General features: G+C 50.8%; 4 protein-coding genes across 8 annotated transcripts in view; 2 read left to right on the plus strand and 2 right to left on the minus strand.

Moving 5' to 3' along the window:
* Positions 1-11558: 11558 nt before the first annotated feature.
* On the minus strand, positions 11559-21022 carry LOC142905709 (uncharacterized). The gene is made up of 2 exons (XM_076052760.1): positions 20937-21022; positions 11559-17301 (listed from the first exon to the last, which is right to left on the minus strand). Exon 2 carries the CDS (start codon positions 17294-17296, stop codon positions 16310-16312), a length of 987 nt encoding a protein of 328 aa, XP_075908875.1. The 5' UTR covers positions 17297-17301; positions 20937-21022; the 3' UTR covers positions 11559-16309.
* A 39414-nt stretch (positions 21023-60436) lies between these two features.
* On the plus strand, positions 60437-70085 carry MYDGF (myeloid derived growth factor). Its single transcript, XM_032975701.2, has 6 exons — positions 60437-60710; positions 63417-63467; positions 65146-65207; positions 67194-67275; positions 67820-67892; positions 69177-70085. The coding sequence occupies exons 1-6, from the start codon at positions 60582-60584 to the stop codon at positions 69254-69256; spliced, it is 477 nt and encodes a 158-aa protein (XP_032831592.1). The 5' UTR covers positions 60437-60581; the 3' UTR covers positions 69257-70085.
* A 3691-nt stretch (positions 70086-73776) lies between these two features.
* LOC116955056 (furin-like) lies at positions 73777-116750 on the plus strand. 3 transcript variants are annotated; one of them, XM_032976008.2, is made up of 16 exons: positions 73777-74393; positions 81585-81821; positions 90182-90280; positions 93041-93136; positions 94115-94243; positions 95566-95642; positions 96014-96102; positions 96257-96429; positions 97642-97854; positions 98206-98306; positions 98481-98584; positions 99429-99546; positions 99954-100133; positions 100703-100827; positions 101194-101319; positions 106416-116750. In XM_032976008.2, exons 2-16 carry the CDS (start codon positions 81654-81656, stop codon positions 107303-107305), a joined length of 2688 nt encoding a protein of 895 aa, XP_032831899.2. In that variant the 5' UTR covers positions 73777-74393; positions 81585-81653; the 3' UTR covers positions 107306-116750. The 3 variants fall into 3 exon arrangements, with proteins under 3 accessions (XP_032831899.2, XP_075908876.1, XP_075908877.1); XM_076052761.1 differs by lacking the exon at positions 106416-116750 and adding an exon at positions 103398-103544 and having other exon boundaries at positions 73782-74393; XM_076052762.1 differs by having other exon boundaries at positions 73783-74393; positions 106343-106524.
* Positions 116751-131045: 14295 nt separating this feature from the next.
* Positions 131046-137226, minus strand: part of LOC116955047 (uncharacterized) — an 8948-nt gene continuing 2767 nt past the window's right edge. Inside the window, exons 3-7 of one of the 3 annotated variants that reach the window (XM_076052764.1) lie at positions 136559-136765; positions 135517-136031; positions 133323-133844; positions 132042-132252; positions 131046-131334 (exon numbers count right to left, since the gene is read on the minus strand). In XM_076052764.1, coding sequence (XP_075908879.1) covers positions 131106-131334; positions 132042-132252; positions 133323-133844; positions 135517-136031; positions 136559-136752 — 1671 coding nt within the window. In that variant the 5' untranslated portion in view covers positions 136753-136765 and the 3' untranslated portion in view covers positions 131046-131105. Of the gene's footprint in view, positions 131335-132041; positions 132253-133322; positions 133845-135516; positions 136032-136558 lie in introns of all 3 variants that reach the window. The other 2 variants (XM_032975996.2, XM_076052763.1) reach the window with 2 other exon arrangements.

Genomic DNA, 137226 nt, shown 5'->3' on the forward strand with positions numbered 1-137226 from the left:
TTTAAATGTGACCACTCGCGGCATCGAAACGAACTCGAACCCTGAACCGAGGCGGCCCTCTCCGAGGTGAGGCTTGCACCCGAACTCTCTCTCTCTCATGCCATCATCATTAACATCATCATCATGATCATCATCATTATCATCACCATCATCATTATCATCACCATCATTATCATCATCACCATCATCATTATCAACATCACCATCATCATTATCATCACCATCATTATCATCATCACCATAATCATTATCAACATCACCATCATCATCACCATCATCATTATCATCATCACCATCATTATCATCATCATTATCATCATCACCATCATCATCATCACATCACCATCATCATCACCATCATCATTATCATCATCACCATCATTATCATCATCATTATCATCATCACCATCATCATCATCACATCATCATTATCATCATCACCATCATTATCATCATCACCATCATCATTATCAACATCACCATCATCATCACCATCATTATCATCATCACCATCATTATTATCAACATCACCATCATCATCATATCATCATCACCATCATCATCAATATCATTACCATCATCATCATCATTATCATCACCATCATAATCCGCAACATCACGTGACCTAAATCTGGACTTAAAGCTTTCGTGACTGCAGGAATTCATATTGTTTGGGTATTTCGCTTAAAGTCATGTAGATAGGTACCAAAATATAAGAATAGGTTGTATCCTTTCTGGCCGTAATAAAAACAGTTGTGTTAAGATGTTAAAACACCAAACAGAAACCTATTTGCAAGGAATAATTTACTCCATGAATCACACGTACTTGTGGTGAACATGCAAACAAAAAAACATGCTCTGGTAGTCTTTAAAACTGTTTGGTCCACACCAGAGACAGCTTTTTTTAACACCTGTTTTATTGTCAGAAAAGGGTCAAACCCTATTGTCATGTCATCATCAGCATCATCACCTTTGTGGGGTTCTGTACGTGGCAAGGGGTTCTAGTGGGTCGGTGGAGATGGGTGGAGACAGGAGCCGGGGTACGGGGGAAGGTTCTAGAAGGGCAGTCAACAACGGTGGAGTCTGGTGGAAGAATCTACCTGGGGAAGGTTCTAGAAGGGCAGTCGACAATGGTGGAGTCTGCTGGAAGAATCTACCAGGGGAAGGTTCTAGAAGGGCAGTCGACAACGGTGGAGTCTGCTGGAAGAATCTACCGGCGGAAGGTTCTAGAAGGGCAGTCGACATCGGTGGAGTCTGGTGGAAGAATCTACCTGGGGAAGGTTCTAGAAGGGCAGTCGACAACGGTGGAGTCTGCTGGAAGAATCTACCGGAGGAAAGGTTCTAGAAGGGCAGTCAACAACGGTGGAGTCTGCTGGAAGAATCTACCGGGGGAAGGTTCTAGAAGGGCAGTCGACATCGGTGGAGTCTGCTGGAAGAATCTACCAGGGGAAGGTTCTAGAAGGGCAGTCGACAACGATGGAGTCTGCTGGAAGAATCTACCAGCGGAAGGTTCTAGAAGGGCAGTCGACAACGGTGGAGTCTGCTGGAAGAATCTACCGGCGGAAGGTTCTAGAAGGGCAGTTGACAACGTTGTAGTCTGCTGGAAGAATCTACCGGCGGAAGGTTCTAGAAGGGCAATCGACAACGGTGGAGTCTGCTGGAAGAATCTACCAGGGGAAGGTTCTAGAAGGGCAGTTGACAACGTTGTAGTCTGCTGGAAGAATCTACCGGCGGAAGGTTCTAGAAGGGCAGTCGACATGGGTGGAGTCTGCTGGAAGAATCTACCGGGGGAAGGTTCTAGAAGGGCAGTCAACAACGGTGGAGTCTGCTGGAAGAATCTACCTGGGGAAGGTTCTAGAAGGGCAGTCGACAACGGTGTAGTCTGCTGGAAGAATCTACCTCGGGAAGGTTCTAGAAGGGCAATCGACAACGGTGGAGTCTGCTGGAAGAATCTACCTGGGGAAGGTTCTAGAAGGGCAGTCGACAATGGTGGAGTCTGCTGGAAGAATCTACCGGGGGAAAGGTGCTGGAAGTTACCAGGACGTGGCCGAGCGGGTACACAAGAGGACAGACTGCTGGACATCGACACTGTGGAAACCATCGGGCCCAACTGTTCAACATCTACGTGGTGGAAAGCATCAAGTGGGGCTATTGGAGATGAATCTCGTGGTAAGCCACCGGGGCTGCAGATAGTCGTAGCCTTGTGAAACGTGAATACGTTCCTGTAGAACACGTCGTCTCGAAAATGGAACCTGCGAAGGGGCTTCTTTACACCTTTATCATCATTACTTTCATCATCACCATCATTATCATCATCATCACCAACATCATAATCATCATCATCGCCATCATCATTAATATCACTATCATTAATATCACCATCATGATAACTCTTCCAGGAATGATCATCGGCGTCATCCATCGCATAATCATCACGCATCCAGGAAAGCCGCTCTCAGTCCAAAGACAATTAATTTGCATTTCACGTAATCATCACGACAATTAAGCACCATCATCACTAGCATAACAATCATCATCAGTGTACTGTACCATAGCAAGTCGATCGGCTGTGGTGGGGTAAAGTGTGGGTACTCCCACCTCTTAATTCCCCGCACAAACACAACCCCAGTCCATCCTCTGCCCCAGTCTCTGTCGACGATGCAGCACCACGGTAGCGGTGGTGGGAGTGGTGGGAGGGGGGTAAAGTGGTGGTATCGTGCAGAAGGAGGCCAATTCAACTAACAGTGTAGGCAGGGTGCGTGCACGCAATTACAGGACTGCGCCTTTACCCATCTTGTTGACTCGCCTCTCACACGCATTCCACTCTCACGGTCACAGCCGTGATTGTGACAACTACAGACACAGTTTCCCCGCATAGCCTGTAACAGACTGTTGGGGCAAGTGCTGTTAGCGAGTAGCGCCTATGAAGGCCGGCACGGGACACGAGGCGGCGGGTGGCCAGCACCACTCTCTGCCTCTTTACTCTTTGGATCTATTCGGTAAAGTCACGTAGGTAAAAAATAAAACAACAAAAATCACGACGTTTCGGCCACAACACAAGTAGCCTTCTTCAGGTGAAGGAACAGAACTGGCAATTGAAGCTCTGTCGTCCCGACAGTTCTGTTCCGTCACCTGAAGAAGGCTACTTGTGTTGTGGCCGAAACGTCGTGATTTTTGTTGTTTTATTTTTTACCTACGTGACTTTACCGAATAGAACCAAAGAGTATGCGTCCTTGCAGTCACGAAAGCTTTAAATCTAGAATTCTCTGCCTCTTATTTGAGGCTGAGTCGACCTAGGGGATGCCCAGGACCGGTGTTGGCCGTGAGCGGGCATCGAACTCGGAGTCGTCGGAGTTCGTATCACGGCGTGCTAACCGCTCCACTACCACTCCCCACACGACAAAGATCCCCCGTGTAGCCTGTAGCAGACTGTTGGGGCAAGTGCTGCTAGCGAGTAGCAGAACCCTATGAAGGCCGGCACGGCACACGAGGGGGTGGGTGGCCAGCACCACACACGGGCAGCCTTTGCCTCCCCAGTGGCGATGTTTTACACACCGCACCGGCTACTAATTTGAGCCCTAAATAGAGACACACACACACACGCTTTAATTTGTAGGCAGAAGACCTGCCGACAGACACGCGATGGGCCTCTCATCACAGCCCGGCTTGTTTAGGGGCTCCTCAAGGCATCGGAGCGCTTTCTCATCAACCGCCCCCTTCGTCCCAGTAAATTGTTGCTTCCCCCGGCAAATTAAAATGTCCGGCCACATCTTAAAACATTACCCTCCGATGCCTGCGGGAATTGCCATGGTCAGGCACGTGTCTACTGTGTGTGGGTGTCTGTGTGTGTGTGAGTGTGTGTGGGGAGCGGTGGTGGAGCGGTTAGCGCTACGCTGCGCTACGAACCCGGCGACCCGAGTTTGATTCCCGCTCACGGTGACGATTATCTGAACCGGTCCTGGGCCCTTGCCCCTGGTCGATTCAGCGTCAAACGAGTCTTTGGTACGGCGTGTAAACATCGTCACTGGGGAGACAAAGGCAGCCGTGCGCGGTGGTGTTGGCCACCCACTCCCCTCGGTGTGCCGTGCCGACTTTCACAGACGCTCACTAACAGCACTTGTCCCAACAGCCTGTTAAGGGGCCGTTCATAAATGACGTCACGCGATTTTGGACAATTTTTGACCCCCCCCCCCCCTAGTCACACGGCGTCACAAAAAGTCAGACCCCCCCTCAAGTATGACGTCACAAAGCTCTGCCCCCCCCCCCCCAAAATGCTTCAAATTGCTTTAAACTATTGTCATTGTAGTGCGTATTTAATGTGGCGCTGCACTCTGATGTTGTAGGAGAAAACATTTATTAAAAAGTATATTTAATTAAGTAGAACGTGTTGTTTATATTTATTGAAGGTTGCACATTTTGATGTGACGTCACATTTCTCAAACTCCCCCCCCCCCCCCTCGTCACACATCGTCACAAATGTCTGACCCCCCCCCCTCCCACCCTAGGTGCGTGACGTCATTTATGGACGGCCCCTAATCGCTGACGATTATCTGAATCGGTCCTGGTCCTTCCCATAGGTCGACTCAGCCTCAAATGAGTACTTGGTGGTGCGGTGCATGAACATCACCACTGGGGAGACAAAGGCGCGCGCCCCGTGGTGATGCTGGTGCCCACACACCCCGTCATGTGACACAGTGACGGCCTTCATCGGTGCTGCTACTCGCGAACAGCACGTGCCCCTGAGGGCCCGTTCAAGGCTATGCGTGGAGGGAGGTCTCTTTAGCTTCGGGCTGTAAATGCAAGCGGGGCGGAGGAAGACACCGCATCGAAGGCTGGCGGCGTCTTGAGTCGTTCCTCGTCGATGGACTTTGGCAGAGCAGAGATGTGAAGTTTATAGCGTCGCGTTGATTGAGGCGTGCGAGTCGATTGCGTCGCTGGGTTACGGGCTCGCATGAGAGTTGGACTTGAACGAGACTCGCCAGTGGCGATGCTGATGCCGTGTTGGCAGTCGGTGCACAAGCTCTGACAATAATAATAACAATAACAACAAGAGTAACAACAGCAACAACAACCACAATAACAACATCAGTAACAACAATGACAATACTAAAAATAACAATAATAACAACAATTACAATAACAACAATAACAACACAATAACCATCGCAACAAAAATTGCTACAACAATGTAATGACCTAAAAATGCCCCCAATCCAATACGCAGCCTAACGGCTATTTGAAAATAAACATCTCCAAATGGAAGAAAGAGGCCTCCATGGTGATTGGTCGGGAGGCAGACTTTTAAAGCGATTGGAGGAATCAGAGTTGAACGAGACAACGGGAAAGCAGAAAGGATCTGTTAGAGGGGAAGAACAGTGATTGGCTAAAGAGGGGAAGAACAGTGATTGGCTAACGGTAAACAAGGACAAGGAAGGTCAAGAAAGGCGGCTGATGGATATAAAAGGGGTTTGAGTGGATATGTTCGGAGGAAGATACAAGCTGGAAGACAAGCATGAAGCCTAGGGTCACTTATTGTGGCAGTATCCAAATAAAAGTGTCTCTTCTTACTACTCGTTAGAAGTCGGTATAGTGGTGTCAGAAGTGGGGTGTTAAATGTCGTGCCCAAGCCACTGAAAATGTATACCCACGACATTCGATGATGAAGCCAACCTGATTCAGAACGCCCCGGGAGAAGAGGACTCTGCAAGCAGGGACCGTATTAGCGCACGCAGAACCTGTAATTATCGAAGATGGTGGATCCAAAAGAAACTGTGATAGTGGGAGTCGCTACCAATGTTCCATCAGCCGAGGAAAGGTGGATAAATACATTTTGTAATGAGAATGCCGAGCTGTCAGAAACACAAAGCGGCCGACTGGGAACTGCTCCTGAAATTGTCTGATGTATTCAGCTGAGGGCAATATGACATAGGGCGGACGAGCCTCGCTGAATATCACATCGACACAGGAGATTTTCCTCCTATTCGGCAAAATTCGTATCGTATGAGCCCCGTCGAAACATCGCACGTACAGCAAGCAGTGGATGAGATGTTAGCGGCGGACATCATTTCTCCATTCACCAGCCCTTGGGGAGTTCCCGTGGTCCTTGTGAAAAATCCAGATGGCAGTTTAAGGTTTTGTGTTGATTTCGGCCTCCTAAATAAGGTTACGTTGGCTGATGCATGTCCTCTCCCGCACATTAACGACTCATTAGACGCATTGTCAGGGCAATTTTTTTAATTCTACATTGAACTTACTCTTGGGATTTTGGCAAACTCTCCTTGGACGAGGCTTCAAGGACCAAAACAGCATTTCGTACACCTCAAGGCCTGTATGAATTGAATTGCCTTCCGATGGGGTTACAATTTGCCCTGGCCATATTCCAAAGGCTCATGGAACTGGTTTTAGCGGGGCTACAGTGGGAGTTGTGTCTCATATATTTGGATGATGTTATCGTGTTCGGTCGCTTGTTTCATGAACAGCTGCAGCGATAGCACGTAGTGTTGTCTAGGATACACTCAGCTAACTTAAAATTAAAACCATCCAAATGCCATTTGATGCAAATGTCGGTGCAATATTTGGTTCACGTGGTGAGCGAGTTGGGTGTTGCTACTGATCCTGAGAAAACTAAATCAGTGGGTGATGGAAGCAGTTTTGTCGGGTTCACATCATACTCAGTTTAAGATGTAGGCTTTCGCGACCAATATCATCCAAAATAGAGGTTTTTTGGGTTAGATCGCGTTAATATATAAATGTGTCGTTAAAACCCGCCACCACCCGACACAGCCAACTAGTAAGGGTTGTCACATAAACAGAAAGTGGCCAATTCGTCACCAGTACGGCACACCGGTGTGTTGGAGAGCCAAGCCGCAACATTTATAATCTGAGTGTTCGACGTTTCGCCAGTAATTTCAACCAGCTTCATCACAAATTTGTCTGTCGCCTGATATTATCGGCGATTTCTTCCAAATTTCGCCACAATCGTTAAGCCCCTGCACGTGTTGACAGCTAAAAACCAAAAATATAATTGGAGGTATGTGACGTTGCGCGATCGGCTCACGGATACTCCGTCCTCAGCATACCCAGACTTCTCCCTGCCCTTCATCTTAGACATTGATGCCAGTGATCTAGGCATAGGAGCTGTTCCGTCTCAGCTGAAGGACGGGATTGAAGCCGTACTCGCTTATTATTCTCTGCGAGTGACTCGCAGAGAATAATGATACAGACCCTATGGCAGGAAATTTACAGTTCGCACCGATCACGCCGCCCTACAGTACTCCCTGCGCATAGGCCAGCCATCGGGTGAGCTGGCGTGCTGGCTCAAAAAATTGCAGGAGTACTCGTACACAATTATATACCAGAAGGGCTTGAAACAGGGAAATGCCGACGCATTGTCGAGGCTACCTCAAAAAGGAACCGTGTGAGTGCACATCGGGTGCGGGCAGATGTAAACTAACCACTCCGGATAGGCGGTGATGATAACAGCGGTTCAGCCTGCGGAACCACCATCAAATGAACCACACAGCGACTACGCCCTGGGTCTAGCTTATACGGAATGGTGTCAGCTGCAAGCCGATGACGCTAGCCTGCTATCCTTACGCCACCGAGAGAAGGCTCCGCATCAAACTCCCAAAAATGGTCGCACTTGGTGTTGCATGGTGGACTGTTGATGTGGGGGGATGCGATCGCTGAACGATGGCGCCTGGTGGTACCCACATCAGCGCGTGGCAAGTTGACGCGGGAGATCCACGCAAATAAGTCACTGCACTTGGGGTGTCGCAAAACACTGCTGACCCTCAAGCGGGATTATTATTGGCCGCACATGTCTGCAGGTGTTGACGACTTAGTAGCAGGGTGCACAGAGTGCGCAAGCCGGGAACAACTGGCGCACAGCTCACAGCCTCCCTTGGAATCCATCGTTGTCTCCAGAGTCAACGAGTTGGTCGCGCTCGATATTCTAGGGCCTTTTCCATGCTCATCCAGAGGAAATACATTTGTCCTGGTAGCGGTAGAATACCTAACAAGGTGGCCGATGGCATGGCCGCTGCCCGACCAGGCAGCGGCTTCAATTACTGATGCCTTCCTTCACGGGTACGTGATGCATAAAGGACCTCCTGAGCAGCCCCTTACTGATCAGGTAAGACATTTTTCTTCTAAACTCCTTAAAGAAGTATGCGAGGCACTAGACACAAAGAAAGTGCGTACTTCCCCATACTACCCCCTAACAGATGGTATGGTTGAACGGTTGAACAAGACTCTAACATCGATGCTCTGCCAGGTTGTTAATGAGGCAGAAACCAACTGGGATTTTCATATTCCAGGGGTCTTGGCAGGTCACTGACTAGCGCCACATGCCTCCACGGGGTTTTCCCCCTGCTACCTCATGTACGGCAGGGAGCATGAACCTCCCGTAGAAACACAGCTGGGTAATGCTCCAAAAAAGCGCGTCAGGTCAGCCGGTGTTCTTACAGATCTCGCTGGGACCGACCGCATGAAGCACGGGCAGCGGCAATGAAAAACACCTCGAATGCCCAGGCCGCAAATGAGTGACACACAATGCCAGGAAATCGCACACTTCCATGGTCAGTAGGTGAGAAGGCGTGGCCGCATTGGCCACAGGTCCCACTACATACCTCCCCTAATTCGCGTCGACCATGGCAGGGTACTGTAGAAATAAGTGAAGTAAAGCGGCCGCAATGCGTGCATGTGAAATCTGGACGCCGGCCTTGGTACATTCGCCCTTCGCGCCTAAAACCGTGTTCCCATCATCACCCGAGCATCTCATCCCCATGCCCTGTTTCGCCGGAGTCTGGGGTGTCCGATGAGCGGCCGCAGCCGCCAGCAGCACCAGGATCACAAGTGCATGACTCGGTATCACCCACAGGGCCGAGTGTGACCCAGGACGCGTCGGGAGTGGGACCCTGCAGCGGATGCCGGGCCGGCGACAAGATCCCGTGCAAAATGCACAATATGGCGCTGACGATGGACTGGTCGGCGCGCCGGACCATTGCAACCCTCATTCCCACAATCCTGTTCTGGTTATTGTTCCTAACTGTGGGAGGTGCAATGTCTGCGCTGATAGGAAAAAATAAAAAGTTGCAATTACACTTGTTGATTGCCACACTGTCAAGACAGATGTTGTATATAAATACCACCGCGTTCGGTCGTGAAATCCCCATGGGCTCCTCGTGCTCTGTAGGTCGGTCATTCCTCCCTTAAAGTTAGCTGGGACAGCTTGTTTTTTCGCAAGATGGGGGGGGGGGGGGTAGTGGTGATGTAATGACCGAAAAATGACTGAAAATTTACCCCAAGCCATATGCAGCCTAACGGCTATTTAAGAATAAACAATGGTCTCCGATTGGAGGAAAGAGTCCTCCATGTGATTGGTCGGGAGGAAGACCTTTAAAGGGATTGGAGAATAAGGGAGTTGAACGGGAAAACAAAAAGGATCCGAATTTTGAATTAAAGCTTTCGTGACTGCACTAATTCATATTCTTAGCTCTTTCGGTAAAGTCACGTTGAAGGGAAACAATAAAATAATAAAATATATATAAAACAATAAAAATTCTCACGACGTTTCGACCATAACACAAACGGTCGTCATCAGGTGTGTCGGTTTGCATATGACGACCGTTTGTGTTATGGTCGAAACGTCGTGAGAATTTTTGTTTCATATATATTTTATTATTTTATTGTTTCCCTTCAACGTGACTTTACCGAAAGAGCTAAGAAAAAGGATCCGTTAAAGGGAAAGGACAGGGATTGGCTAGAGGTAAAATCAAGGAGAAGAAGGTTTGGGAAAGGGGGCTGAGGGATATATAAGGGGAGAGCACGAGGAGTGGGGATGCTCAGGGGCAGATTGAAACAGGAAGACAAGGACGAAGCCTCGGGTCCCTCATTGCTGAAGTCGTGTCTTTGTCGTCAGAGTCATTACATAAGTATGTTTGACCTTCTTTCGCATCCTACGTCGCCGACCGTGCTTGTGTTTATGGTGAACTTTTTTCACACCGTATGTAGCCTACCGTCGTCATCGGAGGTGCGGGGGAAAGACAATAAACTAAACACAACCATAAGCAAAATTTTTATTTAAAGCTTTCGTGACTGCAGGGATTCATATTATTGGTTATTTCGATAAAGTCACGTAGAAGGGAAACAATAAAATAATACAAAAATAACAATATAAACAATAAAATAATAAAAAAATAAAAATATCAAACAATAAAATTCTCATGACGTTTCGATTACAACACAAGCAATCATCATCAGGTGTGAAAACCACAGCAAGAAAATACAAAATAAAATTTTTGCTGTGGTTTTCACACCTGATGATGATTGCTTGTGTTGCAGCCGAAACGTCGTGAGAATTTTATTGTTTTATATTTTTATTTTTATTATTTTATTGTTTCCCTTCTACGTGACTTTACCGAAAGAACCAAGAATACAACCATAAGCAGTTGTAAAGAAATTAGTTTGTCAATATGGACCATTTAAAAGTGCATAGCTCCACAGTGGCTTCCTAATATGAGAAGGAAGAGCGTTCCAGACGGCCGCCGAAGCGCATCTGCAAGCGCCGCACGATGCGGTGTGACCGCCATCTTTGTTCGATGGGAGGACGACCGCTGGACTTCACGTGACGGCGGTTCGCGTGACGGAGGTTCGTGTGACGGAGGTTCGTGTGACGGAGGTTCGTGTGACGGAGGTTCGCGTGATGGAGGTTCGCCTGACGGAGGTTCGCGTGATGGAGGTTCGTGAGATGGAGGTTCGTGTGATGGAGGTTCGTGTGACGGAGGTTCGCGTGATGGAGGTTCGTGTGATGGAGGTTCACGTGACAGTGCTTCGCGTGACGGAGGTTCGTGAGATGGAGGTTCGTGTGATGGAGGTTCGTGTGACGGAGGTTCGCGTGATGGAGGTTCACGTGACGGAGGTTCGCGTGACGGAGGTTCGCGTGATGGAGGTTCACGTGACGGAGGTTCGTGAGATGGAGGTTCGTGTGATGGAGGTTCGTGTGATGGAGGTTCGTGTGATGGAGGTTCGCGTGACGGAGGTTCGTGAGATGGAGGTTCGTGTGATGGAGGTTCGTGTGATGGAGGTTCGCGTGATGGAGGTTCGCGTGACGGAGGTTCGTGACGGTGGTTCGCGTGACGGAGGTTCGCGTGATGGAGGTTCGCATGACGGAGGTCCGTGTGATGGAGGTTCGTGTGATGGAGGTTCGCGTGACAGAGGTTCGCGTGACGGAGGTTCGTGTGATGGAGGTTCGTGTGATGGAGGTTCGTGTGATGGAGGTTCGTGTGATGGAGGTTCGTGTGATGGAGGTTCGTGTGATGGAGGTTCGCGTGACGGAGGTTCGCGTGATGGAGGTTCGTGTGATGGAGGTTCGTGTGATGGAGGTTCGTGTGATGGAGGTTCGTGTGACGGAGGTTCGTGTGATGGTGGTTCGTGATGGTTGTTTGTGCTCCTTTGGCGAGACCGGCGAGGCATCGTGGCTCATATGTGGTGGGCGTTGTAATGGGTGCGACCTTATGGCGATGACAACAATTCACACGTGGGTAAAAACAGTGGGTTTTTTTATTGTTAGTTTAACGCATAGTCGTAGGCTTCCGCGACCAACATCATCCAAAATACAGGTTGTTTTCTCGGGGTTAGATCGCGTACATATAAATGTGTCGTGAAACCCACCACCACCCGTCACAGCCAATTAGTAAGGTTTGTCACGTAAACAGAACGTGCCAATTCGTTACAAGTACAACAAATCCACAACATTTACAATCTGAGTACCACCTTTCGCCAGTAATTGCAGGCGGACGGACAGATTTGTGGAGAAATTCCCCCGTTTAGTTTCTTAGAGGGATAGATGTGATGACGTCACTTGTGAGCCCTTCACGTGCGACGGTGGGGGGGGGGGGGGGTAATAAATTAATGTATATCAATTACAACGGGTACCCATTATTACTGTTAACTGTAATAACGTGCGTGCAACGTTCGTGACATCGACAGGCGTTCAAAACGGCGCGCGACGAAGGGCGGATCGCTTCTCCTGCGGTTGAAAGTTATTGTCAAAGTTATGAACCTCCCCCGAAAAAATATAATTTACAAACTCCACGTTTCCCCCCTCCCCCCCCACCCCCACCGCAGTCGCACAGAAACTGTTAAATAAATACGAAAGTAACGTCAACATTGTTTTATTTTTAACTCGATGACTTTGGGGCATGTCCTTCGCATCAAACATTGAATGTTTGGCAAACAAAAAGAAATGTAAAACGAGCGGTGTGGTCCTCACGTTGCGAGCCCCAAATCTTGCAGATTTGGGGCTCAGTAAATCTTGCAGATTTGGGGCTCACAACCTACTTGCTGCACCTCCTCGTCGGGTTCGCGATCGGGGCGGCGGCGGGGGGGGGGTAGTGCGAACGTAATTGTTTTTCCCCGCCCGATCAGCGGCCGCTCGAGTGAAATGACAAAACCATCAAAGTGCATTATACTCCCTGTAAACGTCCACGCCTGCCAACCAGGCCCCCTCCTGCACTGCAAAATATCTTCCGGATTGCCCGAGTCGTGTCCGCGCTTGCGGTGAAATCGCAGCAGATACACAACACGGAACGTGCGCAGCGTCACAACGCGACACCACTCGCAGCGTCACAATGCGTCACAATGCGTCACAACGTGACACGCACAGCGTCACAACGCGACACCACTCTCAGCGTCACAATGCGTCACAATGCGTCACAACGTGACACGAGCAGCGTCACAATGCGTCACAATGCGTCACAACGCGACACGAGCAGCGTCACAACGCGACACGCACAGCGTCACAACGCGACACGCCCAGCGTCACAATGCGACACCACTCGCAGCGTCACAATGACACTCGCAGCGTCACAACGCGTCACAACGCGACACCACGCGCAGCGTCATAACGCGATACCACGCGCAGCGTCACAACGTGTCACAACGCGTCACAACGCGACACAACGCGTCACAACGCGACACGCGCAGCGTCACAACGCGGCACGCTCAGCGTCACAACGAGGACTACTTTTTTTGAGCGGCACGGGCTCAGCGGCGCGTATTTGGCACGCGGAATGACACAGTGACGAGACAGTAACGCGGTGGTGTTACCACCCCCACTCCCCGTTATCGTCTCAGTTCTGTGTCCCGCAGCTATGCCATGGCTGCTTTTTACAGTGCAAATGCGATTCAGCAAACCCACTCCCCCCCCCCCCCCAGATTACTGCACCGTACTTTCGCACCGACCCTAGCCAACAGCCGCGCTCTTTGCCGCTGCCTTGCGTGATTCGGTTCGGGTCACCCGCTTTCCGGTCGTAAAGTCGGAAGTAGTAAAGCAGTGAACCTTGACCGTCACCAAACAAAACTCGAACATCAAATTCGCGCACCGCCCCGGCGGCTCTCCGACAACCGCGGAGGCAGCGGAGGCAGTCGGCCGCAGTCGTTGGCTCACCTTGCACGATGCCCCCCCCCCACCCCCCCCAAACAACAACAATGAGCGCGAGTAAAACGAGAAATAGGGAACAGAATGTGATTCATTTTTTTCTCGTCGGTCATCAACGGGTGACGACGACGGTGATGACCGGCAGCCGAATTTTTTTGTTCACAGTCATTCGGCTGGAATGGTTTCTCACTTCCGTAAGGTGGGGGGGGCTGTCGCGCCTGCGACAATTCACGAGCCGGGTACCGTAATCGTAGGGCATCATCTTAACTCAAAGCTTTCGTGACTGCAGGAATTCATATTCTTTGGGTCTTTCGGTAAAGTCACGTAGATAGGTTCAAATGAATAAGAAATAATAAATATAAAAATAAAATAAACTACCACGTTTCGATCACAACACAAGCGATCGTAATCAGGGCATCATGTCACTTTTCTTTTTTTTTAAACGATAACCCTCCACCAACCCAACACGGCCAACCAAAAATGGAGTGCAGCCTAAATGGTGCCGCTCCGTTCGGTTTAAAAACGGCCGACCGCTGGCGGATTGTTTGAAGAGCCAAAACGGCGCTAGCGGCGCCGAGCCCAAGATGGCCGTCGTGAGGTGCTGGCACAAAGGCGCCGCTGGGTGCGCGCCTGCGGGAAAGAGCTTCCCGCTGCGCCAGCAATGCTGTCGAACCGATTTAAGGACGAGATTTAATTGCCGGTCGATCGGTCGGGATTGGCAGCTGAGATTTTAGTATACATCCGGCAAATCTATTGTTTTTTTGGCGTATAATTATATAAATATATAGAATGTTTTGTTGATATTAATTATCCTCATGGCGGTACTCCGGGGTACCAAATAACGCAGAATGGCCGAGGCAATTAAAATATTTTATTTCTGGGCCACTATTTTTATTTTTCGCCAGGGGTGTACTTCACTCCGCGACTGGGGTAGCAATCAATCCGACATCGGTGCCACACCCCGCGATGTCGACACGCAGCGAGGACGATGGCGCCGAAACCCCGAACGCTCGCGGCACGCCCCGTGGTGGTGGTGGTGGTGCATCGTGAGGACAGCTCGTCCAGATGAGTCGACTGCCACGTCGCCGACCATCAACAGGCTAAGAATGACCGCGTCACGGACATTGCGCGAGAGCCGGAGTACTACGGTACCCCGGGGTACAGCCATGAAGTTAAAATATCTAGATAAATAATGTTTTTTTATATAAATATACGCCAAAACAAATATATAAATATATAGCTCATATAAATAAATATTTATACATTTATATAAATATATATCTGTACAAATATATATTTACATAAATATAATTACGTTCATATATTATGTACACGTTATTTTTTTTTTCCCTTGGCTCAGCTTCTTCAAATAAATCTCCGTGGACATTTTCTCTCGGATTTTTTGGGTCCGGTTTGCGGCGTGAGAGACAACAGCCACAGCAACAACAACAACAACAACCACAACAACAACAACGACGACCAAGAAAACCACTTCCCACTAAGAGGCCGCTGAGGGGGGGGGGGGGGAGCGCCCCCGCCTCCTCCGTCCATGGAGATCGACACCACGGCAGTGGCAGTACGTAGGGAGGGGGCCCAGGTAACCTCACGCCCCCCCCACCCCAACCGAAATCAAGAAAAACATCGCAACGTTCAAATGTCTCCCACCTCCGTCTCGTCCCTGCAGCTGTCTCCTATACCGCGTCTACGTCTCTCCGCACCTCCCCTCGCCTACGCATTCTCTCGCCTCGCTGCAACTCGGCCCCTTCTTGTCTACGTCTCTGCAAAATCTCCAGAAGGCGCGGTTGGCTACGTATGGGGGGGGGGGGGTGGGTGGTGGGGGCATGCAAGTTCAACGCACGCACCGTACGTACCAACGTACGCTAGTACGCACGCACATGTACGGTACGTGCCGTACACGTGCCGTATCATACGTAACATACGTACCGTACCAGTGAACGTACCGTACGTGCGCGCATCTCTCTCCTCTCACCTCTCACCTAGAACCCCCAAACCGCAATGGCCATCCCGACCGCGCCTTCTCTCTCGCCTCATTCCAGCACACCTCCGACGTCCACCTCGTCGCGAGAGTCTCACGGCGTGCCTCACTGGGAAGTTTATAATTTAAAAGGGGTGGGGATTGGGGGGCGGGGGGGGGGGGGTGGGGCTAGGGCGAGCACCACCACAGCCACACCGCCAGAGGTCTCCTCTTGGCCCTTCGTGTCGAGTCTCGGCTTCGACAAGACCACCACCAACGGGACTCACATTCGTGCCGCGTGCCGAGGCATCTTAAATATCCCCCCCCCCCCACATTTCGCAGAGCGTTCGGGCCTTAGAGCTGGGCCAGGCTGATATATTTTAGTGCAAATATTACCGTCCGCCCACGCGGTGCCATTTTTCGTCTTTTTTTTCTTCTCTTTCCGCAAAGAACATCACGCTGGCGAGGCTCCGCAAGCCCACAGTCGAAATCACACTCGGCGGGGGCGGGGGGTGGCAGAGTCTCGGATTCTAACGCAGGAGTTCAGCCATGTCCACCGTGAACCTGCCTTGCAAGAAAGCCCTCGGGGGGGGGGGGGGGGTGGCGACGGAATAAAAGTGAGGCACTCAGTGATGCAGGGCTCAGGGTGTCCGGCACGGCCGTCGGCGAGTCCGGCACGGCCGTCGGCGAGTCCGTCCGCAGGGGATTGCGACACAGCCAAGGCGAGAGTTTGATCCGGAACCCCCAGCGGACACGGCCATTATTGAACCTCCTTCGGAAGGAGACCCACGGGCGAGGCTTCGAATCCGAGTCCTCGTCGGGCTCGGCCGCCACCGGTCACGAACCCCCTCCCGTGACCGGGGGGCGAATCCGCGTGTCGACGCGGAGGCCGGTCACCGTAAATCGATGAACATTTCTCCGCACTCCGTGAAGCGAATGTCTACCGCCTTGGGCGAGCCGGCCCCCTCCTCCTCCTCCTCCTCCTCCCCTCGCGGGCAAACGCAGCGCCCGAAGGCGCGCCGCCAGAATGACGAGGGCCCACCGTTGGCATCTGTCGCCGGGCCTTCCCGCGCGGCGTCGCGATCGCCGTCTTCGTCGTCGTGGTCGTCGTAGCAGCCACGGCCCCCCCCCAGGTTCATGGCTGCCATGTAGCGGCCGACGCTCGTCTGTTTGCGGTCAATCATCGCGGACATCGTCTCGGCGGGCGGCGGTCGCGACCCCGGCGCCGTCGTCGCCGCCGTCGGCGCCGTCGTCTGAGAAAGCAGATCCGGCAGCCGCCGCGCCGGCGCCGGCGCCGTCGCCGCTGGAACCGGCGCCGCCACCCGCCAATCGGGCATTTGGCGGTAGCTCCACTCGTGAGAGGCGTTGATCGTGCCGGCCTGGCCTGGCGGCCGGCTTCGGTGCTTCGTGCACACGCGTTGCAGCATCGAGAAGATTTGCTCGGACCGCTTCTGCTGGTCCCGATGCTGCCGCTGCAGGTACCGCCGCTGGTCCTGATACTGGCGCTGGTGCTGTTGTATGTTGTGAGCGTCCATCACAGACATCGATTTAAAGTGCTGGTCTTGAGAATCGACCACCGCCAGCGACGGCGGCGGCGGCGGCGGCGGCGGCAGCGGCGGTTGCGGAGGAGACACCGGTGGCTGCGGCTGATTCGCACAGTCCAGAGGCCAGTTGTCGTAGCAGCTGCAGCACCTGCAAGTTTCGCAGGGTTCGGATTGGACTCCAGCCGCTGCCGCTGCTGATGGCAGCGGTACGCTCGGAGCTTCGGCGGGCGAGGGGCCGATGCCGTAGCCCCTGGAGTGAGCGTCGTCCAATGGCACGGGGGGGAAGGGCAGGAGGCCGCATCTCCTGGGTGGCGACACGAGGTTCGGAGCGTTCATGGTTTCTGCGAGACAGAGAGGGAGAGAGAGAGCGAGAGGAGGGAGACGTTCAAAATTTGAGCCAAGTGTGGGAGGGCGAGAAGCCCCCGGTGGATTAAACATCGATACAGAAGGTCGATCTCGAATTGCGATCGGACGTGTGGAGACACCACCACCACCACCACGAGTCGTAATCTTTTGATGCCACCGTCCGCCAAGAAATTATTCCGGAAACGAATCGAGGCAACCGTCCGACCAAGTCTTCGCCCACGAGTACAAATTTTGCTGCCTTCTGTAACACGGAGCGAGCCAATCGCCATCAGGGCCGGGTCGCCGCTCTACGGCGACGGACTGCGTGAAGCTTCGTCGTGGTTCAGCCGCCCGTGTAAACGTTCCATCTTCCGACCCGCTTCGGCTTCACGTGAAACTCATTTGTGTTGACCCGCCGCCGCCAACACACCATGCAAGATTTTCTGAGCGGGGTTTGTGAATCGCGGGAAAGTAAAATAATGATTGCGAAAATGTTGCCGTTTTTACATGTGACCTGCGCACCGCCGGTGTACCGCCACAAACGTCCATCATTCTATCTATTTATTTATTTATTTCAAGTTTACTTATTTATTTTGGTATAGCCCTGTGAGCCATTCAGCTCTTGAATCGGGTGCAACCACAACAAACAAAAAAAACAAAAACACAGTCAGTCCCCTATTCATGATTGCAAACTGTGAATCCTTCTACATTCCATGCGTCCTCTTCATAACTACACACACTACCCCATCGCACCACACCCCGTCACACCTCACCCCATCACGACTCACCCCGTCACACCTTAGCCCATCACTCTTCGTTATTCCTCCGTGCCACTCAACACCCGATTCCTCCTCTCCCTCATCACAACCGTCGTCCAGTCATTACTTGTTTGTCTCCATCGCCATCACTCATCCTAATGCCCCTCTTCCTCGCCGCCCCCTCTCCCCTCGCCTCCCGCCATCGGCCCTCCGTGTCACTTCCTCCCCTTCCTCTTCCTAACTCCCCTTCCTCCTCCTTCATTTGGCAGGTCACCGGCATTGGGCTCAAGCGAGCCTCCCTGCTGACGAGACACCTGATGTCAAAACGGCTCCAGACTTTTGCTTGCTTTGTTGAGAAAATTCTGCTGAAACGACGATGGGCTTGCGTAAGAAATACCCTTGAATTGTTTTAACCCGGAGGGACAGATTTGCCAAGGAGGCGAATTGTCTGCTAATGTTATGCCTAAAACTAAATTGAAGAAAAAAAATGTGTTACCAGGTAAGTCCCACTGAGCAACGCAGCTCTTTGTCAGAAGCCACCTGGCGATCACAAAGGAGAGCTCAACGAGATGGATGATGATGATCATCATCACGTGCACATGCACAGCAGCAGCCAACTACTTTGAATGTGTCTGTGGTATATATGGCGGATGGCTGAGTGCTGTCCCCTCGTGTGTGTGTGTGTTGAGTGTTTTCCTCTGGGGTGCTGAAGTGGTTAGCGCTACGCTGCGCTACGAACCCGGCGACCCGAGTTCGATTCCCGCTCACGGCTACCAATACCGGTGACGATTATGTGAACCGGTCATGGGCCTCCCCTAGGTCGGCTCAGCCTCAAATGGGTACCTGGTATGGTTTGTAAACATCGCCACTGGGGAAACAAAGGCGGCCGGGCGTGGTGCTGGCCACCCACCCCCTCGTGTGCCGTGCCGGCCTTCGTAGGCGCTCGCTAACAGCACTTGCCCCGGCTCTACGGGGGGGGATCTTTGTTGCCTCCGCTCTGCATCCCGAGTCTCGGTGGGACTTGCCATACAGACACGCAAGTATGTGTAGAGTGCGATAGAAGTTCAACGTGCATGCACATAACGGCAAATACAAAAATCCCCCGTGTAGCCTTAACAGGCTGTAGGGGGCAAGAGCTGTTGGCGAGTCGCACGGCACCCATGAGGCTACCGGCACCGTGGCACACGAAGGGGGTTGGTGGCCAACACCACGCCCGGCCGCCTTTGTCTCCCCCTGTGGCGATGTTTACTACACACCGCGCCAGGTAACTGGTATTGGTAGCCGTGAGCGGGATTCGAACTCGGGTCACCGGCTCCGCAGCGCAGCGCTAACCGCTGCGCGACCGCTCCCCACGCGACACAGCCTTTTGGGGGGGAGCGCTGTTAGCGAACCCCTATTAAGGTTGGCACGGCACAGGAAGCGCATGGGGTGTGGCACACCCAGCCGCCTTTGTCTCCCCCAGCGCTGTTTTGTTTGATTTCTTTATTTTACACGCCAGGTACTCATTTAGGGCCGAGCCGACCTACGGAGAGAATCTGGGCCGGTTCCAGCACCTCTCGCCACCCCATTGAGGCCGCACAGAAGGTTCGATCCCACTAAAACACGGACGTCAGACGCGGCCCGGGAGTCGAACTCGGGTCCCCCCCCCCCCACCACCACACACCCCCCACTTTGGTTTACGGCGCAGCGAGCGAACCGACTCACCATCTCTCCCTTCGCAAATAGCGGCAGCGGCACAAAGACAAATACCCCCCCACCTCGTGGAGCCCTTCACGGACTGTTGAAGGCTTCACGAAGGCCGGTCCGCAAACACGGGAGGGGGTGGGGGGTGGGGGTGATGTGGCCGGAACTGCTCCCGGCCGCCTTTGTCTCCCTCTTGGCGAGGTTTACTCCGCACCGCACCAGGTAGAAGTTTTAGTCTGAGTCGACCCGAGGGCAGGCCAAGAAGAGGTTCAAGTAAACCGTGACCGGTGTGGGCTGTGGCCGTGAGCGGGAATAGAACTCGTTGTGGCCGGGTTACCGGGCAAGGCCACTGAGCTACGTGACTCTTTAATCAGAAGCGACCTGCCCGTCACGAACGATAGCAGCTGGACGGAGTGACCGATCGTCACGTGGATATTCAGAGCAGCAGCCAATATAACTCGAAACGCACGCGTGGCGATGTCGAATCTGCATGTGGATGGGGAAACCCCCAGAGGAGAGAGACACCGCAAACTCCCAAATAGACAGCGAGCAGGCGTCCAGGCTCGGGATCAAACCCACGACCTGCTGTATACCGGGCGAGGTAGTTGACATCTCCTAGCCACCGTGATAATGATGAGAAAGAGAGAGAGAGAGAGACACCGCAAGCTCCCAAATAGACAGCGAGCAGGCGTCCAGGCTCGGGATCAAACCCACGACCTCCTGTATACCGGGCGAGGTAGTTGACATCTCCTAGCCACCGTGATAATGATGAGAAAGAGAGAGAGAGACACCGCAAGCTCCCAAATAGACAGCGAGCAGGCGTCCAGGCTCGGGATCAAATCCACGACCTCCTGTATACCGGGCGAGGTAGTTGACATCTCCTAGCCACCGTGATAATGATGAGAAAGAGAGAGAGACACCGCAAGCTCCCAAATAGACAGCGAGCAGGCGTCCAGGCTCGGGATCAAAGCCACGACCTCCTGTATACCGGGCGAGGTAGTTGACATCTCCTAGCCACCGTGATAATGATGAGAGAGAGAGACACCGCAAACTCCCAAATAGACAGCGGGCAGGCGTCCAGGCTCGGGATCAAAGCCACGACCTCCTGTATACCGAGCGAGGTAGTTGACATCTCGCCCACCTGTAACACACGCACACGAGGAACGACGAACACACGAAACGCGCCGTACCTGTGTCGCTTGTGTGGTTGTCTCTCTGCCTTGAGAGTTGCCTCTAAAGAGTCGAGCGGCTCACGTGGGCATCGTGACTCGTGTGGCCGCTACGGGGTCCGTTTCAGTGCCCTTAAGCAACACGCATCACGTCAATCATTAACCACCACCACCACCACCCCCCCGCCGCCGCCCCTTCGCCACCGTCAATAAACAATCATCGCAGGAAGTTCACCTACTGCAGGTGTACTGTACAAGCAGGTACGGTGGCAGGTTAAACATTTTAAATTGAAACTTCAAAATCATCGAGATTTTGAAGTTTTTTTTTCTTTTTCTTGCTGCGGTTCTCCCCACCTGATGATGATGATGATTGCTTGTGTTGCAATCGAAACGTCGTGATTGTATATTTTATTTTATACCTACGTGACTTTACCCAAAGAACCAAAAAGTATAAAACGAATAAACGAAGTAGCCACGAGCTTAAACAAAACGGCACGGGTGAAAAACTCGGGAGAGACAACAACAAAATACGCGGCACAGCAGGATCGCGATGTGTTTTTATTGTAATCGCCATCATCTCGGGTTCGTCATATTTGTTTCATTCAGAGCTGTATATAACGCTGAGCAAGGGGCACTTGTAACTGTGGAGATAAGTCCTGTGTCCATTGTGCCATTGGTGTGTTGCCCACGATCGTACAGGTACTGCGGATAAAGACAAAGAGGCCCCGTGTAGCCTTAACAGACTGTCGGGGCAAGTGCTGTGAGCGAGGAGCAGCACCTACGAAGGCCGACACGGCACACGAGGGGGTGGGTGGGAGGCCAGTACCAGACACACACACAAGGTAAAGACACACAATATAAAGTAAAGACACACACACAAGGTAAAGACACACACACAAGGTAACAACAAACACAAGATAAAGACACAATATAAAGTAAAGACACACACACAAGATAAAGACACACACACAAAGTAAAGACACACACAAGGTAAACACACACACACAAAGTAAAGACACACAAGATAAAGACACACACACAAGGTGAAGACACACACACATAAGGTAAACACACACACAAAGTAAAGACACACACACAAGGTAAAGAGACACACACAAAGTAAAGACACACACACAAAGTAAAGACACACACAAGGTAAAGACACACACACAAAGTAAAGACACACACAAGGTAAAGAGACACACACAAAGTAAAGACACACACACAAAGTAAAGACACACACAAGGTAAAGACACACACACAAAGTAAAGACACACACACAAAGTAAAGACACACACACAAGGTAAAGACACACACACAAAGTAAAGACACACACACAAGGTAAAGACACACACAAGATAAAGACACACACAAGATAAAGACACACACACAAGGTAAAGACACACACACAAGGTAAAGACACACACAAGGTAAAGACACACACACAAGGTAAAGACACACACACAAAGTAAAGACACACACAATATAAAGACACACACACAAGATAAAGACACACACACAAGGTAAAGACACACACAAGGTAAACACACACACACAAAGTAAAGACACACACACAAGGTAAAGACACACACACAAAGTAAAGACACACACACAAGGTAAAGACACACACACAAGATAAAGACACACACACAAGATAAAGACACACACACAAGGTAAAGACACACACACAAGGTAAAGACACACACACAAGGTAAAGACACACACAAAGTAAAGACACACACACAAAGTAAAGACACACACACAAGGTAAAGACACACACACAAGGTAAAGACACACACAAAGTAAAGACACACACACAAGGTAAAGACACACAAAGTAAAGACACACACACAAGATAAAGACACACACACAAGGTAAAGACACACACACAAAGTAAAGACACACACAAAATAAAGACACACACACAAGGTAAAGACACACACACAAAGTAAAGACACACACACAACATAAAGACACACACACAAAGTAAAGACACACACACAATATAAAGACACACACACAAGGTAAAGACACACACAAGATAAAGACACACACACAAAGTAAAGACACACACAATATAAAGACACACACACAATATAAAGACACACACACAAGATAAAGACACACACACACGATAAAGACACACAAGATAAAGACACACACACACGATAAAGACACACACACAAGGTAAAGACACACACACAAGGTAAAGACACACACACAAGATAAAGACACACAAGATAAAGACACACACACAATATAAAGACACACACACAAGGTAAAGACACACACACAAGGTAAAGACACACACACAAGGTAAAGACACACACACAAGATAAAGACACACAAACAAGATAAAGACACACACACAAGGTAAAGACACACACACAAGGTAAAGACACACACACAAGATAAAGACACACACACACAAGATAAAGACACACACACAAGATAAAGACACACACGATAAAGACACACAAGATAAAGACACACACACACGATAAAGACACACACACAAGGTAAAGACACACACACAAGATAAAGACACACAAGATAAAGACACACACACAATATAAAGACACACACACAAGGTAAAGACACACAATATAAAGTAAAGACACACACACAAGGTAAAGACACACACACAAGGTAACAACAAACACAAGATAAAGACACAATATAAAGTAAAGACACACACACAAGATAAAGACACACACACAAAGTAAAGACACACACAAGGTAAACACACACACACAAAGTAAAGACACACAAGATAAAGACACACACACAAGGTGAAGACACACACACATAAGGTAAACACACACACAAAGTAAAGACACACACACAAGGTAAAGAGACACACACAAAGTAAAGACACACACACAAAGTAAAGACACACACAAGGTAAAGACACACACACAAAGTAAAGACACACACAAGGTAAAGAGACACACACAAAGTAAAGACACACACACAAAGTAAAGACACACACAAGGTAAAGACACACACACAAAGTAAAGACACACACACAAAGTAAAGACACACACACAAGGTAAAGACACACACACAAAGTAAAGACACACACACAAGGTAAAGACACACACAAGATAAAGACACACACAAGATAAAGACACACACACAAGGTAAAGACACACACACAAGGTAAAGACACACACAAGGTAAAGACACACACACAAGGTAAAGACACACACACAAAGTAAAGACACACACAATATAAAGACACACACACAAGATAAAGACACACACACAAGGTAAAGACACACACAAGGTAAACACACACACACAAAGTAAAGACACACACACAAGGTAAAGACACACACACAAAGTAAAGACACACACACAAGGTAAAGACACACACACAAGATAAAGACACACACACAAGATAAAGACACACACACAAGGTAAAGACACACACACAAGGTAAAGACACACACACAAGGTAAAGACACACACAAAGTAAAGACACACACACAAAGTAAAGACACACACACAAGGTAAAGACACACACACAAGGTAAAGACACACACAAAGTAAAGACACACACACAAGGTAAAGACACACAAAGTAAAGACACACACACAAGATAAAGACACACACACAAGGTAAAGACACACACACAAAGTAAAGACACACACAAAATAAAGACACACACACAAGGTAAAGACACACACACAAAGTAAAGACACACACACAACATAAAGACACACACACAAAGTAAAGACACACACACAATATAAAGACACACACACAAGGTAAAGACACACACAAGATAAAGACACACACACAAAGTAAAGACACACACAATATAAAGACACACACACAATATAAAGACACACACACAAGATAAAGACACACACACACGATAAAGACACACAAGATAAAGACACACACACGATAAAGACACACACACAAGGTAAAGACACACACACAAGATAAAGACACACAAGATAAAGACACACACACAATATAAAGACACACACACAAGGTAAAGACACACACACAAGGTAAAGACACACACACAAGGTAAAGACACACACACAAGATCAAGACATACAAACAAGATAAAGACACACACACAAGGTAAAGACACACACACAAGGTAAAGACACACACACAAGATAAAGACACACACACACAAGATAAAGACACACACACAAGATAAAGACACACACGATAAAGACACACAAGATAAAGACACACACACACGATAAAGACACACACACAAGGTAAAGACACACACACAAGATAAAGACACACAAGATAAAGACACACACACAATATAAAGACACACACACAAGGTAAAGACACACACACAAGGTAAAGACACACACACAAGATAAAGACACACGCACACAAGATAAAGACACACACACAAGATAAAGACACACAATATAAAGACACACACATCACTAACAGATCGGAAGGGACAGGCGCTGTTAGCGAGCACCTGTTAAGGTTCGCGTGGCTTAGCAGCGGTGGAGTGGCCGATAACCACCCCTCCCCCGCCTTTATCCACCCCTCACCCGCCTTTATCTTCCCCCGGTGCTGTCGGTTTCTTTCCCCAACCCCAACCAGGTACTATAATTTGAGGCCGAGTCGACCTAGAGGGGGAGTCAGTCCCCGTTCGTGTTGTCCGTGCATCTGGGAATCAGAACCAAATGTGTTTTTTTTGGCACGGGTGTGGCTACTCCACATTCCCATGGCGGCGAGGGTCGCTGATTCATCAAATGCGCACGAAGTGGTTAGCCTCATTTTAATGACCTCCGTCAGATGATGATGACGATGATGGGCTGATTTATCCTAAACCGGTTCCATGGTGTCTCACTTATGGGTGTTGTAATTGATGTGCTTATACAGCGTCGGCCGAATGATGATGATGATGGACTGGTTACTTCCAAACCAGTCCCATGGTGTGTCACTTATGGGTGTTGTAATTGTTTTGTGTATGCAGCGTCGGCCGAATGATGATGATGATGGACTGATTTGTTCCAAACCGGTCCCATCGTGTGTCACTTACGGGTGTTGTAATTGTTTTGTGTATACATCATCGGCCGAATGATGATGATGGACTGATTTGTTCCAAACCGGTCCCATCGTGTGTCACTTACGGCTGTTGTAATTGTTTTGTGTTTACATCATCGGCCGAATGATCACGATGGACTGATTTGTTCCAAAACCGGTCCCATGGTGTGTCACTTACGGCTGTTGTAATTGTTTTGTGTATACATCATCGGCCGAATGATCACGATGGACTGATTTGTTCCAAACCGGTCCCATCGTGTGTCACTTACGGGTGTTGTAATTGTTTTGTGTATACAGCGTCGGTCGAATGATCACGATGGACTGATTTGTTCCAAAACCGGTCCCATCGTGTGTAGCTGACGGCTGTTGTAATGGTTTTGTGTATACATCGTCGGCCATCCAAATTTGCGGATGAGATGCCGCAGGATGTGGCAACCGCCACGTCCCTGCCAAACAAAAAATCTGCCCCGCGCTCTGCGATCCTTTAGTAGGAGCACCTATTGACAATTGATTATGCAAAGTCATTGAAATGTGTCACGGCTAATGTGCTCACTTGAGTGTAACGTATACCATGAAAACAACGGCGTGTTCAGAGCTGGATACATAAAACATCATGTTCTATATCCTTGAAAGGGTAACTCATTTGCCATGCAGTCGCATCCACACATCACGACTATCCACCACCCCAAAATGTACGCGTGTTTGTTGAACTTCTTTCACACCGTACGTAGCTGACCTCGCGAATCGGAGGTGCGGGGGGAATGACAACAAACTAAACACAACAAACAATTCTAAATACATCAGTTTCCAAACTAGATTATGATTTAAAAGTGCATCATAGCTCACAGCGGCTTCCTAATATCGGAAGGAAGAGCGTTCCAGACGGCCGCAGAAGCGCGTCTGAAAGCGAATATTGAATAAACCTTCTCAATTAAATAAACAAATTATTCGGTGATGCTGCTGCTGCGTTGGAAGCCGTGCACAAACAACAACAACAGACGCAACAACACATCGCTTACTTTGGCCTTAAAATGAAAACTATACAACAGGCGAGTGATAAAACCTAAGAGATAAATGGCTTGACGACATCATGAGAGATTGGTGCCAGAAAGATATGCACCACCACTTGAGCGTGTCGGCACCAGACAGATGAAAGTTGAGACAACAAATTACGAAATGTGCAATGGAAACCTCTGTCCATGGATGCTGATGACGCTGATTATGATATTGTTACGTGTGTCCGTTGTGAGTACTCGGCTTGTGAATTGGTCAAGCGCTGTGTAATCTGGCAAACCGTTCTCGGAATCGGTTTTAACCGATTCAAGTCATGAACGGGCAATTTGAGACTCGGGGCTTCAACATGCTGCGCTGGGAGATGGAATGGAACCGTTGCAGGGCCATCATCTGTGATAGAAAGGTCGCGTCTGAAAACGAAGCTTACGTCTTAGTGGCCCTTTACCCTTATACAATAAAAAATATATAAAGTTTATTTTTTATTTTTTAGCGATTTGCTTACCTTTCCAATACACTCCTATCGTGTTGTTGTTCTCACGTTCTGACCACATGCCCCTTGTTGGGAATCTGCGAAAAAGAGCTTTATTGCTCATCAGATTCCTCCAGTATAATGTGTAGTGTTTTAGTTTGCTTTCTTTCCCCAGGCTAGCTACGTACGGTGCAAACGAAGTTCAACATACACACAAAAACACATATGCTGATGTTATTTTTCCGTAGTTGCAAGTCCAGTGATGCCACTGACCAGTCGACGCACGGCTCGCTCTCGCCGTGTGCAAAGGGGAATTCCCTCGCACGCTCTGCGGGAAAAGCCAGTCATCCTGGTGACTACCTACTCGCTGTACTTCCTCACACACTAAACAGAGACAAAGATCACCCGTACAGCCTGTAACAGACTGTTGGGGTAAGTGCTGTTAGCGAGCACCACCTATGAAGGCGAGCACGGTGACACACGAGGGGGTGAGTGGCCAGCACCGTGACCACCAACGGTGGTGACCCACTAATTTCAGGCTGAGTCGACCTAGGGAAGGCCCAGGACCGGTTTAGATAATCGTCACCGATGTTGGCCGTGAGCGGGAATCGAACTAGGGTCGCTAGGTTCGTAGCGCAGCGCGCTAACCGCTACACCACCGCTCCCCCCACACACCCACACATACGCAAGCACGCACACGTGAGCCCCCTTACTCATTAACCAGGGCCCTATCCTGCAGGCCAGGGGGTTCCCAGGTGGCTCTTATTGCCACATAAATGGACACGAACAACCTGGGCAGCCTCCATAAACACACACACAAAGGTGTCAATGGACAGAGGCGCAGCCCCTGCAATGGCCCCGCTGACGCCACTTCTAGCAGAAGGCGGCTCCCCGCTTAAGAGGCGCGCTCCAATGAGCCACCTCTAATTAAACAAAAAATGGTACATTGGACCAACTCTTCCACGCTGAATCAGAGGAGGACTTTGGGAGAGGTGGGAGTACCCACACTTTACCCCACCACTCGCGAGGCCTGCCGATCTTAAACTAACTGTGGTGAGAGCAATTCTAAATTGTTTTTATTTTACCGGGTTAAGGCTCACTGAGCTATGCAGCTCTGTATTTTCAGAAGCGACCTGGCCACAGATGGTCGCTCAACAAAGTGGCTCATGAAGCAGAAATGCATAGCAGCCAAATACTCTCTCAGCGCGTGATGTTGATTCTAAATGTGAAGGGAGGGGGGGGAAACGGAGGACCCGGAGAAGAATCCACGCGACCACGGGGAGAAAAAGACACGCAAACTTCAAATATACAGCAGCAGGCGTTCGCAGGGTCGGGGAATGAACCCCCGCGACCTGCCCAACCGGCAAAAAAGATAACACCACATCACCGTGGCAGAGCAGAGAGAGGTGCAGCCTCTTAATGCACAGGGTCGGGATTGAACGAACCCACGACCTCCTGCACACCTGGCGAGGGAGTTAACATCTCGCGCACTGGTGGACGGAAGCCGAAGGGATTTTAAGAGAATCGCCGAATTGTTTCAACTGCCAGCCGCTCGCTGCCGGGGAAATGGAAGCGAGCCAGAGACTTCTGGATCGGGAGACCCCTGGGTGCTGTTGGACATCGGACTGCAGCAGCAGCAGCATCCCTTCAATAAAGTTCAATAACGTAGACAATGAATCCCATTAATTTGGCTCTCAACTGGGTAAATAAATAAAGGGCATTTAATCGAAATGAAATGTGATCTCAGTGCCCCCACGCCTCCTCCTGCTTTGTTCAATAAATAGAATTGAACTAAGCAGGTTACATGAATCAGCTTGTGTGCTGAAGTTGGGTGAAGAGTGTTTGGGGTGGCTTGATAATTATCAAACCTCCTCAACCACCCATCCACCAACTTCCCCAACCATCCATTATCCAACCTACCCACCCACCCATTAACCAACCTACCCACCCACCCATTAACCAACCTACCCACCCACCCATTAACCAACCTACCCACCCATTGACCAACCTACCCACCCACTCATTAACCTACCTACCCACCCACCCATTAACCAACCTACCCACCCACCCATTAACCAACCTACCCACCCACCCATTAACCTACCCACCCACCCATTAACCAACCTACCCACCCATTAACCAACCTACCCACTCATCCATTATCCAACCTACCCACCCACCCATTAACCAACCTACCCACCCACCCATTAACCTACCCACCCACCCATTAACCAACCTACCCACCCACCCATTAACCAACCTACCCACCCATTAACCAACCTACCCACCCACTCATTAACCTACCTACCCACCCACCCATTAACCAACCTACCACCCACCCATTAACCAACCTACCCACCCATTAACCTACCCACCCACCCATTAACCAACCTACCCAACCACCCACCAATTACCCAACCTCCCCAACCACCCAACCATTATCCAACCTCTACAACCACCCACCCATCCATCACTGTTTTTCAATTTTAGTTTGTTGTCCTTCCCGCGCACCTCCAATTAGCACGGTTGGCTCCGTGTGGTGCGAAATAAGTTCAACATACACACATACACACACATACACACATACACACACACATACACACATACTCTATCCAACCTACCCACCCATACACCAACCTCCCGACCCACCCACCCATCCATCAACCAACCTACCCACACAACCGATTATTCAACCTCGTCTGCACCTCCAAGGAAGATTATTATATCGTTGAATCGTGAGAGGTGGCGGCAGTGACTTGGGGGAGGCCTTCATCCAGCAGTGGATTGACCATGGCTGATGATGAGGATGACCGAGTTGCATAAAAATTTAACGAATCTCAAAATAAGCTCTTGTCCGGTTGGGCGAAGGAGACGGAATTGAAAGTGAGCGAATCTCAGTCACGGGATTAAGCAGGCTGTTGAATTCCACAGCTGTAGCACTGCAACTGGAATGGTTCGCGGTTAACAGGTAAAGGGCCCTACATCGACAAGAGAATGAATTTCAACGAGCTCATGAGCTCTCGTGTCTGCGGCAATCTCTGCAATGAGGTGACAAGAGAATGCGTATAAAATGCCTCTCACCTGGTTAACATCTCCTAGCCACCGGGGCACCACGGTGGCTAGGAGATGTTAACCACCTCGCCTGGTGTACAGGAGGTCGTGGGTTTGATCCCGACCTTGACCGTTGCTGCTGTATATTTGGAGTTTGCGTGTCTCTCTCTCATCATCATCACGGTGGCTAGGAGATGTTAACTACCTCGCCTGGTGTACAGGAGGTCGTAGGTTCGATCCCGACCCTGACGCCTGCTGTGTATTTGGAGTTTCCGTGTTCTCCTCTCGGTCACGTGGATTTTTCTCCGGGTCCTCCGGCTTATCCCTCCACATTCAGAATCAACATCAACACGCGTTGAGAGTAATTTGGCTACTGCCGTACATTTCCACACGATGATGATGATGATAAAAGGCCACTTTGTTGGGCTACAATTTGTGAGAGCCACGTCGCTTCTGAAAAAGAGCTACGTCGCTCGTTCGGCCTTACCAGGTCAAATAAACAAACAAAAAAAGTTGACAGTTTGTGTTTATAAAGGACGCTGGGAGATAGTGAATGTTATTGGGCTCTACGCTAGGGGGGTTGCGTTTAAGGGCCGTCCAAGTACTGGTAGTTCGTGTCCTGAATCTGCGTGGGCTCTCCCACCACGGTTCAATAGAGGACATCGAAATGAATCGCTATAAACGAATCCCAAATTGGGGCCGTCGACCAGTTCAGTGGAGGACACGTAAACCGCGTTGAGTGTATGGGGCTCGCTCGTTTAGCGAGTGACACTGCGAGGGAGATAGTGACTGTGTCTCTACGGACTTTGGCCTGTTTAATCGAAGGGCACAACCATTGAATACGGATAAGAAATGGGGATTTGCATTTACTAGGCAACTTGCTTACATGCCCCCCGCCCGCAGCACCTTAAGAGATCTTTACATCTCACCTCGATGATTCGCATGCCCAGCTTCATGCATGTACGTTAAACTTCTTTCGCACCGTACGCAGCCAATCGCGCTAAATCGGAGTTGCGGGGAGAGGGCAACAAAGTAAACACGCAAAGGTAAGCTCTAAAGAAATGAGCTTGCAATCTAGGTGATGATTTAAAAGCGCGCAGCTCCCAGTGTCTTCTTAATATCGGAAGGGAGAGCGTTCCAGACGGCGCGCGATGTTTGTTCGTGGCGACCGTCAGCTGGAGTTCCTAGGGGATCCCCTGAAGGCAGCTGCCGCTGTACGGCACAATGTGTATGCAGCACCGACCCGCAAGTGGATACTAGTTGAACACATCGGCTTTCGCGACCAATGTTATCCACAATAAAGGGGTGGGGTTTGGAAGAGTTTTTTTTGGGTTAAACATGCTCTGATAATTTTCTATGCAATGTCTTTGAAACTGCTTGGCCTGCACCAGCGCTACAGCCTTATGACTAGTCAAGTCTCACTACCGGTCTTAGACCAGAGAACAACGCCAAAAGGCGAGCAGCACAAAGACAATCTCGATGCGATCTCGATTTGAAGTTTTCGTGACTGCAGGGATCCATACTCTTTGGTTCTTTCGGTAAAAGTCACGTAAGGTAGAAAAGAAAATAAATTAAATGACGACGTTCCGGGCGCACACACAAGCGTCCGTCATCAGGTGGGACAACCACAGCAAGAAACAAATTACTGAAGTGGGCATAAGGGCAGCTGCTGCTGCTGCAACAACCAAAGAGTATAGTGCAAAGACAATGCAAGTATCAAGGCGTTATTTTATTGCCATAAAGGGTGAAGCATTTTTGTATTGTGTTATAATTTTGATACTGACAAATGGTCCCATAGATTTAAAAAAATATATATAACAACAACACTAGTGGCCTGAGACAGATAAAAGTGTTTTTTTTTAATGCCACATATTTGGCAACGCTCCTTCTTTGCAAATCCATTCATTGGAGTTTGGCACTGGGCAGCCTCAAAGCTTGTGATGGAAATTCCACGTTCTCATGATCGGTGGCAGTCTAGACCACTAACGCCGACTCGTTTCTTTGACAGCCCCTCTCTCTGGGGGATAGCGGTGGTAACGGTGATAACGGGGATAGCCGTGGCTTTCTCTTTCCCAACATTTCGACACGTCCTGGAGTACCCACACTTTTTTCCCACCGCAACGCGAAGCTGCCCGATCGATCGACTTGTGGTGAACCCACTCATTAAAGTAAAACTGTAAACTATTTTTTTTATTTTAACAAGATAAGGCGCACTGAGTTATTTTGAGCTGGTTTTTTTTAGAAGCGACCCTGGCTATTACGAATGATAGCTCAACGAAGTGGCTCATCATCGTCTTCATCATCGCGTGGAAATGTACAGCAGCCAAATAGCTCTAAACGCGTGATGTTGATTCTAAACGTGTAGGGAAAAAAAATCGGAGGACCCGGGGAAAAATCCCAGCGACCACCACGAGGAGAGAGAGAGGCGCGCAGGATCCAAATATACAGCAGGCGCCAGGCTCGGGATCGAACTCACGACCTTCTGTACACCAGGCGAGGTAGTTATCATCTCCTAGCCACCGTGATAATGATGAGAGAGAGAGACACGCAAACTCCAAATATACAGAAGGCACCAGGCTCGGGATCGAACCCACGACCTCCTGTATACCAGGCGAGGTAGTTAACATCTCCTAGCCACCGTTGGCACCCTCCCACACTCTTCCCCATCACACTGCGACTGGAGGCAGCGGAGGGTCCTCGAGTGCAGCACCACGTGGCGAAGACAAAGCCGTGCTGTTGGGTCACCGCTTGCCCGCTGAGTTTACCGGCTGAGTTTACCCGCTGGGTTTACTTGCTGGGTTTACCTGCTGGGTTTACCGGCTGGATTTACTTGCTGGGTTTACCTGCTGGGTTTATCTGCTGGGCTTACTTGCTGGGTGTATCTGCTGGGTTTACCTGCTGGGTTTACCTGCTGGGTTTATCTGCTGGGTTTACCTGCTGGGTTTACCTGCTGGGTTTACCTGCTGGGTTTACTGGCTGGGTGTATCTGCTGGGTTTACCTGCTGGATTTACCTGCTGGGTTTACCTGCTGGGTTTACTAGCTGGGTTTATCTGCTGGGCTTACTTGCTGGGTGTATCTGCTGGGTTTACCTGCTGGGTTTACCTGCTGGGTTTATCTGCTGGGTTTACCTGCTGGGTTTACCTGCTGGGTTTACCTGCTGGGTTTACTGGCTGGGTGTATCTGCTGGGTTTACCTGCTGGGTTTACCTGCTGGGTTTATCTGCTGGGCTTACTTGCTGGGTTTACCTGCTGGGTTTACTGGCTGGGTTTACTGACTGGGTTTATCTGCTGGGCTTACTTGCTGGGTTTACCTGCTGGGTTTACCTGCTGGATTTACCGGCTGGGTTTACTGGCTGGGTTTACCTGCTGGGTTTATCTGCTGGGTTTACTTGCTGGGTTTACCTGCTGGGTTTATCTGCTGGGTTTACCTGCTGGGTTTACTGGCTGGGTTTACTGGCTGGGTTTACCTGCTGGGTTTACCTGCTGGGTTTACTGGCTGGGTTTACCTGCTGGGTTTACCTGCTGGATTTACCGGCTGGGTTTACTGGCTGGGTTTACCTGCTGGGTTTACTGGCTGGATTTACTTGCTGGGTTTACCTGCTGGGTTTATCTGCTGGGCTTACTTGCTGGGTGTATCTGCTGGGTTTACCTGCTGGGTTTACCTGCTGGGTTTATCTGCTGGGTTTACCTGCTGGGTTTACCTGCTGGGTTTACCTGCTGGGTTTACTGGCTGGGTGTATCTGCTGGGTTTACCTGCTGGATTTACCTGCTGGGTTTACCTGCTGGGTTTACTAGCTGGGTTTATCTGCTGGGCTTACTTGCTGGGTGTATCTGCTGGGTTTACCTGCTGGGTTTACCTGCTGGGTTTATCTGCTGGGTTTACCTGCTGGGTTTACCTGCTGGGTTTACCTGCTGGGTTTACTGGCTGGGTGTATCTGCTGGGTTTACCTGCTGGGTTTACCTGCTGGGTTTATCTGCTGGGCTTACTTGCTGGGTTTACCTGCTGGGTTTACTGGCTGGGTTTACTGACTGGGTTTATCTGCTGGGCTTACTTGCTGGGTTTACCTGCTGGGTTTACCTGCTGGATTTACCGGCTGGGTTTACTGGCTGGGTTTACCTGCTGGGTTTATCTGCTGGGTTTACTTGCTGGGTTTACCTGCTGGGTTTATCTGCTGGGTTTACCTGCTGGGTTTACTGGCTGGGTTTACTGGCTGGGTTTACCTGCTGGGTTTACCTGCTGGGTTTACTGGCTGGGTTTACCTGCTGGGTTTACTTGCTGGATTTACCGGCTGGGTTTACTGGCTGGGTTTACCTGCTGGGTTTACTGGCTGAGTTTACCTGCTGGGTTTATCTGCTGGGTTTACCTGCTGGGTTTACTTGCTGGGTTTACTGACTGGGTTTACCTGCTGGGTTTACCTGCTGGGTTTACCTGCTGGGTTTACTGGCTGGGTTTACTTGCTGGGTTTATCTGCTGGGTTTACTGACTGGGTTTACTGGCTGGGTTTACCTGCTGGGTTTATCTGCTGGGTTTACTTGCTGGGTTTACCTGCTGGGTTTATCTGCTGGGTTTACCTGCTGGGTTTACTGGCTGGGTTTACTGGCTGGGTTTACCTGCTGGGTTTACCTGCTGGGTTTACTGGCTGGGTTTACCTGCTGGGTTTACCTGCTGGATTTACCGGCTGGGTTTACTGGCTGGGTTTACCTGCTGGGTTTACTGGCTGAGTTTACCTGCTGGGTTTATCTGCTGGGTTTACCTGCTGGGTTTACTTGCTGGGTTTACTGACTGGGTTTACCTGCTGGGTTTACCTGCTGGGTTTACCTGCTGGGTTTACTGGCTGGGTTTACTTGCTGGGTTTATCTGCTGGGTTTACTGACTGGGTTTACTGGCTGGGTTTACCTGCTGGGTTTACTGGCTGGGTTTACCTGCTGGGTTTACCTGCTGGGTTTACCTGCTGGGTTTACCTGCTGGGTTTATCTGCTGGGTTTACCTGCTGGGTTTACTGGCTGGGTTTACTGGCTGGGTTTACCTGCTGGGTTTACTGGCTGGGTTTACCTGCTGGGTTTATCTGCTGGGTTTACCTGCTGGGTTTACTGGCTGGGTTTACCTGCTGGGTTTACTGGCTGGGTTTACCTGCTGGGTTTACCTGCTGGGTTTACCTGCTGGGTTTATCTGCTGGGTTTACCTGCTGGGTTTACCGGCTGGGTTTACCTGCTGGGTTTACTTGCTGGGTTTACCTGCTGGGTTTACTGGCTGGGTTTAGCTGCTGGGTTTACCTGCTGGGTTTACTGGCTGGGTTTACCTGCTGGGTTTACCTGCTGGGTTTACTTGCTGGGTTTACCTGCTGGGTTTATCTGCTGGGTTTACCTGCTGGGTTTACTGGCTGGGTTTACCTGCTGGGTTTACCTGCTGGGTTTACTGGCTGGGTTTACTGGCTGGGTTTACCTGCTGGGTTTACCTGCTGGGCTTACTGGCTGGGTTTACCTGCTGGGTTTACCTGCTGGGTTTACTTGCTGGGTTTACCTGCTGGGTTTATCTGCTGGGTTTACCTGCTGGGTTTACTGGCTGGGTTTACCTGCTGGGTTTACCTGCTGGGTTTACTGGCTGGGTTTACCTGCTGGGTTTACCTGCTGGCTTTACCTGCTGGGTTTACCTGCTGGGTTTACCTGCTGGGTTTACCTGCTGGGTTTACTGGCTGGGTTTACCTGCTGGGTTTACCTGCTGGCTTTACCTGCTGGGTTTACCTGATGGGTTTACCTGCTGGGTTTACCTGCTGGGTTTACCTGCTGGGTTTATCTGCTGGGTTTACCTGCTGGGTTTACTGGCTGGGTCTACCTGCTGGGTTTACCTGCCGGGTTTACCTGCTGGGTTTACCTGCTGAGTTTATCTGCTGGGTTTACCTGCTGGGTTTACCTGCTGGGTTTACTTGCTGGGTTTATCTGCTGGGTTTACCTGCTGGGTTTACCTGCTGGGTTTACTTGCTGGGTTTACCTGCTGGGTTTACCTGCTGGGTTTATCTGCTGGGTTTACCTGCTGGGTTTACCTGCTGGGTTTACCTGCTGGGTTTACTGGCTGGGTTTACCTGCTGGGTTTACCTGCTGGGTTTACTTGCTGGGTTTACCTGCTGGGTTTATCTGCTGGGTTTACCTGCTGGGTTTACTGGCTGGGTTTACCTGCTGGGTTTACCTGCTGGGTTTACTGGCTGGGTTTACCTGCTGGGTTTACCTGCTGGCTTTACCTGCTGGGTTTACCTGCTGGGTTTACCTGCTGGGTTTACTGGCTGGGTTTACCTGCTGGGTTTACCTGCTGGCTTTACCTGCTGGGTTTACCTGCTGGGTTTACCTGCTGGGTTTATCTGCTGGGTTTATCTGCTGGGTTTACCTGCTGGGTTTACTGGCTGGGTCTACCTGCTGGGTTTACCTGCTGGGTTTACCTGCTTGGTTTACCTGCTGGGTTTACCTGCTGGGTTTATCTGCTGGGTTTACCTGCTGGGTTTACCTGCTGGGTTTACTTGCTGGGTTTATCTGCTGGGTTTACCTGCTGGGTTTACCTGCTGGGTTTACCTGCTGGGTTTACTTGCTGGGTTTACCTGCTGGGTTTACCTGCTGGGTTTATCTGCTGGGTTTACCTGCTGGGTTTACCTGCTGGGTTTACCTGCTGGGTTTACTTGCTGGGTTTACTTGCTGGGTTTATCTGCTGGGTTTACTGACTGGGTTTACTTGCTGGGTTTATCTGCTGGGTTTATCTGCTGGGTTTACCTGCTGGGTTTACCTGCTGGGTTTACCTGCTGGGTTTACTGGCTGGGTGTATCTGCTGGGTTTACCTGCTGGGTTTACCTGCTGGGTTTATCTGCTGGGCTTACTTGCTGGGTTTACCTGCTGGGTTTACTGGCTGGGTTTACTGACTGGGTTTATCTGCTGGGCTTACTTGCTGGGTTTACCTGCTGGGTTTACCTGCTGGATTTACCGGCTGGGTTTACTGGCTGGGTTTACCTGCTGGGTTTATCTGCTGGGTTTACTTGCTGGGTTTACCTGCTGGGTTTATCTGCTGGGTTTACCTGCTGGGTTTACTGGCTGGGTTTACTGGCTGGGTTTACCTGCTGGGTTTACCTGCTGGGTTTACTGGCTGGGTTTACCTGCTGGGTTTACCTGCTGGATTTACCGGCTGGGTTTACTGGCTGGGTTTACCTGCTGGGTTTACTGGCTGGATTTACTTGCTGGGTTTACCTGCTGGGTTTATCTGCTGGGCTTACTTGCTGGGTGTATCTGCTGGGTTTACCTGCTGGGTTTACCTGCTGGGTTTATCTGCTGGGTTTACCTGCTGGGTTTACCTGCTGGGTTTACCTGCTGGGTTTACTGGCTGGGTGTATCTGCTGGGTTTACCTGCTGGATTTACCTGCTGGGTTTACCTGCTGGGTTTACTAGCTGGGTTTATCTGCTGGGCTTACTTGCTGGGTGTATCTGCTGGGTTTACCTGCTGGGTTTACCTGCTGGGTTTATCTGCTGGGTTTACCTGCTGGGTTTACCTGCTGGGTTTACCTGCTGGGTTTACTGGCTGGGTGTATCTGCTGGCTTTACCTGCTGGGTTTACCTGCTGGGTTTATCTGCTGGGCTTACTTGCTGGGTTTACCTGCTGGGTTTACTGGCTGGGTTTACTGACTGGGTTTATCTGCTGGGCTTACTTGCTGGGTTTACCTGCTGGGTTTACCTGCTGGATTTACCGGCTGGATTTACTGGCTGGGTTTACCTGCTGGGTTTATCTGCTGGGTTTACTTGCTGGGTTTATCTGCTGGGTTTACCTGCTGGGTTTACTGGCTGGGTTTACTGGCTGGGTTTACCTGCTGGGTTTACCTGCTGGGTTTACTGGCTGGGTTTACCTGCTGGGTTTACCTGCTGGATTTACCGGCTGGGTTTACTGGCTGGGTTTACCTGCTGGGTTTACTGGCTGAGTTTACCTGCTGGGTTTATCTGCTGGGTTTACCTGCTGGGTTTACTTGCTGGGTTTACTGACTGGGTTTACCTGCTGGGTTTACCTGCTGGGTTTACCTGCTGGGTTTACTGGCTGGGTTTACTTGCTGGGTTTATCTGCTGGGTTTACTGACTGGGTTTACTGGCTGGGTTTACCTGCTGGGTTTATCTGCTGGGTTTACTTGCTGGGTTTACCTGCTGGGTTTATCTGCTGGGTTTACCTGCTGGGTTTACTGGCTGGGTTTACTGGCTGGGTTTACCTGCTGGGTTTACCTGCTGGGTTTACTGGCTGGGTTTACCTGCTGGGTTTACCTGCTGGATTTACCGGCTGGGTTTACTGGCTGGGTTTACCTGCTGGGTTTACTGGCTGAGTTTACCTGCTGGGTTTATCTGCTGGGTTTACCTGCTGGGTTTACTTGCTGGGTTTACTGACTGGGTTTACCTGCTGGGTTTACCTGCTGGGTTTACCTGCTGGGTTTACTGGCTGGGTTTACTTGCTGGGTTTATCTGCTGGGTTTACTGACTGGGTTTACTGGCTGGGTTTACCTGCTGGGTTTACCTGCTGGGTTTACCTGCTGGGTTTACCTGCTGGGTTTACCTGCTGGGTTTACCTGCTGGGTTTATCTGCTGGGTTTACCTGCTGGGTTTACTGGCTGGGTTTACCTGCTGGGTTTACCTGCTGGGTTTACTGGCTGGGTTTACCTGCTGGGTTTACCTGCTGGCTTTACCTGCTGGGTTTACCTGCTGGGTTTACCTGCTGGGTTTACTGGCTGGGTTTACCTGCTGGGTTTACCTGCTGGCTTTACCTGCTGGGTTTACCTGCTGGGTTTACCTGCTGGGTTTACCTGCTGGGTTTACCTGCTGGGTTTATCTGCTGGGTTTACCTGCTGGGTTTACTGGCTGGGTCTACCTGCTGGGTTTACCTGCTGGGTTTACCTGCTGGGTTTACCTGCTGGGTTTACCTGCTGGGTTTACCTGCTGGGTTTATCTGCTGGGTTTACCTGCTGGGTTTACCTGCTGGGTTTACTTGCTGGGTTTATCTGCTGGGTTTACCTGCTGGGTTTACCTGCTGGGTTTACCTGCTGGGTTTACTTGCTGGGTTTACCTGCTGGGTTTACCTGCTGGGTTTATCTGCTGGGTTTACCTGCTGGGTTTACCTGCTGGGTTTACCTGCTGGGTTTATCTGCTGGGGTTACTTGCTGGGTTTACCTGCTGGGTTTACTGGCTGGGTTTACTGACTGGGTTTATCTGCTGGGCTTACTTGCTGGGTTTACCTGCTGGGTTTACCTGCTGGATTTACCTGCTTGGTTTACTTCCTGGGTTTACTTTCAAAGTCCAATCTTTCTCAAGGGGTCGTCCTCCTCACTTCAATCCCGCCCCTTAACTCCACGCCTGGGCACCACGAGACTGATAAATTTTAAAAAAATGACAAAGTGATTGTGTGTGTATGTAAATATGTTGAACTTGTTGCGCACCGTACGGTGCCAACCACGATAATCGGAGTTGCACGGGAAGGACAACAAACCAAAACACAACAACAAAAAGCAGTTCTGACGAAACGAGTGTTCTATCTACGTTTAAAAAGTGCATAGATCCCAGTGACAATGCTATTTTCGGAATCGGTACCGTGCGTGTGTGCGCGTGCGTGTGTGCGTGTGCTTCCGGTGGAAATTCCACATTACCAGCACCACCAGCAGCAGCAGCAGGCTGACGTGGTGAGTGACAGGTCAGTCTCACCCACACACCCCTCGTGTGTTGCTGCTCGGCCGCTTGCTTATTGAGTCAGGGTTCAAGTGCTGCACTGTAAACACTTCAAAGGGGGCTTGGAGCTGCGGAGGGACAGGCGTTGTATTTGTGTTCTCGATTCCGAATGACCAGGTTCATTCGGAATTTCGTTACGAAACCGGGTACCTGTATATATATAGACACACATACGCACGCACGCGTACGGACACAAAGACAAAGATCCCCCATGTAGCCTTCAACAGACTGTTGGGGGTAAGTGCTGTTAGCGCACGAAGGGGGTGGGTGGCCAGCACCACTCCCGGCCGCCTTTGTCTCCCTCGTGGCGATGAATTCTACACACCGCACCTGGTGCTAATTTGATGCTGAGTCGACCTAGTGGGAGACCCAGAACCGTTTCAGATAATCGTAACTGGCGTTGGCCATGAGCAGGAATCGAACTCGGGTCGCCGGGACAAAGATAAAGATCCCCCGTGTAGCCTGAACAGACTGTAGGGGCAAGTGCTGTTAGCGACACACACTCTCTCACACACACACACACCCAGAGTGTGACACATTACTTGTGCATGTCTCTCCTCAGTCCACACGGTTGTTAAGCAAATTTAAGTAAATTAATAAATAAATTCGCACAGGTAAAGGGAAAGATCCCCCCCCCTCCCCCCATCTTTCGGATGATTTACATAAGCCACATCGTTCACGTCCACATATCCACAGAGACAACAAACAACAAAAACAACAACCGCCGAAACGCCACTGAGTGGCGGTGACGTGACCACCACGGCCCTTGTGCCAGGCTAGGTGCACCTTGAGAGACCACGTGAACGCTCAAAGGCTCTACCCCGCTGGCGGGAGGAAGTCACGGGATCAGACCCCAATCGGGTTGCCATGGGGTGGACTGACTCAGATCACTGCCAAGATTCACCAGGCCCCGTGCCCTCGACTGTTGCCACCTTTGCTGCGTTTTTTTCTTTCTGTTTAATTCGCCTTTCGCTCGTTCCTGTGAGCGTCGCTCCTCCGCTCCACTCCGGAGACAAGTCAAGGGCAAAGATCCCCCGTGTAGCCATAACAGACCGGTGTGGTGCAAGTGCTGTTTGCGAGCATCTATGAAGATGTACACACGTCAATCACACGTACATACATACATACGTGCACACAAATAGATAAATATATCCCACACACATAGACAAAGATCCCCATTTGACACAGTAGACCACAGCATTTTATTAAATAGACTTCGAAGCCTGCAATTCTCTGAGCATGCAGTTAACTGGTTTAAAAGCCATCAGGTAGTATATTTTGCTAACCTGGTTTAAACCAAAATTGAAATTACAAAGGATGCACCGGAAGGATCTATTCTTGGTCCAATATTATTCTCCCTATTTGTAAATGACTTGGCCACCCAGCTTGAACAGTCTAGGATCAACATTTTTGCCGACGATACTATATTGCGGGTTGCTGGCCATTCCCCCCCCCCAAGATATTTACAGGAAGTTACAAAGCGACTTTATTTAAATTCAACAACAACTCATCACACTTAAACTGGTCCTTAATGCCAGTAAAACAAAAGTAATGTGTTTCTCTCCTAGAAAAAGACAACCTGCAGTTCTTCCCCCATTATATACGCTTAAAAACAAACGTATTGAGCAGGTAGACAAAACGCATTACCTTGGGCTCACAATATATTCAAAACTTACTTTCGATGATCCTATTGATCATACTGAAAAAAAAGTTAAAAGAAAAAAAAGTCTTTCTTTCTAGGCATAAGCATTATTTCCCAGCTAAACTTCGTCTTGAGTTGGCAAGGGCCACTATACTGACTTTATTTGATTACTGTGACATTGTTTATCAGTCTGCATCAAATTCACTGATAAATAAGCTCAACCCAATATATTATTCTGCTCTAAGATTTGCTCTGGATGCCCCTTATAAAACTCATCATTGTCACCTATATAGAGAGACTGGCCTAACATCCTTCCATGATCGCAGAAACATTCACCAGGCTTAGTTTATTCAGAATGTCCTTAGTTACAATTGGGCGGAGTAATTGTTGGATCTGTTGACACCACAGGATGCCAGACCTCACCCGAGGAGATCATCGTGGTTTTTGTTGAATGTTCCTAGGTACAAAACAGGTTTTGGTAAACGGGCATTCTCAGCGGTCGCCCCTCGTCTCTGGAATAATATCACCACAAAACTTGATTCACAGTCACCACCTTCACTCAATCATCTTAAATCACTTCTTTCAAGTGCATTCCTGACAATCTGCCACTGCTGAAGAAAGTAGATGATATACAAATAGTTTTTTTCATTATTATTCTGTATTTGACTCCTGTTCCGTTGTAATGTGTGCAATGTCATGATTACCGTACTCGTGTTATTTGAAATCTGTTGTTTGCACAGGAAAACTATTTTACCAAAGGCGTTTTTAGTCCTCGTTTTGCAATATTTGATCGAATCTTATTCCTCACCCTCGATGCACTATTTCGCAATAGGTTTCTCTAATTTTAATGTTCGCTTTAGTTAAATATTTATTTTAGAATTAATTCATATTTTGTACATTTTTTTAATTTGTTGACTTTTTAATTGCTGTATTTACTGCATTTACAATTTTGATAAGACCTGTTGCAAACGTTGCGCTTTTAATTTAACTTTTTGTTTGTTTTGTTGATGAAAACCGATTCAAGAGCTTCTTAGCTCACAGCGCAATTCTAAATAAACTGTTCAACTGTGTGGCCTTAACAGACCGGAGGGGCAAGTGCTGTTTGCGAGCACCTATGAAGAGACACACATACACACGTTAATCACACGTACATACACAGTGATTACACACACACGTAGATAGATAAAGATCTCCCACACACATAGACAAAGACCCCCCATAACAGCATTTACCAGACTGTTGATAAAAGTGCCAAAAGCCTGCATCAGCACCTATGAGACGGGCCGGAACGTCACACAGAATCAGAATATTTATTTACACTGCAGAAATCCGATGAGCTGTAAAGCTCTTTTCCACAGATATCCAGTAGGGGCACGGGGTAATAACGATCGTCGTGCGTGGTACAAGAAAGGTGAACAAATCACCCAAACACAAACAAATACAACACTCGACCATCCTCATCCTGCCAGGCGAAGCCCACTGAGGCGTGTGAACTTGCTTGTCAGAAGCGACCTGGCCATCATAGATGAGAGCTCGACAAAGCGGCCCGGTCATTCGGACATTTAGAGCACACAACGGTTCGTGATGAGATAGATACCACGCCCCGGCCACCTTTGTCTCCCCCGTGGCGACGTGCCTCCCCTAGGTGGACTCAGCCTCAAATCAGTACCTGGTATCACCAGCAGCAGCAGCAACAACACGTTCAAGCCACGGACATAATACATCTTCACCAACCTCCCGTTGAACTATTTACGCAATCACAGGGCCCGTAAACAATTTCTCGAATTCTTTAGGGGCGAACTCTTGAGGCTGCACTTTATAACAAGTTCACAACCAACTTGCCCCCCCCCCTCTCCTGTACACTGTTTGCGTTTTACAGCAGAGGAAGCTGTTAGGGTTACAATCCATTGTAATGCAACGTACGGCCCTTTATTTGAACAGTTGAGAAGAGTTATCTCTGAGCAGAGGGATGTGCGCAGGACACGCAGCGGCTTGAGTAGAGCGAAGTTTACCACGTGGGCTTCCGCGACCGGCATTATCCATAATATTTTTTCCCCGTCTATTGTAGAGGGAAGGTCTTTGACGGTCTGAGGACGGCCGTGCCACGAGCGCTCTCGCACACAATTTGAGATCAAGAGCAATTCGTCACGGAGCTGATACCCCAAGAGTTTTTTCAACCAACCCAAGTTTCGCGTCTTGGCCTTTCCCTCTCTCTCTGCAACTCTCTGCCACTCTCTGTCCTCATTTAAAACCGACTCGATTGTGAAAATCACCGGAAGTTTAAGCGTGAGCGTAGCTTGACAACAGAATTGCGATTTTATCAAAACTAAAACAAATGCCTGTAATTGTGGAATGCTTTGATGTTGTCTGCCAGCCGTGTCGCCCTTGAAAGGGGATCGTCGTGGTGCAATGGGCTTCGCTCAGTGCTAAGGACGCTCCTGATTCAGATGGTGCTGGACAGGGCGGTCCAGATGTCTTGTGACCCCCCCCCTCCCCCAAGTAGCATCAGCCACCAATCACGAGAGCTCCGGTAACCCTCGCAGCAGCAGCGGCGGCTGTTGATTGGCCATCGAACAAAGGCGGCTGTCACCGCATCATCATCACGTGGCGCTTTCAGATGCCGCTTCTGCGGCCGTCTGGAACGCTCTTTCCATCCAACATTAAGAAGCCACTGGGAGCTCTGATGCACTTTTACATCATCATAATCATCACCATCTAGATTGGCAACCTCATTTCTGTAGAACTCCTCGTTGTGTTTCGCTTCTTGTCCTTCCCCAGCACCTCCGATTAGCGCGGCTGGCCTTGCACGATGCGAAGTGAGTTCGACATCCACACACGCGGGCAAACATGAAAACATGCAAAGGATGGCAACTATTTTTTTTTAGGGGGGGGGTTAATGAATTGGGGTCACATGTTAAAGCTTTATGGCTACTTTTATTATTATTATTACGTTGTTGTTGCTGGTGGTGATGATAATGGTGATGGTTGCTATCGATGTCGCTCAGACTTAAATAGATAACATTGAGCAGCTAAGAACGTTACTGTGGTCGTAATTGTCAGCGCACTGGACTTACAATCCGAAGGTCGCTTGCTCTTCGATACTATCTCCCGTCGCGGAATCTGAACCAACGGGGCAAATTTATTTTTACATCCTCCACCCCCGCTATTTAAACTAAACTAGTGTTTAATTAACCAGATACGGCTCACTGAGCTATCTAGCTCTTTCTCGGAAGTGACCTGGCCACAAATGATAGCTGAACAAAATGGGTTATCATGTGGACATTTACAGCAGGAAAAATGCATCTGAACGCGTGATGTTGATTATAAATGTGGAGGCAAAAATCCGGAGGACCCGGAGACAAATCCACGCGACCACGAGGAGAGAGAGAGGGAGACACGCAAACTCCAAATATACAGCAGCAGCAGGCGTCAGGGTCGGGATCGAACCCACGACCACCCGTATACCAGGCGAGGTAGTTAACATCTCCTAGCCACCGTGGCAAGTAAGGCCCAGATAATCGTCACCGGTGTTGGGTAGCTAGGTTCATAAGCGCAGCGCGCTAACCACTTCGTTACCGCTCTGCAACACCCGCGGGTTGTGTGTTTGTTTGGACAGGAGCACCCGTGAGCAATTTCAACTTCAGAATCTCGATTTAGACCGGATGGAATCCGAAGAGCTATGAAGCTCAATTTTTTTTTCTTTCTCACGGGCTCATCAGTGAACGGATACGCCGCCTTGAGTAGGGCTTTTTTCTTTTTAGCGGGCGCGATGTTGGCGCAAGGCACTCACAACCCCTCCACCCCATCCCCACCACGTAGGAATTTAGTGCCTGGCTCATTATGGTCAATAATTGGTGGCATTTCTTGGCGTTCCGCCCATCCTCAGTTCGCGCCCCCCCCCCCCTCAATGCCCTCCTGCCCCCTTTATCTTTTTACTGCCGCCTTGCGAGCGGATGTCATGAAAATTCCATCTCGCTTCGCCTTTCACGGTGGGGGGGGGGGGGGAGCCCAACCCCGCTGCCAAACATTTTTTGACATTTCAAGCGAAGCGTGACCGGACACGTCCCCCGCTCGAAAGACAACAACTGTGCAACGTGGAATCGCCAAGCTTGGCGAGCCAGGGGGCAGTGAGAGAGCAGCCTCGCTGTGACACGAGGAGTGTGTATATGCGCGCGTGTGTGTGTGTGTATGTAATTCCGGTATATGTGTGTGCGATTGTAAAGATGATTCGTGACCGACCGCGTGCGTGCGGCGGTGGCACGCAGTGGTCAGCCACAATGCGCCACCGAACGCCGATGGCACGAGTTCGAGTCCCGTGCGCGGCCAACATCGGTGATGAATATCTGAACCGGTTTCTGGGCCTCCCCTAGGTCTACTCAGCCTTAAATAAGCACCCGGTGCGGTGTGTAAAACATCGCCACTGGGGAGACAAAAGCGGCCGGGCGTGGTGTTGGCCACCCCCCCCCCCCCTCGTGTGCCACGGTGCCGGCCTCTTCATAGGTGCTACTCGCTAACAACACTTGCCCCGGTAGTCTATCTAAGGCTATATACGTCGGGACCTTTGTCTTTGCTTAGTGATGGCTGCAGGGGTTTAACAAACCGCGCTCCAATTCCCATCACCCTCCGCCCACCTCGTGACCGCGGCACGCATCATTAACGGTAGCCAGAGGGCTGTTAAATATATGTACGGCCTGTGCATCCCTTAGGTCAACTCAGCCTCAAACAATAACAATGCAATGTATTTCAAGACACACCTGATCGCTGCCAGGGTTCAAATCCGGGGATTTCCGCAGTGCTCTCGCAGTGACTCCGACACGGCCGTCGTGAACCCCTCCAGAGAGAGGGAGAGGTAGCGACACACCAGACCCAGGTGCCATGGGTTGACTATGACACACACACCACCACACACACACACACACCATCACCACCTCACACACTCACAACTCCACACACGCACCGCCCCACACACCTACACACTCACCACCCCATACACTCACCACCCCACACACTCACCACCCCACACACCACCCCACACACCACCCCACACACTCACCACCCCACGCACCCACCACCCCACACACTCACCACCCCACACACTCACCACACCACACACTCACCACCCCACACACTCACCACACCACACACTCACCACCCCACACACCACCCCACACACTCACCACCCCACACACTCACCACCCCACACACTCACCACCCCACACACCCACCACCCCACACACTCACCACCCCCACACACTCACCACCCCACACACTCACCACCCCACACACCCACCACCTCACACACTCACCACCCCACACACCACCCCACACACCACCCCACACACTCACCACCACACACACCACCCTACACACCACCCCACACACTCACCACCCCACACACCCACCACCCCACACACTCACCACCCCACACACCCACCACCCCACACACCCACCACCCCACACACCCACCACGCCACACACTCACCACCCCACCCACCACCCCACACACGCGTGTGTTTGACTCTCTGCTCAGACGGAACGACTCATGCGAGAAACTCTCCACGCGATTGTGCGTGCGGCCTGCGTGACACTTTGAGAGAAAAAGACAGAATCTGCCCTCCGTGTAAATGGGAAGGAAAAAAATCACCGGCGCGATGCAGCAGAAATGCGATGACTCACACCGTCACCTTACATATCCAGGCACGTGCTCGCCTGCTCCTTGCGAATGAAAGTCCACGGCAGTTGCATCGAACAATGCGCTCCCAGGTGGGGGCACGGGGCTGTCTCGTTGAGGAGGTTCATAATGGCCAGGTGAGAGAGAGCGAGACTCTGAGCAAAATCACCACGGAGACGCTGGGTCTGTAACGAGGCCTGTCCCCGTGGGGAACGCCTGGATCTCTTGCCAGGGGTTCATAATGGCCACGTCAGAGATAACGAGCAGGGTACCACTGTCATTATAGGTTCAAACCCCCGGGGCTGCACGTCTCTCTTGTAAGAGACCCGTAATGGCCGTGTTAGAGACACTGAACCAGCACCGCTTGCATCCTCGGTTCAATCCCGAGGGTTGCGTGTGTGTGTCTCTCTCTCTCGTCAGAGGTTCAATAGTGGCCGTATCAAAGATAATGAGCCAACACCGCCGAGTTCCCTGATATCCTCGCTTCTTCAGCGTTGCTTTTCGTGTTCAGTTTATTGTCCTTCCCCGCACCTCCGATTAGCGCGGTTGGCTACGTATGGTGCGAAATAAGTTCAACATACTTACATACATACCCTATCCAACCTACCCTCCTATAAACCAACCTCCTGACCCAACCACCCATCCATGAATCGTGAGAGGTGGCGGCAGTGGCTTGGGGGAGGCCTTCATCCAGCAGTTGACCATGGCTGATGATGACGATTGGCTACGTACGGTGCGAAATAAGTTCAACATACATTATACGCACGTACCTAGGTTCAATGCCCTGCATCTGTCTTGTAAGAAATCGATCCATAATGGCCGTGTCAAAGTATTGAGGCAGTACCACTGATAACCCTTGGTGCAGTCTCGTGGGCAGGGTGCCTCTCATTCTCTCGTTCTCTCTCTCTCTCTCGTATGGAAGGTTCGTAATGGCCATGTCAGAGACACTGAATGAGCACTGCTGAGATCCTGCAGGGCTTCGTGAAGCCCTGGGGGGCCTGGTTCATAATGGCATTGTCACGGGCACTGAACTGATTGTTGTTATTGTCGTTGTTATTGTTGTTGTTATTGTTGTTGTTATTATTGTTGTTAGTGTTGTTATTATTGTTGTTATTATTTCACAAAGCTTCGGGGAAGAAACGCTCAGGGGGCATCGCCGCATAAAGTGTCAAAATTGCCTCGCGCAAAATATGTAAGCGAGCGATTATTTTTCGAACGAAATCAGCGATGAGGATGACGTGTCACCATAGTGACGCGGTAGAGTTTTGTTATTTAAACAACAAATATATCACAATCTTTATTTACACTGCAGGAATCCAATGAGATATGAAGTTGTGGTGGGTCAGAAAGCTACAGCAACAAACGATGCAACAAAAACACGATGAGAGTGTAAAGTCCAGCAAAGGAAAGCAAATCGCAAAGAAAAAGATCCCCCGGAATAGATTTGAAGTTTTCGTGACTGCAATGATCCATACTCTTTGGTTCTTTCTGGTAAAGTCACGTTGAGGAAGGTCAGCGGCCTCGATTAGCTGTGACTTCTTGCCTCGTCGTCTGTTAAAACCTCTAACAGATAAGTGGAATTCATCCCCGTAGAGGTGGTTAATACTGTGTAGGAACCTCCTGGTAACACCAGCCCACAGGGGATTATTGTGTCCGTTCGTCGTGCATTTAAAAATGGTAGGGGTGGGGCTGGGTGGGGAGGGGAGGGTGGGGAGGGGCTGGGTGGGGAGGGTGGGGAGGGGCTGGGTGGGGAGGGTCTGGGTGGGGAGGGTGGGGCTGGGTGGGGGGTGGGAAGGGTGGGGCTGGGTGGGCAGGGGCTGGTCACCCCGTGGTGCCCTTATAAAACTCAACGTTTAACCAACTCACGCCGGCCTGTGCCCGCCCTCACAGTCGGGCATATTTGTGGAATACACCACGTGGTGGTGCCGCCGTTGACCCTGGCCATTGACCGAGCAACCCAACGTTCCTACCAGCCCCCTCCGCAGGAATGTATTTCTAGATTTTAAGTTTTCGTGACTGCAATGATCCAAACTCTTTGGTTCTTTCGGTAAAGTCACGTGACTTTTACCGAAAGAACCAAAGAGTATCCCCCGTATAGTCTGAACAGACTGTTGGGGAAAGAGCTGTAGCAGCACCTATGAAGGCCGGCACGGGACACGACGGGATAGGTGGCGAACACCACGCCCGGCCGCCTTTGTCTCCCTCGTGGCGATGTTTAAACACACAGCACCAGTCAACCTAGCGGCGGCCCAGGACCGGTTCAGATAATTGTCACTGGTTGTGGCCGTGAAGCGAAACATCGAGCTGGGGTCTCCGGCTTTGTGACGCAGCACGCCAACCGCTACACTGACGCTCACCACAAGCAAGTCACACACAAACACGCGAACGTCTTTGACTTTGTGAGCGGGTGAAAACCGTGAAAACCATTAACTTGGCCATGACTGCAAGGCCAACCAAATGTCCAGAGCGCGAGCGACCACCACCACCACCACCACGATGGGACGGAGATACAGGTGTGCGGTGACATCCGACTCAATAAGTCTTCAGTACCGGGAGTTTGTTTTTTATTATTTCTTCCAGCACGAGAGACACAGGCGGCGTCTTCAAGGATTCCATTCACTCCAAGCGTCCCGAACTGTCTCTCTCGCTTCCCCCTTTATACAGGGACTCCTCTACATACGAACGAGTTAGGCTCCAGAGGTCTGTTCGTAAGTCGATTTGTTCGTAAGTCCCAACTTTACTCCCGTCGATTTCAAACACCATGCACGGCGTGTACACTAAATACGGGGAATGGCTTTAAAAGTTGTATAATCTCCTGTAGATATAGATGCCACTGGTTCTTCACGTTCTGCAGATGTAGATGCCACTGGTTCTTCATGTTATGCAGATGTAGATGCCACCGGATCTTCACGTTCTGCAGATGTCGATGTCACTGGTTCATTTTCTGCAGATGTAGACGCCACTGGTTCTTCACGTTCTGCAGATGTAGATGCCACTGGTTCTTCACGTTCTGCAGATGTAGATGCCACTGGTTCTTCATGTTCTCCAGATGTAGATGCCACTGGTTCTTCACGTTCTGCAGATGTAGATGCCACTGGTTCTTTACATTCTGCAGATGTAGATGCCACTGGTTCTTCATGTTCCGCAGATGTAGATGTCACTGGTTCTTCACATTCTGCAGATGTAGATGCCACTGGTTCTTCACGTTCTGCAGATGTAGATGCCACTGGTTCTTTACGTTCTGCAGATGTAGATGTCACTGGTTCTTCACGTTCTGCAGATGTAGATACCACTGGTTCTTCACGTTCTGCAGATGTAGATGACACTGGTTCTTCACGTTCTGCAGATGTATGTGCCACTGGTTCTTCATGTTCTGCAGATGTAGATGCCACTGGTTCTTCACGTTCTGCAGATGTAGATGACACTGGTTCTTCACGTTCTACAGATGTAGATGCCACCGGATCTTCACGTTCTGCAGATGTCGATGTCACTGGTTCATTTTCTGCAGATGTAGACGCCAATGGTTCTTCACGTTCTGCAGATGTAGATGCCACTGGTTCTTTACATTCTGCAGATGTAGATGCCACTGGTTCTTCATGTTCCGCAGATGTAGATGTCACTGGTTCTTCACGTTCTGCAGATGTAGATGCCACTGGTTCTTCACGTTCTGCAGATGTAGATGCCACTGGTTCTTTACGTTCTGCAGATGTAGATGTCACTGGTTCTTCACGTTCTGCAGATGTAGATACCACTGGTTCTTCACGTTCTGCAGATGTAGATGACACTGGTTCTTCACGTTCTGCAGATGTAGATGCCACTGGTTCTTCACGTTCTGTAGATGTAGATGTCACTGGTTCTTCAGGTGCTGTAGATGTAGATGCCACTGGTTCTTCACGTTCTGCAGATGTAGATGCCACTGGTTCTTCACGTTCTGCAGATGTAGATGCCACTGGTTCTTCACGGTCTGCAGATGTAGATGCCACTGGCTCTTTACGTTCTGCAGATGTTGATTCCACTGGTTCTTCACGCTCTGCAGATGTAGATGCCACTGGTTCTTCACGTTCTGCAGATGTAGATTCCACTGGTTCTTCACGCTCTGCAAATGTAGATGCCACTGGCTCTTTACATTCTGCAGATGTAGATTCCACTGGTTCTTCACGCTCTGCAGATGTAGATGCCACTGGTTCTTCACGTTCTGCAGATGTAGATTTCACTGGTTCTTCACGCTCTGCAGATGTAGATGCCACTGGGGTTCTTCACGTTCTACAGATGTAGATGCCACTGGTTCTTCACGTTCTTCAGATGTAGATGCCACTGGTTCTTCACGTTCTGCAGATGTAGATTCCACTGGTTCTTCACTTTCTGCAGATGTAGATGCCACTGGTTCTTCACGTTCTGCAAATGTAGATGCCACTGGGGTTCTTCACGTTCTGCAGATGTAGATGTCACTGGTTCTTCACGTTCTGCAGATGTAGATGCCACTGGTTCTTCACGTTCTGCAGATGTAGACGGCACTGGTTCTTCACGTTCTACAGGTGTAGATGTCACTGGTTCTTGATCTCCTGCAGATGTAGATGCCACTGGTTCTTCACGTTCTGCAGATGTAGACGCCACTGGTTCTTCACGTTCTACAGGTGTAGATGTCACTGGTTCTTGATCTCCTGCAGATGTAGACGCCACTGGTTCTTCACGTTCTGTAGATGTAGGTGCCACTGGTTCTTCAGGTTCTGTAGATGTAGATGCGACTGGTTCTTCACGTTCTGCAGATGTAGATGTCACTGGTTCTTCACGTTCTGCAGATGTAGATGCCACTGGTTCTTCACATTCTGTAGATGCCACTGGTTCTTCATGTTCTGTAGATGTAGATGCCACTGGTTCTTCAGGTTCTGTAGATGTAGATGCCACTGGTTCTTCACGTTCTGCAGATGTAGATGCCACTGGTTCTTCACGTTCTACAGATGTAGATGCCACTGGTTCTTCACGTTCTACAGATGTAGATGCCACTGGTTCTTCACGTTCTGCAGATGTAGATGCCACTGGTTCTTCACGTTCTGCAGATGTAGATGTCACTGGTTCTTCACATTCTGTAGATGTAGATGCCACTGGTTCTTCATGTTCTGTATATGTAGATGCCACTGGTTCTTCACATTCTGTAGATGTAGATGCCACTGGTTCTTCACGTTCTGCAGACGTAGATGCCACTGGTTCTTCACGTTCTACAGATGTAGATGCCACTGGTTCTTCACGTTCTGCAGATGTAGATGCCACTGGTTCTTCACATTCTGTAGTTGTAGATGCCACTGGTTCTTCATGTTCTGTAGATGTCACTGGTTCTTCACGTTCTACAGATGTAGATGCCACTGGTTCTTCATGTTCTGTAGATGTAGATGCCACTGGTTCTTCACGTTCTACAGATGTAGATGCCACTGGTTCTTCACGTTCTTCAGATGTAGATGCCACTGGTTCTTCACGTTCTTCAGATGTAGATGCCACTGGTTCTTCACGTTCTACAGATGTAGATGCCACTGGGTCTTCACGTTCTGTAGATGTAGATGCCACTGGTTCTTCAGGTTCTGTAGATGTAGATGCCACTGGTTCTTCACGTTCCATGGCCACGGGGAGTAATACTGTCTCTACATCACCCCGTACTGTCCTTACACATGTACGTACGCATGGTGAACTTCTTTCGCGCCGTACGTAACCGACCGTGCCAATCGGAGGTGCCACCTCGCTGAAATTTATCCGCCCTGCGCTCCGCTCGTTGTTGTGAGCGTAACTCCTCCACCCTCACCATTGTTGCCTGTTGGAGAGGGACCGCCTCCAACCGCACAGTCGCATCTCGACCAGCCCCCCACCCCAATGGACCTCGCAAATGAGCTCGAGGAATTGACGCAGGATGGGCAATAAACGAGAGCAAAAACTCTTTCCGAGTGCCTCCTTTTTAAGCACGTGCCGTGCGATTTAACTGAGAAATTAAACGCGCTGTGAAATATAAAATAAGAACTCCGGCGTCTTCCAACGCCACGTCTGTGACCCTCACACACAAGCGAAGCAGAATGCTCCAGAATACGGAGTTTGCCTCGCGCTCGATAATAAAAACGATGTTTACGTAAAATGTGAAGCGTTCATTCAGTCCCGCCGGCTGTACGATGCCAACTTTGAATGTGCGGTGACCCCGAGGGGGTTCCACGTGATGCCGTCACGTGTGAGCCAATCAGGTGCGAAGGCAAGAGCAGAGTGGAGGGGCGGGGGGGTTAATGTGTGGATATCTATTACAATGGATACACATTACCGGTTAAGTTATTTACAGGGTGATTAACACACATTACGGTAAGCATAGGGTGATCAACATACCACCGATCGACTCGCCGCCACCGTCCCCCTCATCGTGACCAAAGTCTTCTCCGGCGTTTGCGATGTGTGTCTCTCTCTCTCTCCCCGTGGGTCCTCTGCTTTTCCCCCTGCACATTTAGAAACACGCGTTTAGAGAGCTGTTTGGCTGCTATAAATGTCCACGTGATCAGCCACTTCGTTGAGCTTTCATTTGTGGCCTGGTCGCTTCTGAAAAAGAGCTTTATACCTCAGTGGGCCTTACCTGCTAAAATAAAAAAGTAGTTTTTAGTTTAACATTAAAATAAAACAAATTACCAGGTAATGAAGGCCACTGAGCTGGTATGCAGCTGTTTTTCAGAAGCGACCTGGCTATCATCAATGAATGCTCAACGAGGTGGCTTATCCTTATCATCATCATCACGTCGACATTTATAGCAGCCAAAAACTCTAAATGCGTGATGTCATATCTAAATGTGGAGGGGAAAACCCAGAGGACCCGGAGAAAAATCCACGTGACCACGGGAATAGAGAGAGGGACACGCAAACTCCAAATATACAGCAGCAGCAGGCGTCAGGGTCGGGATTGAACCCACGACCTCCTGTACACCAGGCGAGGTAGTTAACATCTCCTAGCCACCGTGATGATGATGAGAGAGAGGGACACACAAACTCCAAATATACAGCAGTAGGCGTCAGGGTCGGGATTGAACCCACGACCTCCTGTGTACCAGGCGAGGTAGTTAACATCTCCTAGCCACCGTGATGATGATGATGAGAGAGAGACACGCAAACTCCAAATATACAGCAGCAGGCGTCAGGGTCGGGATTGAACCCACGGCCTCCTGTAGACCAGGCGAGGTAGTTAACATTTCCCCACATACAAACATACAATCCCGCCATAACTATAGGCAAGGCCACGTACAGACATGTCTAGACACGCTGTCTTGTATAAACATTACTTTACCGTTGAGTGCTGGTCAACCCGTGTGCTATTTTAGGCTCATATACGGTGCACCTCTGTTTGGAAGCAATATTGGCTTGAAAAACATATTTTACTTGCCAGTAAAATGGCACGGCAAGGGCTATAAACAGTTTACCTCGCTTATCGATGAGCATAAACCATCACGCCAACTTCCTTCAGCCTGTTTAACGAGTCGGCTTTCGCGACCAATATCATCCATAATACAGGTTTTTTTTTTGGGGGGGGGGGGGGTTACTGCAAATCGCGTAAATATCCTCGCAGCAGCTGGCCATCGAACAAAGATCGTTGGCAACATCGCGGGCTTTCAGATGCGGCCGTCTGGAACGCTCTTCCTCCCGATATTAGGAGCTATGCACTTTGGAGCTGGAGCTATACACTTTTAAATCATCATCTAGATTGACAAACTCACGTCTTTAGCGCTTCCTTCGTGTTTTTAGTTTGTTGTACTCTCCCTGCACCTCCGATTAACACGGTTGGCTACGTACGGTGCGAAAGAAGTTCAACATACCTACACCATACTACAATATACAATACACACTACACTATACACTACAAACTACACTATACACTACGATACACACTAAACTATACATTACGATACACACCACACTATACACTACGCTACTATACACAACCACACTATACGACATTGATAATGCATTCTTTATAACTGCTTTTGGTGTTTAGTTTGTTGCTCACCTCCGATGAGCACGGTTCACGACACACATTGCGAAAGACATTCAACATACATATCAACACACTGCACATTCCTCGACCCATGCTTGCGAGGTTCCGGTAGTTCAGCACATTTCTTGAAAGTCTTTTTGATCCCTACGCAGGTATAATGCGTAAGACCCAAACATGAGTCACGAAGTCGACCACAAAGCAACACGGTTACCCAGGATGCAATGTGCGAACAACATCTCACGGTTTTTGCTATTAAAACAAATTAGTGTATGCAGCATTTCTACGTCTTTTTTTTTAAAGCGTGGTTGTCTGTAGCTGAATGTGAACTGTGATGGAACCATTCCAATGCCCCTTTTTGAAACTGTTAATCAAGAAATAAAAATATGCGTTCGTGTAAGTCTCATCGGTAACCTACAACTCTGATCCACCATCTCTCTGCTGGCCTATGCGCTCTGAAGAAGGGCCTGAAAGGGCACGTGATATATCATATATATTCCCTTTCAAGGCCACATTGTCATTGACGAATGTAATTGGGTTTTAATTATTGTAAGACGATGAATTTACGAGCATAAGAATACATTTTAGTGATGCATTGTTGTATTGCTGCTTTGTTTGAGCAGAAATCTTGACTAATCAGAATATTTAATTATACTTGAGGAATCCGATAGCTTGACAGCTATATTTTTTTTTAACAACACCTGGAGTGCAGATCGCGGTTAAAGCGCCACCTCCTCACTGAGACGAACACCACCGCACACGTCACAATGCACCACGTGCTTTAAAGAAAACGTAATTTCTCTCTCAATATTAATTTCATGGGGGTCCTGCCTGCGTTAGGATGGTTTATTTTGTAATGTATGTTGAGCTTCTTTCGCACCACGGTACGTAGCCAACCGTGCTAAACGGAGGCACGGAGGAAGGACAACAAACGACACACAATAAGCAGTGTAGGACATACATTTATTTAGAATGGATAAGTGTTCTTTGGTTCTTTCGGTAAAGTCACGTAGAATGAGAATAAAATAATAAATAAAACAATAAAATTCTCACGACGTTTCGGCCACAACACAAGTAGTCTTCTTCAGGTAAAGGAACAAAACTGTCGGGACGACAGAGCTTTAATTGTGTTGTGGCCAAAACGTCGTGAGAATTTTATTGTTTTATTTTATTATTTGATTCTCATTCTACGTGACTTTACCGAAAGAACCAAAGAAGATGAATCCTTGCAGTCACGAAAGCTTTATATCGAAATGGATAAGTGATTGACTTCGTGCGCGAGAAAACGAAGACCCTGTCGATGGGCTACATTCATTAATATTTTGAAAGACAAGCCACAGTTCTGCGATTGTGGCCATGTAACCCGCACTATGGACCGCACAGTAAACCCATAGAGACCCATCGGGACTCATAGACACCCACAGAGATCCACTGAGATGCATTAAAGGCACGAGCCACGGTCTTGCGGTTGTGGCCATGCAACTATGGACCGCACAGGAAACCCACTGTGGTCTTCGCTTCTTCAACGGAGGAGAAGGAACAGCAAAGGAACACGAACCATCTCTCTCTCTCTCTCTGCTGACAGCCCTCTCGTCGTGGTTGACAGCCCTCTCGACCCGGTGCGTTGTTGTTATGCTGCACGGGTGTCTGCCGCCAAAACGTCCGAATGTTTGGTTCAGAAGGATAGGCTGCTTCAGAGGTGGCGTTGTGGTTCCATCTCGTGTCTCCGCTTGGTATCTCTCCCCTCCGCCATCTCCACTCCCCTAAACAGACACAGCCTGCTGGCCCCAAAACCAACACAGCCGCCATTCGCCACCAGGTGACTGTGACGTCACCACGGCACCTGTGCCAGGCCAAGTGCACTTTGAGGCCACGTGAAGTGTCGATGGCTCGCTGAGAGGAGGTGATGGGACAGACCCAGGTGCCATGGCTTGGCTGTAAATAAATACATAATTGGCTGACTGAGATGACCGGTAGATGCACCAGCTGTACCCCTTACTGTGCCAACTTGCTGCACTTTATCCGCCCGGCGCTCCGCTTGTTGTTGTGAGCGTCGCTCCTCTGCCCTCCATTGTTGCTGGAGGGTGACTGCCTCCAACTGCCCAGTAGCAGCGTCCTTCATAGGACCTCACACACAGTCACCCACCGATCCAGTCACCACCACCGATCCAGTTTAACACGTGGTAGGGATTCGCGACCAATATCCACAAAATAGTTTTTTTTAGGTTAGATCACGTAAATATAACGTTGTCGTTAAACACGCCACCACCCGACACAGCCAATTAGTAAGGTTTGTCACGTAAAACAAAACGTGCCAATTCGTTACTAGTTGAGCTCACCGGTTGTGTGTTGAAGAGTTAAACCCCAACTACCTGATAACGGACGCTTGTGTTGTGACCGAAACGTCGTGTTCTTTTATTATGTTTTTCTATCTACGTGACTTTACCGAAAGAACCAGAGAGTATGGACTCCTGCAGTCACGAAAGCTTCAAATCAAGATCCCAACTACAGCGTTCACAATTCGAGTGCCGTGACGTTTCGCCGGTAATTACAACGCCAGCAGCAGCCAGCATCATCAGGCGACAGCCAGAGCGTTGTGGAGCGAGAGGGGGTCCACGTGATGCCGTCACTGGTGAGCCAATCAGGTGCGAGGGTCAGAGTGGGGGGGGGGGGGTTAATCTATGTTTATAAATCACAATGGTTATCCATTAGCCGTTGGGTTATTCATAGGGTAAGTAACATACATTCGGGTAATCTATGCGTAATCAACATACCACCGATCCACTCGCCACCACAGGGTCCCCTCATCTCGGGATTACAAGACGCACCTTTAACACATTCCTGCGGAGGGAGCTGGTAGGAACATTGGGTTGTTCGGTCAATGGCCAGGGTCAACGGCGGCACCACGTGGTGTATTCTGCAAATATGCCCGACTGTGAGGGCGGGCACAAGCCGGCGTGAGTAGGTTAAACGTTGAGTTTTATAAGGGCACCACGGGGTGACCAGCCCCTCCCCACTCAGCCACACCCCTCCCCACCTAGCCCATCCCCACCCTCCCCACCCAGCCCCTCCCCACCCTCCCCTCCCCACCCAGCCCCACCCCTCCCATTTTTGGATGCACGACGGACGGACGGACACAATAATCCCCTGTGGGCTGGTGGTGTAACCAGGAGGTTCCTACCAATATTATTATTGCACACTTTTATTTAACTCACTCTGTTGTATCCTCAAATCTTGTAGTAACTCAATTGTAACCCACTTCCCAATGTGGTATCGACTGCAAACTTGGTATACTTATGTCATATATATAACAAAATATATTTTTAAGCATTTTTTTTACACGTTATATGTTTCGGATTGTCCACGCTCAACTGACGTTGGCTGTAATTTCCCACGGTCCTCTTACGTTGTGGCAAGCTTCGGGGGGCCACTTCCTGGAGTCGCGGAGTTGTGCCATTACTAGTACGGTACGTTTCGTTAAAGTGTTATTGTAAATTTTTTTTTTAATATTACTTATTTCTCTCCCTAGTATTTTTGTTGTTGCAAAAATGGAAAGGTGCGAACGTAAAATATTATTGCGTGCGATTTATAAGGATTAATATAATACATTTAAAGTAATGCAATTGAGAGTAAGATTACCTTAAGAGTGTGATTAAAATGATGACAGTGTAAATTACTATGTATATGGATAAACTGCGTATTGCGCAAGCTTCAAACACCATTAGAGGCCGTCCATAAATGACGTCACGCACCTAGGGTGGGAAGGGGGGGGTCAGACATTTGTGACGATGTGTGACGGGGGGGGGGGGTTTGAGAAATGTGACGTCACATCAAAATGCGCAACTTTAAATAAATATAGACAACACGTTCTACTTAATTAAGTAGACTTTTTAATAAAATTGTTCTCCTACAACATCAGAGTGCAGCGCCACATTAAATACGCACTACAATGTCAATAGTTTAAAGCGATTTGAAGCATGTTTTTTCTTTTTTGGGGGGGGGGGGGCAGAGTTTTGTGACGTCATATTTGAGGGGGGGGTCTGACTTGTTGTGACGCCGTGTGACGAGGGGGGGGGGGTCAAAAATCGCGTGACGTCATTTATGGACGGCCCCTAAGGATAAACTGCGTATTGCGCAAGCTTCAAACACCATTATTAAGACGCTCTGGAAAGTAAGAGACACTTCGGTCTCAGTAAAGTCTGGTGTCACACAAACACGCATACAATACCGGATTATAAGACGCACCAGCACACTTGAATTTTGCCTACTTTATTAGAGACAAAGTCACACCTTATTGGTCACCTCGTGCCCCTTATAAATCTCAACGTTTATACGAGAAAGTCCTATCACAAGGAAGAAACCGTATGGGTTCACAGGTATGACTGACATACATTACAGGAGAAAGGTGCGTCTTATAATCCAGAGATACGATACATTTTGTAGCGATCTCGCCTTCCCTACGTAAGATGGCGCTCTCCCATTCCAATATGGCGCCTTCCCTATGTAGGGGCTCTTTCCCTTTCCAAAGATGGCGCCCTCCCTATGCAAGATGGTGTTTTCCCTATGCAAGATGGCGCCCTCCCTACGTAAGATGGGCGCTCTTCCTACGTAAGATGGCGCTCTCCACCCCCCACATCAACCGACAATGACGCCACAGCCACCCGCCCAAAGTGACGAGAGGCGACGCGTGCGCGCTGCCGATTGGTCAAACGTGAGCGCGTGATGCAAACAAAGCAGCCGGTTGGCGAACGCGATGAGTGATCTTCCTCTTCCGGAAGACGGCCCACACCGTTTTATGTTACCCGATAGCGGAGTTCTTCCAGTAGACGTAGCTCCAATGCCGACCGATGGCATTCCGGAAGACGAACACCACTTGGAAGATGCCCGGTCCGGGATTGGAAGATGTCTTCCGGAATAGGAAGATCACCGTCGTTGCAGTGTGGCACCTGAGGGAGGGCTCGCGGTGCCGAGGGAGCTTCGGTGAACTTAAAAGCGAATTTTAATCGATTAACGTCAATTACAATTACAACAACAACAACCCTGCAACAACAATGAGGGCGTGGGTCGCCTGTTTGGCGCTGGCCGCCTTGTTGGGGGCTGCGTCAGCCGACGAGAAGGCCCTTACCGTGGAGTTTGATGTGAGGCCCGGGGGGATCGTGCACTCGTTTAAGCAAGAGCTGGTGAGTGAAGAGGTGTGATCACGCATCTCGGTGCGATGCGTGAACGTTCTTACCTATCAGCGAATGTCGATCGCGTAAGAGGCAGTGGGTGGTACAAGGATACAAAGTGGTCCCCCCCCCCTGACGGTACTGGAAAGATACATTTGGAATATTTATACATGCTGGGAGAATCCGATGAGCTGTAAAGCTCTTTTTCACAGGCGTCCAGTTCGGGGGGCACGTGCTCAGAACGTTACAACAACAGACAATATTAAAAAAAAAACACCACAGTCGTGCACAGTATAGGAAAGGTTAACACATGACTTTAAAAAATGCAAAATAAATATAAACTTCGTATTTTAAAATGTAAAATCCCCCGAGCTGACTGTCACAAATGATAGCTCAACGAAGTGGCCGATCACTTTTTTTTGTTACCGGCAAAATAATCAAAATAAACAGGCCATGAAGAAATAATAATGTTTTACCCTTTTATATGTCAATAAAACAAGTTCTGTGTGTGGTTATAATGCGAACTTGATTCCTTGCATAAATGTGTCTATTTGGTGTTTGAACATCTTAACACCTTGATTTGAAGCTTTCGTGATTGCAGGAATCCATACTCTGGGTCTTTCGGTAAAGTCATGTAGGTAGAAAAATAATAGATCTATTATTAAAATAATATATCTTATTTATTAAAATAATAGATCTAGAAAAATAATACAATAATAGATCTAAATTGTGATTTAAATTTTGATTTAAAGCTTTCGTGACTGCAGTAATTCATATTCTTAGTTTTTTCGGTAAAGTCACGTTGAAGAGAAACAACAAAATAATAGATCTATTATAGAAAAAGTCACATAGGTAGAAAAATCATAGATCTATTATTAAAATAATATATCTATTTTATTAAAATAATAGATCTATTATTTTTCTACAATATATCTATTTTTTTCTACCTACGTGACTTTACCGAAAAATAATAGATCTATTATTTTAATAATAATAATAGATCTCTTATTTTTCTCTCTTATTTTTCTATAATAAGAGATCTATTATTATTAAAATAATAGATCTATTATTTTAATAATAATAGATCTCTTATTTTTCTACCTACGTGACTTCTATAATAGGTCTATTTTTTCTAGATCTATTATTTTTCTACCCACGTAACTTTTTCTATAATAGATCTATTGTATTATTTTTCTAGATCTATTATTTTTCTACCCACGTAACTTTTTCTATAATAGATCTATTGTATTATTTTTCTAGATCTTATTTTTTTCTACCTACGTGACTTTACCGAAAGACTCCACCACCTGTTTTATTGCCAGAATGGGTCAAACCTATTCTTATTTAGTTTCATACTTTGATACTGGCAACAAAAAAAAGGTCACATTTAATAGCAAGCTATGTGTGCCCGATGCTCTGGTCCAAATTTGCGAGAGAGAGAAACTTATTCTCGTGTTAAGAACTCAACGGGGTAAAAACCAGATGGCAACACGGCCCCCTACTTGGCAAGCTATTGCCATTTGCGTGTGCACCTTGCGACACGTAGGGACAGCAGCCGCTGGGTGTCCCCCCCGCCTATGTAAAACGCCGTTTTTAAGAAATTAGTTTTAATTGTATATATTTGTTGAACTTCTTTTGCGCCGTACGTAGCCAACCGTGCTAATCGGAGGTGCAGAGGAAGGGCGACAAACTAAAGACAAAAAGCGGTGCTCAAAAAATTTAGAGTTTGCTATTTGTGCGTTCAACTTCTTTCGCACCGTACGTAGCCAACCCCGTGCGAATCGGAGGTGCGGGGCGAAGATGACGAACTAAAGACAAAAATCAGTTCTTAAGCAATGAGTTTGTCAATTTAGATGATTCAAAAGTGCATCATAGCTCCCAGTGGGCTTCCTCATATCGGAAGGATCCAAGAGCGTTCCAGACGGCCGCAGAAGCGCACCTGAGAGTCGGGGCAATGCGGCGACCTTCTTTGAGAGGCATTTTAATGGATGAGATGTGGTGGTGTAATGTGCTTAGTAAATTCCGAGTAATTTAAGCACCCAATAAATACAGATTCTAAATTCGTTGTTTTAAAGTTTTGGTGATTTGATTATTCGCGGTTACCCAGTTTCAATATGGACTTACTGGGCTCGCCATGGGAATGGGGAATTGTCACCCCCGGCTCGGGGTCGTCATTGGACCTGCCCCATTGCTCGTCGGTGATCTTCTGTAATTACCGTTCGTAATTAATGACAAAGACTTATTTCGCACCGTACGTAGCCAACCGTGCTAATCGGAGGTGCCGTGTTGAGTCTATGGGCAGTGTTAGTCTATGGGTAGTGTTAGTCTGTGGGCAGTGTTAGTCTATGGGCAGTGTTGAGTCTATGGGTAGTGTTAGTCTGTGGGTAGTGTTAGTCTATGGGCAGTGTTGAGTCTGTGGTGCAGTGTTGAGTCTATGGGTAGTGTTGAGTCTATGGTGCAGTGTTGAGTCTATGGGCAGTGTTGAGTCTATGGGCAGTGTTGAGTCTATGGTGCAGTGTTGAGTCTATGGGTAGTGTTGAGTCTATGGTGCAGTGTTGAGTCTATGGTGCAGTGTTGAGTCTATGGGCAGTGTGAGTCTATGGGCAGTGTTGAGTCTATGGGCAGTGTTGAGTCTATGGGCAGTATGTATGAATGTTGAACTTCTATTGTGTCGTGCGTATCCAGCCGTGCTAACCGGACGCTTCTTTGTGTTGACAGGGGAAATTCGGCTGCACATTTACCTACGCAGCACAGGGAGGGACAAACGAGGCAAGAGATCCCCCCCCTACCTTCCCTGACATCAACCAGAATCAACATCAGAATATCTATTTATCAGAATATCTATTTATCAGAATATCTAATTATATTGCAGGAGGAATCCAATGAGCTTCAAAGCTCTTTTTCACAGATGGGGTCAGAACGTTACAACAACAAACAGTTACAAAAAAGCACGATCGTAGTGCATGGTACAACAACAAACAATACAAAAACAGACGGGAGTGCAAAGTATAGGAACGGTAAGCGAACCGCTAAAAGATATGCACGAAATAAGTAAACTTTTTTTATTTACCAGGTAGATCCCACTGAGCTATTAGCTTCTTTATCAGAAGCGACCTGGCTATCACAAATGATAGCTCAACGAAGTGGGCTTATCATTGTGTGGACATTTATGGCAGCGAAAGAGGTCAAGTTTAGTGTTAAGAGAGGTGCCTGAGGCACGAGTAATGTTTCTGACCACATGTATCAGAGAGTTTGACTCTTTAGAGAAGTGAACTAGGACAAAAAAGCTTACGGACGTTTTGAGTGCAGGTGTGCGGAGCACACTCAGAATGTCATGGCAGGATAAGAGAAACGGCTTGAGAGTTGTGAATATAACGTGTGCAAGGAATTCTAATGAATTTAATCAGGAAGAGGAGGTTGTGATGGGTGGGACACGGGGTGTGCAGGATTGAAGAGGGCATATGACCGAGATAGTCATTGCAGTGGCACCCAGAAGTCTGAAGACCTAAAGCCAGATGCTGGTGGTGATGAGACTACCACCATCAAAGGTGCTCGCTAACAGCACTTGCCCCAAACGTCTAATAAGGCTATACGGCAGATCGTTGTCCTTCATGAGACTATGAGAGTGGTCGTGGGGGGATCGAGTATTAAATGTTCAACAGCGGAGGGATATAGCAGAAGGCAGGAAGCGATGGCAAGGCGTAATGGCATTGGCCATGGGGAAACATCCTCAAAGCCTTCACCTCGGCATTGTACGTGTTTGCATGTAACTCCTTAAAACTGTGCTGCTCCAATTGTCCAGTGAAGAAATCTAGATTTGAAGTTTTCGTGATTGCAGAGATCCATACTCTTGGTTTCTTTCGGTAAAGTCACGTAGGTATAAAATAAAATAAATGAAATCACGACGTTTCGGGCGCAACACAAGCGTCCGTGATCAGGTGGGACAACCACAGCAAGAAACAATTGCTGAAGTGGGCAAAAGGGCTGCTTGTAACAAGAGGTTATATCGGTAAGAGAGGGGGGAGGAGCCAGGGAGGAGAGATATAGAGGGGGGTGTGGGGTAGGGTGAAGATTCGAATGGAATTGAATGGCATTGAAAGGTATTGTCACCGCAAGACAAAGGGATGGCCCCGTGCGAAACTCCGGCAGACAGGAGAGCATCACATCAGCACGTCGTATTTGGACTCGGTGAACGGAGTCCGAAACCAAATGTATCGTATCAAACTCACTGCAACGCAAGCCGGTTCAATAATTCATGACTGAAATCCAGACTTGGATGCAGAATCTCAATTGTTGACTCTGCGATTCAGACCAAGAAAGCCTTCTGATATGGACACTCAGTCCAAGCGGGCCTCAAACACAGGAACTCCCGCAATACACTGTGCGATGATTATGATGACGATGTTGATTCCGACGGTGGTGGTGATGATTGTTTAATTTCTTGCAGCAATGGCTGATGAGCTTGGGGTCGAATGAGGATCATTCTCTTTTCTCCTGCTCCGTGTGGAGGTATGGAAACTATCCGTTCCATTCACTTAATTCCTTTTTACCGCCCTTTGTCTCAATCTTTGGCTGGGTGAAGGCCTCCTTTGGGCTATGTCAGTCGTCGGAGTTGTTTGACCTTGCTTCACCGTGCTGGTCATTGCAGGTCGGTGAAGCGGGGCACCCAGGACCGGTTTAGATGTCACTCGCCACTGATGATGTTACCCGCCACTGATGATGTTACCCGCGGCTGGGAACCAGACCCGCATACCTGTCAGGGAAATTGAGTTTTCAGGCCTATACGACAAAGACGTTTCAATACGGGCAAAAAAACACGTCTTTGTGTGATGGAACTTTGTAGGATGAACGTTGAGATTTAAAAGGGGCATGGGGTGGCCAATAAGGTCTGAATTGGTCTGTAATAAGGTAGGCACTGACAAGGGGTTGACATGTATGGATATCGCTCGCCACTGATGATGTTACCCGCGTCTGGGAACCAGGCCCACCTCACTGGTTTCATGGCGACGCTGTAATGGAGCGACGAAATGGGACACCTGACGAAATCGCCGATCGGAGATTTGCCCCCATTACACGGAAGAGAGTGTTAGGCGTGGTGTTGGCCAAAGGGGGCGTTGTCTTTGCCCATAAGATGGTCTTTGTGGATCATGAATCGAGGTTGATCATCGTATCGATTGCGCTCGGTCGTCCCAGCACCCAGCTCAAAGTTGATAGGGCAGCCATCTTGAAAATGTCGATCCATTGGCAATTCGATTAATTGGCAATCCAATTAATTGGCATGCGATACTTGGATCGACCAGTTGTGTGTGACACACCCCCTTTATTTGATTGGCTAATATCAGCAAGGTCGGTGATTCCGTCGCAGTCCGCTTTTATTGTAGTGCGGTGCAGCAGCCGCTGAGCTGCCAATCGATTTGTGCAATTCCACATGGCTCTGTTATAACAACAACGACGACGACGAGGAGGTGACCTGGCCCATTGTGATTGACGTTCAGCTTTTACAGCCTCAAATTGAACACGCGCGCCCTGTCAGAGTCGACAGCACTGCCTCGCAACAATCAGTCGGCACGGCCTTCAAAATCTCACCATCACCGGCAGTAACAGCACCACGACTTGTATCTGACTTTAGGTCACCCCCCCCTTAGTCGCCAACCTGTGGGTGCCACTTGCATTACCAGTCTCGGTAACCTGCCCTCCACCACCCTGCACACGTGTCACACCCATCACATCCTCCTCTTCTGGAAGTATGTACGTTTTAACTTCTTTAGCACTGTAAGGCCAACTGCGCTAATCGGATGCACGGGGGAAGGATGACAAACTAAACACAAAAAGCAGTTCTAAAGACATTAATTTTCGATCAAGATCACATCTCCAGTGCTCTCCTGCCACATTCTGTTTCGAATCTGTCTTCTATTCTGGCTTGAAATTCCTACATTCCTGCACATCTATCTACTCAAAGGCCAGCACCTTCATTCGTATTTGTTTAGTTATAATTCCAACTCTCTATCGGCCAGTAATTCTTAACCTGGGGTGCACTCACCCCCTGGGGATGAGAGATGCCCTTTCTGGGGTGGTACAGCTACTAGGTATTAATTAACATTATTTTTTTATGATTGAGAACAAAATGGGTGCATTCTGCAGTAAATGTTAAAAACCACTGCCTCTAGCCCCTATAGTAACACACGCACACATTCCTCCTGTCTCAAACACTCACTTCTTCACACTTAGGTTGACCTCTCTACCCTTCTTAAAGTTTTACATAGGCCATTCTGGACCCACATTGGTGAATACAACTATCGTTTTCTGTTATAGTGTTGTTGGCGATGCTGACGTGCTGTTATTGGTGTGTGAAATTTTAAATATGACTTGGAAAAATCACGTGTGCTTTTAAAAATGGTACAGCCTTCAGTTCACCGGCTTGCGCAGTCAGTTAAGATGCCTGTGCGTTTTGTCACCAATGTGTCGAGACAAATTCTTTACGCCTTTTCGTTACAGGCCAAACGGGAAGTCATATCTGTTCTTCGTTCAGTTCAACACTGAGATTTCTGGAGCCAAAGTGGAGTTCGCGGAAGCCTTTGTGAGTTTTGGAGTCGGGGTTTTTTGTAGTTCATTGTTCAATGTTACTCCACAAATCTATCGCAGTGGTTTAACAACCGTTACGTCAGGAAGGAGGATACTGCCATGGGGTTGTCACAGTGGCGAGATGTTAACTACCTCGCCCTGTACGCAGGAGGGTCGTGGGTTTGATTCCGATCCTGACGCCGATGAATTTGGAGTTTATGGTCGGGTGTATTTTTCTCCGGGTACTCTGGGTTTTCCCTCCCCGTTTAGAATCAATATGTGTTTTGAGTATTGGCTGCTATATATTTCCATGTGATAAAGCTATTAGCTTTTTTTTCAGAAGTGACCTGGCCATAAATGGTAGCTCAACGAAGTGGCTTATCACGTGGAAATTTGTTGCAGCAAAATAATCTAAATAATCTAGACTGATCCTTAAAACCTGGACTCTTGGACCAGTGTCATTCTAGACCGATCCTAAAACCCTGTTTCTGTTAACATTCCATAAACGAACACTGGCACCGAAAATGTAGTGTTTTAAAATGTCACGTTTGTGTTTTCAGTCGCAAGCAGCTACAAGTAACCTGAAGGACATCGCTTTGAAGCCAAGTGAAATTGTGGTTGGGGAACACACAGGTGATATATTGTAGATTTTTGGTTTTGTTACACACTGAAGATGCTGCTGCCCCGATTGTGGAGCGAAATGTCAGACATTATTGTCAAATAACACGCGGTGCGACCCCAAAAGCACATCGTAGAGTTACAGCAAATCGTTACTTTTGTGGTGTGGGGTTGGTGCATAACAATAAGTCCTCTATAAAAAGTTCAAGTCAAGTTGATACGTGTCCTCACTCGAAATTAGTGTTGGGCAGGGATCACCTCTGTCAGTGGCCCTGAGTCGGGAGTGGAAATTCCACATTCTTATGGAAGCGGCCGGTTTATCTGTCGGACAACCACTGTCAACATCCACCTCATTGGTGTTTATTTTTCTATCAACCCCTGAGGGATGAGGATGATGGGATGAGGATGATGGGATGAGGATGATGGGATGAGGTGACCCCCAAATGACTGGATCCCGTTACTTAAAACCCTCTATCCTTTTCAGACCATATCACCAAATAACACATTGGCCAAACAAACATTTTGTTCTCTGTAATAGAGTTTTTGTTTGGTTTAGATCGCGTAAATATGTGATGTCGTCACTATGAGCCAATAAATTACAATGGATATCTGTTAGTTGGGTTATTGATAGCTGGTTAATCAACATCGACCTCAAATTTATCCCCCTCTATTCAAGGCCCAAACAGGAGGATTTTTCCACAATTCTGGCTGTCACCTAATGAGGCTAGTTGTAATTACCGGCGAAACGTCATCCTCAAATTGTAAATGTTGAGGGGTTTACTCTCCAACACAACCGGTGTGCTGAACTAGGAACTAATTGGCAAGTTTTGTTTACGTGACAATCCTCACTAATTGATTGTCAGGTGGTGGCGGGTTTAACGACACATTTTACACGATCTCACCCAAAAAAAAAACCTATAATAATATTGGTCGCGAAAGCCTACGTGCAAAATTTCGTTCTCCACTTTTATGTGTGTATGTCGAACTTCTTTCACACCATACGTAGCCAATCGTGTGACAAACATTATTCTCGTAGGATAGAGCGGGTGGGGAAAAGTGTTGCCCTCCACCGTGTGGAACAGGTCCCTTGGAAGAAGCATCTCGGAAGGAGTTCCTTGGTGTCCACTTCCGTGGGCTGTTCTCTAACATGAAGGGTTGCACTGTTCTGCGGGAGTTCTGCATGGCATGAAGCCAATAACGCAATCGTGAAACAATTGGAGACGTTACAAAAAAAAGAAAACAATCAATCTTGATAATAGATTATAACGCCAGCTGAAAATGTTCCTTCTGTGTTTGCAGTGAGCCACAACCCGGGCCAGTTTGGATCGCAGCTTTCCAAGCTCATGATCGTGTCGAGGAAACCTCACGAAGAGCTGTGATCGCCTCTCTCACTATGTCTCTCTCCGCCACACAACTCTCCCATTATTTATCCACGTTTCATTTGAGACCCTGTAACTCGTTCTCTTTACACGCCAAACCACATTCACACACACTCTCCTCTGCATCCCACACTTCTCTCCATTTCCCCCTCTCTACTCCTTCCTCCCAGGCATCTCCTCTGCACTTCACACAACTCTCACGCTGTCAATGGAGACACAACTGCTGGGATTTGGACTCGTTTTAATATGAGCCAGTCGTAGCTCTGTGGCTGAAAAGGCCATTGCAGACGCACCGAGCTAGAACCTTTTGACACTTGTGAGTTTTAATTAATCCTTGCGGGGGCTGGACGTTTTGTGTCGAAGGTTCGTCATCGCTGAGTCGCACTGCTGAGATGCGAGGTTTGATCCCTTGGGTCGGATGTCTCAAGGGGTTCATGATGGCCGTGGCAGACTCTTGAGCCAGCAGTGCGAAGTCGAAGCCCCCTGTGCTGTGGGAGTAATTGAACAAACACTGGTGACGTCATGAGCCAAGTTTTCAGGGGTGGGGTTCTCACATTCTTATTAGGAGGGTGACAATGGCTGTTTCGGACACTAAAGAAGTGCTTCGGAGATCCCGGGGTTGGTTATTCTACTGTTTCCTTACAATGGGGGTTCCTCATGGCCATGTCTGGAACATTGATCCAGCAATGCTGAGATCTTGAGTTTAAATCCGGGCACCTACCCTGTGATTAAACTGGGTTCTCAAGCATTACGAATTCGATGTCTCAGCCCGGTCACCAATCACTGCTCACAATTGAAAAAAATAAAAGGATCTTTCCATTTGAGCATGCTCAGCTCTGAGGTTATACATCTGTACGATGCTTTTTCGTTTAAAATCACAGAAAACTAGGCCAGTCGCCCATCTGCACAGCTGAACTGAATGCCGTATTTGCGGCTGCGGTAAAATCGGCCCTTTTGGAGGACATGGAGCAGTTAATCACTGTAGTTTTGCTGTAATGTGGTGGAGTTTGGAATGGATTGAACATTCCTTCGGGTATATAAAGGTTAAAATTTAAAAGAAGCAAACTGGAAAACATTTCCACTCAATAAAAAAATGGTTTTGTTACTTTAAATCCGTGAATATGCTTATTGTACACACAAACACAAGCGATGGCCAGCTCAAATGAGCATTGAGGCAAGTGGATGTATTTGCCATCTGTTTCCATCTGTACGGGGATATAGTGTTGCCCCCTCACGCAATGCGTGGGTTTACTCCGGGCGCTCCGGTTTCCTCCACCCACTTGTATCATAAACGCTCATCAATTGGCTGAAAACAATTTAACATAAAACCCAAATATATTACTCCTCAAAGAGAGCCCTACGACTCAACGAAACACGATGGCCGTCTGGCCTGTTCATCCAGCTTCAATTACATGGCGTCATTCAATTTTTAGGTTGCATTACAAGTCGACTTGCAAACAACAACAACCGCCATTCGCCACTAAGTGGCGGTGACGTCACCACGACGCTTGTGCCAGGCTATGTGCACCGTGAGGCCACGTGAAGTGTCGAACGCCCGCTGGCAGGAGGTCACTGGGCAGACCCAGGTGCCACGGGTCGACTGACTGAGATGACTGGCTGATGCACCACCTGTGCCCCCTACTGTGCCAACCTGCTGTGCTTTAGCCACCCGGCGCTCCGCTCGTTGTTGTGAGCGTCGCTCCTCTGCCCTCCGTTGTTGGAGGGCGACTGCCTCCAACTGCCCAGTAGCATCCTTCACGAGCCTCATCCACAGAGGCCGATCTTGACACCGCTGGTACCAGTCATCGGCAAGTCCACTCAGCTCCACGTCCTCCTGTACCACATCACTCCATCTCTTCTCTAGCCCGTGCCGCGCCCGCTTAGCCCCCTCAATCCGGCCAAACAAAAGCTGTTTCGGCATGCGATGGCTGGGCATGCGGGCTACATGACCCAGCCATCGCAGCCTTGCCTGCCGGAGGAGCTCACCGATGGGACCCTGCCCAGATCTTTCAAGGATTTGTGAGCTCCTCACACAATCCAGTCTGGTTAAACCCAGGATGGATCGTAGGCAGGCCAGCCTAAATGTTTCTAACCGGCGAAGATGTTCCATTAGGGGGGTCCACGTTTCGCAAGCGTAGAGAAGGGAGGGAATGACCGTGGCCGAGAAGACCTGAAGCTTAGTGCGGAGCGACAGACCAGGTAGCTTCCACACAGCGTTACGCAACCGATGAAAAGATATTGCCGCTCGACTGATTCGGAGTGAGACCTCCGCTGTTAAACTGGAGCCAGTCATAAGCACACTGCCCAGGTATGGGAAACTCTCCACTCTCTCCACAACTGCCCCATCACCGATTGGGAGTTGTGGGGGTGGAGTGTCCGACGGTACAAAATACCCAGGCAGGTGCTTAGTTTTGGTGGGGCTGATGGTAAGGCCCCACCTCTTAGTGGCACGCTCCAGTCTCAGCAGCAGCGTCTCCAACTCCTCCTCTGACTGAGCAGCTATTACCAAACACTTACACGAACACCCGCGCTTGCGAACACCCGCGCTTGCGAACACCCGCGCTTGCGAACACCCGCGCTTGCGAACACCCGCACCGACGAACACCCGCGCTTGCGAACCAACTGCCATGAAATATTGTTTTACATCAACTTAAAACGTGAACTCGCACTTTCAAACTGATCCGCAGAACTGTTTTGTGCAGCGGATCGATCCCCCGCGAGAGATGTAATGAGTCAGCTTCGCGCTGTGACGATTATCTGAATGGGTCCTGGGCCTCCCCCTAGGTCGACTCAGCCTCAAATGAGTACCTGGTGCGGTGTGCAGTAAACATCGCTAGCACTGGGGACACAGGCGGCCGGGCGCGGCGCTGGTCACCCACCCCCTCGTGTGCCGTTCCGGCCTTGATCGGCGCTGCTCTAACAGCACTTGTGCCGACAATCTGCGCGTCTTTACTGGGGATCGTTGGAGTGTGTCTTTGTGTGTGTTGTCTGTATGTGTGTCTTTGTGTGTTTTTTGTGTGTGTGTTTTTGTGTGTGTGTCTGTGTGTGTTGTCTGTGTGTCTTTGTGTGTGTCTTTTTGTGTGTTGCCTTTGTGTGTCTTTGTGTGTGTTTGTGTGTGTCTTTGTGTGTGTCTTTGTGTGTGTGTGTCTTTGTGTATCTTTGTGTGTCTTTGTGTGTCTTTGTGTGTGTATCTTTGTGTGTCTTTGTGTGTGTATCTTTGTGTATCTTTGTGTGTCTTTGTGTGTCTTTGTGTGTGTATCTTTGTGTATCTTTGTGTATCTTTGTATGTCTTTGTGTGTCTTTGTGTGTGTATCTTTGTGTGTGTATCTTTGTGTGTCTTTGTGTGTCTTTGTGTGTGTATCTTTGTGTATCTTTGTGTATCTTTGTATGTCTTTGTGTGTGTATCTTTGTGTGTGTATCTTTGTGTATCTTTGTGTGTCTTTGTGTGTGTATCTTTGTGTATCTTTGTGTATCTTTGTATGTCTTTGTGTAATTGTGGTTGCTCACTGCCCCCCTTCCGACAAGCAAGCCTGGCAGGACTCAAGTGAAAATAAAACAGATTTATTTTTTAACATTCATGTTAATTTATTTTATGTTCTATTGACTATACGGTATTTGTTTTTGACAGTGATACATGCAAATGTACAATATTTCTTATGAGTTTAACAAAGCTTCCCTGTTTAGTTGGACTGTAACACATTTCATAACACTGACCGTATGGGAATTTAAAAACGGTATATTACTGTTTAACACGTAGGCTTTCGCGACCACTATCTATAATAGAGGTTTTGACCACCCAAACAGGGCAGAACCATGCATTGTGCATGGTGTGCATGCATAATGTATGTTGATTAACCGATGAATAACCCAACGGGTAATGGATAACCATTGTAATTTATAGGCAGAGATTAACCCCCCCCCCCCACTCTGACCTTCGCGCCTGATTGGCTCACCAGTGACGGCATCACGTGGACCCCCTCTCGCTCCACAACGCTCTGGCTGTCCCCTGATGATGCTGGCTGCTGCTGGCGTTGTAATTACCGGCGAAACGTCACGGCACTCGAAATGTAAACGTTGTAGTTGGGGTTTAACTCTCCAACACACAGCTGTACTAGTAACGAATTTGCACGTTTTGTTTAGAGGCCGTCCATAAATGACGTCACGCACCTGGGGGGGGGAGGTCAGACATTTGTGACGATGTGTGACGAGGAGGAGGGGGGGTTTGGAAATGTGACGTCACATGAAAATGCGCAACTTTAAATAAATATAAACAACACGTTCTACTTAATTAAATAGACTTCTTAATGCATGTTTTCTCCTACAACATCAGAGTGCAGCGCCACATTAAATAAGCACTACAATGACAATAGTTTAACGCGATTTGAAGCATGTTTTATTTGGGGGGGGGGGGGGCAGAGCTTTGTGACGTCATATTTGAGGGGCGGGGGGGGTCTGACTTTTTGTGACACCGTGTGACGAGGGGGGGTCAAAAATAGCGTGACGTCATTTATGGACGGCCCCTTGCCTGACAACACCTTGCTAATTGGCTGTGTCGGGTGGTGGCGGGTTTAACGACACGGTTATATTTACCCCATCTAACCCCATCCTAAACCTCTATTGTGCAGTGCATTGTTCTTTACTGTATTCCCTACTTTCGAAACCGTTCGACTTACGAACGAATCGCGTTGGTAACTCGAGGAGTCGCCCCCGTGTTACGCGAATTTGTATTGCGCGATGACGTCACCAAATTTAAATCGCCGTCGCCGCGAGGGGCGTGCGCACATGACGTCGCCAGAGTTACGCCTGCGAACACAGCTGTTTAGTTTTTTTACGTCATCGCGTTGACGTGACGTACGTGAGGGGGGGGGGTGTGGTTTACGTCGCCCAGCAGCTGTCTGCCCGCCCGGCTATAAAAGGGGGAGCGCCATCAGCACTCGTGTTGGCGTCTTCCCCGGGGCGTCCGCGTCGCTTGCGTTGGTGGTGAACCCCAGGATGGCGACGCCGCTGTCTCGCTGAGCTTCCGTCTTTCTGCCCCCCTCCCTGCCGCCGCCGCCCTCGCCTCGGTCTCCCCTCGTCCCGCGCTGCTGCCGCCGCCGCCGAGGCCGCGGGGACTCCGCCGCTTCCGAGCGTTCCTCGGGTAGGCCTCCGCCAGACCACGGTGTTGCCTAGTTTCCCTGCCCAGTGAGGTAGGCGAGCGTCGGTGCCGTCCGAGAGGCCCGGGGTGCCCCCAACCTTCCTTCGCTCGCCCCCACCGGGCGATGTTTAAAGTCTTTGGCTAAATATGAGCGGTGGCGCAGTGGTTACCGCATTGCGCCGTAGAGCCCGGCTCTCCCGAGTTCGATTCCCGGCCACGGCTATCATCGGTGGTGTGTGAACTCGGTCCACCTCTCTTGACCAAATCGTGAGTGAAGTATGGACACCCGTCCATCAGCGCATTGGCAGAGCGCTACAAGCTGAATCGAAGTGGCTCTGTGTCTCCCTGTGCTGGCTCGGGGAAATTTAGAATAATTCGGGGGTTAGTTGGGCGTAGGGGAGAAGTTAAAAACGACTTAAAAGTGAAGGTCCAGCAGCCTCACGCCATCCTAGCGGTGTCCGCGCGCGTCCATCGAGTTAACAATGTAATTTCGTCCGTGTAAATTGGTAACCCCGATGACGATGGGAGGAGAGCGGATGGGGGGGAAAAAGTCCGTTAAGTTTTCACAGAGAGGCGCTCCGTGGCTTGATGGTGCGATGATGCTCATATGGGATGCGCGTCTGGTGAGACATCCCTCCCCTCCCCCCCGCTTCAACCAGCAGTGGATTGACCATGGCTAGTGATTGACGTGACCGGAGCGCCTTAATGGGTCGTGTGATCCGTGTCTTTTTAAAGTGTCGTCATCGTCCCACTCCTCTCTCTCTCTCTCATTCTGAACGCTCTCGATAGGAGTTGAAGTTTGTGAGGCGTTCATCCGTTGCCTGTGGTTGTTGTTGTTGTTTTCGTCTGCCCCGTCCTCGGGTCTAAACGGATGGGTGATGACCGCACGGACCCCAGGTAGTTGTTCAGCACTCGTGTAGATGTGTTGTTTGTGCACTGTGCCTTTTTATTTTTTAATGTTGATTACATTCTGTGTGTATATATATATTTCTAAACGGTAACTTGGCACGGGCACCAATGCTTCAAACGGCTAGCGACAAACAACACGGTGAGGAGTTGTAATAATAGAACTGCTTTTGTGTTTAGTTGTACCTCCACCGGCACCTCCGATTAGCACGGTTGGGTACGTACGGTGTGAAAGAAGTTCAACATGCAGTACAAAGAAAGACGGTCACTGGATGCGCTCCTGTGCGGCCGTCTGGAACGCTCTCCCCACCGATATTAGGAAGCCACTGGAAGATATGATTCACTTTTAAATCTTCTAGAATGACTCATTTGTTTTAGAAACTGCTTCGTGTGGTTTAGTTTGCCCCCACCCGCCTCCCCCGCATCTCCGATTAGCGCGCTTGGCTGCGTACGGTGCGAAAGAAGTTTCGATGTAACATGCGTACAAAGAGTGGCAACGCGGTTCTTGACTCGAGCGTTAACACCAACGCCTGGATATTTGTATCCCTCACGGGCAATCGCCATACGCAACTGGTTTGTGTTTGTTTATAGGCCGCTACAATGCTACACAATGGGCAAGCATCTCTGGTCGGCACCGCAAAAATCCATGGTTAAAGTGTAACCCTGTTCTCGCCTTCGACTCGCGCTGGAGAGCATGGGGGAGGCCATCGGTCCAGCAGTAGATTGACAAGTTAGTTGTGGTGTGTCTGCGCAAATGTTTTAGTGGGGAGTGTAGCGGTGAGCGTGCTCGCGGCCACCAACACCAGTTGATGAATATCTGAACCGGTCCTGAGCCTCCCCTAGGTCTACTCGGCCACAAGCGAGTACCCGGTGCGTTGTGTAAACATCGCCACCTGGGGATTCTACCACGTGTGCCGTGCCGGCCTTAATAGGTAGGCGCTACTCGCCAAAACGGCACTTTTCCCCCAACAGTCTGTTAAGGATATACGGGGATCTTTGTCTTGCAATGCTTTAGGAGCAAACACAAGGTAAGTGGGCTTTGGGACGAGTGCTGGTTGACGAGATTGACAATGGAATGACGGCCAAAGTGGGAGAATTCACCCGAGGCGGGGGGGTGTGGAGATGTCGCGATTGAAGTCGGCTCGTGTGTCGGTGCAGGGTAGGCCTTTGTACAGCAGTGGATTGAGCATGGTTGGCGATGAGTTTTTTTTTGTGCCTTAGTTACAAAGATGTGGCCTGAGCGAGCAAGTGCTGTTAGCGAGCACCTATGAAGGCTGGCACTGCTCACAAGGGGGTGAGTGGCCAACACCACGTCTGGCCCCCTTGGTCTCCCAAGTGGTGATGTTTTTCACACCGCACCAGGTATTTATTTAAGGCCGAGCCGACCTAGGGGAGGCTCAGGACCGGATAAATCGTCGCTGGTTTTGGCCGTGGGCAGGAATCTAGCTCGGGTACGGCAGGCTCGTAGTGCAGTGCGCGAACCGCTAGACTAGCGCTCCCCCACGCCACACTCTCGTCTTGGTTACACACATGTTGGGGACATACCTGCGGGGGCACTGGGAGATCAAAGGTATTTTTCAAGGGAGATCTGGGTTGTAAAACAAAGAATGTGCTTTGGTGCGCACATTTCTTCCTCGCGCAAAAATGGAGCAATGCGGTTTATAACCGCAACAAAAAATTAGGTGAGAAGTTTGTGCGGTTAGCCGTGGAAAGCGCCGTGGTCTCAAAAGCTGATGTTCACGAGATTCCATCGCTGGAAGTATATAATCTCTGATTTGGCCTTTGAGCCATTGGGACACATTTGGGTTGTTGGTACCAAGCAGGATGCCAAATTATTCGTATTTTCCTAAATCCTACTATCTCGAGATTAGAAATGTACATGATAGCAAGGTCACCGTGCTTGTGTTTAATGAGAATATATGAAGAAGGGTGCCTTTTCAATATGTTCGTTTGGCAGATAATGTTTTCGGGGGGGGGGGGGGTAATTAACGACTTTGATATGAAACGTCCGCAGAATGCGTACCTAGGAAGTTGTCTATAAGACATATGGTATGTCGACTGATATATTCCCATGGTGGGACACGGTCCTTGGTAGGCACCCCCCCCCCCCCCCCACTGCCTGTGGTGTAGACTGGCAGCGTTTGCAACCTTCGGTGGTACACAACCCCCTTGGTGCATGGGCTAATTGAGGTCGTTTTGAATATTGGAGGAAAGCGGGAATACCTGAATAAAACCCACCGACACATGAGGAGACTACGCTCGGGCTCGCGTGTGTATAGGTGTGCCGCGATTTTGGTTTTACGAAATTGCACGTAAACGCAAATTGACGAATTGTGGACACTTTTTTTTGTTATTTTTTTTTTACGAAATCGAATTTCCACGTTTACGATATTTCGCACTGCACGTGCCGTGAGATCGTCTTGACACGAAGCAACCGGGGAGGTTGCGTCATGTGTCCGCTGCTGGACATGTGTGAAAAAGAGCTTCACAGCTCATCAGGTTTCTCCTCTTGTCTAAATATTCTGATTCTGTACTCTTTGGTTCTATTCGGTAAAGTTACGTAAAAGTATAAAAACAACAACAAATCTAAATAAAAAATTCACGACGTTTCGGTCACAACACAAGTGGCCTTCATCAGGTGTTTTCGGGGGGGGGGGGATTAACGAGTTTCCTCCAACCTGATGTAGGCCACTTCTGTTGTGGCCGAAACGTCGTGAATGTTTTATTTTTTGTTGTTTTATACTTTTACGTGACTTTACCGAATAGGACCAAAGAGTATGGATCCTTGCAGTCACGAAAGCTTCAAATCTAGATTCTGATTCTGATCGGCGACAGTGTCATGGTGTCCCCTACAGTAGCAGCAGTAACGTCTCCGCAATCAACCCTCTCCCCACTCATTGCAACACGCAGCAGAACATTTGAGTTCCCTGAACAAGTTTGATTTTATTTTGTTTTAAAATTAAAGATTCTTCAGTCCTCTTGTATACTTATATTCTTCAGTATTATTATTTTTGTATTGTGAAACGCAATAATAGGGGAGTTTTTTTTAGGTTATGAGCAGAGCGTGAATGACTGCTCAACGCATCCATACATTTTTTTAATCAAATTAACGGGAAAAGCCATTCCGATTTACGAAATTTCGTTTTCCGGGTGTTTTTTTTTTGATGAATGTATCTCTTTCACAAATCGGGGGATCACCTTGTAAAGCAACAACTGCTTTTTGTGTTTCGTTTGTTGTCCTTAATCCACACCTCCGATTAGCACAGTTGACAACGTACGTTGAGAAAAAAAGTTCAACATGTATACCTGCATCACTATCACCTCCGATTCGCGTGGTCGGCTACGTATGGTGCGAAATAAGTCCCAACATACACACGTGCCTGCTGTCAACCTCAGTGCTGCACTGTCTCATGAGCCGCTACATTACAGGTGCTTTCCCACCCCTCTGTGGTTATTCAACCCAGCCACTTGAGTCACCGCCGCCGGTCTTGCTGCGATGTCATTTTTCGCCATGTGGTATAAAATTTCCACGACAAAATGACGCTACTGCAAATTCCCTTCAAGTTGTACTTGCAGCTCGCATTTTTGTATGTTCTTGTTTTTGTTCCTTGCTCTGCTTCCCGTCTGAAACGAGGATTTACCGACAGCTGCGTTTCACTCGGCATGAGCAATCCCTTGAGTCGTCTCGCTGTTGCATCTTTGCAGTCCTGTGACGCTGAGACCGTAGATCTTGTTGGTTCTGAGCCAATGGTGGAAATTCGACATTCCTGTGACGGGGACCAATCTCGCTTCCGTAAGATGACGGCTGTTGACTCCCCACGGTAGTACTCGGTTTCAATGATCCCATAGAGATGATGATCACGATCGGTCCAGTTGGTATTGGAACGCTCCAACTAGCGTTTTGCGAGTCGCATGCTTTTCCCACAGAGCCTCCATTGTCAATAATAAATAAAAGACTTATTGAAGAGCTGTGTACCAAAAAAAGTGCTCTGTACGGCAGCCATAAAAATGTAAGTGCTTTTACACGTCAACAGTTTTTTTGTAATGGTTGTGGTTTCTGAAAAGGCACATGTTGACCTGTGCTTATCAGCTGCGTAAGGTCAGGTCGGGTCGGTTCCTCCAATAGAATGTGTTTTTTTTCCAGCTATAATGATTGCTTAAGTTTCGCAAGGTCATTGCTTCACGTTATCTCTGTTGTTCCTCCTTGGCCTAGAAAAATACGGGCGGTTTAACTGGGTAAATAAATGAATTGCGTTGTGATGATGCGGTTGTCAGTGTTGAGACTACTTTGAATTTTGAGCATCTCTGAATACTCAATAGTGAAGATATGGCAATGGGTTGGTAAGACGAGTTCCTACGACACCAACAGCGGAAATTTAGTTTGGTTTGCCGACTTTGAACTTGTCTAAGATTGTGGATTTGTTGGGATTTTTTTGGCAGCTTGTGAAATTGTTCAACAATGGTCAAGTTGTTATCGACTTTGGAGGGCTTCTGGTGGGGTATTAATCCCTCACCAGTTCCCGATTGAAATCGCGAGTAATAATTAAATCGCCTCTTTGGCCTCTGCTGTGCAGAAGGGCCATTGTCCCAAAACCTCGCTTATTAAATGTTATTTATCCGTGTTTATTGACGAATGTAAAAAAAAAAATTCCCCCTTTATACAAAGGGCACTTTATCAACACCGAATTCATCCCATTTTCCCAAGTGTTTAATACAACATTGCCTCTGTGAGATATTAACGGGGACAGTATAAGGCGTCGAACCAATTGCATGCCCATTTTGTGGTTCAAAAAAAAATTCTGCTCTCGGTACATGCCGCATAATGCGCGGCACTAGAGAATGTGGCGATCCGTGCGAGGTTCCTTGCGTTGGCTCCCATCAGCCGTGCGCGATTGTCTGAACAACAAGGATTGGAAGTGTGATCCAGGAGCAACGAGGCTTTGTAAGCCTGGCTAAGCTGGTTCTAGCAGTGCACTGAGAGTGGATGGAAACTTATGCCTGTAGGTTTTCATGGTCACGCTGTGTCGCTGTCCCGCGCTTTGTTTCGTTGGTACCCCGTGTTGTTCCGCACGATCTCCGATGGTTTTGTCCCACGTGCTGAAGAAGGAAGTGGGACATCGTTGCAAGCAACCAAAGCAACGCGTGGCAACAACCTAAAAATACATCGGCGAGAATGGTTTACTTTTTATCCCACTCTATCGCCGATTATGACCAGCGATTTATGCAAGTGAATTCCAAATAATCCGCGTTGCTATTCGACCATATCATCGCAGATCCTTTAATCCATGGCGCATGTACGTATTTACACGTACGTACATACAATCCGAGGCTCGTCGCAGAGGGTCTGTAATCGGCTGGAGAAAATGTTGTGCCGACACCACGGTCTGCCGCAGATTGCGTGGAGAAATCGGCCGCGCGATTCGATTAATCCGACTCGGCATTAGAACGCTCTCCAACCTCTCATTGCGAGCCGCTCACTGTACCGGAGAGCTACCAGGCCAGATTATAGAATTAATAATGCCGCAGAGTTTACAGCCAGCTGTTCTGAACGCGTCGTGTCGTTCTAATATATTAGGCTCGGTCCGGCGATTGTCAAACACATGGTTGTGTTGTCCGTACATCACCCCATGCAAAAAAAAATGTCCCATGTTGTATTACGACGTTGCCGTAGTTTTTTCTTGTTTTTTTCGCTTTTGCTGTTTTGGTGACCCAGGGTCCCTCCTTGAAAAATTAGTCTCCATCCCCTGGGTCTCTCTTGACCACTACTCACCAGCTGGTTAAACAAAAAAATGCGGCCTGGTGGCTTGAGCGTTCAAGCTCGTGGCTGTCATTTCGATGAGCGTTTGGGACGTACGGCGAAGATGTTGTTAATTACCTCCCCTGGTATACAGGAGGTCGTGGTTACGATCCAGACCCTGACGCCTGCTGTATATTTGAAGTTTGCATGTCCTCTCCCTGTGGTCGCGTGGATTTTTCTCCCCTCTGCTGCTATAAATTTCCACGCGATAAGCCACTTCGTTGAGCTATCGTTCGTCACCAGGTCACTTCTGAAAAAGAGCTATATAGCCTTGTGGGGCCCTACCTGGTAAAATGAAGTTGGTTTTAGTTGTACAGTCCTCTTTATCTGAAAGTCAGTCTGACTTGTGCTTTGAATGACTTTTGCTAGTTCTCTATACTTGGCCCCAGTCAGGGAATTGTGGAGTGCTCGACTGGGCTCTGGGTTATCAAGAGAACCGAGCCATAGCCCAAGCAAAAAAACAAAATCTCCCGTTTTTTTTATGCGCACAGACGGCCAAGAGGAGCAAGGAGCGAAGCGCTTGAGGAGGGAGAGGAGGAAGGGAAGCGCACGAGGCCGCGATGCGGCGGACGTTGGCCCTGCTGGCGTGCGCCGTGTGGCTGGTGGCGGGCGGCGCGCGTGGCCAGCAGAGGGACGTGTACACGCACACGTGGGCCGTGCTCGTGCCGGGTGGCGCGGCCGCGGCCGACGACGTGGCGGGGAGGCACGGCTTCACCAACCTGGGGCAGGTGAGTGAGCACCACGCAAACCCCCACGCGGTTATTGTCTCGAGAGTCGCTGCGGTGGCGCGAGGATGTTACCGCCGTCGCCGGTATGCAGGAGGTCGTCGGTTCGACCCCCCGACGATTCCTGTTGTATATTTGGAGTTTGTGTTTACTCTTTCCCCGTGGTCACGTGGGTTTTTCTCGCTACCGTTTGGCTGCTGTAAAATTCCATGTGGTGACCCACTTGGTTGACCTATCAAATTGTGGCCAGGTCTCTTCTGAAAAAGAGCTACATGGCTCGGTGTGCCTTACCTGGTAAGATAAAAAATAGTTTAGTTTTAATTTGTTTTTATAGTCGGTCTGACCAGGACAGATCTGCAATGTGAAAAACTCTGTTAATGTGGGAAAGCAGTGACGTGCCCTCGGGTGGGGGGGTAGCATGTTCGTCACTTGTTGCAGAGGGCTCAGATTCCGATCCATTAGGCCACCCTGGTTATTACTGCAAAGGGGGCGGTGTTTTACCGTAATCTCCGATGCGCCATCGGCTTCACGGTTGATGTTAATGATCTCCCCCCCCCCCCCGACATAATTCGAAATGAGAGGGCCAGGCTGTTGAGTGCTAGCGTCACGCTCCAAATTTGCCAGTCGAAAAATTACACTTAAATTACTCGACTTTTTGGATTACCCACGGCAGCAGCAGCAATCATCCACTCCATACTTACTGACTGATGCCCAATTACATTAATGAGATGCCTTTTTTTTGGCAGAATAAAAAATGATAAAAATGTTAGAATAGGGTTTTTCCACCCTTGCTGGCAGTAAAACAGGAGTTAAGATGGTCAAACTCCAAATGGATATTCAGTTTAACACGTAGGCTTTCGCGACCAATATTATTCATAATAAAGGTTTTTGGGTTAGATCGCGTTATTTATAAACATTTATAAATAACGCGATCTAATCCAAATGGATATCTTTTAGCAAGGAATCAAGTTTACTGCATTAACCACACACAGTACATGTGGAATAAGTAATATAAAAATAAACTTTTTTTTAAATCACGCTTTAATGAAATTCACCGTACTGTTAATGGAAGAACTCCACAACTCCAGGATGTGACCCTGAAGCGTGCCACAACGTAAGGGGCCGTGGCCAAATACAGCCAACGTCGGTTTACCGTGGACAATTAGACCCAATCCGAAACATATAACATATAAAAAAGATTGTTTAAAAATATTTTTTTCCTTTTTTATGATAGAATATAGTATTGTCATTAGTATGACATACGTATACCGAGTTTGCAGTCGATACCACATTGGGAAGTGGGTAAAAATTGAGTTACAAGATTTGAGGATACAACGACAACATCAACAACAACAGAGCGAGTTAAATAAAAGCATGTAAAAAAACATGCAAACAAACATCTGATAATATATGCATTGTCCTTGCAACTGGCTTTCGCCAAAGAACAACGGCAAAAGGCGAACAGTGCAACCTTGATTTAAAGCTTTCGTGACTGCAGGGATTCATATTCTTGGTTCTTTCGGTAAAGTCACGTAGAAGGGAAACAATAAAATAATACAAATATAAAGCAATAAAATTGTCACGACGTTTCGACTGCAACACAAGCAATCATCATCAGGTGACTTTAACGAAAGAACCAAGAATATATATAGTGCAACCTTAATGCAAGTATCAGAACGCTCGAAGCTCGTCGGGACCTTTTTGCCAGTACCTAAAATGATGAAAAATTAGGATAGGTTTTACCCCTTTCTGGCAATAAAACGAGGTGATAAGAGTTTGATACGCCAAATAAGATATATTCTCTGCTTCTTTCGGTAAAGTCACTTAGATAGAAAAAAATCATAAAATCTACCTTGGTGACTTTACCAAACGAACCAGAGAGTATGGATTCCTGCAGTCACGAAAGCTTAAAATCAAGATCAAATAAGATATATATATTTTTTTAAAGGCATCGTCAAGTTTGCATTAACCAACATGTACTTGTGACAAAAAAAACATGCAAACGAGTGCCCAATTGCAGGCCAGGTGCAGAGTCTCCTCTTGCCACACAGGGACAGCTGCCACTGGGGGTGCCCCTTTCAAGTGTGGCAAGATGAGATGCGATGTAAAGCGCTCGCTCTCCCTCTCTAATGGGGTGTAAAGAATCTGAATTGGAATCTTTGTTTCAGACTTGATGAATCTGTTGAGCTTACGAAGCTCTTTTTCACAGGTGTGTCCATTTGGGGCGCGGGGTCGGAAAGTTGCAACAACAAACAATACAAAAACGCGATAGGAGTGCAAAGTATAGGAAAGGTAAGAAAATCACAAATGTTTTACCTAAAACTAAACTCTCTTTATTTTTCCAGGTAAAGCCCACCGAGCTATTAGCTCAATTTTTAGAATCGATCTGGCCACAAAGTGGCTAATTACGTGGAAATTTATAGCAGCCAAATAATCTAAATAATTTAAGGCGCTCCCAGACGCCCCCCCCCCGCCGCCTCTGGTGTTAAGGGCATTCTATCACCAACAAATAATTCTTCACTTTTTTTTTATTGTAGTCCTAAGTCAAAAGTCGTGGTGCAAATGGGTTGGCACCCTGAACTTGCAATCCAGAGGTTTGTAGCAGCGGTGCTCCAAACCACCTTGTCACCGCCCCCCCCCCCACCCTTCTATTCTGGCGTACGGAATCAAATATGTTCACGAGCGAGACGTCGATGTCCTTCTGCTGGCCACGACGAGAGCGCCTTTGGCAGAGGGAGAGAGAGTTGGTGTCGATTCGCAGTTCCTCCGTTGAAGGACCGCAGGCCCACAGTGGAATTACTGTGCGGTCCGCAGTTTGTGTTGCGCTGCCACAATCGTACCACTGTGTGCCTCGCGTTTCATTTTCCATTCGTGGGGGAGATGTGCGCGTCGGCCTGTTGATGTTCGGATGGCGCGGTTTGACGGCTCCCCACTGACACCACCTTTGCACATTCACTCCTTTCTCGCACGCTCACTGACGCGTGCTGTTTCATATTTGAAAGCGTCATTGAAGCCCCCCCTGTCGTGTTTTTATTCCGTGCCATCTCGCCGCCAAGCTGAAAGGCTTTCTGTGCGGATTACTCGACCGTTGATATATATTTAAAAATAATCTGAATCGTTCATCTGTTTTGCGAGGAAGGAGGGAGCAGCGCTCGTCTGCTCCTGCTGGCCCTGCCGTGATCATAAATCCCTTGCCGTGTGTTTTACGAGTGACCATGCTTCTCTGGGAAGTGGTGGTTTTTGTGTAGGTCAAGCCCGGTGGTTTGGTTATGCGGTTACTGCTGCGGTGGTTGGTTGGTTGGTTCAACTTGTGCGACCACTGCTCCTTTTCCTCCACTGGAGTGTGCAATATGTGCAGTCTTTGTTCTGTGATCTCGCGTGCCCCTCGCATTATTTAGATTATTTTGGCTGCTATAAATTTCCAAATGAAAGCCCACTTTGTTGAGCTATCATTTGCAACAAAGTCGCTTTTGATAAGTAATTTAATGCCTCGGTGGGCTCTGCCTGGCAGGATGGTTTTGTTTGTTTGATTTTTGGGTGATTTGTTACCTTTCTTGTACTTTACACTACTGTACCATCGTTTGTTTTTGTGCTATTATTTGTTGTAACATTCTTGCCCATCCCCTACTGGCAATCTGTGAAAAAGAGCTTTTTAGCTCATTGGATACCTCCAGTATAAATATTCAGATTCTGCATGGGCATAGAAAACTCCCGCATACATATAAATAAATCGGCCGTGCATTCATTCACTCATCAGCCATGATAAGTACACTGCTGGATATGAAGACCTTTGCATGCAGTTGCAAGCCATTTGGCATCTGCGCACGAGCTGAGTTTATCTCTGCACCCCGCCTGCGATGGACATTCCCCACTGCCTGCTATTCCTTCGCCTTTCTTGCCCGCTGACCATCAATCCCCCCCTTGTGACATATTCTGCCAAAGCCCCATGTCCGTTTCTTTGCCACCTAATGCACTGTACAACCCTTGTGTAAAATCCCCAAAAAACTCTATTTTAACAGGCCCACCGAACTCTATAGCTCTTTTCTCAGAAGCAACCTGGCCACAAATAATTGCTAGTTCAAAGAAAGTGGCTTATAAATGTGGAGGGTGAAAAATCCACTTGAGCACAGGGAGACGCACGCAAACTCCAAAATATACAGCAGGCGTCCGGGTAGGGATCGGACCCACGACCTCGTGTATACCAGGCGAGGGAGAAAACATCTCGCCACCACGGCGTAGACTTTGTTATTGTGGTCAGATTAATCCTTGTTGGTCTGGCGTTGGATCCGGACCAGTGCATGAGTCTCGAGCGCTCTGCGTTTGGATCGGTTTCATCGAATGAAGCTAAGGATGTTGACGTTTTAATCCGGAAGAGCGAGAATGCCGTGACGGATTTATACAAAAAAAATTCCATGGGAAGCGACTGTTCGCGTTTGTGGTCTTCGTGGCGGAAATGACTTGAATTTACCCTCCCGGGTTACAGAGCGTTTAAGCATGCGTGTTATTTAAAGCATTAAAAAAAAAAATTTCCGTGAACTGTTTACACTTTAACGATAAACAAGACGTGGACGAGCCTGTTTTTTTCCAGCAAAGTTTTTTTCCAGTACAGTCAATTATAATGCTGAAAAATAATGTCCATCTGATCCTCATCATCGTTGTCAAAGTTTTCATATCTATGATGATCACGTAAAAATCGTCATCATATTAGATCATAATCAGATTCACCATCATAATCGTCATCCCCCTGGCAGTGTTTAAATGAGTAGCGACTGTTTGTGACAGGAAAGCAGTGGTCATCCTATGGGGCAGACTTGGCCCTCGCCATGTCAATGTGGAATTTGTAACTGAGTGCCCCCCGCCCCCTAAGCTCGCTGGAGCAGGGAAATGTTAGTCTCGAGGGCAACAGCTGTTGACTTATCACAAGGTGGTACGCGTTGTATCAAGATGTTAACTCCCTCCCCTGGTATATTTGGAGTTTGCGTTCTCTCTCTCTCTCACGGATTTTTCTCTCTACCATCTGCCTGCTGTAAATATCCATGTGATGAGCCACTTAATTGACCTATCAATTGTGGCCAGGTCGTTTATGAAAAAGAGCTACATAGCTCAGTGGGCCGTACATGGTAACATAAAAAACATTTTTTTTATATATATAGTTTATCTGAATAGATCACGTAAATTTCTCCAAACAACAATGATCCTGATTTTTAAACATTCCTTGTGCGCCCCGAAGCCTCGTTAGTGTTATCCAAAAATATTAGCGTGGCGACCAATGTCTTCTCGTTTGGTTGGCCATCGGACAAAGACGGTCGCAACGCGTCGCTTTCAGATGCACTTCTGCGGTTGTCTGGAACGCTCTTCCTTCCGATTCATTGGGAAGCCACTGGAAGCTATGCACTTTTAAATCATCCAGATTGAAAACTAATTTCTTTAACTGCTTTTTTTTAATTTAGTTGTCCTTTGCCCCGCATCTCCCGATTTTTAGCATGGTTGGCTACGTGCGGTGCGAAAGAAGTTGTACGTACATGAATTGTCTTGTTTAGCTTGTATAATGTTCATCGGCAGTACGGCCTGTTTTCACAACGCTATTTTGATAGAACAAGATGAATGTATTGGAACACTTTTCATAACGCAGATGCGAATTGGATGTAACGCGATCGAGTTAATGGAACACGCGTCACTTGAGTAGTAAGGAATGAGCGGTTGTACGTCTGGCTTGGCGTAGCATCGCACCAGGTGGGATGCTGATAGATGCTACCCACGCGCCTCGGTCTTTATTCAGTATTCGCTTTACCATATTATATATTTATTAGAATTCGGTGTGCTTCAGGAACGCAACTACTGCGTTTTATAAGAGAATCGACTGCACTCACTCGGTACAAGAGCGAGCGAGAATGCAGCATAGCAGTCGCCCACACGAAGCACGGCAAAGAGCCGATGCCTTGCGCAGTCCCCTTTTCCTTCCGTGTGCCGTCCCGGCTTTCGCCCGTGCTCCTACAGCCTGTTAAGGCTATACGGGGGATCTTTGCCTGTATCTTTGTGGTGGGCTTGTGTGCTGGAGCTTCTCGCCTTGGCAGGAATTCTGGAGGTTTAGCGACACGGGGGGATGAGTTTCCCCCCCCCCCTCTCCCCCCGTGCTGTGGGGTTTGAAGGTTACTCTGCCGCGGCTCCTTGTAACGTTTTTCTGGGCTGTGCCGCTGCAGCGTGGTTGTCCGGCGTGTACGGAAGAAGCTCTCGGCATGCGGGAGCGAAACGTCGGACGCCCGCACCTACGATTAGCCCGCCGCGCCTCCCGATTTTTGGCTGCGTACTGTAAGAAAGAAGTTTGACGTACGTACACAACTTGCCGAACGACAACAACGGACGATGACAACACACTGCGGCACAACCCGAAGGCCACATGGAAGAGTGACGCAGCGCATTGAAAATATTCTTGAGCGGTTTATACGTCTGTCTGGAAGTTCACTATGTCCACGTCAGACTTTTGAGCTGGCACTTGCCGTTGTGGGCTCGCGTTTGTGGGCTCAAGTTATGGCACCAGTTTAGGGCTCAAGCACTGGGCCCTGGTATCTCTATCTCTCTCGCTCTCTCTCTCGGGGGGATTCGTGGTAATCGTCGTTTTGGAGACGGTCAGCCAGCACTGCTGAAACGTGACCATCACGATGGCCACGTCACGGACACGGAGAGACTCCCAGCGCGGGGTGCTTAAACGTCTCGGCGGCTCCGGCGCCGTTGTGAACGTCTCCTGGCCGTTCGTAGCGGTTGTGTCAGAAACGCCCTGACTTCGGGATTGAACCCAGCGCGGCTCTGTGTCTCCCACACACGACCATCGTAAACACGATGCCCTTTTTCACGGCGAATGCTTTTCTCGCAGTTTCCGACCGGCCGTGTGTCCTGCTTTCGCAAGATGAAAAGACGACCCCTTGTATTGGGTTTTTTTTTTCCCGAACAGTGCGATTGCTGTTCCGTGTTATTATTATACAATCTCGCGAAATGCCACGTAGGAAAGTATGGGGTAACCAAACTGCATTGTCGGATTAAATCCGGAGAGAATCGCTTGAGCTTATTTTGCGATGAGCCTCGAGCAGAGGCGTAGACAAATGTGACTTTGTATCCCTCAAGTCACATGATGGGGGGTGGCAGTATGGGTGGCATTGAGCCACTGGTGGAAATTCTACATTTCCATGGCAGGGGCGTGTGTGTGTATGGGAAGCGGTGGTGTGGTGGTTAGTACACTGCGCTACAATTCCGTCGATCTGGGTTCAATTCCCGCTCACGGGAATTGAATAAATAGTTCCTTGGCCTCTCCTAAGTCGACTCGGACTCAAATGAGTACCTGGTGCGATGTGTAAAAAAAAAAGATCTTCACTCGGGTGAGAAAGACGGCCGGGCGTGGTGTTGGCCACTCGCCCCCTGGTCTGCCGTGCTGACCTTCATAGGTGTTGCCCCAACAGTGTGTTTAAAGGTAGGGGATCTTTGTCTTTGTTTATATATGCATGCATATCTATATGTGGACTTTAGGACCGTGGTGAGGCCCTTTTGTTGGTCTTCTCTCACAACACCTCTTAGTGACGCTGCATGGGCTACTTGAAGTATATTTTATCTCTGTTAGGTTAGATGGCGGTCACACAGTGGTCACCGCGCTGCATTATTCTACGCACCTGGTGACTTGTGTTCGATTCCCAAGCGTCTTTGGCTTCCTCCTCTTAAGTAAACCGAATGCTCTGAACGGATAAGATTGTGCAGTGAGCGGCGCGTCTGTGGGTGCGAACACGTGCGCATAGCCGCTACCGGTGGTGTCGGTCGGCCTCAGGTGGAGGAAGCTTTTTTTTTCTGAAGGAAGCTGCCGAGCAGTTGGCGTTTGTCGCCCTCCGGCAACAACAACGGAGGGCGGAGGAGCGATGCTCGCAACAACAAACACTGAATTTTGGCACTGTGTGGAGCACATTGGGTGCATGTGCCAGTCATTTCAGGCAGTCGACCCATAACACCTGGGTCTGTCGTTGTGAGCTGCTAACAATGAGCCTTCGACAACTCTCATAATGTCCTCGAAGTAAACCTAGCCTGGCGCAAGCTCTATGGTGATGTGACCGTCACCTAAGCGTGAATGGGGACTGTTATAATTTTGGTGCATTTGTAATTGGAGGGGGGGTTGTGAAATTTCCTGTGGACTTATTTCGGCCTTGCGGGGGAAGTACCTGTCGTGGTGTGTTTTAAACGTGAGCACTGGGTTGGCAAAAGTGGCCGGTTGTGGTGCTGACTAAAAACCACCCTTTCATGCTCTGTTGATGTCTTCATTGGTGATTGCGAACAGCACTTGCCCTCTTGAGTCCTATATGTGTGTGTGTGTGTACGTGTCGTCACAGATATTTGGGGATTACTATCATTTCCGGCATCGGGCGGTCGCAAAGCGATCCCTGTCGAGACATCACAACCGGAATCTGAAGCTGCAAAAGGAACCCAAGGTAAAGTCACACACACTCCCCCCCCCCCCCCACCTCGATCGACAGCGCGCGGACAGTCCCACCTGATGAGGCTGTCTCCAATAGCACGCTCACAGAGTAGTCTCTTTTGGGGTCTCTCTCTCTCTCTCTCAATACAACGATGGACTTTGAGACCGTGGTCTTCGATGAGCTCTCTAGAATTAAATATATCACTCGCAGAGTGGACGCTCGCAACGCACGAGTTGTTTCTCAAACTTTTTTTGGTTCCACGGACCGCTGAGCCGATGCAAACATTTCCGCAGACCGACCCAGCCCCAACCCTGGTAAAAAAAAACACATTCACTTATCTCTAAACTACCACTAATGCTAAATGATTAATGTTTCCGGAACATAATTTTTTTTACTGCGCTGAAAGATTTTTTTTTTTTAGGGAGGGCATTTGGATCTTGGGGTTATGGTATTTTACCAAACTTCATTTTATTGAATTAATTTATAAATGTAATGTCTGAAATGAAACGGCTATATGTTGCCGTTAATTCTGGCACAACCTGCGTTTGCATCAGTCACCACCTGGCAGACTCGCGAACCACATTCTGAGAACAACCGCAATACAACAATCGATTTTGTGACCGGTCTTAGATGGGCTCTCCAGACATAAATAGAAGAGGAACAATAAAATTCTCACAACGTTTCGACTGCAACACAAGCAATCATCATCAGGTGTGAAAACCACAGCAAGAAAAATAATAATAATTTTTCTTGCTGTAAATTTTCTTGCTGTGGTTTTCACACCTGGATGATGATTGCTTGTGTAGCAGTCGAAACGTCGTGAGAATTTTATTGTTTTATATTTTTTGGATTTTATTGTTTCCCTTCTACGTGACTACCGAAAGAACCAAGAATATGAATCCCTGCAGTCACGAAAGCTTTAAATAAAAATTGAATAGAAGACTGGCAGACTAGTCTCTGATCGGTTCTGTAGAATTTAGGCTTGGTATTCCATTCTCGGACGGGGGGTCCCTAGACAACAATAGACTTGCACAGACTGGTTTGTGATGGGCTCTGTAGAATCTAGGCTTTTGACATTCCAGTCTCTGACGGGCTCTCGAGACGATGGCGGACTAACAGACCGGTCTCTGATCAAGTCCGCATCAGACAAGAGACTTCCTGTCTTTCTCCGCCCCCACGATCGGGTCACATGCTCCGTGCGCTGTGACGCCGCCGACTTCGCGTTTTTTATCGCTCTGCATTTACGCAGCTGTGAATGTCGCCAAACCGCAAAGTCTCCTCCCACCCAGACGGTATCCCACGCCCAGCGGTCTCCGTGTCTCCCTGGGTACAGCTGCTGCTGCCACCTCGGGGGGGGGGGAGGGGGTGGGGGGTGGGGGGGGGTGACCAATTTGAATTGCGCCACTGTGCGAAAACGGAACGAGACCGAGGTTCACGTTGTGGCCAAAACTGAGTCCCTGCAGCCACGCTCAAGGGATCGATCGATGAATCGCACCGGCCGTCGAAGGTCGGCCTGAGGGGTCGACGCAAAGCGACCTGGTTCGCAACGACGTCGTGGTGGCGAGAGCACCCATGGTCCTGAGATTTTGACTAACCTCGCCTGATGTGCAGGATGTCGTGGATTATAGATGCGCACCCTTTGACGCCTGTGTGTTTAGAGTTTGCGTGTCTCTGCCCGTGGTCGCCTGCATTTTTCTCCTAAGTCCTTCTGGTTTTTCCCTCCGCATTTAGAATCGGCAACACGAGTTTCGAGTATTTGGCTGCTATCAACTAAGCCACTTCGTTGAGCTATAATTCGTGACGGGCCCGGTCACTTCCGACAAAGAGCTACACAGCAGCTCTGAGCCTTACCGTCCGCCAGGATTGCGTTTCCTCCTTTTGGTGCGGTGGCGTTTGGCGGCGGCGGCGGCGGCATCACTGGGAGGGCGAGCCGCTTGGTGAAGCGGCTGTCATTTTCAGTTTTTTGTTTTCTTTCTTTCTCGATGATGATGATTTTCGTGCTTAGTCAGAAGCCGGTGGTGACATGTCGTAGCCACTCCCCCGCCACGTGTGGATTGGTGTAAATTTAGTGGGGCTTTTTCATCATCGAAATCGTTATTTAGACTGGTGGAAGAATCCGATGTACAAGTGTACAATATGGGTGGGTTGGCAAGTTACAACAGCAAACAATACAAACTGAAGTGTTTTATTTTGCCAGGTAAGGCCCACTAAAGCTCTATAGGCCTGTTTTTTTTTCCAAAGCGAACAAATGATCGCCCAATGAAGTGGCGCTCATCATCGTCACGTAGACATTTATCGCAGCCAAATACTCTGAAAGGCACGTCGATGTTGATTCTAAATGCGGAAGGGAAAACAAAAACGTGAGGACCCGGACAAAAATCCACGGGACCACAGGGAAAAGAGCGAGACTCCAAATATACAGCAGGCGTCGTGGTCAGGATTGAACCCACGACTTCGGAGAATGGTAAGCAAGTCACGAAATATAAATAAATAAACAGTCCCAGAGCACACCAAGATGACATCACACGGCACAGTCATCCCCGTCCGGTAGTTGTCGTCTTAGTCTAGCCAGCGACGACCCGTGGACTTTCAGTCACGTCGTGGTCATGCGGGGAGTGGGTGAGGGTTTTTCACTTCGTGACCCAGGCCACACCGCTGAGTCGACGATTCCCCCCCCCCTTCCCCCGGGGGGCCCCCGTTTGACTTCCTCACGCCCGGTTGCACAAAATCAACTTGAACTGTGAAGCCCCCCCTCCCCTGCCCTTCGCCCAGGTGCAATGGGCCGAGCAACAGGTGGTGAAGGCCCGGAGAAAACGGGAGCTGTTCCAGGAGCCCACCGATCCCAAGTACTTGCTGCAGTGGTATCTGGTACGTGCACCGCACTCTCCAATGCACGCCGACGCCTCTCATTGTAATGTAATGCAGACCAGTGCCTTGTAATGTAACGTAACACAATGCAGATGCCTTGCATTGTAATGGAATGCAATGCCGAGGCCTTTATACCCCCAGCATGTTACAATGCACGCTAACACATTGCGCACCGATGCATTGCTAGCCATCGGACAAAGACGGTCACGGCATTGCCCGTTTTCAGATGCTCTTCCGCGGCCGTCTGGAATGCTCTTTCGGTACTAGGAATCTACTGGGTCTGTGCATTTATAAGTCTACATTGAAAACTAATTTCTATCGAACTGCTTTTTGTGTTTTCCTGCCGATTTCAGTACGTAGCCAACTGTGCTAATGGAGGTTAGCACAGTTGCCTATGTACGGAGCAAAATAAGTTTAACATGAATACAAAATATGCACCAATGCATTATAATACACACCAACGTGTAACAATACAAACCAATGCATTACAATTCACACCAGAATGCATTGCAGTAGATGACAGTGACGCAACATTGCATTGCTTGAGACCGCAATGTCTTATGGCAATGCTTTGAATGCACCGTGTTGTGGAAGAGGCTCGTGAAGGACGCTGCTACTGGGCAGTTTGACGCATTCGCCCTCCAGCAACAACGAAGGGCGGAGGAGCGACGCTCGCAATGAGGAGCGACGCTCGCAATAACGAGCGGTGCACCGGGTGGCTAAAACGCAGCAAGTTGGCACAGTAGGGGGCACAGGTGGTGCATCGGCCAGTCATCTCAGTAGGTCAACCCATGGCACCTGGGTCTGCCCCGCGACCTGCCAGCAACAAACCATCGAACGCATCACCTGGCCTCGGTGCACCCAGCCTGGCACAAGCGCCGTGGCGACGTCGCCGCCACTTGGTGGCGACCGGCGGCTATTTGCCGCAGCTGCTGTTGTAGTATCGTTCGCCTTCCCCTGCGTCCTGCGCGAGTGCAGCACAACAGCGTGCACCACGACCTGAACGTCCTCGCCGCGTGGAGCCAGGGCGTCTCGGGCCGCGGTGTCGTCGTATCCATCCTCGACGACGGCATCGAGAAGAACCACCCCGACCTGGTGTCCAACTATGTGAGTCCGGCTCTGGGGGCGGGTGGCGGTGGCGGTGGGTGGACACGGTTGAGGGGCAGGGGCTGGGTGTCTTGAGTACTGAACTATAACATTAAACTACGGCAGGCTCTCGATTATCCGCGCTAATGACGGGGGGGAGGACCGCCGCGGATAATAAAAAAATCGCGGATGATCCAAAAAATATGAAATTTCCGCGGATCTCTTTGCCAAAAACCACTTTGTCGGTATGAACCACTTGATGATCGGTATGAATGAAGAACGCACGCTCACGATCGAGTGATAAATACACGTGCTCGGTGATAACGCTTTCCTGCTCCCGTGCAGAAGACTCGGCCCACGAAGTGGGTTGCAGAGCCACGCCAATCAACAATCAAACTCCACCCACCGTTGTAAAGATATGCAACTACTGTACTGTACTGTTAGGGGCCATCACGTGGATTTCGGGTTAACCGGAGTACATATTTATTCGTTTTACATGTTTTAATTACACGTGATTTTCAACAAACATTTACAAGAATAACAATGTATAACTGTTTTTAGATTATCAATTTGGGCTTAAGGGAAAAAAATAAACTGCCTGTGTAATAATTGAGTCTCTGCTGTATGTTTATTTTACTATGTAAGCCCCACTGAGCTACTTTATAGCTTTAGAAGCCACTTGGCTTTCGCTAATGATAGCTCAGTGAAGTGGCTTTTTACCGCCATGTGGATATTTACAGCAGCCAGCACAGTGTCACTGTGGTATCCGGCCAGAAAACCTGGGACCAGTTACCGGCGCGGCATTGTAAGTCTCGACAGCCGCACGAAGGGTACTGGCTGCGTTTGTGCGAGCGTGAGCGTGTGTGTGGGGAGCGGGAGTGCAGCGGTTAGCGTGCTGCACAGCTGGTGCATCGGCCAGTCATCTCAGTCAGTCGACCCATGCCACCTGGTTCTGCCCCTTGACCTCCTGCCAGCGGGCGTTCGACACTTCACGGGGCCTTAACGTGCAATTGGCCTGGCACAAGCGCCGTGGTGACGTCACCGCCACTTAGTGGCGAATAGGGGTTGTTGTAGTAGAGCGGTAGTGTAGCGGTTAGCGAGCTGCGCTACGAATACAGTGACCAGAGTTGAATTCTTGCTCTCGGCGAACACCAGTAATCATTAGTGATGATTATCGGAACTGGTTCTGAGTCTCCCCTATGTCGGGCATGGTGCTGGCCAACCACCCTCCCTCGTGTGCCGTACCAGCCTTCATAGGTGCTACTCTCTAACAGCACTTTCCCCAACAGTCTGTTAAGGCTACACGGAGCGGGGGGGATCTTTGTCCTTGTGTGTGCGAGTAGGATCCCATGGCGAGCTATGACGTGAACAGCAACGACCCCGACCCCCAGCCGCGCTACACGGAAATGAACGACAACAGGTGAGGTCCCCGAGTGAGCTGGGCGAGTGGGTGAATGGGGAGCGGGGTGGGGTTGATGGGTTGAGGTAGGCGAGCAGGCAACCGAGGTTGTTGAGCAGACGAGCGAGTTGATGAATGAGCGAGTGCCTAAGTGAAGTTTGAATGTGCCAGCGGGTGAGTGAGCGGATGTTTTTGGTTGGGTGATTGAAATGGGCTTGTGGGGGGGGGGGGCGGTACTTGTTTTGGATGGGTTGGTGGTTCCGTGAATGGGGCTAGTGGTCAGGCGAGTGAGTTAAATGGGCTAACGGGCAAGTGATTGGATGGGCAGCCGGGTGGGCGAGGTGTGCCAGCGGGGGTTGGCGAGCACGCTCTCTCGCCCGTCTTTCCCGCAGGCACGGCACGCGCTGCGCCGGAGAGGTTGCGGCCGCGGCAAACAACGACGTCTGCGGCGTCGGCATCGCCTACAACGCTCGCATCGGCGGTGAGCGTCGGTTGCCCTCGCCCAAGCCGAACACTCGCCCACCTCGCCCGTCGGCTCGCCCGCTCGTGTATCCATCCGCACACTCGCTCACGGGTTCCCCCCCCCCCCCCCCCCGTGCGTGTCTCCCCCCCCCCCCCCCACACGTCCCTCCCAGGCGTCCGCATGCTGGACGGGGACGTGACGGACGCGGTGGAGGCCCGCTCGCTGAGCCTCAACCCCCAGCACATTGCAGTCTACAGCGCCAGCTGGGGGCCCGAGGATGACGGCAAGACGGTGGACGGCCCTGCGCGGCTCGCACAGGAGGCCTTCGTGCGGGGCATCACCAAGGTACTGGCGCTTGCGTAGGATACGCAGAGACAGACGAAGAACCACCCCCCTTATGGTTATAGCCTTAGCAGACTGTTGGGGCAAGTGCTGTTCGTTGGTTCATCAAGCGAGTGTAGGGAATTCACATTAAAGGCTTAATTCGTTCCGATGCCATCGAAAGTTACCACCTTTTCACCCAACAAAGTACTTTATAACATTTTAACAATGGATACTGTACATAAGCATATCATTTACTGTTCCTACAACAGCCCGTCGTTAACAGGGGAATGGCTGGTAAGCATACACATTGGGCTCTATGGGAGCACTACTCTATACACTACTATACACTACACATTTGGCTCTGGAAGCCCGTCATTAAGCGATTAGCCGTTAACAGGGGTGGTCGTTATGAGATGTTCTACTGTGCACACCTACACGTTCAAAGGCAACAACAGTTGTCGCCGTTCACCATTTCAGTGTGCAGTGACGTTGCCGCGGCGATTGTGCCAGGCTAGGTGCACCTTGAGTCTGTTACCTGAAGTGTGGAAGGCTCGCTGCTGCACGCAGGTCGTAGGACAGGACCCAGGCTGTGTTATGGGTTCACTGGCTGAGATAATTGACATATCCAAGGCACAAGAGTTTAACACATAGACTCGTTCTCGCCTGATGAGGCTGGTGGTAATTGTTGGCGAAACTTCGTACTCAAATTGTAAATGTTGTGGGTTTACTCTCCGACACAACGGTGTACTGTCCTTGTAACTTATTTACACGTTTTGTTGAAAAACCTTACTTAATGGCTTTGTTGGGTGGTGGCGGGTTTAACGACACATTTAAATGTATGAGATCTGACCCAAAAACACCTCTGGATACCAAGACGCACTCGTATGCACGCACGCATGCACTCTCTAATCAATCGTTCAGTCCTTTATTTTACGTGCCATCGCAGCTGAATGGAAACGGTGCAGGAGCCATAGAGCAACAGGAAATGAAATAAAAACAAACACGTCACGACCTCGGCAGCTAACGGGGAGACAAAGACCCCCCCCCGCCTCCCCGTGTGGTCTCCATGTCAGCACCAGCTCCTCGTGAGCACGCGCTCTCAACGGTTCCTTGCTCTGTGTGGACGCGAGCTCCGTGGCGGCTCCGTGTCTTTGCCGCGGCCGTCGCGACCCCCTGAACCGGGGAGGTGTGGGCCCCCCCCCCCCCCCCCCCCCCCATTGTCCTCTCTCGCAGGGCCGCGGCGGACTGGGCTCCATTTTCGTGTGGGCCTCGGGCAACGGCGGTCGCGAGAAGGACAGCTGCAACTGCGACGGCTACACCAACTCGATCTACACGCTGTCCATCAGCAGCACGACGGAGAAGGGCAACGTGCCGTGGTACAGCGAGGCGTGCTCCTCCACGCTCGCCACCACCTACAGTAGCGGCGCCATCGGCGAGAAGCAGATTGTGAGCATAACCAGGGGGACCAATAAACCCCACCTGTCAACCGTCGCCGCCGTCCCCTCCGTAGCTGCCGCTGTCTACGCTTGGGGTCGACACCGTCTTCCTCTCTCGGCTTACCTCCCTGCCAAAATTCCCACCGCCAACCCCCCCACGCCTTCAAACTGCTGGCCTCTCTCAAGCGCGCGCCCCCTTTTGTTTAAATTGCCACCCTAATCTGTTAACTGCCTTCACCTCCCGAACTCTCCGATTTCGCCCTCTCGCGGCTGCCCTGCGCTTGGTGAACTCCCTGCCCACCCTACGTTGAAGCCGCCTCCCGCATTGAAACACCGTCCCCTCCCGCCCCCTCCCGCCAAGGTGACCACGGACCTGCGGCTCAAGTGCACGGAGAGCCACACGGGCACGTCGGCCTCGGCCCCGCTGGCCGCCGGCATCATCGCGCTTGCGCTCGAGGCCAAGTGAGACACATTGTCCCGTTAGACCCCCCCTCCTCCCTGACGTCGTGCCATCTATCTATGCTGTCACATGGGTCGTGTAATTATTTTAATTATTGCGAGTGTCACGTTAGCCACAGTAATTATCACGAGTGTCGCTGCCTGTTATCCGTGCGTCACGTGCGGCTGTGTCACCAGCCCCCGTCTCACCTGGAGGGACATGCAGCACCTGGTGGTTCGCACGTCCAACCCCTCGCACCTTCACGCCTCCGACTGGGTGACCAATGGTGTCGGTCGCAAAGGTGACGCTCACTCACCGCGTACTTCCCCCACCGAGGTGCCGGGTCTGAGTCCAGCTCTCCCGCCGACCTGTCTGTCTGTCTGTCTGTCCGTCCACCCGCGATTTTAACGGGGTCATCGTGTGCAGAGGAGTTGTGGTCTCAGCCGGGGATTGTATGTATAGCCTGAACGGACTGTGTGTGCGCCCAACTGTGCTAAACGAAGGTCATGAGATAGGGTGCGCATGCACCTGTAGTTTAAGCTGGTGCACGAGTCTTTGCGGCTCTGCGTATTTGTCTGCATCTCTGCGTGTGTCTGTCTGTGTCTGTGTGCGTGCGCGAGACGGCCGGGCGTGGTGTTGGCCCACCCACACCCTCGTGCGTCACGGCCGACCTTCCTAGGTGCTACTCATTAACAGCACTTGCCCTAACAGTCTGTTAAAGGCTATGTGGGGAGTCTCTGTCTAATCAATGCATGCATCTCTTGTGTGCGCGTGCGTGCAGAGTGCGTTCCCATCTCTGTGTGCGTGACTTGGTATTTGCTTGCCTGTGCACGTGTGCGTGCGTCTGTGATGGGGAGCGGTAGTGTCGCGGTTAGCGCGCGCTGCATTACGAGCCCGGCGACACGCGTTCGATTCCCGCTCACGGCTAACGCCTGTGTCGATTTTCTGAACTGGTCCCTGGCCTCCCCTATGTCGACTCCATCTCAAATGAGTTCCGTGTGCTGTGTGTAAACTCCGCCACTAGGGAGACGAAGGCGGCCACCCACCCCCTCGTGCCGTTCCAGCCTTCATAGGTGCTCGCTAACAGCACTTGCCGCAACAGTCTGTTAAGGCTACACAGGAGACATTTGTCTTTGTGCATGCAGTGAGCCACTCGTACGGCTACGGTCTCCTCGACGCCGGCGCCATCGTGACGCTCGCTCGCAACTGGACGACCGTTCCCCCGCAGCGGGCTTGCACGCTGGAGATGAGCACTGAGACCCGGTGAGTCACCGCTCACCGGCACGCTCGCTGGCTCCTCTCGCTTACGCATTCACCGGCTCGCTCCGTCGCTCGCTTACTCGCCCCCGCTCTCAGCCGCTCCCTTGCACGCTCATTCCCTTGCACGTTCATTCGTGAGGTCTGTCGCTCGCTCGCTCGTTCGCTCGCACACCACGCCCGGCCGCCTTTATCTCCCGAGTGACGGTGTTTACACACGGCCGAGGTGAGGCAGGCCCAGTACCGCGTTGGATGATCATGTCACTGGCGACGAGTGGGGAATCGAACTCTGGCCGCCGGCTGCTCAGCGCAGCGAGCTAAAAACGCTGCACCGCCGTTGGCTCGCTCACCGCCAACTCTCTCCCCCGACCCTCGCTGTGCCCCTCCCCCCATCCCCCCCCCATCCCGCACAGCCCCATAGGACAGAAGCTGCTGGTGAGTGGGCGAGTGAGCTCCTGCCTGGGCACCGGCGACTACGTCACCACGCTGGAGCACGTGCAGGCACGCCTCACGCTGGCGTTCAGCCACCGCGGGGAGTTGGCGATCCGTCTCACCAGCCCAATGGGCACCCGCTGCACGCTGCTGGCACCCCGGTGAGAGCGCGGGGGGGGGGGGGGGGGAGCGGGGGTAAGGGGGGGTGGTGCGTGCCGCCGCCGCTGCTGGGAGTAAAACGTCGGATCTTGTGCCGAACAAAGGCGAAGATCGCCCGTGGAGCTATAACAGACTTGGGGCAAGTGGCGTTGGCGAGTAGCACCTTTTTTGAAGGCCGGCACGGCACACGAAGGGTGGGTGGCCAGCAACCACACCGGGCCGCCTTTGTCTCCCCAGTGGCGATTTGTTTTTACACGCACTGCACCAGGTACTCAAATCGAGGCCGACTCTGCCTAGAGGAGGCTCAGGACCGGTTCAGATAATCGGTGGGGGTGGCGGCGGCGGTGGTGTCAAGCGGGAATCGAACCCCCGGGCTGCCGGGTTCGTAGCGCAGCACGCTGACCGCTGCGCCACCGTTCGCCGAGCAACGCGCGGTACAATTTGCGCGTACGTGCCCGGGTGTCGGCGATATGCGTTTACAGTGCGACGGGGAACCCCTGCGCGGCGATGTCCGTGCTCGGCGCTCGCGTTAAACACGACGGCGACGACGACGTTGACGTTGTTTCCGCAGGCCTCACGACTTCTCGACGGAGGGCTTCAACGACTGGGCATTCATGAGCACCCACTCGTGGGGCGAGGACCCGACGGGGGTGTGGACCCTGGAGCTGGAGAATATCGGCAGCGTCCGCAACACCGGTGAGGGGACCAGGGCCTCGCTCGCTCGCACGTCCCACCCCCCCCCCCTCCCTCGCTCCGTCCGCCTATTCCACGCTCCAGCCACCTACCGCTCCCGTTACTACCCCCCCCCCTCATCCACTACACCCCCCCCCCTCCCTACCTCTCCCTCCCTTCCCCTTGCGCGTGGAGAGGAGGACCGCGGCGATCTGTGTCCATCCGTACGGCAGCTGCCGACCTGCTGCTCGCCAACGTGAACTCCATCCTGGGCCTGGACCACGCCCTGACAACAATGTAGTCTTGGTGCTGGCCGTGGGTAACCTTGTGTTGCCCCTCCCCGCCCCCCCACCCCACCACCACCGCCACTCGTGCGCGTGTTTCCTGCAGGCACGCTGAAGCGGTTCACGCTGGTGCTATACGGTACCGCTCACCGCAAGCGCAGCCTGCAGGGCGTCCCCACGGTGGCGTCGAGCGTCGCTTGCCGAGCACGTGACCCTGCGGGGCTCTGTGTGGGTACGTGGACCGCTAGCTCGCTCGCTCACTCGCTCACTCGCTCACTCGCATTCGCGCAACACTCGTGCTCCTGCGCACACGCCCCCGTGCGCACGCTCGGATGCTCCCATGCACACCACATACACACACACACACACTGACGCACGCGTTTTCACGCACGTGTGTATGCACACTCACGGACGCGTCATTGCCTTCGTCCGCCCACCCTCGCCGGCTCCTTAACTCGCCGCGCGAATGCCCGCCGGCGCTCGTGAGCGCGGTCCCGAGAGCGGTGAGCGTGGTGCTTCCGACGCTTGCCACCACCCTCCATCACTCGGGTGAACGCTATCGCTCGCCTGGCGAAACACGCCATGCCACGTTTCTCGTTTTACCTCCGTCTGCTCTCCCCATGCATTTCCACCCCTACCCCTTCCCCCCCGTATCTGCCTTCTACTACCCGCACATCTCCTCTCTGCCGCTCGCGTATGTTCCCATGTCTTCACCTCCCTGTGACTCCCCGTGCGTCCCGGCTGTCTCCCCGTGCGTCCCCGAAGTCTTCCCATGCCCTCCCCTTGCATCCCCCGCGTCTTCCATTGCATAACAGTGTCTCCCCGTGTGCAGCGCTGTGTGTCCTTGCATCCCCGTGCGCTCCCGTGTCTCTACGTGTCTCTACGTGTCTCTACGCGTCTCTACGTGTCTCTACGCGTCTCTACGTGTCTCTACGCGTCTCTACGTGTCTCTACGCGTCTCTACGCGTCTCTACGCGTCTCTACGCGTCTCTACGCGTCTCTACGCGTCTCTACGTGTCTCCCCGTGCGCTCACGTGTCTCCACGTGCGCTCACGTGTCTCTACGTGCGCTCACGTGTCTCTACGTGTCTCTACGTGCGCTCACGTGTCTCTACGTGTCTCTACGTGTCTCTACGTGTCTCTACGTGTCTCTACGCGTCTCTACGCGTCTCTACGCGTCTCTACGCGTCTCTACGCGTCTCTACGTGTCTCTACGTGTCTCCCCGTGCGCTCACGTGTCTCTACGTGCGCTCACGTGTCTCTACGTGTCTCTACGTGCGCTCACGTGTCTCTACGTGTCTCTACGTGCCTCTACGTGCCTCTACGTGCCTCTACGTGCCTCTACGTGTCTCTACGTGTCTCTACGTGCGCTCACGTGTCTCTACGTGTCTCTACGTGTCTCTACGTGTCTCTACGTGTCTCTACGTGTCTCCCCGTGCGCTCACGTGTCTCTACGTGTCTCTACGTGTCTCTACGTGTCTCCCCGTGCGCTCCCGTGTCTCTACGCGTCTCTACGCGTCTCTACGTGTCTCCCCGTGCGCTCACGTGTCTCTACGTGTGCTCACGTGTCTCTACGTGCGCTCACGTGTCTCTACGTGTCTCTACGTGCGCTCACGTGTCTCTACGTGTCTCTACGTGTCTCTACGTGTCTCTACGTGTCTCTACGCGTCTCTACGCGTCTCTACGCGTCTCTACGCGTCTCTACGTGTCTCTACGCGTCTCTACGCGTCTCTACGTGTCTCTACGCGTCTCTACGTGTCTCTACGTGCGCTCACGTGTCTCTACGTGTCTCTACGTGCGCTCACGTGTCTCTACGTGTCTCTACGTGCCTCTACGTGCCTCTACGTGCCTCTACGTGCCTCTACGTGCCTCTACGTGTCTCTACGTGTCTCTACGTGTCTCTACGCGTCTCTACGTGTCTCTACGTGTCTCTACGTGCGCTCACGTGTCTCTACGTGTCTCTACGTGCGCTCACGTGTCTCTACGTGTCTCTACGTGCGCTCACGTGTCTCTACGTGCCTCTACGTGCCTCTACGTGCCTCTACGTGTCTCTACGTGTCTCTACGTGTCTCTACGTGTCTCTACGTGTCTCCCCGTGCGCTCACGTGTCTCTACGTGTCTCTACGTGTCTCTACGTGTCTCTACGTGTCTCCCCGTGCGCTCCCGTGTCTCTACGTGTCTCTACGTGTCTCTACGTGTCTCTACGTGTCTCTACGTGTCTCCCCGTGCGCTCCCGTGTCTCTACGTGTCTCTACGTGTCTCTACGTGTCTCCCCGCGCACTCTCGTGCTTGTGCTGCTCGGCTCACGCAGGATCGCGGCGGCTGTGGCAGCGGCGTCGTTGGTGGCGCTGGCGGCCGTGCGGGGGCCCCCAGGCGGCGCGCTCGCGCCGGGGGCTGCCGCCCTAGGCTAGGCAGGAAGCAGGATAGGGCCCGGCAGGGAAGGCAGGAGGAGCGTGCGGTGAGTGTGACCCCCCCCCCCCTCCCCCAGGCAGGCAAGGCACCGCCCTCACGGACCCCCTCGCCACTGTGGGGCGGGGGGGGTCCCGAAGACCCCCGCTGGGGCAGAGCAGCCTCGAGCCAGACCAGGGCAGGGGGGCGCTGATTATTACGGTAGCCGCCATGTGGTGACGGATGGATTGTGCTGGTGCTGGTGGTGGTGGTTGATGCAGTGAGATTGAATGGTGGTTCAAGGCAATTGTTGAACGATTGATGGGAGTTGGATGTTTGTGGTGGTTGGCGCTTTGCGGTGGTGGCATGTCGAGTTTTGGATGTTGACGGGCCACCGGGGTTGGCTGTTGGCGGGGGCGGAATGAACGGTGCTTGCAATTTATTGAAGAGTCGATCGTGGTCGACCATTGCTTGCTGGCGGTTGGAGGTTGATTTTGTGATGTGATACTTGGGGTGTGGAAATGCCGTGGAGCTTAAAGAGATGGATGACAAAATGGACAGTTGAGAGTTGCTGCTGCTGGTGTGTGGTGGTGGTGGTGGTGGTGATGGTGGGAAGATGACGGTTGAATCGTTAACTGGGTTGTTGACGATGGGTGATTGTCGTGGTTGCCCCGAGCACGCGGTGTTGGTGACGGACGTTGAATTTCTTACCAGAAAACTTTCCTCGGCTAAGAAAAAAAGGAAAAAAAATTCTCTAAATTTGACTAAATCGGTCCCCGTAATGTCGACCAATCCAAGTTTCAACTTTCAACCACGGGTGTCTTCGCAAATGCCGACCCCCCCCCCTCCCCTCCAAAGTTTGGTAAAAAAAAAACTCCGGGAGTAAACCCCCCGCCCCCCCCCTTCCCCCCCGTTAGGTTATTTAAGCCAAGCGGAGATTCTGATGAGTGGGGAATGGGTAAGGGATCATCACACGTGTGGTCGTCTCGTCCTTTCGCTGCTTGGCGCTTCTCTTTTCGCACTGTGGGTCCCGTTCGCACGATTTAAACCCGGCGCACCGCTCCAGACACCGTCGTGCACCTTAATCGTCACCACCCCCCCCCTCCCCTCCCCGGCTGCCACGTCTGCATCCGAGGTGGTTGCGCAACGAGAAAGGGGGGGGAGGCACGGCGAAGGTGTCTCGCTATGCCCCTTGACAGCAGAGCCCTCCACCTTCTTCTTGGGTAGCCCCCCTCCCCAAACCAACACGTGGTGACGAAACTCGTCCCTTACCATGTCGCCGAACCGATCGGTCGCTCGAAAGTCGATTTATTATATTTTGCTTTCGCAATCAGTTTGGCGCAACTTCTCCCTTGCGACCGGTCGGTAGGGACGTCCTGCATCAGCCATTTCGGTTGCATGCCCCCCACCGAGTTGCGCAACTCGACCTGCTCCGATGTGGGGGGGGACCCGGCTTTGGGAAAGGTGACCTTTTCTCTTCTCCTCCGGGTTGGGTGGGGAGAGTGATGGGGGTGGACTTTGTTGTTGTTGTTGCACTGTGTTCACGTTGTGTGCCCAGAGCATGCAAGCCACGGTCCTCTGAAAAATGAAATGTTATAAGCAGTGCTGCGTTCAGCGTCTCCACGCTATGTAGATGCAACGGAATTTGATGTACCCACATCGGCCTCCTGTTGGATTGTCAGGCCAAATACTCCATCCAGGAGTGCTTGGTCAAGCGAGCAAAAACTCTGGACCGTTTTCGAGAATCTGAGTCGGACGACTCTGTGTGCCTTTCATCGTCACGTAGCTATAAAATTTAAAAATTAAATTAAAATAACAAAAATGAAAATAAAGTGAATAAAAGAAATAAGAATATCACGTCGTTTCGATCGCCACACAAGCCATCGTCATCAGGTGAAAAAATGGGGGGAAAGCTGCTGACGCAGGCTGTTTTATAAAGGTTTAGAGATGGGCAGGGCAGCAACTTTATTTTCATTCTTTATTGTTATTTTTTCTATCTACGTGACTTTACCGAAAGAACCATAGAATATTATCATGTTAAGTTAGTATTATAATTTATCATCACCCTGCTGCCAACTGCCCTGAGTCGGGAGAACTTGGCATGGAGCTGTGGTTTGTGTGTGCGTGGTGCGGGCCTTCTCACCACCCCTTCCGAAGCACTCTCACCAGTAGTTAACCGTGTCTCTCGAGGTTTGCGACCACGTTCTGGCTTCTCCCGGTGTCTCTGAACATCACTGGCGGGGGGGGGGGGGAGCACTCTTCTGTGTTGGAGCTTGCAGCGTGCGGTTGCTTTTCTTTTTAATGATCGGTTTTTCCCCGTGCACATCTCCCGAGCACCACTGGATCGTTTAGCTGCCGCTGTGACCCGACCATCGCGTGGCAGCTGTAGCTCCTCGAGTGTTTACCCCCCACTCGCCCACAACCCGCTTGGCTGTGCCAACCACTAGCCCTACTAGTCAACCACCCACTGTCGCCCATCCACTCGCCCTCTCGTCTGCGCACCGCACACGCTCGCACGCTCATCCGTACCCGCTCACTGACCCACTCGCCTGCTTACCCACCCATCCACTCGCCCATCCGCTCACCAACTCATCCTTACAACTCGCCCATCAGCTCACCTACTCATTACCGCCCACCCATCCACCCGCCCACCTGCCCACCCGTCCACTCAATCGCCTCCGCATCATCGCCACCCCCAATCCACTCGCTCACCAACTCATCCCCCCACCTCCCACTTGTGGGGGCCCGCCCACCCCGCCAATCCTCCCAGAATACGCCCATGCCCAATTTGAGCTGGCGCCGACCTCCCGTAGGGATGAACGCCGGGGAAAGTTGCTGGAGCGGTTGCTGACGCACGTCGGCTGACAGTGTTGCTGGCGGTGGTGGTGGCGCGTGCCGTGCTACTGCTGTCGTGCGCCGCGCCGCCGGTGTTGTCTGGCAGAGTGTAGGCCGCCCTTCCTGCTGCTGGGCCACGGCTGCGTGCAGCGCTGTCCCAACGGCACCTTCGCCAGGGAGCAGGAGCAGCAGCCTGGGGGGGCGAGGAGGAGGAGGCGGTGGGTGCGGGAGCGGCAGTGGGGGCCGGAGGATTTGGATGAGCGGGAAGAGCATCGGGAGGAGCATCGGGTGACGGAGCAGCAGTGGAAGCGAGACGACTGGCAGCAACATTTTCCACCCAGCCGCGGCGGACCGTCGTCGTCATCATCACCTCCACCGCCGCGGTTGGCAGCGGCTGGAGCGTCGTCTTCTTCATCGCCGTCGCTGTGCGAGGAGTGCGACGCATCGTGCGTGTCGTGCTGGGGGCCCGGCCCGGCCGCGTGCCTCTCGTGCGCTCCCCACTCGCGCCTCGTCGCGTCGCGCTGCCTCCCGCAGCCGCAGGTCGGCCGTGCGTCCCCTCCGCTCTCCCTCTCGTCGTCCGGCGACGGCGACGACGGCGACGGCGGCGGCGGCGGCGCGTCTCCCGAGACGACGACGCCGCCGCTGGTGGACTTGCGGCGCGCCGCCGCGGTCGCCTGCGTCGCCGCCGTCGCCCTCTTCGCCGCCCTCTTCGCCGTCCTGCAGCTGCGCTCCGGCGAGTGCGGCGCCGGCGCCCGTGCCCTGAGGACCGTGTGGTTCACCTCGGCCGGAGGCGGCGGAGGCGGTGGAGGCGGCGGCGGAGAAGGCGGCGGCGGCGGCAGTTACTGCTGCTGCGGGGACATCGGCGAGAGCGGAGGAGGAGGGGGAATGGCCGTGTCGTACGAGGAGCTGAGCGCCAAGGCGCCCGACGAGGGCTTCATGGACGAGGACAGTGACGCGGAGCTGCACAGCGAGACGCGGGCGTTCATCCAGGGCTGACGACGCCGCCATCGCCTTTCGTCCTGGTTATTGTTCCCAGGGTTCGCCCTCTCCGTGCGTCTGTCTCTGTCGTTGTGGCTGTGGCCGACCTTGCTCCTGGGGAAGCTGCGTCCTTCGCCGAGGACGCTCCTCTTCTCCGCTTGAGTCATTGTTTCGCCGCCGCCGCTGCTGCTGATAAACGCCCGAGGACGCGAAACGTCTCGCGTCGCGATATTTGTCAGCCGTGAAAATGACACGAGGTCCGCCGCTCGAAAGGCGACGATGCGTTCACGTTTTATCTCTTCCCCCCCCCCCCCTCCACTTGCGGTATTGTTGCGAGGCTATTTATCTACCCACGCCACCCCGAGGTGGCGACCCGACCTGACGGTAACCCGTGGAAGATGGCGGCCGTTGTGTTTATTGGCCGTGCGTAAAATACATCTCTAGCACATCTCGAGCGCCGTTTTAAATCTCGTGGGCAGTTTTTTTTTAGTTGGCCGTTGTTGTTGCAGTGCAGCTGTTTAGAGTTTGTGTGTGTGTGTGTGTGTTTTAGTGTGAGTTTTGTCTTGTCGGGGTGGTTGTTCGTCTTTGTTTTAGGTTTATTTGTTTGTGACCTCACCAAATTTAGATTTCCGTTGCGTGTGCACGTTTTTGATTCCGCGTTTGGAGTTTTTCGTTTTTGGGCGGAGATTCATTTTTTTTAACAAGTCATTTTGTCGTTGTTGCTCGTCGGAAATGGGCGTTTTACGTGCAGCTGTTTCGTTTTAGGCGGTGGGACAAAGCGCAGCCGTGCGACCGTCTATTTTTTTTTGTCGTTCGTAACTTCCGTCTTGTTCCAGTCATGTGCTCGCTCGCTCTCTCTCTCTCTCCCCCGTGCGTTTTTTTTTTGCATCCTCTGCCGCGTGCCGTTCGGGACGGTGTCTCGAAATAACGTCGTTCCGTCGCGTGAGCGGCACAGCACGAGATAGCGGCACAGCACGAGATAGCGGCACAGCACGAGATAGCGGCACAGCACGAGATAGCGGCACAGCACGAGATAGCGGCACAGCACGAGATAGCGGCACAGCACGAGATAGCGGCACAGCACGAGATAGCGGCACAGCACGAGATAGCGGCACAGCACGAGATAGCGGCACAGCACGAGATAGCGGCACAGCACGAGATAGCGGCACAGCACGAGATAGCGGCACAGCACGAGATAGCGGCACAGCACGAGATAGCGGCACAGCACGAGATAGCGGCACAGCACGAGATAGCGGCACAGCACGAGATAGCGGCACAGCACGAGATAGCGGCACAGCACGAGATAGCGGCACAGCACGAGATAGCGGCACAGCACGAGATAGCGGCACAGCACGAGATAGCGGCACAGCACGAGATAGCGGCACAGCACGAGATAGCGGCACAGCACGAGATAGCGGCACAGCACGAGATAGCGGCACAGCACGAGATAGCGGCACAGCACGAGATAGCGGCACAGCACGAGATAGCGGCACAGCACGAGATAGCGGCACAGCACGAGATAGCGGCACAGCACGAGATAGCGGCACAGCACGAGATAGCGGCACAGCACGAGATAGCGGCACAGCACGAGATAGCGGCACAGCACGAGATAGCGGCACAGCACGAGATAGCGGCACAGCACGAGATAGCGGCACAGCACGAGATAGCGGCACAGCACGAGATAGCGGCACAGCACGAGATAGCGGCACAGCACGAGATAGCGGCACAGCACGAGATAGCGGCACAGCACGAGATAGCGGCACGCGGGCGAGGGCCGTTATTTTTCCTCCTTCCCGGTTGCTTTCTTCTTCATGATGCAGCTGTGCTCGGAGTGCAAATTCCTTGGTTGTCCTTAAGACAATGTCCGGTCTTTGTGTTTCTGCAGCTATCTTTTAGTTTTTCGTTCGTCGTTAATTCGATTTACACTTTTTTTTTTGTTAAGTTTTGGCAGCATCAAAATGTTTTGTTAATTTTTGTGTGGCCCATTTTGTGCTAACTTTATAGTTGGGCTCCCCAATGTTTGGAAAATGTTTTTTTGTGTGTGTGTACGTGTGGCCATCTCCAAGGCCCGTCGAAACCACACTACGCGTCCGTTGTGTTTGCCGCTGACAAATATTTTCACGGAGGCCAAGAAAATTGCAAGGTTTTTTTTATTTTTTTGGACCGTCCGCACGTGGTTCGCTAGAAACCTCTTTAAACACACCCTGGGTTTACAAATGGCTATATCCGTAATTATTAACACTGTTTAGCTCATCATCACCGGCTAATGGTTAGCCGCCAGCCCGCCGCACCTGTGGATGTTGAGGTTTATCGTGTGCGTATATGCTTGCATCGCTGCGTGCGCGCGTATACACACGCGGTACATTTCCGCTGTAGTATATGATGGAATGGTATATGCACATGTCTTTATTTTGACTCTGCTGTATAGAACCTGTAGAGTGGTGTGTGTGTGTGTGTATGTGCGCGCGTATGCCAGTGTCCACTGTGTGTGTGTGTCGGGAGCAGTAGTGCAGCGGTTAGCGCCGCTACGAACCCGGTGACCAAAGGTTCGAGTCCCGATCGCGGCCACCACCAGGCGATGGATAATCTGAACCGTTCCTGGGCCTCCCCTAGGTCGACTCGGACTCAAATGAGTACCTGGTGCGGTGTGTACACATCGCCGCCGAGGAGACAAAGGCGGCCAGGAGTGGTGCTGGCCACTCACCCCCTCGTGTGCTGTGTCGGCCTTCACAAGTGCTGCTCGCTAACAGCACTTGCCCGAATAGTCATTTAAAGGCTATACGGGGGGGGATCTTTGTCTCTATTTGTATATATTTGGTCTTGTATATGTTTTGTATACGTGTAACATCATGTTCACGTGCAGATATTTTAAATACATGTGCCTATAATGTTGCTGAAACGGTGTATATTTATACTGTATAGTATTTTCTGTATGCTATATATTGTGAATGTACCTATATGTGTGTGTCTACTCATCTACACTATGCATTAAGTGCGCGCGCGTGCGTATGTGTGCACTACTTCTGTAATACACAGCCTGTGTCGTGTAATACCTACCTGTACGGTATGTGCTGTTGCATCGGCACTGTGTGAGGAGCGGTGGCACAGTGGGTTAGCACACTGCGGAGCCAGGCAGGCACCATCCCATGTTCGATTCCTGGCCACGACTCAGCGGTGGTGTCTGAACCACCCCCCACCTTGGGCCGTGCAAGGTAGGCTCAGCCTCAAAATGAGGTGCCTGGTTTGCGTGGTGTGAAACAAATCTCCAACACTGGAGAGACATAGGTGGCAGAGAGTAGCGTCAGCTGCAAAACTCCCTTTCTGTTGCGCTGTGATGGGTCGCCTTAATAGGTGCTTGCAAACAGCAACACTTTGCCCTGGCAAGCTGTGTGCAAGCTTTACGCTTCCGTTGTGTACATCTGTGTAGTGCCATTTTAAAAAAAATGTGCGTGTGAAAGTACTGTATACATACATATCCAGCAAATGACGGCATAGTCTTAAGTGTCTGTATATAAAACGGGTGCTTGCGCGCGTGTGTGTGTGTGTAAATAGATGTACGAAACATTGCTGCTGCTGTTGCTTGGGGTAAAAGAATGCAAAAAAATTGAAAGTCCTTTTTTACAACACGCGGTCCAAATTCTTGGTTGCTTCACATTCGCAGTGCTACGTTTTGCAAGTGCTATTGAAAAATGTAAACGTCTCGCCGCGTGTGTTTTTTGCATACACGTATATTTACACAGACCCTGGTGTGCGTGTACATTATGTACACGTAGCCGATTTTCAACAACATGCTGTAGGTGCGCGTGTGCACATCGTTGGTGGTGGAGCGGTTAACGCCGCTGCACTACGAACCCGGCGACCCACGTTCCCAATCCGGCTCACGGCCACCAACACCGGTGACGATTATCTGAACCGGTCCTGGGCCTCCTCTAGGTCGACTCCACCGCAAATGAGTACCTGGTGCGGTGTGTGAACATCGCCACTGGGGGATGCTGGCCACCCACCCCCTCGTGTATCGTGCCGGCCTTCGTAGGTGCTCCCAAAGAGCACTTCTGCCTACGGTCTGTCAAAGCTACACGTGGGGGGGGGATCTGTGTCTTTATCTTAGACACAACATGTTAATGGTATAACATGTACAGAGACTCCCCTACTTACGAACACGTTAGGTTCCAGAGGTCTGTTCGTAAATCGACTTGTTTACAAGTGTATACGCCCTACATGTTGTAGGGCGTATACAATAAACACGGGGAATGGCTTTAACAGTCGTATAACCTCCTGCAGATGTAGATGCCACTGGTTCTTCACGTTCTGCAGATGTAGATGCCACTGGTTTTTGCACGTTCTGCAGATGTAGATGCCACTGGTTCTTCACGTTCTGCAGATGTAGATGCCACCGCCTCTTCACGTTCTGCAGCTGTAGATGCCACCGCCACCTCTGGCCCACCCAGCAGTAGTTGTGAATGGGAATTTGCTGCAGTTAGCCAATGAAAAATAAACTAATCTTTTTTTATTTTACCAGGTAAGGCCCACCCTGATGTGTGTAACTCGTTTTCAGACGCGACTTGGCTGTCACAAATGATAGCTGGACGAAGTGGGCTTATCATCATCATCATCACGTGGGAATTTATAGCAGCAGCCAAATCCTCTGAAAGCGTGGAACCGGAGGACCCGGAGAGAAAAATCCACGCCGCCCACGGGGAGACACGTCAACTATATACAGCAGGGCTTGGGATCGAGCCCACGAACTCCTGTAAGCCAGGCGAGGTAGTTAACATCACGCAAAGTGTGGGTGCTCCCAGCTCTTTCCGATACGTCCAGCCAGCGTTTGAGTTCTCGCTAACGGAGCCTCCTCCATCTGCCGGCAGTGGCGTGGGGTTGACAGGCTCGCAGATCCCCCGCTCCCTTCACCTGGACACCGTGTGGCGTGCACACACAACGTGCTGTGGGTTTTTTGCACGCGTAAGTATCTCCACCTAATTCTAGATGCTGTGTTTTTTGTTTGCACCATTTAGACACACCCCCCCCCCCCCAAAGTATCGCTGCTCGAACAAGCAATAGACCCCGCCGGGCCCTCCTCTGCAGTCGGCAGCCCTGCCGGAGCCAGTGGTGGAAATTCCACATCCCTATGACAGTTCCCATTTACCCGGCATGCGTATGTGTACACACACGGAGATGACGTAATGCGCGTCTGTGTTGGCGTGTTTTGTTGCGCGGCATGTTTGAACGACGCCCCAAAAATCACGGCTTAATGTTTAGCGTTAATGTGTAACACTTAAGCGCGCACAATTGTGGTGCTGTGTTAAGGTTCTTTTTTTTAAACGTACTACTGATGGCTCGACAGCATATAATGAAAGCTTACGGTAAATATTCACACAAGCTGGGCTAGCCTGCAATGCAAACACGTGCGCGTGCACGTGTTTGTGCGCGTGTGTGTGGGGAGCGGTAGTGTAGTGGTTGGCGCTATGCTGTGCTACAAACCCCGGCGACCCGAGTTCGATTCCCACTTACGGCCGACACCGGTGACGATTATCTGAACTGGTCCTGGGCCTCCCCTAGGTCGACTCTGCCTCAAATAAATACCTGGTGCGATGTGTAAAACATCGTCACGAGGGAGATGAAGGCGGCCGGCCGTGGCCTCGGCCTTCATAGATGCTCGCTAACAGCACTTGCACCAACATTCTGTTAACGCTATATGAGGGATCTTTGTCTTTTGTGCGCGTGTGTGGTGACACTTTCCCTAAGAGTCCACTAAGGCTGTAAGGGGAACTTCTGCCTTTTTATGCGCTAATAGTTCACCGACTGCCCTCTTCCGCCAATCTGTAATGCTTGATCCTGACTCGCTTTCCATTTGAGAATCTGAATATCTCCCCTCGGTCGACTCGGCCTTTAAATGAGTCGTCCCTTGGTGTGGTGGTGGTGCTGGTGCTGTGGTGTGTGCGGTCGGGGGTGGGGGGGGGGGGTGTGATTGTGTGTGCTGGCCTCCCTGGTCTTCACAGGTGATATACCCGCTTGCTCTTCCCACTGGAACACCCGTGCCGAGCTGGTTTATTTTGTTCCCCACTGCACGAGCCGAGACGCGCTAGCGACGCGACTGTCTTTGCGGGTGACGTGGGTGGGTTGGAGGCGGTTCTTGGCGCGACGTTCACGCGATGTTCACGCGACGTTTAGCCCCTGATCCTCTCCCCCGTGGGTGCATTCGGCCGTCGTCTTACTGCTGCTGCTCTCTGGCTCCGTGGGCCCTCTGGCTCCGTGGGCCCTCTGGCTCCGTGGGCGCTCTGGCTCCGTGGGCTCTCTGGCTCCGTGGGCCCTCTGGCTCCGTGGGCCCTCTGGCTCCGTGGGCTCTCTGGCTCCGTGGGCTCTCGCGGCTCCGTGTTTAGCGCTGCCCATTTATTTAGCACTCCTTTTTGGGTTTGGTTTGTCCTTGCCGCGCACCTCGCGAGGTAGCACCGGCTGGCCTACGTACGGTGTGAAAGAAGTTCTACATACACACTACTGTACACTACTTCACCACTGTACAGCATTGAAAACGCAATTACTCTAGAACGCCTTTTTGTGTTTTTAGTTTGCCGTCTTTCTCCCCGCACCCCCGATTTCGCACTGTTGGCTCTATACGGTGCGAAAGAAGTTCTTCATACGGACTACTATACACGGCACTGCTATACACTACGCCACTATACTACATCGATAATTTATTTCTTTCGTACTGATTTTTGCGTGCTCGGTTTGACCTTCCCGCGCACCTCCGATTTTTTTAGCAAGTTTGGCCTACGTACGGTGCATAAGAAGTTAAACATACCTGCAATAGGACACACTTGTGCGGTGGGGTGGGCACCCGTAGCCGTGACAGCTCCACACTGCCGCGGCTGCACTGATTTCTCACGTAAACCATGGAAATTCGTTACGAGTACAGCAACGTTGTGGGTTCACTCTCCAACACACCGGTGTGCTGAACTAGTAACGAATTGGCACGTTTTGTTTTATGTGCCGGCCTACTAATTGGGCTGTGTCGGGTTTAACGACACATTCAGATTTACATTCCTCCTTGTGGATAATATCGGTCGTGAAATCAATACATGTTTTTATAAACTCCCCCCTCCCCCTTCCCGTTAACTTACCTGCTGACACCACGCATTAGTGCCCTATTCATTTTGAACCTTTTAATCAAACATACAAAAACAATGAAAGCAATCGTAACAAAAAAACCCTAAAGCTCACCGGCACATGCCGAAATCCTGCAAAGGCAATCTGAGCACACACACACACCGTCTTAACGTCGAGTAACAATCCCGAGATGACTTTTGCAATCCGATGAGTGGAGGGGTGGGTGGGGGGGGTCACGGAACCCAGAGCCTGCGACCTCTCCACCCCCCACGCTATGCAGCAGCTTCACCGATGAGTGCCCTAAAGAGTGTCGTCGTTCTTCACCCAGCCATACCGCGCTGCTTGCTTGGAGAGTTTCAAAAGTCCTAAACCAGATTTTTTTTTTTAATCCTATGGACAATCTTTGAATCGTGCCGGGGGAAAGGTGGGGAGGATGGGGGGGGGATAACTAAAATAGATTTTGGGTTTTGTGTTTTAATTCCACCGATGCCAAAATCTCGCGTGACGCTTGGGTGAATGGAGGGGGGGGGCACTGTGGCTCCGTCCAGCGGGGGCCGTGGTGTCCACGTCGTGGTGCCCGAGAGACGCTCACAGCAGAGTGGAGGAGGGGGGGGGGGCGTTGATGCCAAGCCCGTGGCTCCTCGCTTTTGCCAGCGTCCGTCCATCCGTGACGACGACGACGAGAAACAACGCGCCGAGCCGCGGGACTGACCGCCGTCTGCATTTCCTCGCTGAAGATGGGATGGGGGTTTTTTTTCTCTTTTTCGGACGCGACCGGCACTTTTGGGAATTTTATAGCTAGAGAAAGGATGGTGCTGTGGCAGTCGACGACATGATGATGATATGTTATTCGTAAATGTTTCACCCCCCCCCCCCTCTCGGCCAACAAGCCTTGCTCGTTATTACCGGAGTGTAAGCTTCCGAAAAAGTTATATTATAGGTCGAGTAACTTAATACGAATGCTTTGGATGAAAGTGAAATTGAACCTCGTTTTTAAATTAAGTGGTTCCCAGATTTTTAGACGGTGGACTCCAAATCAAAACCACCAAGGCCAGAATACAGATAGATCCCTATCCACGCCTGATTTCGTGAATGCGGCATTATTAGTAAGGCATTTGTTTTTCGCGTTGTGTAATTCGCGTATTATTTTTTGTTAGTCAAGTGTCTCCACGCCGTGTGGCACATCACCCCCCCCCCTCCCCCAAACGTGGTGCTGTCGTTACACCGACGCGCACATCCCAAATTCTAAATTCCACTTGCACGGTGTCTACGCCGCAGCCTGCGCCCACCAGGTACAGAAATACCCCGCTGGTTTTTCCCAAGGTTAGCTTTGCAGATTTCAGACTTTTTTGTTTTGGTGAGACAAGTGGTGCTGTTTATTAAGCTCCTGCAAAATCCTCCAATCCTGTAGCGCGTGCCCGCGAAATCCAGCCTCCGCCGGCCCTTCCTCTGCCCTCGCCTCTCCTCTCCCCGCTTTGCTTTGTGACCAAATCTCGTCCATGAGCTGTCCCCCCCAGACCCCAGACATTCCACTTCGGCGGGCTGCCAATTTGTCTTCACGGCCGATTTTAACGGGGCGTGACGCCGATACCCACTTATTGCGTAAGTCGCTCGCATTGGCCTTGTAAAGTAATAAACGAAAACGATAACACCCTGAAAGTTGTTGCTGATGCTGCTGCCTTCGACGGGCGGGTACCCATTTTCTGCTCGAGGCGGGGGGGGGGGCGGAGGCCCACGGACTATATATATGGACCCTTGAACCCACGGACAATTTGGGCCCATAGGCTTTTTTGACCCATGGGCTATACCCATGGGGTATTTTGACCCATGGACTATTTGGACATTTTTGGCGTTTACTACGCCGTTGCCTGATGGGCAAGAGAAGAAAAGAGTGTGGGGGGGGGGGGGCGATCTGGACTCGTCTCGCATTCGTCAAAGATCCGCCTGCTTGTTCTTCCTCCCACTCTTCACACCGACGGTCTCCGTTTTCCCCGGGAGAGCGACGTTCGGTTCGTTTTGGATACCCAAAGCCCCCCCCCCTCCACCCGACTCGTGGTGTGGTTTGAATGGGAATGTAGCTTTGATTGCTTTAAGTTGATTTTTGAGGTCCAAAAAACTATTGAGTGAACTAAAAACATTTAATGCAAGCTATATATTTACGGAACGTGAAAATAAAATACTTTGTGACCAAGTGGATTGGGTAATTTTGTAAATATTGGTCCTGGAAACTGCTGTTTTCATATGCTAATCTGTACGAGTGAATTATTTTTTGCATTTAAAATGAAGATGTTGACTTTGCGGAAGATTTAGACGATTTGGCCTCGCAGCTTAACGTGACTAAGAAATAAACTTAAACACTTTAGATGATGTTTGTTTTTGTATTTTTTATTCGGGATTTCTCCCCCCCCCCCCTCCCACTTCGGTGGTCAATTGGAAGGTCGTCGCAACTTCTCCAGCGCTGGTTGTAGGGTCAACTTCACCCATCGTCATTCCAGCAGGGTTGAACAAAATGAGAATGAGCGCTGTGATTGCGATGTTAAATACCTCGCCTGGTATACAGGAGATCGTGAGTTCGATCCGAACCTGTTGAAAATTTGGCGTTTGTGTGTCCCTCTCCACCATGGTCCGATGGTCGTGTGGATTTTTCTCCTCCCGGGTCCTCCGGTTTTTCCCTCCCATATTTAGAAACATGCGTTTCAGAGTATTTGGCTGATATTAAATTTCCACGTGATTGATAAGATACTTCCGTTGAGCTATCATGCGATAGCAAGGTCGCTTCTGAAAAAGAGCGACAGAGCTCCGTGTGGCCCTTACCTGGTATAAAAACATTGTTTAGAGTACACATTCTTGTGGGTTAAGCCTCCCTTGAGAGTGCACATGCGCAACGTCAAATGCACTCCGACTTTGAAGAAACATCTCCAGACGTCTCACTGTGTGTGTCTGGCTCGGGGCTTTCGAGCAGCCCTGAGATTTGCTCCAAGCCTCTGAGTTGTCGACTTGTCTGAAAAATCTGGCGCGTTATGAGTGGCGTTCATGATACCATTATTCTCAACAACAGGGTTGGCTTTTTCGTAAAGTGCTGCTCAACTTTTATCAACCGCAGGAGTGCAGTTTGACAATCACGGTTGATGGGAACGACCGCGATTGTGATGAGCGAATTGCCCCCACAACAAGGCACAAAAACAACGCCAACAACGAACGCAACGCGCCACTGTTCATAAAGAGATCCGCGGGATGGTAGTTGCCGTGCAGTGGCAGGAGAGGGCATCGCTGAGCCGCTGGAACCCAGTGGGGTTGCTGGGCGTTGACCTGGGGGGGTGGGGAGGGTCATCATCGCGGGGGTGGAGGCGATTTTTGGGGGGAGCGAGAGTCTGGTTCGACTCCAGCTCACGACCAGCGACGATTCTCTGACAACCCCCCGGTCCTGGGCCACCCCCCGAGGCCAACTTGGCCTCAAATGAATACCGGGTGCTGTGTAAAGTAAAACAACATAAAAAAAAATCGCTGCTAGGGGAGACAAAGGCGGCCGGGCGTGGTGCTGGCCACCCACCCACTCCTTCCGTGTGCCACAGTCCCAGCCTTCACGGATGCTGCTACTCGCTAGCAGCCCTTGCCCCAAAGTCTGTCGAGGCTATACGGGGGGCGGGGGGGTCTTTGTCTTTGTTGTGGGGAAGTAAGGGAGGAGGGGAGGAGACAGCTGGGGTTGTTGGCCCAGGGCCTCGAGGGGCCTTGGCGGGACCTCCCCGTGAACGAGGAGGCCAAGAGGGCTGCAGAGTGGTGGTGACCGCGTGGAGCGTCTCTCGCTGGCGAGTGGTGAAGTCTGCCTGCTGGAGGGATGTCAGTGGCGTAGGAACTACAGTGCACTATGTAACACAATTTTTTGTTCCTGGGTAGTAAGTGTTATTTCGTAATTGCTTATGCGTAAAAGGTATAGAAAATGGCTATTATGCCCCACAAACTTTGCTTTTGTGACCAAGACAGTGATATTTAGAAATGTACCTATTCACAAAGTCAGAAAAAACAAACTATGAATACAAATTAACATGTTTATACTAAAGTAATACAAAAATGAATTCCCTCGGTACCCTCTTCTTTACAGTCTCTCAAGTCTGCCCTCTGCCAAGCCCACTGCAAGGTCACTGGGTCATCCACTCACCTGGGCATTCACTCACTCGCACACCCACTCACCCACCAACTCACTCACTCAGCTTACTCCCCCACTCACCTGTTCATTTACTCACTTTCCCCACCCACCCATTCACTCTCCCATTCATTCATTAACTCACTCCCCCACTCACCTGTTTATTCACTCACTCGCACACCCACTCACCTGCCAACTCACTCATTAGCTCATTCCCCCACTCACCTGTTCATTCACTCACTTTCCCCACCCACTTCCCCACCCACTTCCCCACCCACATTAATTCATTAACTCTCCCTTACCGACTTACCTGTTCATTCATTCAATCGCCCCACCCACCCAACCAATCACCCACACATTCATTCATTCACTCACTCCCCTACTCACCTGTGCATTCACTCACCCACCCACGCACCACACCGCAGGTCAAAAATATTTCTCCTGCCCTCTCCCCTCGCTCTGCTCCGCTTTGGATTGCCTTATTTCCCTCCCATCATCTTTTACAACAACCACCTTGGGTACACGTTTGTTTTCATTAAAATGTCAAAATTGTATCCGTGCTGTTTGTCGCTGACCTCTTTGTCGCTTTGTGTGCCTGCACTCAGCACCTGCGATTTTAACAAACAAACACCCGGTGCATTGTGTGAACGTCAACAATGGGGATACAAAGGCGACCGGGCCATGGTGGTGGTGTCAGCCACCGTGCGCACCTTGATAGGTGCTCGCTAACAGCACTTGCCCCCTCTCTCAACCCCTGCCCCTATCGTGTCGCTGTGGGGCTATACGGGGGGACTTCGCGTGCCCGGTCACATCCAGAAAGTGACCTTGAAGTCCACCCCCCACCCCCCAAACGTCCAATCTGCCTCGCCCTTCCTTCCTGCGGAGCGACGTCGCAATTGTTCTGACCTTTCCTTTGTGGAAGCGTGGGTCTGTGTGTCAGTGTGTGTGTGTCAGTGTGTGTGTCAGTGTGTCTGTGTGTTAGTGTCTGTGTGTTAGTGTCTGTGTGTTAGTGTCAGTGTCTGTGTGTCTGTGTGTCAGTGTCTTTGTGTCAGTGTGTGTGTCAGTGTCTGTCAGTGTCTGTCAGTGTCTGTTTGTCAGCGTCTGTGTGTCTGTGGCTGTCTGTGTGTCTGTTTCTGTGTCTGTGTCAATGTGTGTGTGTCAGTGTCAGTGTGAGTGTCAGTGTGTGTGTCTGTGTGTCAGTGTCTGTGTGTGTGTGTGTCAGTGTGTGTCGGTGTCTGTGTGTCAGTGTCTGTGTGTGTCGGTGTCTGTGTGTGTGTCGGTGTCTGTGTGTGTCAGTGTGTGTGTCAGTGTCTGTGTGTGTGTGTCAGTGTCTGTTGTGTGTCTGTGTGCCAGTGTGTGTATGGGGAGCGATAGTGTAGCGGTTAGCGCGCTGCGCTATGAACCTGGCGATCTGGTTTCGATTCCCGCTCACGGCCAAGACCAGTTACGATTATTTGAACCGGTCCTGGGCATCCCCCCCCCCCTTAGATCGACTGAGCCTCAAATGAGTACCTGGTGCGGTGTGTAAACATCGCCACGAGGGAGACAAAGGCGGCCGGGCGTGGTGCTGGCCACCCACCCCCTCGTGCGCCGTGCCGGCCTTCATAGGTGCTCTCTAACAGCACTTGCCCCAAAAGTCTGCTAAAGGTTACACGGGGATCTTTGTCTTTACGAGTACAGTACATGTTAGTGTAAGCACGTGTGTGTGTGCGCGCAATTATGCCCAAGCTTTAACCATGACCCGTTTTGGTGAAAAGTGACTTCTGCTTACATAAGCACACATCACATTTCTCACTGGCAAACCGAATGAAAGAAACACTTATATGCCTGCAACACATTCGTAAATTATACTCTGTAGCCTTACGATAAAAAAAATAATAATAATCGTCAAAGCTCTGGCCAATGACCTTCTACAGAGCACTTAAATATTACAGTCAGCGTTACTGCACGTAACAATTCCTATTTTTTTTAATGTAAGTGCTATGAAGTAGGGGCAATTGCCCGAAACGTCGCTTGTTACGTTTCCTTCGACGCCACGCGCACACTGTCATTTGTTGCTGGCGACCGTGATGGGTTTGTGGCTTATCTTCTTCGGTTCTTTCGGTAAAGTCACGTAGAATGAGAATAAAATAATAAATTGATAAAATAAAATAACACAATAATATTCTCACGACGTTTCGGCCACAACACAAGCGGCCTTCATCAGGTGAAGGGACGAGACTGTCTGGTAGGACAGCGCTGGAGTGAAAAAGCCACGTTCAGATCACGACCTTTAAGCTGTGTGAGAGGATGTGGCTGTCTGTGCTGCTGCTGTAGCAGCAGCTACACCAGCACCGCCACCATTAAGCCGAGTTCATGGTTCAGTCCGTGGTGAAAGCCGACCCTGCGTACGCGTGCTTCGAATCCACTAACGCGCCAAACTAATTTATTTATTTTATAATTTACCAAGTAAAGCCCACTGAGCTTCACGGCTCTGTTTCAGAAGCGACTTGGTCACAAGTGGACGCGCAAAAAAAAGAATCTGAAAAAAACACTCCAAACGCGCGATGTTGATTCTAAATGTCGAGGGAAAGGCCCAGAGGACCTGGTGAAAAAAAACACACGATTACGGGGAGAGAGACACGCAAACTTTAAATACGCAGACGTCCTCAGGGTCGGAATCGAATTCTCAACTTCCTGCATACCAGGCGAGGGAGATGACATCTCACCAAATCGCGTGGCCCGTCACCTACCTCCCGACATTTCGATGTCGCTTCTTTTCTTCTGCCAAATCCCGCCAGTTGTTGTCAAGTCGACGTCCATTCTCCGACGTTCACTCTTCGTCTCACCACCACCACCACCAACCACCAACCCCACCACCACCACCACCCACACCAACCACACCAACCACACCACCCATACCAACCACACCACCACCAACCACACCACCACCATCGGGCTTGAGCTCTCCTCTTCCCCTTGGTCTCCAACCTCTGGGTGACACTGCAATGCCCATCTCGGTGACCTGGCCTCCTCCTCCACCACGTGTCCCACCCATCATCACAACCTCCTCCTCCACCATGCACACCACGTGTCCCACCCATCATCACAACCTCCTCCTCCACCATGCACACCACGTGTCCCACCCATCATCACAACCTCCTCCACCATGCACACCACGTGTCCCACCCATCATCACAACCTCCTCCTCCACCATGCACACCACGTGCCCCACCCATCATCACAACCTCCTCCTCCACCATGCACACCGTGTCCCACCCATCATCACAACCTCCTCCACCATGCACACCACGTGTCCCACCCATCATCACAACCTCCACCCTGCACACCACGTGTCCCACCCATCATCACAACCTCCTCCTCCACCATGCACACCGTGTCCCACCCATCATCACAACCTCCTCCTCCACCATGCACACCACGTGTCCCACCCATCATCACAACCTCATCCTCCACCATGCACACCACGTGTCCCACCCATCATCACAACCTCCTCCACCATGCACACCACATGTCCCACCCATCATCACAACCTCCTCCACCATGCACACCACGTGTCCCACCCATCATCACAACCTCCTCCTCCACCATGCACACCACATGTCCCACCCATCATCACAACCTCCTCCTCCACCATGCACACCACATGTCCCACCCATCATCACAACCTCATCCTCCACCCTGCACACCACGTGTCCCACCTATCATCACAACCTCCACCCTGCACACCACGTGCCCCACCCATCATCACAACCTCCTCCACCATGCACACCACGTGTCCCACCCATCATCACAACCTCCTCCTCCACCATGCACACCACGTGTCCCACCCATCGCAAGCGTCTCTTGTTGATAGACAAACTGCGGTGAGGACCTTTTATACTGCCGGGTAGATAGGGGCGGGGGTTAGGGTTAGGGGAGGGGATTTAAGGCACTTGCCCCGTTCTCACTGCCGCGCCCGGAGATCGAACCAACCAGGCGACCTACGGATTGCAAGTCCAGTCAGCAGTGCTGCTGCACAACCATCATTCCGCCACCCTGGCAACAACGAAACAATGATTCAATACCGCTGTGGCCTTACATGGAAAACATATATCGTAGACGACGTTTCGGGCAATCACCCTTATTCATAAGCACACGGATGGAGGGGCCAGAGAGATCGTCGATAAGGGAACCGGACGGCACTTTAACACCATGAGCAAAGCAAGGTTGTTGTTTATTACCACGTGAAGGAACATTACCCGAAACGTCGCCTATTATTATATTTCGACTTTTAAGAACACACACACACACACGCGCGCGTGGTGTTGTTATTGACGAGGGTGTTGATATTGTTGTTGTTGACGAGGGTGTTGATATTGTTGTTGTTGACGAGGGTGTTGATATTGTTGTTGTTGACGAGGGTGTTGATATTGTTGTTGTTGACGAGGGTGTTGATATTGTTGTTGTTGACGAGGGTGTTGATATTGTTGTTGTTGACGAGGGTGTTGATATTGTTGTTGTTGGGCGTGCCTGTGCACCACTGCCAATGCAGCAGCAGCATCGACGAAATCCAGCCAGCAAAACTTTTTGTTCTTAACCATACAGCACATACTGTCGATTGAAACGACCTCAAAAAAGAATATCGCGGCAGTCATTGACACCGCCTCAATCGTTAAGCAATTTTAAGTTAAATCTAAAAACTAACTTTTTAAAAACTTGCTTTTACTTAAGATTATTTTACCGTGTTGTGGTTTTTTTCCCCATATGCATTCGCTAGCAATTTGTTATAATGCAATTTGGTTTTGTATGGAAATTGCTTTCTTCGTTCTTGCGATTTAGTCTTTTAACGATGTTTTCTCTTACCTGTACAGCACTTTGAATTGCACCTTTTGCACGAAATACTGCTATAGAAATAAAGACTTGATTGACTTCATTGATTGCAGGCAGTTTCACAGCCCATCTGAGCGGTAATCCACCAACCCTCGATGCCGCTGCTGCTTCCTCCACAGCGCTGGGTCACGGCCCAGGGCAATCAGGCGTAAGCCGCGTGCCCCTCGAGACACTGACACACACACAGAGACACTGACACACACACAGAGACACTGACACACACACACAGAGACACTGACACACAGAGACACTGACACACACACAGAGACACTGACACACAGAGACACTGACACACACGCACAGACACTGACACACACACAGAGACACTGACACACACACAGACACTGACACACACACAGACACTGACACACACACAGAGACACTGACACACACAGACACTGACACACACACAGACACTGACACACACACAGAGACACTGACACACACAGAGACACTGACACACACACAGAGACACTGACACACACACACTGACACACACAGAGACACTGACACACACACACAGACACTGACACACACACAGAGACACTGACACACAGAGACACTGACACACACACAGAGACACTGACACACACACAGAGACACTGACACACACGCACAGACACTGACACACACACAGAGACACTGACACACACACAGACACTGACACACACACAGAGACACTGACACACACAGAGACACTGACACACAGAGACACTGACACTGACACACACAGACACTGACACACACACAGACACTGACACACACACAGAGACACTGACACACACAGAGACACTGACACACACGCACAGACACTGACACACACACAGAGACACTGACACACACACAGACACTGACACACACACAGACACTGACACACACACAGACACTGACACACACACAGAGACACTGACACACACAGAGACACTGATACACACACAGAGACACTGACACACACACACTGACACACACAGAGACACTGACACACACACACAGACACTGACACACACACAGAGACACTGACACACAGAGACACTGACACACACACAGAGACACTGACACACACACAGACACTGACACACACGCACAGACACTGACACACACACAGAGACACTGACACACACACACACAGACACTGACACACACACAGAGACACTGACACACACAGAGACACTGACACACAGAGACACTGACACACACACACAGACACTGACACACAGACACTGACACACAGACACTGACACACACACAGAGACACTGACACACACACAGAGACACTGACACACACACAGAGACACTGACACACACACAGAGACACTGACACACACACACACACTGACACACAGAGACACTGACACACACACAGAGACACTGACACACACAGACACTGACACACACACAGAGACACTGACACACACAGACACTGACACACACACAGACACTGACACACACACAGAGACACTGACACACACACACAGACACTGACACACACACAGAGACACTGACACACACACACACTCACTGACACACAGAGACACTGACACACACACAGAGACACTGACAAACACAGACACTGACACACACACAGAGACACTGACACACACAGACACTGACACACACACAGACACTGACACACACAGAGACACTGACACACACACAGACACTGACACACACACAGAGACACTGACACACACACACAGACACTGACACACACACAGAGACACTGACACACACACACAGACACTGACACACACACACAGACACTGACACACACACACAGACACTGACACACACACACACTGACACACACACACACAGACACTGACACACACACAGAGACACTGACACACACAGAGACACTGACACACACACAGAGACACTGACACACACACAGAGACACTGACACACACACAGAGACACTGACACACACACACAGACACTGACACACACACAGAGACACTGACAGGCTGGTGGGGCAATGTGCTGTCAGCGAGCGCCCTGTGAAAGCCGGCTCGGTACACGTCGGGGAGGGGGGGGTGGATGGCCAGCACCGCGCCCGGCCGCCTTTGTCTCCCTCGTGGCGATGTTCTATCCACCACGGCGCGCAAAGAGAACGACGGATCCGAGTCGGCTGGCTTGCGAATAGCGCGGACCGTGGCTGCCTTCTTCAAACGCTGCCAAGCTGAACCGCTGTACTCTCTCTCCCTTCTCTCTCCCTTCTCTCTCTCCCCTCTCTCTTTCCTCTCCCCCCCTCCTCCCCTCTCTCTCATCTCTCTCTCCCTGAGCCGTATGGCCCCTTTTAAGGGAGTTGTTTTTTTTCCTTCCTACAAACTTGGGGCCCCATTTAGGGGGGGGGGGGGTGGGAGTGGAGGAGAGGGAAGTCGAGAGAGAGAGATATCGCACGTGGCGAACATACGTCCTACGTTTGAGAGTGCCAGTCTGCGGGCAGCATACGTTCCGAATTTGTCGAATTTCGATTTTTTTTTTTGGGGGGGGGGGGGGGGGCGAGAGACACAAAGCTCCCGCTTGTCCCTTTTCTCTCAGAAGCGCACGCAAGTTCCACGAGCGCGTGCCTTCGACGTGTATATGTTTTACACGACTTTGCTGTTTTTTTCCTGCATTTTCCCGTTGCGCGCAGTCACTTTGAAGATGTTTTCTCGTTCATGTTTTTTTGTTGCGGTGCCACCCGATTCAAGAGCCGCTTGGCTCACAGGGCTACACCTAATGAATGAAACTGACACTGAATACAGACGAGCATGTCTATTTAGAACGTTTCCAAGCTCGATTTGTCTTTTTGTCCCCTTCTAATCGTTGCTGTCGCGCGAGCCGAGCTCGATCCTCATCTCTCCACCGTGCCGTGGGGGGCGGCGATGCAGCAGGGTCGTGGACGTGCCGTGCGAACTTCTTTCGCACCGCACGTAGCCCGACACCTCGCTAAGCCGGAGGCACCGGCGGGGGCTAACCCCCGGCGTCCGACGTTTCGGTCCCGGCGGGAGCTGCTTCAGGACAACCGCGCTGTTGCGGCACGGCCCGGAAGGAATTGTTAAAGAACGCCTTGGAGGAGCCTCGGCAGGGCAACCTTCAAACGCCACGGGAGGGGGACACCGCAGAGCACAGACGGTCGTGCCGTTAGTCTGCAACTCTCACGGCGAGCGGAGAGACACAGAGAAGGGGGTGGAGTAGGGGGGGGGACACACGGAGGGAGTCGGAGTGAAGTCCCGGTACTCGCCCCGAGAGTCAACGTGTTTTGAATTAGTTTTAAATATACAGGGTGCTTCAAAAAATGTTAACACTCATTACGCGACTACAGTTTTTTTATTATGGAAAAGTGACGGATACACTGTAACGTGATAACAAATGTAATGTTGATAGCTATGTTAATAGCTTAAAAAAAAGCTTCAAAATAGCTTTAAAAAGTCGAAGAGTCTCCCACGTGTTCGCCATCGTTGTCAACGCGCGCCCGGAACCTTTTCCAGGAGTTCTCCAGAGCCAGGAGGAGGAGGAGGCGGAACATTTCTCGTGGCGTTGTTGAAAATTCTCCGAAGTGTTAACATTTTTTTGAAGCACCCTGTATATATTTTACCAGGCCCTCCTTCAGAAGCAGCGGGCCTGGCCATCGCATAAGCTCAACGAAAGTGGCTCATCGTGTGGACATGTATAGCGGCGGGAATTCCACATTGCCATGGAAGGTGCCGGGCGTTCCCGCATGACGACCACCGATCACGGGCTGATCCGTCGTGCGGAGTTGACGCGTGGCGGTTGATGGCCCCGCCCAGCGATGGAGCTTCTCTCTCGGAAGCGAGATCGCCACTCGCAAATGATAGCAGTGGGTATTCCCACTTCTTCCAAGACGTCCGGAACAGCTTGGAAGAGTAGGCCAAAGGCATCGTCTCGAGTGGCGCCACAACAGAGCTCCCTCCCTCAGTGGAGACCCCTTCCGCCGGCAGTGGCGTGTGCAGGCAATTGCAGGGGCCGCGCCTTTATTCAAGGGTTAAACAAATACCTTCGTTTGTGCAAAATTGTGATAGTTTATTTGTTTTATTTTCATATACTTTTTTTCCAGCAACGAAAAGTCGTCCGCCTCCGAAACCACGGTTTTCACAATAAACAAAATCACGAGCGAAAAAAAGAATCCGGCTGCATAGTTGAGAAATGAGCACATCGGTCTGGGTTTGCAGTGCGTCCATGCGAGTAGGCGAACACCGCTTTTAAAACGCCAACAACAAGGCACGCGCCATACAAAGACGAAGATCGCCCTCTCCCCGTATAGCCTTTAACAACACTCCCGGGGCAAGTGCTTGTGCTGTTCGCGAGCACCTACGAAGGTCTGGCATGGCACGCGCGAAGGGAGGGGGGGTGGGTGGACAACACCACGCGCGGCCGCCTTTGTCTCCCCCCCAGTAGCTGATGGTTTTACACCTACCGCAGCAGGTACTCATTTAAGGCTGAGTCGACCCAGGGGAGGCCCGGGACCGGTTCAGATATTCGCTGTAGTTGTTCGCGAGTGGGGATCGAGCCCGGGTCGCCGGATTCGTATCGCAGCGTGCCGCATGGCTACACGCACACACGCACAATACAAATGTACGAATACACCCTCTGGTAAATCCACTGCTGGATGAAGCCCTCCACTACACCGTGCGGGTCATGAGGCTTAACTGGCCATACTTCGCCACGCTGGTCACTGTGGTTAAAGTGACGACGAGCAGCATACACACTTTGGCAGCGTAGTACAATACAATAATATGCAGGGACTCATCTACTTACGAGCGAGTTAGGTTCCAGAGGTCTGTTCGTAAGTCGATTTGTTCGTTAGTCCCAACTTTGCTCCTGTCGATTGCAAACATGTTGTACGGCGTGTACATTAAACACGGGGAATGGCTTTAAAAGTTGTATAATCTCCTCTAGATGTAGATGCCACTGGTTCTTCACGTTCTGTAGATGCCACTGGTTCTTCACGTTCTGTTGAAGTAGATGCCACTGGTTCTTCATGTTCTGTAGATGTAGATGCTACTGATTCTTCACGTTCTGCAGATGTAGATGCCACCACCGCCATCTATTGCGTGGTGGTTGAACTTACGACTCTTGGTCCGAACAGGCAACTGGACATACGGACAGGTTTGTTCGTACCTCTGAAAGTTCGTAAGTCGAATGTTCGTAAGTAGAGGAGTCCCTGTACAATTGTAATTGACATCTACTGACAACGTAGCTCCTGCAGCAGCCACAACACGCGTCAACATACACTTTGTCGGTCTCTCATCCAAGCTGCCCTCTGTCCAGGCTCAGCCCTGCTTAGCTTCGGAGAGAGATCTGATGGGATCAGGTGCGTTGATGTGCGATTCGCCTATTGTTTGAACACACACCATTGATTGGTACACGTTACGCGTAATTCCAAGGGTTGCCAACCACCGTGACCCTACGAGCTGCATAATAGGATCATCCTATGGCCAAGAGCCACACGGGATTTTACACGAGGATGTGGAATATTACATTCAGAAATCTGCGGTAAACGTCCCTGGGAGTGCACTCACGGGCGAGTGTCCCCGGGCCACTCTGGTTTCCGCAGATTTCTCCTGTTTAAAAAATAGTTTTGGAGAAAAATTAGAAATCTGCGGTAGGGTACACATGCCTAGCTCTGCTTCCAGGGGAAAGTGTCATCGAGTCACTCCGGCTTCCGCAGCTTTCTCCAGCTTCATATGAGATACTCTTCGGTTCTTTCGGTAAAGTCACGTAGTTAGAAATAAAATAAAAAACAAATCACGAGGTTATTTTATTTTATTTCTACCTGCGTGACTTTACCGAAAGAACCAAAGAGTATGGATTCCTGCAGTCACGAAAGCTTCAAATCAAGATTATGCTGAGATGTTAGAAATCAAGAGGGAACTCCCTCGGGGTTACTCATGCTCGGTTTTGCTGCAGGTGCTGAGCCCGTAGGTGGAAATTCCACCTTCCTATGGCAAGAATTTACAAAGCGACCGAACGGTATAGCCTCGACAGCTGGTGATAGTGATGACGACGACGACGACGATGGTGATAGTGATGGTGACAGAGTAATGCTTATGCTGATACTTATGATAAAGATTATTATTCGGCTGATGATGAAAGTGATGATGCTGATTATTATTATTATTTGGCTGATTGTGACGATGGAAGTAATGATGATTGCAAAGGTGTCGATGCTGCTGCTGCTGATGATGACGATGCTAGCCCTGGTGCTCACACCTGATTGTCTCACAAGTGACGACGTCACATCTACCCCCCCTCTGAAACAGGAGGCAGGGTTTCTCCACAACGCTCTGGCTGTCACCTGATGATGCCGGCTGCTGCTGTCGTTGTAATTACCGGCGAAACGCCACGGCACTCGAATTGTGAACGTTGAGGTTGGGGTTTAACTCTGCAGCACACAACCGGTGTGTGTGTGCTGAACTAGTAACAAATTGGCACGTTTTGTTTACGTGACAAGCCTTACTAATTGGCTGTGTCGGGTGGTGGCGGGTTTAACGACACATTTATATTAACGCGATCTCACCCCACCTCTCGTGGATGCAAACCCTGTCTCACCGCTACGCTACTCGGCCAACATAACCGTCATGCAACCACAAAATGCAGTACAAAGATATAAATATTAACACCCTATTATTTGTGTGAGTATACAAATGGAACAGGTCAAAGGGAACGTCTCGCCACGGCTTAACAAATGTGAGAAAAAATATAATTAAAATGTACACAACCCATCAGCTGCACGGCGTTTTGGAAGTCCGTCTCACCAGCACCGGTTGGTTCAATGCATGAACGTCTATGGGTTGCTTTAAACACTCATTGTCTCATTCAGGATTGCTTCAACCGATGCTGGCAATACCTCGGACCCATTGCTCGCAGCAAAACATCCTGGCCTATGAAACATCTGACGGTTCACTGGCCACTGGTTGAAGCAAGCCGGACTCCGCTGATGAGACGCTGAATATCGAATCCGATCCGGATTTCTTGCTTGTATTGAGCCAATGCTGCCGATGGATTGTGCGAAATTATGGAGAAAAAACGTTTTAAAAAATTAACGTGGGGAGAAATAATTACTTAAAGAGGGCATTGTGGTATTTTGTTTACTATTTTTTACTTTACCAGGTAAGGCCCCACTGAGCAACATAGCTCTTTTTCAGAAGCAACCTGGCCACAAATGATAGCTCAACGAAGTGGCTTATCATCATCAGCATCATTGTTTGTAACATTTATAGCAGCCAAATAACTCTGAACGCGTGACGTCGATTCTAAACGTGGAGGGAAAAACCGGAGGGTCCGGAGAAAAATCCACGCGACCACGGAGAGAGAAACGCAGACTCCAAATATACAGCAGCAGCAGGCGTCACGTCAGGGTCGAGATCGACCCCCACGGCCTCCTGTATACCAGGCGAGGGAGTTAACATCTCTCACCACCGTTAACATCTCTCATCACCGTTAACATCTCTCACCACTGTTAACATCTCTCGCCACTGTTAACATCTCTCACCACCGTTAACATCTCTCATCACCGTTAACATCTCTCACCACTGTTAACATCTCTCGCCACTGTTAACATCTCCCACCACAGTCCAAGCCCAAGTCTGCGCGTCCGCTCGGTCCACGAGCCCCCCCCCTCCACCACCCCCCCCGAGACGGCGGCCACCACGGCCCCCCCCCCCGCTCCGGTTAGCGCCGCGGGCCGGCTCCGGCGGCTCAGCTGCCCCACCACTGCACCTGCGGGGGCACGTGGGGGGTTGGCGGCGCGCGGGCCCCCGTCCCCCCGTGGCCCCCGTCGCCGGGGGCGAGGCCGCCGTGCGGGCCGGCTGGTCCCAGCGTGAAGAGGCAGTAGAGCGCGTGGCAGAGCATCGCGAGCGACGGGGCGAAGCTCAGGCAGAAGCCGAAGCCGGCGTAGCAGCTCCTGAAGGTCGCCCAGAACACGAGGCTGGGTCACGGACACGGAGGGGGAAAGATAAAAGATCACCCCCCCCCACCACCACTACCCCACCACCATCACCACCACCTCCACCACTACCACCCCCCTCCACCACCACCACCACCCCCACCCCCCCCCACCACCACCACCACCCCCACCCCCCCACCACCACCCCCGCCCCACCACCACCCCCACCACCACCACTACCACCCTCCCCCCCCCTTGCCGTTGGGGGCAAGTGCTGTTAGCGAGCCGAACTAAAACTTTACATTTCACCAGGTGAGCCCTACACTTGAGTGGTGTAGCTCTTTTTCACAAGCGATCTGGCAGCTGACAAATGACGGCTCAACGACCTTGGCTTTGTCACGTGGAAATTTAAAGTGCCAAAAAATTTTGGGGCAAGTGCTGTTAGCGAGTTAAAAAAAACCCCAAAACTAAACTATTTTTGATCCCACCAGGTGAGGCTCACACTTGAGCGACCTGTCCGTCGCAAAACGACAGCTCAACGAAGCGGCTTCACCATCACCGCGTGCGAAATCTTTCGTTCCAGCTGCGGCTCTAAATGTGGAGGGGGGAAAAAAAAATAAAACCTGAGGACCCTTATAAAAAACCCACGCGAGCACACACACAGAGAGAGAGAGAGAGGAGATAGGAGAGCGATCGACAAATCTACGGCAGGAAGCCACATGCCATCTGCCCCCCGCCGCTCCCCTTACCGTGAGATCACAAAGAGTGCGGCCATGACGAGGACGAGAGGCAGGAAGTGTGGCTCCACGTTGAGCGCGAGCACGAGGGCTGCCAGCTGGTGCAGCAGCAGCTGGTGCGCCGTGTCGCTGACGAACGCGCGCTGGGCGCGCACTGCGGACGTCTCGGCGGGCCCGCCACGCAGCTCCCGCAGCAGCAGCGCCAGCCCCACCGCCAGCATGCCTGGCGGTGGGGGCGGGGAATGCAGAGGCAGAGATCCTCCCGCACTAGCTCGGGATGGAACGTCGGGGAGGCGGGGAGCAAGTGCTGCTGGTGGCCAGTGGCGGCCAGGCACGCGGCGCGCGAAGGGGGTGGGCGGCCAGAAACGCGCCGGCCCGGCCGCCTTTGTCTCCCCAGTGCTGATGTTAACACGTCACACCGGGTACTCATTTGAGGCCGAGTCGACCTAGCGGCGGCCCAGGGCCGGTTCCGACAATCGGCACTGGTGCTGGTAGCCGTGAGCGGGAATTGAACTCTGCTCATGGCGCAGCGCGATCACAAAGTGGTGTTAATGCACATCAACAACCGGCGCTTGTGCCATGCTAGGTGCACTTTGAGGCCGCGTGAAGGGTCGAAGTCTCGCTGGCTGGAGGTCACGGGACAGACCCGAGTGGCGCCATGGGGTCGTCTGACTGAGATGACCGGCAGATGAGCCAACTGTGCTCCCCGCTTTGCCAACTTTCTGCGTTTTGGCCGAGAGTGGAACAAGACCTACCTCTCGCACGGACAAAGCAAATATGTGCAGCAGTCCGCATCTCCACGCGTTAAGACACATTCGACTCTCTCGACTCGTTGTTGGCTTTCCAAACGAATGTTATTTGCAAGCGGCGGTTGTCTCGTCGAAGAAACACTGACGCTGGTTTCGCCCCTTTTGGGGTTTCATCAGCACGAACGCGATCCCAACCTCCGTCACTGAACCCAAGAATCAAACTCAGAATCGCACCAGCAGCGTCTATCGACCCGTGCCGACGACCCTGGCGTCCCCGTGGCCCCGGTGACCCCAGCAACGCTCGCGACCCCGACGATTCTACAACCCCGGCGACCCCATGACCCTGTGACCCTCGCGACCCCGGTGACTCCGACGATTCCCCGACCCCAACAATTCCGCGACCCCAGCTACAAAGTGACCCCACGGCCCCAACCGCCCAGGCAACGTCGCAACCCCAGCGACCCCGACGACCCCCGACGATTCCGCGACCCCCGGCGGACCCCCCCGCCCCCCCCCCCCCCCGCAACCCCCCTCGCCGACCCACCCAGCACGAGCGGCAGCAGGGCGAGGGCGCCGCAACGGAGCGCGTAGGCCAGCCGCTCGGCCGTCGTCGGCGCGGCCGCGCTCCCCGGCGCCACGGCGCTCCACGTCAGCGCGGCGAACGCGGCGTACGCCAGGCACGGCGCCAGCAGCAGCGCCAGCGCGCACGAGCCCAGCGAGCGCCAGCACCGCCGCCCGCCGTCGCGACCGCCCGTTCCGCCGTCTCCGCCTCCCGGCTCGGACCCGCGGCGGCGGCGGCGGCAGCAGAAGAGGCGGCCGGAGCCTCGCCGGCGCTTGCCGGCGCCGCGGTCGGCGCCGTCGCCGTCGCCGTCGCCGTCCCTCCGCCGCTTCTCCTTCTTGTGGAGCGCGGCTCGCGCGGTGGCCATCTCGTCGGCGTCGGCCTCGCGCAGGATCAGCTCGAAGCTGTCGTCTCCTTCGAGCGACGAGGTGGAGAACGGCTCCAGCAGCCGCCAGCTCCGCGGGGGCCCCGCGTGGTTCCAGTGGCGGACGTCGTCACGGCCACCTGCTCCACCACCACCGCGGCCGCCGACGACGACGACGAAGACGACGACGAAGACGACGAAGTTGGTCACGTGCAGCGAGCGGTGAAACACAGGACGACAGCAGCATCGCAAGGCTCAGAAACAGAATGTTGTATCTAGACTGCAGAAGGAATCCGATGAGCTTCGAGGCTCTTTATCACACAGTCGGGGGTACGGGGGGGGGGTAAGGGACGTGACGGCGACAAACAGCACGAAAACACGACGGGAGTGCAACGTGCAAGAGAGGTAAACAAATAAAGATCCCCTATATAGCCTGTAACAGACTGTAGGGGCAAGTGCTGTTAGCGAGCACCTATGAAGGCCGGAACGGTACACGAGGGGGTGGGTCCAGCACCACGCCCGACCGCCTTTGTCTCCCTAGTGGCAATGTTTACACACCGCACCAGGTACTCATTTGAGGCTGAGTCGACCTAGGGGAGGCCCGGGACCGGTTCAGATCATTGTCACTGGTGTTGGCCGTGAGCAGGAATCGAACCCGGGTCGCCAGGTTCATAGCGCAGCGCGCTAACCGCTACACTATCGCTCCCCACGGTAAACAAATATCACCCAACACACACACACAAACAAATACAACAACACTAAGCCATCCCCATCCTACCATGCAAAGCCCACCGAGGTATTAACTTATTTTTCAGAAGCGACCTGGCCACAAATGATAGCTCAACAAAGTGGCACCATCATTTGCACACTTGAAAAGGCAAAAATAATCCAAAACAGACGTTGGCACGGGAAGCAGCTTATTCTCTCAGCGCGGAGTAACAACAGCGGATTAAAGGCGGCGTTTTAGATTTGCTATCCACTCAACTTGCAGTCTGTTACAGACGCGGAGTGGATCTGCTCCAATCCTCCCTCAACGGATCAAGGACAGCAGCAGTGGAGTGTTTACGAAGTGGCCGATGGTTTGGAGCGGCTGACCCCCAGCAACGGGTCAGCCGCTACCGTTGCCAACGTTGAGCTGGCGAGATGTTAACTACCTCGCCTGGTATGGAGGAGGTCGCGGGTTCCATCCCCACCCTGACCGATGCCTGTATATTAGGAGTTTAACACGTAGGCTTTTTTTTACGCGATCTAACCCAAAATAAACTCTATTATGAAAGTATATTTGGAGTTTGCGTGTCTCTCTCTTTCTCTCCCCGTGGTCGCGTGGATTTTTCTCTGGGTCCTCCGGTTTAATTTCCCCCCTCCACATTTGTAATCGACGTCACGCGTTCCGACCATTCGGCTGCACATTTCCCGCGTGACCACACGATGATGAGCCATACTCTTTGGTTCTATTCGGTAAAGTCACCTACGTGACTTTACCGAATAGAACCAAAGAGTATGGATCCTTGCAGTCACGAAAGCTTCAAATCTAGAAGAGATGATGAGCCACTTCGTTGAGCTGTCATTTGTGATAGCCAGGTCGCTACCACAAATGACAGCTCAGTGGGCCTTACCTGGTCAAATTCAAAATAGTTTGGAGCGGCTGACCCGTTGCGAGAGCCCGTGCAGCGGCGTTATTCGCCCCACAAGCTCCAGGAGGGGCACGGGAAGAAACAAATAAAAGAGCTTCACAGCTCATCGGATTCCTCCTCCGGTATAAACAAACATTCTGATTCTGTTTTCTCATTGTGATTCTGCACAGGCGTGTGTCACCTGCGTCCCAGCGATGGTGTCGGCCCGCCTCCAACTCCTCCTCGTCGCCGTGCCTCCGCCGCTGATGACTGTGGTTCTGCTGCTGCTGCTGGTGGTTGTAGTGGTTGTAGTGGTTGTGGTGGTTGTGGTGGTGGTGGTGGCGGCCGTCGGCGTCCGCCCCCCCGCCGCCGTGCCGCCCGGCCACGTAGCTCCCGTGGGTGCTGGCGGGCGCCGGCGACCAGCCGTCGCCGTAAGAGACGTCGCCCGCGGCGGTGACGCCGTCGCCGCAGCCGCCACCGTCGTCTTCACCGTCGCCGCACCGCTCCTCCGGGCTGGGCGAGTTGGTGTCGGCGACGCAGTAATGGCACGGCATGGAGAGACCGAGCTCAGCCGCTTTGACGCAACACGACGCGTCTTCTTCCTCCTGCCGCTGCGAGTGGATGTCCGGAGCGAACGTGAGGATGCGCTTGCACCGGGGCTGCCCGGCTGGCGCAGAGAGGTGTTGGCTCCACTGGCGAGGCAGGGTGCTGTACGGGCTGCCGGGTTGCGGGGTGGGGGCGGCAGAGGGGACAGGACGTGGCCAGCGGAGTATATCGACAAGGCTCGATTATTGCAGCGCAATACTCTACGGGACGTCCGGTAAAACAAAACACATTCGCAAGCTGCAGCGTGGACAACATTCTCTGGCACGCGTCGTGACGGGTTACTGCTGCGAGGCCACACTGTGTCTGTCCAGTGCTCGCTGAGCTGCATTGGTCGCCGGTCTGCCGAACTAATACGTTGTTAGGTCCATAATAGAAGTTTGTTGGGTTAAATCGCGTACATTTACGCGCCCAATGCCAACGTTCGTGACAGCGCAGAACGTTGAACGGGAGGCTATGGAAAAACGAGGTCCAACAATATCAATGCATAAATGTACGTGCATGGTGGACTTCTTTCGCACCGTACGGAACCAACCGTGCTAATCGGAGGTGCGGAGGAAGAACAACTAATGACAAAAAGCAGTTCAACTTTGCTGTTGCTGCTGGGGACGACGTGAGGATGACGATGGTGCTGGTGGCACCTCGGAGGGACGGCGCTTTGGATGTAGACCTCAGACTCGTCGCCTCCGCTCTGTCCCAGGTTGCGGAGTTGGTTGATTATGACGCTCAGAGAGTCCTCCACGACCTTGTCTCCTCCTCCTCCGTCGTCGTCATCGTCGTCGCTATTCTCAGCACCCAGCGCCTCCATCTCCTTCAGGGTCCACGCCTCGGACATGGCACGGCCCGCCCTGGCAAGGAGGAGACGCCGCACGGACAAGCCACACACTCCCTGCCTCGCTCGCTCGCTCGCTCCATCATCTCCTCCACCGTCTCTGGTGGCGGCTCTAAAGCCGCCAGGGTTTCTGAGAAACTCAGGGAACCTCGGGGGTCTTGAGAACCTCAGCATCAGAACCGTCACTTGGGGGCGCGGCGGTGTCTAGGCGATGTTAACTACCTCGCCTGGCATACAGGAGGTCGGTTGGTTCGATCACGACCCCGATGGTGCCTGTTGTGATATTTGGAGTTTGCGTCTCTCTCTCTCTCTCTGCCCACGGTCGCGTGGAATGTTTTGTTCTTCGGGTCCTCTGTGTCCCCCTCCCGCCCCCGCCACATTTAGAATGAACACCGCGCACACCCTGGGACGATTCTTCTCGACCCGGGGTGCACCGCGCACACCCTGAGGCGATTCTTCTCGACCTGCGGTGCACCG

This window comes from Petromyzon marinus, chromosome 57 (genome assembly GCF_048934315.1).
Source record: "Petromyzon marinus isolate PM22_M1 ecotype Great Lakes invasive population chromosome 57, UKy_Petmar_22M1.pri1.0, whole genome shotgun sequence".
NCBI lineage: Eukaryota > Metazoa > Chordata > Hyperoartia > Petromyzontiformes > Petromyzontidae > Petromyzon > Petromyzon marinus.

What these genes read in the sequence shown, in the direction of transcription:
- LOC142905709 (XM_076052760.1), bottom strand. Translation starts at nt 17,296, where the DNA reads ATGAACGCTCCGAACCTCGTGTCGCCACCCAGGAGATGCGGCCTCCTG.
- MYDGF (XM_032975701.2), top strand. Translation starts at nt 60,582, where the DNA reads ATGAGGGCGTGGGTCGCCTGTTTGGCGCTGGCCGCCTTGTTGGGGGCT. An exon ending in CACAGGGAGGGACAAACGAG is followed by an intron (nt 63,468 to 65,145) that starts GCAAGAGATCCC and finishes AATTTCTTGCAG; the next exon opens with CAATGGCTGATGAGCTTGGG. An exon ending in TGGAGTTCGCGGAAGCCTTT is followed by an intron (nt 67,276 to 67,819) that starts GTGAGTTTTGGA and finishes TTGTGTTTTCAG; the next exon opens with TCGCAAGCAGCTACAAGTAA.
- LOC116955056 (XM_032976008.2), top strand. Translation starts at nt 81,654, where the DNA reads ATGCGGCGGACGTTGGCCCTGCTGGCGTGCGCCGTGTGGCTGGTGGCG. An exon ending in AGCTGCAAAAGGAACCCAAG is followed by an intron (nt 90,281 to 93,040) that starts GTAAAGTCACAC and finishes CCCTTCGCCCAG; the next exon opens with GTGCAATGGGCCGAGCAACA. An exon ending in ACGGAAATGAACGACAACAG is followed by an intron (nt 95,643 to 96,013) that starts GTGAGGTCCCCG and finishes TCTTTCCCGCAG; the next exon opens with GCACGGCACGCGCTGCGCCG.